The following is a 143650-nucleotide window of genomic DNA, read 5'->3' as shown; positions in this document are numbered from 1 at the left end:
CTGCTGCCACAGATACCTGCCCAAGTCCAAGGAAGGTTACAGAGTCATCGGTATATATGAACATTACAAATGGGCAAAACCACCGAAAGCTTCACCTTTTCACAGATCGGCTAGAAACTGTGATCCTACATTTTGAATTGTCTGTCTTAATGATCATTGGTACAGGTTTCAGTACGGACAGTCAGGAGGGTCTTCATTGGTCCAGCAAATTCCTATTCACTAAATGTTAATAGGAAAAGATAAGAGTGAAAAGTCTTTTGTGTTCTGGCTTCTGTGAAAGTTTCCTTAAAAGATATTTTCTGAGAGAGATTATTCTATTGTCTTTATCTCAGGGCCCAGTTGATGTGTCCTTGTGAGTCCTTGTGAGCCTTTGTGAGCCCAGCTCTAGCTGGGTCACATTCTTTATGCTCAAGGACAGGGAATAATGGCTCCAATATTATTTCCTAAGTCAATGTTATTAGGAGGGACAAGTCCCTGGAGACGGGCACCATGCGTGGTAAAGTAGAGGGTCATCGAAAAAGAGGAAGACTCTTCTGGAGACGGATTGACACAGTGGCTGCAACAGTGGGCTCAAACATAGCAAGGATTGTGAGGATAGCGCGGGACAGGGCAGCGTTTTGTTCTGTTGTACATGGGGTCCCTACGAGTCGGAAACCACTTGAGGGTACCTAACAACAGTCTCTGGGAGGAGCCCTGGTGGTGCAGTGGTTAAAACATTAGCTGTTAACCAAAAGTTCAGCAGGCTGAATCCACATGCTGCTACTCGGAAACTATGGGGCAGTGCTATAGGGTCTCTACAAGTCAGAATAGACTTGACAGCAATAGGTTTGGTTTGGGTTTTTGGAGTCTATGGCTGCTTGCCTATCACTGACAGCATCGTACTTCAGGATAGATCTTGAAATGTTCATTTGACAATGAATGCAATGCCCTTCCTCTTCAATTTGTCATTCCTGGCATTGTAGACCATATGATTGTTCGATTCAAAATGGCCAACACCAGTCCATTTCAGCTCCCTAATGCCTAGGATATCTATGTTTATGCATTCCATTTCATTTTTGGCAATTTCCAATTTTCCTAGATTCATACTTCAGACATTCCGTGTCCCAATTATTAATGGATGTTTGTAGTTGTTGCTTCTCGTTTTCAGTTGTGCCACACCAGCAAATGAAAGTCTCAAAAACTTGACTTCATCCATGTCATTAAGGTCAAGTCTACTCTGAGGAGGCAGCTCTACCCCTATTGTCTTTTCAGTGCCTTCCAACCTGAGGGGCTCATCTTCCGGCACTATATCAGACAATGTTCGGTTGCTATTCGTAAGGTTTTCATTAGCTAATTCTTTTCAGAAGTAGACCCCGGGACCCTTCTTCCTAGTCTGTCTTAGTCTGAAAGCTCAGCTGAAACCTGTCCATCATGGGTGACCCTGCTGGTATTTGAATACCGGCGGCATAGCTTCCAACATCACAGCAACACCCAAGCCCCCACAGTATGGCAAACTGGCAGACTCGTGGTGGACTGCCAAAAGAACTAACAAATCTATCTTGGAAGAAACACAACCAGAATGCTCCTTACAAGCAAGGATGGTGAGACTACGGCTCACATACTCTGGACATGTTATCAGGAGGGATCAGTCCCTGGAGAGAGACATCATGCTGGTAAAGTAGAGGGCCACTGAAAAAGAGGAAGACCCTCAAGGAGATGAATTGACACAGTGGCTGCAACAATGGGCTCAAGCATAGAAACGATTGTGAAGATGGCACAGGACAGGCAGTGTTTTGTTCTGTTGTACATGGGGTCGCTATGAATTGGAACCAACTCAATGGGACCTAACAACAACGACATGGCTGCTTGCCACAAAGGCAGGCAGAGACCACATGGCCTGCACACCCTTGACTTTACTATCTATCCCTTCATATAGTAAAGGATCCCTGGTGGCGTAGTGGTTAAAACTTAGCTGCCAGCCAAAAGGTCAGCAGTTCAAATCCACCAGCTGCTCCTTGGAAACCCTCTGGGGGCAGTTCTACTCTGCTCTTACAGCATTGCTATGAGTTGGATGGCAATGGGTTTGGTTTTTTGATTTTACAGGAAAATTCGTCCACCCTTGCTCTACCTGGCCCCTTACCCGGAAACAGCTCCAGAGGGTGCTAGGTACCCAACCACTCAGACCTCTGAGGGTACTCCTCCCTCTAGCATCCCTGACCCTTTGCCACACTTGCCCTCATTAGATCCTCTCTCATACTGTTAGCATGGGTGCAATTTGGTTATTCCTGTCTTTGTTACTCAAGAGTGTCTAGGACATCTACTGTGGAGCAGGCATGAGATACGAAGCAGATGTGGTCGTTGTCTGCAGGTATCAGTCAAATAATCACCTAGCACATCTTTAAATATGAACAGTACAGATACTGTGGACAGCATGTGGGGATCTTGAAGAGCCAAATTCATCTGGACCATCAGGGAGAACTTCCTGAAGAAGGTGATGGTAACCTTTGAGTTGAGATCTGAAGAATGAGTAGGAATGAACACGTTCTGGGTACTGGGACATCCTCTTCTAGACTCATCCCCTCAGCCCCAGTTCAATCCCTTCCCCTCTCCTGGGATCCTAGCTCTTGTCTTAAGTGAGACTCATATCTTAGGGAGAGAGGCAGAGTTACCACCCCTTCCATCCATGAGCTGCCACATTGAATAGGGGAGGAACATGCTGCAGAAGGCAGATCAACAAACTGGCTTGTTTTTAGGTGCCATCAAGCCAATTTTGACTCATGGTGACCCAATGTGACAGAGTAGAACTGCCCGATAGTGTTTCCTAGGCTGTAGTCTGTATGGAAGCAGATGGCCAGGTATTTCTCCTGTGGAGCCGCCGAGGGTTCAAACCACCAACCTTTTGGTTAGCAGCCACCAGGGCTCCTTGAATAAGTTGGAAGTCACTATTTCTAAAGTAATTGTGTGGTACCTTGTGTTGTAAGTAGGTCCTTAGCTGGTACAAACCTAAAAGTTGGTGTTTCGAACACACCCGGGGCATCATGGAAAAAAGGCTAGGTGATCTGCCTTCATAAAGACTACAGCCAAGAAAACCCTAGGGAGCAGTTCTGCTCTGTAACACCTGGGATTGCCGTAAGTCAGAATTGACTGGATGGCAATGAGTTTGGTTTCTTGGGTTTTTGTGTAATAAGTACAGCAGTTCATTAACTCCACATTCCATTCATTTATAAACATTCTTTCATTCGACAAATTATTGAGTTACCTACTGTGTGCCAGACACTATTCTAGGCCTTGGAATACAGCAAAAAAAAAGACAAGACAGATTAAAAAAAATACAGCTGCCCTGGTGCAGCTTCTTACTCACATCCTAGTACAGGACACAGTAAGTAAAGTATTTGCGAGTTGTTAAATGGTGATAAGCACCATGGAGAAAAATAAAGGGGAGCAGGTGGTAGAGTTTGAAATAGGGAGGTCAGGGAGGCCTCCCAGGGAAGGCGACAGTTTGAGCAGAGCTCTGAGTGATCTGTGTGGGTAAGTGGAAGAAGCCTGCATGCTGGAACACTAAGACTATGAAATTCAAATCAACAGGACTCCCAAGTCATGAAATTCTGAATAATAGAATTCTGGGACCGTGAAATGCTAATCAATATTTTTCTGGTGCCATAAAATTCTAATCAATAGAATTCTCCGGTTGTGAATTCTAACTAGTAGAACTCTGAAGCCATGAAATTCTATTCAATTAGGAAACTTCCCTGAGAAGCGGGCTTCTTGTTGTTGTTAGTTGTCATCAGGTAGATGACTATCTTAGTTTCCTAGCACTGCTATAACAGAAATACCACGAGAGCGGATGGCTTTAACAACCAGAAATCTATTCTTTCACAGTCTAGGAGGCTAGCTCCAGGGGAAACTCCAGGGGAAGTCTTTCTCTCTCTGTCGACTCTAGGGAAAGGTCCTTGTTGTGGATCTTCCCCTGATCTAGGAGCTTGCCAGTACAGGAACCTCAGGTCCAAGGGACACACGTTCCTGGCTCCTTTTGCTTGGTTGCAATAAGTTTCCCCCATCTTTCTACTCAATTTTCTCTTTTATGTCTCAGGAGAGATTGACTCAAGATACAACCTAATCTTGTAGATTGAGTCTTGCTTCATTAACATAACTGCCTCTAATCTCGTTTCGTTAACATCATAGAGGTAGAATTTACAACACATAGGAAAATCACATCAGGTGACAAAATGGGGGACAATCACAATACAGGAAATCACAGCCTGGCCAAGTTGACATACATTTTTGGGGACCCAATTCAATCCATAACAGTGACCCAAGGAGTGCAGAGTAGAACTGCTCGTTAGGGTTTTCAAGGCTGTGGCCTTTTGGGAGCAGATTGCCAGGCCTGTCTTCCAAATCACCTCTAGTTAGGCTCGAACCCCTGCCGAGAATTTGGATTTTCACCCCGAAGCCAAAAAATCAAACCCTTTGCTGTAATTCCGACTCATAGCAACATCATATATACTGAATCAGAATCTACAGTTTAACGCAATCCCCAGATGATTCTTATGTGTAATAAATTTTGAGAACCATTCTTCTACTACTGGTTCTTGGAACGGGTCCCTAAGCAGCAGCATTAGCATCACGTGGGAACGTGTTAGAAATGCAATTCACAACAGGATTTTGAACCAGGCCAACTAGACCTAACTGGTTTGATGCCCTGGCTTGTACCACCAACCTTTCTGCTAGTAGTCGGCAAACATAATCATTTGCACCACCCAGGGACTCCTAGGAAAGAGGCTAGAAAGAAAAATCTCAGTGGTCAGTGAGAATTACCCAGGTGAATAAAGGGAGACAGAATGTGGGTGGAACAGTAGCAAACAGCATGTTCTGTGGCAGAAGATGGAGGAACTGAATTCTTAATTTTATTTAATTTAAATTTAAATAACTATGTGTCTAGTGGCTACTGTATTGGATTGTGCAGATCAAGGAAAAAAAAAAAGTCCAAACTTCACGCTGTATTCAAGGCCACCAATTTTGGATTAGAAACTTGCTGACCGATCTCTGGTGTGGTAGTAGACATTCAGACAGCAAGTTTTGGAGTCCGACAGATCTAGATTCAATCTGTGCCCACCAGCTGTGACTTTGGGCAAGTTACTTTTCTATGCCTCCAAGTTCTCATCTGTGAAATGGGACTAAAAAGAGATCCTAACTCATAGATTTAATGAGGTTCCATATTTAAAGTCCTTAGGACACTGCTTTCACTCCCTACAGTAAGCTTTCTGATCACAGGTCCTCTGTCAAGCCATGCTGTTCCACGCATCTTTGCTCCTGTTCTAACCCCCTCTGCCTTTTCCTCCCTTCTGAACCTAGGCAAAGTGAGGCTGGAGAGGATTTCATTTTCTCTAAGCCCCCCAGGAGGAACCGTGGTGATGCAGTGGCTAAGAGCTTGGCTACTAACAGGTTGCAGTTGGGACCTACCAGCCGCTCCACAGGAGGAAAATGTGACAGTGTGCTTCCGCAAAGATTTATAGCCATGGAAACCCTATGGGGCAGTCCTACTCTGCCCTATAGGGTCTCTATGAGTCACAATCAGTGATGGCTTTATTGTTTTAAGTTCCCCAGGAAGCAACAGGTATCATCAGGACTAGATCCCAGGTCTCCTTACTCTCCAGGCTCCTCCACTGGGCTTCTGTGTGACATTGGGCAAGCTCCCTAACCTCTCCGAGCTTGGTTTTCATTTTTTCAAAATGGAAAGTGATACTACTTACCTTTTTTTCATAGCATTCTTGAGAGAATTAAATGATAAGCTCTCAACGTCAACCATTATTGTTGTTCTCCTTTTTGTTAATATAATTATTTTAATTAAAAACCAAAAACCCACTGCCATCGATATTTTAATTACAATAATAAAATTCATAATTATTTCCCCCAAAGGCTTTTCTCCATCTTTAAAGAAGAGTTTATGGCCTGGGGCCATAAGACCCAGACAGGTGCCATTCCCTTTTCTGAGGATCCGGAGCCTGAGCTGATTACAGGAAGGGAGAGGAGAAGTGAGGTAGTGCTGGGGAACAGATACTGCTTCCTGGTGTTTGCATGGGGTCTGGGGGGCATTCTTGGCTCTTTCTGGGACCTAAGGGGACTCTTGGTGTCTGAGTAAGTGCCTGCCTGATTTGGGGCTGGTTGGGACTGGAAGGGCAAACCTTGGTGGCATAGTGGTTAAGAGCTACGGCTGCTAACCAAAAGGTCTGCAATTCCTATCCACCAGGTACTTCCTGGATACCCTATGGGGCAGTTGTACTCTGTCTAATCGGGTTGCTAAGAGTTGGAATCAACTCGACAGCAGTGGTTTAGTTTGGGACTGGAAGGAGGATCTGGAGCACCTGTGACCTGGGAAGGTGTCACTGACAAAGTTCAGAGATGGCCTGGAAGTCATGACCCTGTTGCCCTCTCACATGGCACCCAAGGGCCTGCCAGTATGGCTGGTTGCCAAGTCCAGTGGGAAGCTTGTTTCAGGCTCTGCCCAGGGCTGTGAAGGAGGTGGAGACAGAGGAAGGGACAGCAGGAGAGACAGCTGAGGAGCTCATTCATTCCCTAAAAGGCAGCGGGGCCAAGGAATGTGCATTGGCTTAGAGTCCTACATGTTCTGGGTTCAAATTCTGCACTTAGATGGGGTAGTTAGGGCTCTGCACTCACACAACAGACAGCATTTTTAGCTGTGTGATTTTGGGCAAATCCCTTGATGTACCTGAGACTGTTTCCAAATCTGTGTGCAGGAAGTATACCTACTCACTGGGGTTGTGAGAGGAGTCCTGGTGGTGCAGTGGTTAAGAGCTCAGCTGCTAATCAAAAGGTTGGCAGTTTGAATCTACCAGCTGCTCCTTGGAAAACCTATGGGGCAGTTCTACTCTGTCCTATAGGGTCACTATGAGTCAGAATTGACTGGACAGCAATTGGTTTGAGTTTTTTTTGGTTTGGGGTTGTGAGGACTCAGAGCTCAGCATGGTGCCTTGCACATAGCAACTGCTCACTAAATATTGTTGTTGTTAGGTACCACAGAGTCAGTTCTGACTCCTAAGCTACCCTATGGACAATAGAATGAAATACTGCCTGGTCCTGCACCATCCTCAACAATCGTTGTTATGTTTGAGCCCATTGTTGCAGCCACTGTGTCAATCCATCTCCTTGAGAGTCTTCCTCTTCTTCTCTGACCCTCTACCAAACATGATGTCCTTCTCCAGGGACTGGTCCCTCCTGATAACATGTACAAATTATATGAGATGAAGTCCCGCCATGGCATCCTTGCTTCTAAGGAGCATTCTGGTTGTACTCCTTCCAAGACAGATTTGTTAGTTCTTCTGGCACTCCATGGTATATTCTTCCCCAACACCACAATTCGAAGGCCTCAGTTCTTCTTTGGTCTTCCTTATTCATTGTCCAGCTTTCACATGCATAGAAGGTAATTGAAAATACCATGGTTTGGGTGACACCTTTGTTTTGCTTTGTTTTTTAACACTTTAAAGAGGCCTTTTACAGCAGATTTGCCCAATACAATGGGTCTTTTGATTTCTTGACTGCTGGCCCCATGGGTGTTGGTTGTAGATCCAAGTAAAACGAAATCCTTAACAACTTCAATCTTTTCTCCCTTTATCATGATGTTGCTTATTGGTCCATTAAATATTACCTATTGTTTTTTTTTTATTGTTATTTTCAAGTTACTTCAACTTTCTGAACTGCAGGGCCCTCATCTGCTTTGAAATCTCAAGGTCAGGGTGAGTTTACAGGGAAGGCAGCGAAGTGTAAAGAGTTTCAGCTCCAGGGTCAGACCTCAGCTTGGGCGTGTGACTGTGGGCAGACTCCTTAACCCTCTGAGCCTCTGCTTCCTCCTCTGTCAAGTGGAGAGGGCTTTATAAAGTCTGCGAAGCTCCTGGCCCTCAGTAGAACTTTAGTGGGCCTCCACTTCCTTCTCCCAGATTCTGCTCCCCAGCCTTTGCTGGCTGACCTCCTGACCCTCTGGCCAAAGCATCTCCACAATCCTTACTTCCTTATATCTTCCCACTCAGGGGAAATGGGGTTACTACCCCTCCCTTTTCCTGAGACGTGAAGTGACTTGTCTACTTGTCTAACTCCTGGAGCTTGGGTGTGAATCTGGCCTGCACTTGAGTCTGGCCTGTACTCCTTTCTTTAGATTTGGAAACGTTTTCTTTTTTTTTAAATACAGAAAAGCATGTTGTTCTTGTTAGTTGCTGTTGAGTCCATACTGACTCATGAAATACAAGATTATATTTACCTATTACTTGTATTTAAAAAAAGAAAAAAAGTAATTTTAGGAAGTGAAAGAAATTACCTCGGTACCTATTGCCCTAAACAATCAAATACTGCCATTTTAATTCTATTACTTCAAGTTTTCTTTGTTTTCCTTTTTAACTGAAGCCTTTGCTCTACTCCTTTATCCCATTGCCCTTTTTGCCTCCAAATAGGACAGTTTGGTTTTATAAATGCCCCTGAATTTGAGTTTTCATAAATTCCGTGCATGTTTTTATACTTGTACTACATATCTGTCTATCCTAAAATCACACACAATGTTATTTGTGTGTTTTAAAACCTTACATAGTTGGCATAATTTTTTTTTCCATATCATTCTGCAACTTGCTTTTTTTCACTCAGTTTTCTGTTTTCAAGATCTATCCATTTCTAGTTCATTTCCTTTACCTGCTATAGAGTTTTCTTTGTCATAAATACCCAGTATTTTATTTGTCTACTGTTGAATCCTCCAAAAAAAAAATCAGGGAAAACTGATGGTTAAGCAAAGCTGAGCTTATTAAACTTCTGCAGCAAAGGAGAACAGTATGTCAGGCAGTCTTAGAAGACCCTTAAAAGACGGTGGTTAGGGAATGATATTTATTGGGTGTTATGGATTGAATTGTGTCCCCGAAAAATGTGTGTCAACTTGGCTAGGGCACAATTCCCAGTGTTGCATGATTGCCCACCATTTTGTCATCTGCTATGATTTTCCTATGTGTTGTAAATTCTATTTCTTTGATGGTAATGAGGCAGGATTAGAGGCAGTTATGTTAATGAGGCAAAACATAATCTACAAGATTAGGTTGTACCTTCAGTCAATCTCTTTTGAGATATAAAAGAAAGAAGGGAGCAGAGAGACAGGGGGACCTCCTACCACCAAGAATGCAGAACCAAGAGCAAAGTGCATCCTTTGGACCCAGGGTCCCTGCGTTGAGATCCTCCTAGACCTGGAGAAGATTGATTACAGGGACCTTCCCCCAGAACCAATAGAGAGCTTGCCCTGGAGCTGGCACCCTGAAATTGGACTTCTAGCTTCCTAAACTGTGAGAGAATAAATAACTCTTTGTTAAAGCCATCTACTTGTGGTATTTCTCCTATAACTGCACTAAAAAAAAATAACAGCACTAGATAACTAAAACATAGTGTTTAGGGATCTGGGCTCACATGGTTTCAGGTGAGCCTTTTAAGGCAGAAAATTGATTGGAATTGGGCAAAGCTTGTGACATTAAGAGTTTAGGACTTGTGGACACCCGAGAAGAGGTTTTTGAAACATTTCTTGGTAAACTGTTGTCTGATAAGAGAGCTATTTGCCAAAGTGAGCAAACTCTCCAAACAAATTGGTCTATAAGAATTTCCTGAAGCAAACAGTGAAGTTATTTATTACTTTACAGTCTTATCTTTCTGGGCAAGAATTTCCTCAAACAGTCAAGTCCTGTTGACAAAGGGAGCCTTGGTTCTTAGATCTAATAGTTGAGTAATATTGAGGAGGCAGTGTTGGTTCTCATATTTATCCACTCCCCTACTGATGGATATTTAGGTTAGTCCCCAAATTTCACTACCACATGCAGTGTTGCAATGACACTTTGAACACACAGGTGAGAGTTTTTTTGGAATCTCTACCTAGAAGTAGAACTGCTGGGTACTGAGATCTGATCATCTGCAATTTTCCTAGAGTCCTGTATTCTTTCTACCCCACCTCCTGCCTCCCAGAAGAGGAAAACCTCCCTCAACAGCCACCAGAGCAGACGGCAGGAACTGCCAGGGCTTTGCCCACACCGGCTGCCTGCCCACCTGCCCACCCTCCCTTGTTCTGGCAGATTAACAGTGACCTGTGACCCTGACAGGCTGGCCACACTCCCGGCCAATTCCAGTCTGTCGAAAGGAGTCCCCAGGGGTGGTCAGGGCCCGGGGACATGTTGGCCAGATGGACCTGGGAGGTCTTGGGTTGGCTTCTCCCAGGAGGCAGAGCAGGTGGACAGCCCCCAGTACCCCCTCCGCATTTTCCCCATCATGCATCAGTAGACTAGAGCTGGAGCCAGATGGTGCGGATGGGGCAGCCTTGCAGCTTCTGGCCTGACAAAGGATCCTCTGTATTATGCCGCTCCACCAGCTTGGTTTGTCTACTCTCTGGCTGCCCAGTCACTCTCAGCCCTGGCCTGGCCTGCCCTGGGCAAACTTTCTGCCGAGGTTATGCCTTCCCTCATTTGACGAGGAAGTTCCTGGATAATGTGCCCAGAGTGTCATAGACTTGGAAACCCACTTACCATCAACCTGAAGGTGGGCAGTTACGAGCAAGGCAGTGTGGCCCTATGATTATAACAGGTCAGCAATTCAAATGCAGTAATAGATCAAGTGTAACGGGCCAGGTAAGGACTATGGCAACCTGGTACCTGGCACTCAGTGAGCCCTCATCAATGGTCCTTGTGATTACTATAGACAAGGAAACTGAGGCTCAGTGAGGTGGGCATTTGCAGAAGTCTCACGGTTAGGCGAACAGGCTGAGGAGTCAGTCAAACCTGAGTCTGAATTCCAGATCTGCTACTAATAGTGAGTCCTTGGGCAAGTCCCCAAGCTCCTAGTTTCCTCATTTGAAATGGGGCTAATTAAATCCTTGTCACAGAGAGTGGTCCTGAAGGTGAAGTGAGATAATGCAAGGAAAGCCCCTGGTATACAGCAAGCACTCAATACATGTGAGTCAAATCTCATTATTCTGGGATCTACAAAGAAGTTGCAGGCAGCAGGGACAAGAAAACCTCAGAGTGGGAAGAGAAGGATCCCAGCACATCAATGTGAGGTGGTTGACTGGCTCAGGCCTGGAGTACTCCCCAAGGACTTCTCTATTTAGAATTGTGTAACCGTCTTTTCACTGTGATTCAGCTTCCTCATCTTTAAAATGGGTTAAATGACAGCAGTTGCCTCGTAGAGATGCTGTGAGGATTAAGTAAATTATCACCCAGAAAACTTAAGCACCATGTTGTTGTTAGCAGTTGGCCCCCAGATTCATGGTGACCTCATGCACAACAGAATGAAATGCTGCCTAGTCCTGCGCCATCCCCATGACTGGCTGTCAAGCAGAATTTGGTGATCCATGGGATTCTCACTGGCTGACTTTTAGACATAGATCACCAGGTCTTTCTTCCTAGTCCTTCTTAGTCTGGAAGCTCCACGGAAACCTGTTCACTATTACAGCAGCACTCAAGCCTCCGCTGCCAGACGAGTGGTAGCTCTTCGCGAGGTGCACTGGCTGGGAATTGAGCCTGGGTCTTCCGTATGGAAGGCAGAATTCTACTGCTGAACCGTACACAATAAGCCAAAAACTAAACCAAACCTGTTGCTGTTGAGTCGATTCCAACTCATAGCAACTCTATAGGCTAGAACAGAGCTGCCCCATAGGGTTTCCAAGGAGCAGCTCGAAGATTCAAACTGCAGACCTTTTGGTTAGCAGCCAAGTTGTTAACCACTGCACCACCAGGGCACCTATACTCAATAAATATTGTTGGGAGGCAAGGGGAGGAGCCTGGGAAATGTTTCTGCTTGATGGAGTGGCTGGAGAGGGGCCTGGGAGGCCCCTAACTCCTGTCATCTCTGACTTTCCTGCTCTAGGCTAAGCTTTGGAGGGTCTCCAGGGTAGACCTGCCTTGGGACAAAGCTGAGAAGAGGAAGGGGGAAGGGTGGCCAGGAGCCCAGGGTTCCCTTCTGGGTGCTGCCTCTACTTCCCTGTATGAATCTAGGCCTCAGTCTCCTCCTCCAGAGAGTGGATGGTTTGACCTCCACCATTTCTCAGGAGCCTGCAGTACAAGGATCCTCTCTGACACGGGCCAGAGCATGTGGAAGTGAACACAGTTTGGGGAGCGAGGCCAGGCCAGCTCCCATGCAGGGCTGCCTCCAGGAATCCCTCCCCGCACACAGGGCCCGGCGTGTTTCAATTGGCTTCTTGGTGCCAAGTGAAGTCTATTAATATCAAAGTAATGAGGTAATTACTGTGATTTGGAAAAATTACTAGTGAACGCTTTTGAGGGAATTTCAGAGCAGAGAGGAGGGTAAGTGGAACATCTGTGAGGAGGGGGATGAAGAGTTGTTCTGGATGGGAGCATGAGGGTGGGCGAGATCTGGGCTCAGCGGGCAGTCTCCCCAGCAACTCCTCCTGGGTCTGAGGCAGACAGTGCTTGTGAGCATCAGAAGCAGGGAGAAGTTGGGGTGAGCTCCAGTTCTGGGTCTGTGTGTTGGGGGGAACTCAGAGGGTAGGACTTTCAGGCCCTAGGAATACCCTGCCTTCGGCTGGTGCGAAACAGCAGATTCCAGGGTGGACAGACCCTGGAACCAGAGGCTAGTCCCTTTTTCTTACCCTGGCCTGCAACTCCTGACCTTTCTTGAGTGATCTCCATCCCCAGAGTCATCCCAGCCCTGAGGCCACCAGCCTGGAAAAGGGTTGGATGGCGGGCCCCTGAATCAGAGACACTGGGGAAAGCTGAGAAGCAGAGGTTGTCAGGGTATGGTTTTTGGACCAGTACCACCATCATCACCCGGGAACTTGCTTAAAAATGCAAATTCTCAGGCTGCCCCAGGCCCACTGAATCAGAAATCTGAGAGTGGGGCCTGCAATCTGTGTTTTAACAAGCCCCTTAACAGAGGTGTGAGACCATACCTGCCCAGGTAGGGCTGGGCCTAGGAAATGGAGGATAGAGACTGTTTTGAGAGGCTTTAGGAGGTTGAATCCCCAGGCATTGATGCCAGTAATACTAACAATAATAGGTGAACATTTATTGTGCATTTACATTGTCAGACAGTGTGCTGAGCACTTTCTAGGGGTTACCTTATTTAATCCTAATTAACACAACTCTAATAAGTCAGCATTATGATGATCCCAGTTTTTCAGATAGGAAATTGAAGAACAGAGAGGCTGACTGCCTAAGGACACACAGCTGGTTGGTGATGGAGCCAGGGTGCCATTTCAGTCTTCAGAGGCTGGGTTTTGCTTCCTCTCTGATAACAGGATGCCTCAGTAAATCAGAGGAAGGTGGTTGGAGGCCTGAGTGGCGGACCTGAGGAAGGAATGCACAGAGAAGAAGCAATTTCAAGGGAGTTTAACTCAGTTTTTGTTTTTGAATTTACTGAGCATTTACTGTGCACTAGGCTCTGTGCTCTTGCTGCTGCGTTGTCACATTTAAATGTCACACTGATCTGTAGCAGAACTGTCCCTATTTTACAAATGAGTCAGTTGAGGCTCAGAGAGGCCGGGTTACCTGCTCAAGGTCTCTCAGTAAGTGGCACAACAAAAAATTAAAACAAAGGGAACTGGGATGGGGTCAATAAATGGTGGTTGGTATGATAATGGTAATAACAATTATTATCACCATCTGTAAAATGAATGTGTAATCCTCACGTGGAGAAGAGAAGAAAGTGCTTCAAAAGTGACAAACTCAAGAGCCCCCTCTTCCACCTCACCCCAGCCTCCCAACAGGGTTAATCAGTAAGCACAGTATGCACTGGCTTGTATTGAGCAAGGTATGCACAGGTTTAATAGTATTTACTTGCTAATCTGTGGTGAGCAATTCACATGGGTTTCACCACATCTTTGGCATGGTACAGGACAGATGAAATGGTGCACTGCAGACTGGCGAGCAACCACAACTGGCCTGTGCATACCTTGCTTGTTGTGAAATCCAGTCCTACTCCCAAGTCAGCCTAGGACCCTGCAGCCTTGGCTCTCTGCTGCCCCCTCCTGGCATCTGTTAGGTGTGCAGCTTGGATGTAGCACTCCAGCGTGATCCTATCCAGCCTGTGGTCAGTGTCTTCTGTGAGTGGCCAACAATGAGTGGCGAACCAACCAGTTGGCAGTGCGCTGGTGATGCCCCCTCTTGGACTTCTTGTTCCTGAACGATCTCATACCGTGACTCTGAATCTCTCTCTGCCAGAGTGAACGTCTTCCTGCCTCCTTATTGCCGGGAAAAAACCCAAACCTTTTGCCCTGGGTCTTGTCCCCTCAGCTTCCATTCTTTGTAAGCAGCTTGTTCATTTCCACCTGTGCATCATCAAAGCCCAGCTTGCACCATCAGCCCCAACCCACAAGACTTATTTTCTTGCCCTGAGGCCAGAGTCAAGAAGTCCAGGATGAGTGTCTAGTTTAAGAGAAACCCCCTCCCCACACAACTTGCTAGGCATGAGAGTGGTCCATCCTGAAAGTGGATATTTCAATGCCCAATCAGGGCACTCCCTCTGACGCTACGTAGAGATGAACTGTCCCCAGTGAGCCCTCCCAAACTTTGCAGGTTTGTGAGTAACGTAATTGTTGTGTTAAGCCATTGAGTTTGGAGGTTGCTACATAGCAATAGGTAACCTGAATGCCCTCTAAATGGTCTCCTTGCTTCCACTCTGATCCCACTCCCCATCAAATTGTCCATTGTCTATTTGGTGGCCAGAAGGATTTTTTAAAATTGTGGTAAATACATATGTGAGAAAATATTTTTCATTTCAACATTCTTCACATGTACGGTTCAGTGACATTATGTTCATCGTGTTGTTCAACAGTCACCTTTACCTATTCCAGGTTTTTTCCATCACCAGAGGATGTTTTAAAAACATCAGTCAGCAGTTTAGAGGATTAGATACTCTGCATAACTCTCCTGCTCAAAATATCTAAAAGTGCTGGATAAAATCTACAAAGGTAAGGGATATGGCAAAACCTATTTTGATACACAAGTATTTCTGCACCATTTGAATCATTCCATTAAAAATACATAAATAAAGGGGATTATCAGTTTTTAAGTGCTTGCTACATGTAAATCTCAAACATGACAGAACAAGAGTAATTGGATGATCCATTCTAGATCTCCTCTATCATATTTGGGGACATGAGTTAAGTATGCAGCCATGGTGGCACAGTGGTTAAGAGCTACAGCTACTAACCATAAAGGTTCGCAGTTCAAATCCATCAGCTGCTCCTTGGAAACCCTATGGGACAGTTCTACTCTGTCCTATGGGGTTGCGAAGAGTCGGAATTGACTCGAGGGCAATGGGTTTGGTTTGGTTTGATTTGGAGTTAAGTATGAAATAGCCTCTTTAGTTTTGAAAATTGTAAATCCTTCCTTAGCTTTAATAAAACTACGATTAACATGCCAAAAACCAAAACCAAACCCAGCGCTGTCGAGTTGATTCCGACTCATAGTGACCCTATAGGACAGAGTAGAACTGCCCCATAGAGTTTCCAAGGAGCGCCTGGTGGATTTGAACTGCCGACCCTTTGGTTAGCAGCCGTAGAACTTAACCACTATGCCGCCAGGGTTCCCATAAATATATTTTATATATGCAATTTTATAATTTACATACCACAAAATTCACTAATTTAAAACGTACAATTCAGTGGTTTTTAATTTAGAGTTTTGCAACCATCACCATAATCTAATTTTAGAACATTTTCATCACCCCAAAGAGAAACTCTGCACCCCTTAGCAGTCACTCCCCCCTCCCACCTTACCTCCTCCTCTAGCCCTAGGTAACCACTGATCCACTTTTTGTCTCTACAGATTTGCCTATTTTGTATCTTTCACCATAAATGGTATCTTACAATATGTGACCATTGTATATGTGAAAGGTATCATAAAGTATCTTTTGTGACTGGCTTCTTTGACTTAGCAGAATGTATTCGAGGTTCTTCCATGTTGTAGCACGTATCAGTACTCATTGCTTTTAACTGCTGAGTGGTAATCCATTGTACGGATGTGTTACACTATTTTTATCCATATGTCAGTTGAGGGACATTTGGGTTGTTTCCATCTTTTGGTTATTATGACTAATGCTTCTATAAACATTCATGTACAAGTTTTTGTGTAGACATATGTTTTCATTTCTCTTGGGTAAAAAAAAAACAAAAAAGGTTTCTCTTGGGTATATACACAAAAACTTATACTTTTCTCTTGGGCGTTAGAGTGCAGTGAATTACTTAATATGGCCCTTCTAGCCATAGTTCTTGTATCTCCCATCACAAGACTGGGCGTGACTATGCAAATAAGGTGTTTGTTGTCCACCAAGGGAACTGGATAGCTTGCTAATAGTGTAAATAAGATGCATGGCACCCTTGTGGGGGTGGGACCATGCAAATAAGGTGTATGGAAACCTATCAAGGGGAGTCTCCAGTTTTGCCATCCTGCTAAGCTTAAAAGAGAGCCAATCCAGTCTGGGGTCTTAAATGCTTGCGAGTGGCCATCTAAGATGCATCAATTGTTCCCACCCCACTTGGAGCAAAGGAGGATGAAGAAAACCAACGACGCAAGGAAAATAATAGCCCAAGAGACTAAAGGACCACATAAACCAGAGACTCCACCAGCGTGAGACCATAAGAACTAGATGGTGTCTGGCTACCACCAATGACCACCGTGATAGGGAAAACAACAGAGAGTCCTGGAGTGGGAGAAAAATGTGGAGCAGAACTCAAATTTTCATAAAAAGACCAGACTTAGTGGTCTGACAGAGACTGGAGGAACCCCCAAAACTATGGCCCCCGGATGCTCTGTTAACTCAGAACTGAAACCATTCCCAAAGCCCACTCTTCAGACAAAGATTAGATAGGACGATAAAACAAAAAATAAATGAGGAGTAAGCTTCTTAGTTCAATCAGATACAGGAGACCAAATGGGCGGCTCCTGTCTGGAGGCAGGATGAGAAGGCAGGAAGAGACAGGAGCTGGTTCAACAGGCACAGAGAACCCGGGCTAGAAAAGGGGAGTGTGCTGTCACAGTGTGGGGATTGCAACTAATGTCACAAAACAAAATGTGTATAAATTTTTGTATGAGGAAATTAACTTGAGCTGTAAACTTTCACCTAAAGCACCAAAAAAAAAAAAAAAAAAAATTACAGCCTTGAAAACCCTATGGGGCAGTATTACTCTGTCCTATAGGGTTGCTATGAGTTAGAATTGACTCAAAGGCAATGGGTTTTACATATAATATGTGATTGTAAGCTTGTATAGTAATTAATAAATTAAATATTATAAATAGGAAAAAAAGGAGAGAGAGAGCCAATACCATAAGCAGAGGGGGACCTCACCACCAAGAAGAAGAGATGGGAGCAGAGTGTGTCCTTTGGACCCAGGCTCCCTGTGCTGGGAACCTCTTGGACTCAGGAGACAGAGAAAAAGAGCTGTAACACCAGACACAGCGAGAGACGGTTAGAAGCAGCTACAGAGAAACAGCGGCAGCTGAGGCAGCAGAACCAGGAGACAGTGTGGTGGGCTTCCCCACCCACGCAGCTAGAGAGCTGAGTACCTTTGGGTGGGTGGCTTGCTGGCAGAGTGGGATGCCTCTGGGCACTTATTGGCAGAGCTAAAGAGCTTTGTGACACTTGCCCAAGCAGGGCAGAGGCCAAGGGGCTGAGGGGCCACAGGGCCGAGAGGCTGGGGGCCAGAGAGAGGCATGCCTGTCAGCACAGCTGAGAAGCTGTCCTGACTGAAGAACCGTATCCTGAATCGTTTCTGATCCTGAATTGTAACATGTTACCCGTTGCCGTCGAGTCAATTCTGACTCATAGCGACCCTACAGAACAGAGTAGAGCTGTCCCCATAGGGTTTCCAAGGAGCGACTGATGGATGCAGATTCGAATGGCTAACCTTTTGGTTAGCAGCTGAGCTCTTAACCACCATGCCACCAGGGTTCCTGTAACCTGCTACTTCCCTAATAAACTCCGTAACTGTGAGTATTGTGTGTGATTTCTATGCGGTCATTGCAATGAATTATCGAACCCAGCAGAGAAGTAGAGACTGCCATGGGAGGGATGGGTGGTGTGAGAATTGGTACAAAGGTTGGAGAAAGAAGGTGTGTCTGAGTTCCACCTCATAGAAATCAGCCTTGGGACATTGATGTTGATAACAATTCTCCTTCCCCTTCATGAAGTCAGAGGAGGTCAGAAGCTGCAGTCACACCATTGTTACAGCTGGCGTCAGAAGCAGGATTTGTTGCAATGGCTCCAGACTCATGGAAGCACGGGACTTTGTAAGTGTGGGAAGGGTAACTCCTGATTCTTAGATGGTTACTTTGGTGGTTGTTACCTGTAATGGCTGAAAGGAAAGTAAGAGATGTTGTGCTGCAGCTGAGGGGAGAAAAGTACATCTAGAGTAGCCTGGGGCTATGATTGATAGGGGGCCAAGGTCTACTGGTTCCACTCAGCCAGAGGCCCAAGGCCATATGCATATGAATGGGAAGATAGTCAAGGAGTGGGCAAGAGAAGATGTAACAGGAATGTTTTCAAAAGGGTTATGTGTTTATTTGAGTGTACTATGGATATTGACTATTTCTCGTACCTAGTGCTGTAAAACAGACCTAGATGTAAAACAGACCTAGATGTATGATATAAATGAATATTGGGTATTACAGATAACAGAGAGGCTGTAACTCTGCCTTCAGCTAATACTTGACTGGATATGCTAAAAAACCAAACCTGTTGCTGTCAATTCTGACTCAGCGACCCTGCAGGACCCTACAGAACTGCCCCATATGGTTTCCAAGGAATGGCTGGTGGATTTGAAGTGCTGACCTTTTGGTTAGCACCTGACCTACGGGAAGGTTTTCTTTCTTTGGCTCTGGGGGAAGGTCCTTGTCTCTTTTCAGCTTCCGTTCCTTTGTGGTATAGCATCTATCTTCCCCCATCCGTGCTTGCTTTCCTCTGTGCCTAGTCTACTCTTTTATATCGCAAAAGTGATTGTTTTAAGACATACCCTACACTGATTTAGTCTTGGTAACATAACAAAGAAAACCCTGTTCTCAAATGGGATTATACCCATAGGTGTAGGGGTTAGGATTTACAGCACATGTTTTTGGGGGACACAATTCAATCTGTAACACCTAATGCCCTTTTTCTCTTCCTGGATCCTATCCATAATACAACCCTACATTTAGTTTTCATGTTTCCTTAAGCTCCTCTTGGCTGTGATAGTTTCTCAGACTTTCCGTCTTTTTGATGGCCTTGACAGTTTTGAGGATAACTGGTCAGAATGTCCCTCTATTGGGATTTGTCTGATGTTTTTCTCATGATTAGATTGGGGTTTTTGGACAGAAGAATACAGATGTAATGTGCCATTTTCATCACATCATATCAAGGGTACATATTATCAACATGATTTGGGACTGCTGATGTTGGCCTTGATCAACTGGCTGAGGTAGTGTTTGCCAGGTTTCTCTACTCTAAAGTTATTCTCCCCAGCTCTCTCCATACTGTATTCTTTGGAAGGAAATCACTACGCAAAGCCCACACTTAAGGACTGAGGAGTTATGTCTACCTCCCTAAGGGCGGAGTATATAGATAAATTTGGAATTCTTCTGCTTGGGCTGTGTCTTAGTCATCTAGTGCTGCTATAACAGAAATACCACAAGTGGATGGCTTAAACAAAGAGAAATGTATTCTCTCACAGTCTAGTGGGCTACAAGTCCAAATTCAGGGCATCAACTCCAGGGGAAGGCTTTCTCTCTGTCAGCTCTGGATGAAAGTCCTTGTCCTCAGTCTTCCCTTGGTCTGGGAGCATCTCAGCACAGGAACCTCAGGTCCAAAGGAGGCGCTCTGCTCCTGGCACTGTTATCTTGGTGGTATAAGGTCCCCCTGTCTCTCTGCTTGCTTCTCTCTTTTCTATCTCAAAAGAGGCTGGCTTAAGATACTATCCAATCTTGTAGGTCTCATCACTATAACTGCCGCTAATCCATCTTGTTACATCATATTAATAGGATTTACAACACATAGGGAAATCACATCAGACGACAAAATGGTAGACAATCATACAATACTGGGGATCATAACCTAGCCAAGTTGACAGATATTTTGGAGGGATGTAATTCAGCCCATGACAGCCTGTTTGTCTATTCTTACCCATTTATAATTATTTTGAAACTTTAAAAAAAGAAAAAAAAAGAGGTCTATTACTAGTTAGCATGATTACACTTTTATGTAAATTTATATAAAATGTCAATGAAATACTAACCGTGCTTTTTTTTAACTTTTTATTTTGAATACTTGCAAGTTTACAGAAAATTCTCTTTCAGCTTCTAATACCAAAAAACCAAACCAAACCCAGAGCCATCGAGTCGATTCTGACTCATAGCAACCCTATAGGACAGAGTAGAACTGCCCCATAGAGTTTCCAAGGAGCGCCTGGTGGATTCGAACTGCCAACCCTTTCGTTAGCAGCCATAGCGCTTAACCACTATGCCACCAGGGTTTCCTCAGCTTCTAGTAGCTGCCAGCAATCCTTGGCATTCCTGGGCTTCTAGATGCATCTGCCTCCACTGTTACATGGCATCTGTCTTCCCCCTGTGTGTGTCTCCTTTACAAAACACCACTCAGAAGCAATTAGGTCTAGGATCCATACCACTCCAGTATGACCTCATTAACACAACAAAAGAAAACCCCCTTCTTCCAAACAGGGTCATATTCCCAGGTACAGGGTTTAGGACTTTGACAGATCTTTTTGAGGGACATAATTCAAACCATAATAGAGAGTAAGCCCAAGGAGGGTCTGTGTGATCAGAAAGGATGTGATTTCCCATACTTACCCTAGCCCCACTAAACAAAATTTGTTGAATAAATGAAGGTAAGAAAGGTGGACAGCCAGAGATGGCATCCTTTTCAGAAGAAGCCAGAACTCTTTTCTGCTATTCATCATTTGTTCGTCAAACACTACTGGACTTCCATGTTCACTAGGTCCTTGCTGGGGCTTTAACGGTGGGCTGTACAGTGCCTACCTAACAGAGGGAGCTCATCGAGCCCCCCTGAGGGTATAAAGTACTGAGCTCAGCCCCCCTCCCAGCCTTGGCCCATATGGCCTTTAGCCTCTACTTATCTTTCAGGGCATAAGATCCTATTACCCTCCCTCAGGAAGCCTTCATTCATTCAACAGATATTTATTGAGCATCTATCTTGTTCCAGGCACTATGCTAGGTGCTGGGTTACAGCAATGAACCAGGTAGGTAGGGTCTTGCCCTCAGGGGATGTCCAGTCTAGCGGGGAGACAGATGAGAATCCAGTAGACAAACATGAAACATGAAGTACAAATTGTGATGAGTGCTGTGAAGGAAATAAAAAGGATGACTGTGAGAGAATTATTAGACTTTCAGCTTTAATTTTAGCAGGGCCCACCAAGCCAAACCCACTCATGTTGAGTCGATTCCAACTCATAGCAATCCTACAGGAGAGAGTAGAATTGCCCCATAGGGTTTCCAAGGGTATAAGTCTTTACTGAAGCAGACTGCCACATCTTTCTCCCATGGAGTGGCTGATGGTTTGAACCACCGACCTTTTGGTTAGCAGCTGAGTGCTTTAACCACTGTACCACCAGGGCTCCTCTTGAGCATGGCAGCCCTTATAAACAGGTATTTCAAGGAAGCAGCCTCGGTGTTGTTGAATACTGAGACAAAGATTAGAAAATTGTGTGTGTATATGTTCCCTCTTCCTTGCCCCTGGCTTAAGGGGTGGGGAGTGGCCTCTTAACCCACCATGCTACAGAGAAGTAATTGAAAGGAGGCCTTTCTCTGTAGAAGAAGGCTTCCTGCCAATTAGAGCTGCCTACACTGGAATGGATTACTTTGTGGAGAGGTAAGGTTCCCATTACTGGAGGCATCCAAGTGCAGGCTACAGGCGCAGCTCTCAGGGGAGTTCTTGCCTGGGGTGTGGAGGAATTGGGCCTGGTGACCTTTGACATCAAGGTTTTTGGATGTTGACATTCCTTTATTCTATATTCCACAAGATCCGAATCCTCTAATATTCAGAGGGTCTGCTTCTAACTAGGACCCGAGGGTAGCTCAGTAGAAGGGGCCAAGGATTTGGAATCAGAAATAACCTGGGTCCATATTCAGGCTCTGCCATTTATAAGCTGTGTGACTTTGGACAAATTACTTTCCCTCTCTGAGCCTTAGTTTCCTCCTCTGCAAAATGGCGATGATAATTCCTGCCTCAGAAGGCTGCGATGAAGATTAAAAGGTAACACATAAGTGAAGTACTTGTTGTGGTTTTGATCCCACAGGACACTTAGACTTTGGTGGCCTCCCACCCACTGCTAAGATCTAAACCTCTACCTGGAGCAGTATGGTCTCCCAGTGAGCTCCAGTGCCAGACTGCCTGGAATTAATAGTTCATGTCTCTGAACCTCAGTTGTCTCATCTGTCTAATGGGGATAATGGAGGCCTGGTGGCACACTGGTTAAGCATTCAGCTGCTAACCAAAAGGTCAGCCAGTTCGAATTCACCACCTGCTTCTATTCTATAGGGTTGCTATGAGTTGGAATCGGCTCAGTGGCAATGAGCTTGGTTTTTTGGTTTTTAATGGGGATAACAATGGGACCTACTTCCTAGGATTGTCTTGAGGGTTAAATCAGATGATCCACGGAAAGCACTTAGAATGGTAAGCACTCAGTCAGGTTAGCTCTCATTATTACTACCATCACTGGGTCTGGGAGGCCAAGAGTGGAGGAATTTCTGCTCTCCGCCCTGGAAAGTCCTCCCTGTTTGACTAGGGCCCTAGACTGTTGGTCCCACAGGGCCTTCAGTGGGAATTGGAGACAGGTGGGACTGGGTAGCTCCCTTCCCTCCATTCTTTCCCCTCTGGCCTCTCCAATCCCTTGGAAGTGAACTGGACTCCTCTGGAAGCCCTGCCTGGGGTTACGTGGAGAGCCAGGAGAGAGAGAAAGAGAGAGAGACAGAGCGTGTGTGTTTGTGTGTGTGCACGTGTGTGTTGGGAGGCCAGTTTGAGCCACAGCAGGGAGGCATCAACTGACCGCAGTGGATGAGCGGAACATTCCTCCAACTACACGGATCCTGGGGGTAGCTGCCAAGGGTACAGCTGATTGCTCCTGCCTCAGCTCTGTGATCAAGAATTCACACACACACAAACGCATGTACACACTCATAAACATATACATACATATACACAAAATACACACATACACATATACACAAACACACATGCACACAACAGTGTTTTTGCTGGCTCTGCACCACTCTTCCTTCACTGCTAGTTTTCTCTTATTCTACACACACCATCCCTCTTCTTCCTCCCTTCCCATTGTAGCCACAGAATACAGCACCCCAGGGGAGGAACTGTATCAAGCCTCTTTCCCACCAAGTTTGTCTGGGGCTCATTAATTCTTTTTTAAGCAGGGCAGTACGTGGGGGGACTTTTAAGGACCTGGCTCAAGGCTTTGGTCCTGGGAAAGTAAGCTCACCTCCCTCAGCCTCTTGCCTTCCGCCTGATGCCTTTTCTCTCTTCTTTACCAGTAAAGTTTCCAAAAGTAGGATACACTTCTCATTTATCACAACTGCTTATCCTCACATTTCTCAGGCTGCTCTCCAATCTTTAGCACAGTCATACTTCAACAGTGATATACAATGCTATATTCTCTTTCTTTCTTCCTCTCTCTCCCCTCCCTCCTCCTTTTCTTCGTTCCCCTTTTCTGCTTTTCTTTATTCTATATATTTATTGCATGTCACATATATGCCAGACCCTGGGTTCTTTTTGTGTGTGTGTCTGTCTCTTCGTCATGCATGTATCGCCCGAAAGTAAGGCTATTTCATTGATGTCTATTTCCCAAGGTAACTGCACCTCATATTTTTGGAATGCTTACTATGTACAGGAATTGTGCTAAGCAGTTTATCAGCATTATTTATTCCTCTTAGTAATTCCAAGAGATAGTACCTTTAATATCCCCATTTTATAGATCACGATATGAAAACTCAGGGGTTAAATAACATATCCAGGGTCACACAGGCAGGAAATGGCACAATGAGAATTTGAACTCAGGAAGTCCGAATCCAAAGCCCATGGTCTTAACCACTATAGGATCCTGATTCCTAGTGGATTATATGTTCTATAAGGTGAGGCTCCAACTGTCTTGTTTATAACTTTGCACTATGTCTGGCACATAAAGGATGTCCAATAAATATTTGTTGAATGAATGAATGAATTTTAAACTCACCCCTTGCTGCTATGTGGGCTGCAGAAAGGAGAAGGAGGGATATGGGCTTGGAAGTCAGACAGTCCTGGCTTAGAGTAGAGGTCTATACTTACTAGCCGTGTGCCTCAATTTTCCCATCTATAAAATGGGGATAATACATAGCCTGTGCAAGATTTATATGAGGTTTAAATGACAGAATGTATCTAAATCAGCCAGCTCATGTACCAACATATAGCAAAATGTGATTGTTAAGGTTCTGCATCAACTTGGCTGGGCCATGATTCTCAGTGGTTTGGCAGTTATGATGCAGTTTGGCAGTTATGATGCAGTTTGGCAGTTATGTGACGACGTATCACCTCCATGATGAGCTCCGATATGTGATCACCTCCATGATGGGCTCTACTGTGAGCAGCCAATCAGTTGAAATGGAGTTTCCTTGGGAGTGTGGCCTGCATCCAATACAGCTGGACTTTCTGGCACGGCTGGTGAGCTTTCGCTCACTCTGGAACCTGCAGCTTGCTCCTGTTCATCTGACCTTCAGTTCTTGGGACCTGAACTAGCACCTTACCTGCCGATCTCAGCATTTGTCGGCCTCTGCAGCCTGTGAGCCAGAGGCCTGTTGTATGAACTGCCAAGTTTGTGTTCGACAGCACCAGCAGCTGGAAAAGCCTCCAGCCTGATCCATGGACCCTGGAGTTACCAGGCTTTACAACTGTGAGAGCCATTTCCTTGATATAAATTTTCTGCTCTCTATATATCTACAGATGCTTCGCTGGTTTTGCTTCTCTAGAGAACCTAGCCTAAGACACAAACATTGAATAACTTGCATTTATATATTACATGTACATGCGCATAATATACGTATGTTTTATATGTGGTCTCAGTGGATTTTCAGTGGCATAGACCCATTCCACTAATGTTGGACACTTGGGTTTGTCTAGTTATTTGCCAACCTAAGGCTGCTGTGGACAATCTTATATATGTACCAATTTTCTTCTGAGTTTTTTCTTCATGATGGCATCTTATGTGGAGACATCTAACCAAAAGGCTCAGAAAATGTACATACTGATGTGGCCCTACCTATTTATTGCCCAACACATCCCTAGGGGGGAGGATGGAGACAGGGGATAGACCTGAGGGCAGATTGGGGCAGAGGCAGGGCTTTTCTGATAAGGATGCACTGGGGTCAGACAGCTCTGCCCCACATAAAACATGTGGCCTAGGCCAATTTTACCATCTAAATCCAAGTTTTCCCTTCTGTATAATATGGGGTGGAAACACTGGTGGCACAGTGGTTAAGAGCTATGGCTGCTAACCACAAGGTCAGCAGTTCAAATCCACCAGGTGCTCCTTGGAAGCTCTATGGGGCACTTCTACTCTGTCCTATAGGGTCATTATGAGTCGGAATGGACTTGAGCGCAACAGCTTTGGTATAATAGGGGGTATTCCTAACAGTAGCTACTCCATGAGGCTACTGTAAAGATAACACATGAAAAATTCTCAGTGCTAGGCCTGGCCAATAGACAGCATTCGATAAATGAAAGTGGTTATATTGATAGCACAGTAATTCACAGCCCACAATGTGTTTTCACATCAATTTGATCCTTACACAAGGCTTGAGTCTGGCCATTTCACAGATGAGGAAACTAAGGTTCAGAGAAGTGAAGTGACTCGACTAAGGTTGACATGGAGCCAACAGAGTATCTGAGCTGGAACAGAAAACCAAGAGCCCACACCCATAGTCCAGCCAAAAGTCCTGGGTTCTCCTCCCGCCAGACTTCAAAGTGCAAGACTTCAGGCTTCACTGGGGCTCGACGTACTCAGTCAAGAGGGTTAACCTCTGAAACTCGCCTCCAGTTTCAAAGCGTGAAGCGCGTCCACCCTCTCGCCAAGCCCTAAATACGGCTGTTTCGCGCTTATCCCATGGGCGGGGCTCTATAAGTCACACGCCACACTAAGCCACGCCCACATACAACTCCCACCCACCCCCAACCCAAACGGGAAACCAGCCCTGTCCAAGCTACCCCAGCAGCAGCCCCAACTGCAAAGACCCTCTTGGATCGGCGTTCACCTCTTAAAATCAAGCCCTGAACTGGAGTCCGGCGCTCCGCCCTACGCAGCCCTGCCCCGACGCCCACAGCCTCGCCCGAGGACCCGTGCTGTTGCCCGCGTTCTTGTGCGCCCACCTTTGTGAGCGACGATCGGGCCTTCGACGGCCTTGAGCAGCGCGGAGTCTCCTCCACTGGAACCAAGGGCCCCGTCCCCGCCATGAACCCCGCCCCCTGCATGGCCCGCCGGGACACCCGCACCTCGCCGGCTCCTCGCCTCCCTCGCGGGCCGGCTCCCCAGTGGGTCCCACACTGCTTCGCCCCGCCCCGGCCTCCCGCGGGCCGCATGGGGCCCCGCCCCCAGCCGCAGGCCCCGCCCACAGACCGCCCCGCCCCAACTTCGAGCCACGCCCACAGACCACCCCCCCAGCTGCGGGCCACGCCCCACAGGTCGCCCCGCCCCAGCTGCGGCCACGCCCGCAGATCGCCCCGCCCCTGAGGCGCTACCCGCGGCGGCCGGGCTAGGGTGGCGGCTGGCCCAGCCGGGCCCCGCTGCCCTGTGCCCTGGGCGCTCGGTCGGAGCGGGCCGGCACGGCGGGGCCGGGCGAGCGCGGCGGCCGGGGGCCCCGGAGGCGAAAATGGCGGCAGGCAGGCGCGCGCCGCGCACCGGGCTGCTGGAGCTGCGCGCCGGGGCAGGCTCGGGGGCCGGCGGCGAGCGGTGGCAGCCGGTGCTGCTCAGCCTGGCGGAGGACGCTCTGACCGTGAGCCCCGCCGACGGCGAGCCCGGCCCCGATCCCGGCGCCCCGCGGGAGCCGGAGCCCGCGCAGCTTAACGGCGCCGCTGAGCCGGGCGCGGCGCCCCCGCAACTGCCCGAGGGGCTCCTGCTCCAGCGGCGCCGCGTGACAGTGCGCAAGGCCGACGCCGGTGGGCTGGGTATCAGCATCAAAGGTGGGCGCGGTGGCACAGAGGGCACAGGGTCGTGGTGTCTGTGGGGCCGCCGGAGGCGCAGGGGTCGTGGGAGCTGGCGGCTCACTGAGGACATGGATTTGGAGGCCTTCAGTCTGAGGGAATGGGGAATCTGAGGGAGCTGAGGGAACCCGGGGCATGCGGAGCACCAAGGTCGGACACTTAGAGCCCCTGACAGTGCAGGGGGGGTCGTCAAGGACCGGAGGTCTCAGGTGTCAGAGAGGGCTAGGAGCGCACCAAGGACATGTGGGTGGGGAGTTCTGTGTGGAGACATAGGGACCTGAGGAGGGCAACTAGCATGGGCACCAAGGACAAGAGGGGCACCTGGAGAGCAGAGGGTGGAGAAAGGCGAGGCCTCGGACACTACTGGGGTGGTGAGGGGGAGTCCCTGAGACATCACCAAGTGGGGGCAGGGCATGGGGTCTGGGAAGGACAGGGGCAGAGAGCAGACAGTTGGTGGAAACACAGGCTTCAGTCACAAACGGGGCGCCACAATGGACCTAGAAATCTGAGGACACAGGAAGGCTGTGCACCTAGCCAGGGGGCCCTGACCTCTGGGCTTGAATCCTGATCCGACCCTCCCCACCTTGCACAGGATTGACAGGGGCAGACCCAGAGTTGCTGCTCCTCTGTGAGCTCCCAGCCCCCAATACTGACAGCCTTCTTTGGGGCTCAACCAGATTCCTTTTGAGTCCAGGATCTGCTGTGTGAACTTAGACAAGTCACTTCCCATCTCTGGACCTCAGTTTTCTCAACTGTATAATGAGGATAATGATAGGGTTGTGATGTTTCTTTGAGACCAGATGTCTAAAGTGTTCACCATGGCAGCACATAGTAGGTGCTTGGTTAGTTACTGCTGTTAGATGAGAGGAAAAATGGAGGCCAGAAGAGACTCCAGAAACAACTAACCATGCTGCTTAAAATAATCCCTGCATACCTTCAGCTGCTGTGCTCACCATTCCTGCCTGTCTGTTTCTTAGGGTTCCAGCCCCCGTATCACCCGAATGTGTACTGTCCTCTCTGTTCATTGGTGCCTTCAGACCCTTTGGCCGGGGTGTGGGTATGAGGATGGAGGTGAATGCCACCATTGAGTGCCAGGTACTGTAGGCTCAGGATCTACTACATCCTGACGACAGTGATGAAGGGAAGGGAGTATAACCCCCATTTTGCAGGTGAGGAAACTGAGACTCAGAAGGTGAAGCGATTTTCCCAGGGTCACACAGTGAATAGCTGAGATTTAAACCTCAGTTATGAGGCTACCGTCTCCCTGCCTCCTGCTCCACGTAGGGAGTGCCCATTAGCATTGTTTCTTTCCTGTGGAAGGGTAAGTCCCCAGGCACCCAACAGTGGGTGTCTAAAAGAAGGGAGTGGGGAAGCCAGGGAGCAGGCACTAGCTTTGCCCCCAAATCCCAGCATGGCATAGGGCAAGTGGGCCAATCCAAAAATTGTACGCTCAGTGTGTCAGAGAAGGAAGGAACTTAGAGTTTATATAGAGTTCCATTTCTCAGATGGACAAACCAAGACCCAGAGAAGAACAGAGGCTTTCTAAGGTCACATACAGTTACTCCCTAGTTCCATGCTTCCGGGTGGGTAGGAGGGTACTTTTAGGAGGCTCAGGGTAAGTACTAGTTCCATCTAATTCCTGTGGTTGCCATGGTGACTGCCCTTCTAGGGTCCAGTGCAGCTGCAGGCAGCCAGGAATGATCATGGCTTCAAACTGGATTAAAATCCCTAGTTTCAGGTCAGAGAGGTGCCCCCCGCCAAAAAAAAAAAAAAAAACACCAGTTTTGGTCAAGTCCAACTCACAGTGACCCTATAGGACAGGGTAGAACCACCCCATAGAGTTTCCAAGAAACACCTAGTAGATTTGAACTACCAACCTTTTAGTTAGCAGCTATAGTTCTTAACCACTATACCACCAGGGTTCCCAGGTCAGAGATGGCAGCAAAGATAGAAAGCCCTTCCTCTCCTAGACCTCAGTCTGAGCAGTTTGACAGGTAAACTCTTGGGCTTGTGTGGAGGGTGGAGAAGCGTTCCAGTCCCAGGTCTGCCACCAGCTTGTTTTGTGTTTGGAATAAGGACCTCCTTTCTTTGAGCCAGAGCCCTGGTGGCACAATGGTTAAGAGCTCGGCTGCTACGCAAAAGGTTGGCAGTTCGAATCTACCAGCTGCTCCTTGGGAACACTGTGGGGCAGGTCTACTCTGTCCTTAGGGTTGCTATGAGTCAGAATTGACTCAGTGGCAATGGGTTTGGTTTTTCTTTCTTTGGGCCACTAGTTCCTCATTTTCAAAACTCTGGGGATGGACCAGGAGTGTGATACCTGAGAACCCAGCATACAGTCTACTATAGGGTTAAGAATGTTGGATCTAGAGCCAGCAGACCTGGGTTCAAATGCTGGCTCTGCCACTTACTAGCTGGGTGAACTAAAGCAAAGGGCTACTCTCCATACCTCAGTTTTCCTAAGAGCAAATTGAGGGTGCCTGTGTGATAGGGCTGTTGTGAAGATGTGCCGAGATGACATTTAAACGATTTAGCACAGTGCCTGGCATGTGGTACTGTGAACTAATGTGAGCCATTACTACTATTTATTTTAAAAGAGCATTTAAGAATTTAGCAATAAAGGAATTCAGTAAAAACTGTTGGCTTCTTTTGCACCAGAGATGCAATTCAGACAGGCTTTTGAAATGTCTACGTTTTAAGGCATTGGTTTTCAACCTAGGTCCTGGATCAAAATGCTTTCTGAATGCTGAAGAGGTCCTTTGGGGCTATAGGAATAGCTGACTTCTATCTTAACTGCAGACTTGAGGGTATCAGTGGATTACCTCATTGTGGGAAAATGGTTTAAAATCTAAAATAAGAAAAAGTGATTGAGGCACCTTGTAAGTTGTTTAAACACTGATGAACACCCAAACAATTTAGCCAAATGATCCAGGGACCAAACTATAAACCAAAAAACAAACCCTTGCCGTCGTCTTGATTCCGACTCATAGCGACCCTATAGGATAGAGTAGAACTGTTTCACAGTGTTTCTGAGTGGCTAGCGGATTTGAACCACTGACCTTTTGGTTAGCAGTTGTAACTATTAACCACTGTGCCACCAGGGCCCAGACCAAACTATGAACATTATGAATTCAGAACACGACTTGTGTAGTATTGGTTGTGTCCCAAACTTCTAAGGCTCTTTCCTGAGATTCTCTTTACTCTCTCATTCCCCCTTTTCCAGCATTGGGCTGAGCACCAAGAGGGGCCTTCAGTCAGTACTTTTGCCTTGATGTGACTCCTAAGCATTGGAGAGTATGCCTCAGTTTCTTCTTCCTTCTGTGCTTTTGCAGGGGGCCGGGAGAACAAGATGCCCATTCTCATTTCCAAGATATTCAAGGGACTGGCAGCTGACCAGACAGAGGCCCTCTTTGTGGGGGATGCCATCCTGTCTGTGAATGGAGAAGACCTGTCCTCTGCTACCCACGATGAGGCAGTTCAGGCCCTGAAGAAGACAGGCAAGGAGGTTGTGCTGGAGGGTAAGCATTGGGGTCCCCAGGGCACAGAGGGGTGGATGGGGGTGTTTAACTTCTTCCCTGCCTCCCCCAGGCCTGAGTGGAGGCTGAATGGTGGACAGGGTTGAAAGCAGAAACACAACATGAGGACGAGCCTGGAGACAGGATAGGATGGTGGAGGGGGAGCCAGCACAGAGCCACACAGACCTGGATTTGCATTTTCTCTCTCCCACTCACTAGCTGTATCGTCTTGGACAAACCTCTTCATTTGCTTGATCCTTAGTTTCCTCCTGTGTGAAAGAGGGACATAACTCCTACCTTGCTGGGCTGTTATGAATAGGACAAAAGGTAGATTACAGGATCTGCCACCCAGTGAGTGACTCAGGGAAGGAGAGGGGCAGGGACCAGGGAGGGAGCAGCCAGGGTTCTTTCCTGAGGAGCCTGGAGGGCCTGAATTCCAGGTTCTTCTAGCACCCAAAAACCCGGAGACCTGTCCTCCTTTGGGAGGGGACTTGACCTTATGTAGCAGGGCATCAGATCCTTCCAGTGAGGATCAGAGCGGAGTTTGGGGAAAACCTTGGTGGAGGGGTTGCTTTCCTGTCTCCTCAGTATGTGACTCTTGTCTCAGGGTGAGACCCTTGCCTTCTCTGGGCCTCAGTTTCCTCATTGGTTGTTTTAGGCCTCCTGCTATGTTTGTCCCACATCCTCCTTTTGCTGTCTCCCTTAGGAGGTTTCTGCTTTGCTCAGCCCTTTCCTCACTCCACTCTGTCAGCTTTGGAAGCTTGTGGGGGGCCTGAGGAATGTGCCTTTGGCTTGTGGCCCAGAACAGGCACAGGGAGGTGGCGGGGGCTGACAGAAAATGCTGTGGCCAGCAGAGCCGCTGAGCTGAGTCACAGGCACAGATCCTGGTAGGTGGCCTTGGTTTCCCCAAAAGGGGTCTCCAAGAGGCCATAGAAGCAAACAGGCTCCAGGTCCTTAGGTGACCCTGGAGACCAGGGTGGACGGGGTCTCTGTCCACTTGCAACTGGACCTGCACTTGTGCCCCAGACCTCAAGTTCCTCTCAGTTTTATTTTAATTTTTGCGTTCTAGGTAAATCTGGAAACCCTGGTGGCGTAGTGGCCAAGAGCTACGGCTGCTAACCAAAAGGCTGGCAGTTCGAATCCACCAGACACTCCTTAGAAACCCTATGGGGCAGTTCTACTCTGTTCTATAGGGTTGCTATGAGTCGGAATCGACTGGATGGCAATGGGTTTTTTTCTTTTTTTAGGTCTATTTATTTAAATTTCACAGCTGCATTTTTTATTTATATTTTTAAAAAGGCTGCCTCTAGAGTGTTGGTCCCTAAAAGCTTAAGTATATCAATTGTATTTTAAAAGCAAAGTTAATATCAGGATCATACATAAATGATATGCGTATAAACAAAAAACCAAACCCATTGCTGTCAAGTAATTCGACTCATAGCGGCCCTGTAGGACAGAGTAGAAGTACCCCATAGGGTTTCCAAGGCTATAATCTTCACAGAAGCAGACTGCCACATCTTTCTCCCACAGGTAGCTGGTGGGTTCAAACCATTGACCTTTTGGTTGGCAGCCGAGCGCTTAACCACTTTGCCACCAGAGCCCTTGATATGCATGTAAGAGGCTTTTTTTTCCTCCCAGATTCCTGATTACTTTGATATTTATAGCCGGTAATGCAGTTTGAAACAGTTGAAATTCATTGAAATTTCCTATTTTAGTCGATTTGAAAAGCTCTTTTAGTTTTTGCTGTTTGAAAGGTTAGTTTATAAATGGTAAAATTTCTACTGTAGACACATTTCTAATCCACACTGTGGTCCCCCTCAAATCTCTCCCGCCGTCTTCAGGTTGAGAATGTTCTGTATGGGTTCTCAAAGGGCTTTATCATCCTATGAAGGTAACAAGTCTGAGTATTAGATATTTGAAGCATCTCCTGGCTTTAGAAAGCCTTCCCTTTAATGCATACTCTCCCTCCCTCCCTCCCTAAGCCAAGAAACATTTACAGACACTACGTGCCTGGTGTGGAGAACACTGGGGTCAGAAGCTAAACCAGACCCAGGCCCTCTCCTAAAGGAGCTCACTGTCTGGTGGGGGAGACAGTGTATAAACATTGTCTCCTCCATACAAACTTACAAAAAAAAGTTCCTAAAAGCCTGTCTCTTATATCTTGAATCTCTATTTGGCTTTGGGCAAGACCCTTGCCTTCTCTGGGCCTCAGTTTCCCTTTCAGTTAGAGTTAGGCTAGATCAGAGATGACCACTAGCTTTCATTTTGAATGTCAGCTGCACTGGTTGCTACTAGAAGTTCCATATTTGGGATTGGGAGGCCTTGTCTGGGCTCAGCAGAACGGGGCTGGAATTGATTAGTAACATCTACCAACGATGCAGTAGGGAAGAGAAGACCCTCCCAGGACTGAGGGTCTCCAGCTGTTATGGTCTCTGAGGCTTTTCACAGGGCAAGATCTTTCCTTGGTAAGCCTTGCCCCAGGCTTCAGATGGAGCCTGGCCCCCATCTCTTACCCAGCACAGGATTTGGCGTATAGTTGGCACTCGACTCCCAGCTTTCCCCTCCCACTTACATACAATTGGTATCATCTCATCCTTACACGTGTGGTAGCATTCTCCAGGGAAGCCACCTTTGTAGGAAGCTTTTAAACTGCAATTTCAGTGTCTTTAATAGGGCTCTTCAGATTCTCCACTTCTCACGTGAGCTTTGGTAGTTCGTGTCTGTCTTTCAAGGAATTTGTCCATTTCATTTAAGTTGTCAAATTTATTGACATAAAGTTGTTCTTAATCTTCCCTTATTATCCATCATTTTGGGTAAGAGCCCTCTTCTAGTTTCTTTTTATCTTGCCCTCCCTTTATTCTGCTCTACTTGGCTGTTTCAAGGGGACACTCAGCCTAGTGGGGGAGATAGCTGAGTGAACGTGACAGATCACCAATGTCACAGTTGCTGAGATGAGAGTCAGTCCACGGATCAGAGGAGACAGTGGTCACTTCTGTCTGGGTGGCCCAGAGGAGGTGATGCTGGTACTTATTGATGAACAAGAAGCAGAGGGGTGAAATGACCTGACTTACCAGACGAATTGCCTGGGAAGGAATTCAGCATGATTATGAGCCTATGGCATGAGGAAGGGCCTGGGGAAAGAGGAGGCTATCCAGACTGACAGATGCTACAGGATCTTGAATGCCAGGCTAAAGGACTTTGGACCTTCTCTGGAGGAAAAAAGGGAGCCATTAAAGGATTTTCAGCAGGGGTGGAGCATGCTCAGATCTGGGCTTTAGCAGCATCAGCCTGGTTTGGAGGAAAGCAAAGTGAATGGAACAGTGACAGGAAGGAAGCTGGGGCCAGGAACAGGAGGGCGATGATTGGTGGTCTGACCTAAGTGGGCATGGATAAGAGGAGCACCTGGAGGTTGTAGCCTTCTTATTGGGTTTCCCCTGCTTTTTCTTAGTTGAAGTCTCTTTTGAGCCAGTCTCCTGATCCCGCAGGCTTGTGAAAGGAGGTGTTTCCACACAGGGCAATAAAGGAGGTGGGGAGAGGGAACTGGGGTTAAGAATCTCTAAATTTCAGGGGAGAGCTGAGGAGTCTGGAGGATGGGGGGGGGTGGCGGAACTGGGATGTTGAGTTGTGGCTGGTCTTCGAGACTTTGGGGGTTTCTGCAAAAGGTTAAGGCCTGGCAGCTGCCCCAACCAGGAGCCAGGGCTCCTGGGAGAGTTTCTGGGCCTGGGCTCCACCCCATATAGCCTCCCCCGCAACCCCGCCCCACCTACCCGCTCTTGCCTGCTCCCCAGGACCAAATCACTGGCCACATTGTTCAGAACCTTCCCTCCCCCACCCCACTCCTGAGCCACCTCATAGGGGCTGTGGAAGGGTGGCTTGTACTTTAGATGTGAACTTGGCAGGGCAGCTGGGCATCTTTCCCAGGGCCTGGGGCTCAATGGATACAAAGCCCCCTGAGAACGTCCTGAGGAACAGGGGTCATCAGCAAACTCTGGGTGCCAGCCAGAGCCCCACTTCTCTGACCTAAGTCAAAGACTCAGCTGGGCCTCAGCAACCCCAGCCTGCCTTCTGGAGCTTTCTTCTGCTGCGTCAGGAGTTCACACAAATGTCCCGAACCTGTTCCCAGGCATAGGGATGTGTCTGTAACAAGTCTGGGCCCAACCTGGCAGCTAGCACGCCTGTCTGCTGCTTAGAGAAACCCGTTGTGTTGGGTAGGCCTGGAGCCAGGGCCAGCCTGGGCCCTTGGAGACCAGGCCTGGGGGAGGATGGAAGGACAGCCATGAAGAAAATCATCTCCTCATCCCCATCCCTGGTGTGGCTGGCAAGCCTGTGGCAATATTATGCCTGTGATGCATTAAAAAATAATGTTAAGGGACAGTAAAACTGAATAAAATCAATTTTAGTACCTTGTAAACAAACAAAAAAACCCACTGCTGTCGAGTCGATTCCGACTCATAGTGACTCTATAGAGCTGCCCGATAGAGTTTCCACGGAGCGCCTGGTGGATTTGAGCTGCCGACCTCTTGGTTAGCAGCCATAACTCTTAACCACTACACCACCAGGGTTTCCTAGTGCCTCGTACAAAGCGGGAAAGGCACATACCACACAAAGAGCAGACTTTTAAAAGATATAGGCGTAGAATAGGATGTACATAAATACACACAATAAAAGGCAGCATCCCGTTGCCATCAAGTCGATCCCAGCTTATAGCGACCTTATAGGACAGAGTAGAACTGCCTAGGGTTTCCAAGGAGTGGCTGGTGGATTTGAACTACTCACCTTTTGTTTAGCAGCCAAGCTCTTAACCACTGTACCACCGAGGCTCCAAGAGGCAGCATAGAGTAATACATATTGCTATAATTTCCATTTTACAGACAAGGAAAGTAAGGTTTGTTAAGGATAAGTAATTTCCTTCAAGCCATACAACTAATAAATTGGCAGAGTCAGAATTCAAACTGAGATCTGTGGTTGTAGACCACTACAGCCTCAGTCTTGGATAAAACCTACCTCTCATGGTGTTTGCAAGATTAAAGAATAACGAGTGTAAAGTGCCAAGACCAGCGTCCATAGAAGGCACCTAATAAATGGCATCTATTATTTATTTGTTTTTTATAAGGATGAAACAATGCATGTGAAGTGCATGGCATAATATCTTCAACATGGCAAACACTCAATAAATGTCAGCTTTATAGTCATCGCCATCATCATCGTTTTCTCCAGTAAACTAGACGCACTTTGAGGGTAGGGACCATGTGTAGTTTGTCTTTGAGTCCCCAGGGCTGTCACTGAGCCCAGCACCCATTAGATTTTGGTAAGTGTTTGGGGAATGGTGGCTAGGGTGTATCTTGGACCCTTTCTACTTTACCTTTAACCTCATCAATTGCAGTTGAAGTTCCTGAATGTTAAGATGGGGACCAAGGCTCAAGCTGGGCTGGACAGACTCCTAAGACTGTGAGTCTGTTATGAGTCCTTAGAACTCTGAGGCTCAAACCCACTCCCCCGCCAGTTCCTCCCCTGGGTGATGGATGCTGTCAGGTGTCCTGCCTGCAATTTTGCTCAATGTGTCACCACTGTCAAAAGTGGGCTGTCATTAGTGAATGCAGCTTATCTGGGCCCACCCTGTTCAGTTTAGCCAAGTGAAGCCCGGCCCCAGAGGTGCCTGCATGACTCCTGTCCCAGGAACAGAGGTGTAAATGGAGCCCCCAGTCGAGTCCTCCCATGGCCACAAAGACCTGCTGTTTGAACCACTGTTCTCAAGAAAACATTTATTTGGCTGCGCACGTACCGCTCCGGACAGTGTGACTCCCCACAGACAAAACTTGGCTTAGTCTAGCCTGGCCTGTTCCCTGGACCTTGATTAAAATGCCCGTGGGGCTCTGGAGGCAGGCTTTCGCCTTAGTTAGCTATGTGACTCTGGCTGCTGCTCGTGGTCACGGAAATAGCAATGATATTGATGATACTGATAATAATAGCAAGGGCAGCACCTGCTGATTTTGTGCTCCAACAATATGCCAGGCACTGTGCCAAGTGCCTTCCATATGTTATCTCATTGAATCCTCAAAAGCACCCTGTGAATTAGATACACTATTTATCCCATCATACAGATGAGAAAACTGCACCTCTGAGAGGTGAAATCGCTTGCCTAAGGTCACACGGAGATGGGATTTAAGCTCAGATCTGTCAGATGCTGAAACCCTTGTCCTTAAATATTTATATTGCACTGCAAGTCATGTCACTTTTCTAAGACTCAGTTTATTCACCTGTTAAACAGATATATTGATGCATCTCCCTGAATTGGTGAGTTGTAGGTGAGGGAGTACTTGGGAGAGGTGGGCCTGATGCTTGGTATATAGTAGGCACTCAAATGCTTCTTTCTCCCTTTACTAAGATCCTACAGCCCCAAGTCTAGGCTTTTTGCATTGATAGGGGCCTTATCTCTGAATCCTGGCTTGGATGGTTTGGAAAGTGGTGGTATATTTTTGAAAAATAACCTAGATTTTTTAAAAATTTAAAAGATAATGTATAATCATTAAATAAAAGAAAACAGTGTAAAGCCATTATTTTCTTATAGAGATAACCACTGTGGATATTTTCTCACATTTTTCTTCCAAAGAATTTCCATATTTGCTTTTATCACTTAATAAAGTTGAGGACATCTCTCCAACTCAGTACAGGTAGCTCTACCCGATTCTTTTCACACTTGAATAATACATCATTATTGAGATTCATTTATCTATTTATCAAGTATGTATTGAGCATCTGCTCTGTGCCAAGAATTTATCTAGTCACTGGGAATACAGCCATCAACAAGACTGAGTGGTCTCTGCCAGTCAGGGAGCTGGCATCTTATGTTTCTTAGCCCCTAGACAAGGGCAGGGAGCCCTCATGGTGCAGTGGTTAAGTGCCCGGCTGCTAACTGAAAGGTCGATGGCTCGAACCCACCAGCTGCTCCGTGGGAGAAAGATGTGGCAGTCTGCTTCCATAAAGATTACAGCCTTAGAAACCCTATGGGGTAGTTCTATTCTGTCCTGTAGGGTTCCTATGAGTCAGAATCGACTCTACAGCAATGGGTTACTCAAGGACAGGGAGGCATTGGTGGTTCAGTGGTGGAATTCTCACCTTGCATGAGGGAGACCTGGGTTCAGTTCCTGGCCAATGCGCTTCATGTACAGCCTCCACCTTTCTGTCAGTGAAGGCCTGGGTGTTGCCCTGCTGCTGAACAGGTGTCAGTGGAGCTTCCAGACTAAGACAGACTAGAAAGAAAGGCCTGTTGATCTACTTCTGAAGATTAGCCAGTGAGAGCCATATGGATAGTAATGGTTTGATCCACAACTCATCAAGGGTATGGCAAATGACAGGACAAATGCTTCATACCATGCACGAGGTCACCATAAGTTGGGGGCCAACTCGATGGCAGCTAAGAACAACAACTTAAGGACATTTAAACTGTTTGCATTCCTAGGCAATGGTGCCATGACCCCTGTGCACATGTGTGCACATTTATCTGAAGCGTGGTTTCTGGAAGGAATATTGTTGGGGCAAAGGATTCACATGCCTTTAGGATCTTAATAAGTGGTACCCCTGTACTGCACAAGGGTGTGGTAAGGTGAGTTTTTATCCCCCAAAGTGTGGAAGCCCAGGCCCTGCTGGCTAGCCCTGCTGCAGGGCCTGCCAGGGGCCAGGAGCTATTTATAGTCCAGCCTTGCTGGACCAGCAGGACCTTAAAGGTCATTCGTTCCAGAACTCATTGGAATCCCAAGCCCTCTCCACACCATCTGGGGTGGGCAGGCTGGCAGCCTTGGCTTGAATCTTCGCAATGCTTTGCCAGGAGGTGGCATATCAGTACCTATTAGATAGGTGAGGAAACTGAGGCTCAGAGAGACTGGGACTTGGCCAGACCAGATAGCAAGTGACATGGCTTGGACTCAAATCCTTGTCTGTCTGCCACCACATCCTGTGCCCATCCTGTCATTCTGTCATACTGAGAGCGGCAGAGGGATAATAACCACACTAGTATTTATTGGCTATTACTGTGCCAGACACAGCAGAGGGCTTTAGATGTATTGAATCTTTCAAAACTCTGTGAGGTAGGTATACTTTTACTCCCATTTTATAGATGAGGAAATAAAGGGTCACAGAGGTCAAGTCACTTGTCCAAGGTCACACAGCAAAGCAGCTAAACCCAAGCCTGCTGCCCTCCAGAGCCCACATTCAGTGCTCTCTCTCCAAGCCAAGAAGCCCCAAGCCCTCGATGTTCATTTATTTAATATTTTTTTCATTTGCTGATCCCTGGTTTGTCACCCTGGTGGTGCAGTGGTTAAGAGCTGTGGCTGCTAACCAAACGGTCAGCGGTTCAAATCCACCAGGCACTCCTTGGAAACCCTATGGGGCAATTCTACTCAGTCCTGTAAGGTTTCTATGAGTCGGAATCGACTCGATGACAACAGGTTTATTCTAGATGGTTGGGGTACTATAGCGCACAACTGATCCCTGCCCAAGGCCATTGACTAGTAACCAAACGAATATACCAAAAAATCAAAAACCAAACCTGTTGTTGTCGGGTTGATTCCAACTCATAGCAACCCAATAGGACAGAGTAGAACTGCCCCATACAGTTTCTAGGGAGGGCCTAGTGGATTCGAACTGCCAGCCTTTTGATTAACAGCCACAGCACTTAACCGCTACACCACCAGGGTTTCTAAGAGTGGCAGTTATAGGTGAGGTTCTACCAGATCGCTGGATTCAAAGTCCAGAGTGCTAACCATTACACCATAGAACCAAATGGATATAGATCAGGTAATTTCAGGCAGAGGTAAGTAAGTGACCACCCACTGAACAGACAAGGAACAGCTTGAGCTTAGAGGACAGGCTTCCTCTCAGCCAAGGCTCAAAGCCAGGACATTCATTCACGAACATTTATCGAGCACTGGGATAAGTACTGGGTACTGTGTTGAGCCAAATCATATGTGTCCCTTCTCTCTGCCACATATATGTCACCCCCCCAATTGAACTGGGCCAGGCGAATGGTCCCGCCCTGTTTCTGTTCCTTGTGTTTCTAGTGGAATCTATTCCTGGCTTCTTGCAGCCAGGACCAGGTCTGGCTTCCCTCTTTGGCAGAGCTGATGGTCCCTAGGTGTCGGGGCTCCTGGAAGGGGTAGGGTGTCCTGTGTTTGTTTGTCTCAGCTTCTTTAAGGAGGAAGGGCCCATGTGTCACTGCTTTACCAGGCTCCTGGCCGGGGCTTGGCTGGGGGAGCGTGTGGATACCAGCTGGGCCTGTCCTTGGAGTCTCAGAAATGTTGGCCACAAGGTCGTGGTCATGCCCTCTGCTCTCAGGCCACAGCTGTTGGGCAGCCCCACCCTGCATGGTCAGGTGACTCAGGCAGACATCAGAGCAGGGAGGAAGCCTCAGAGCCGAGCTATTTATGGCTAGACTCTGGGACCCCCCAAGACCCCGCCTTCACTCTGGAACACACTGCTTGGCTTGTGAAATCCAACCCCTGTTTCAGGCACCAGCTGGTATCTTGTCCATTTATAGCATGTTCCTGTGGGAAAGAAGGAGGGCCCAGCTCTGGGACAGCCTGGGTGAGCAGGGGCTCCAGCAGTTTCTTTGACTTCCAAATTGACCCATGTTCGTTTGCTGAGCTTGTAGGATACTAGGCCCCCACTAGATTCTGGGGACACGGAGATGATTCAGATGAGGTCCCTGCCCTCACAGTGCTCCTTACCAGGTGGGGGACACAGACTCAGACACAGACAATTACAGGGAAGTGGGACCCAGGGGACTGTAGGGGTGATGGGTCCAGCCTGACCATCAGGGCAGGCTTCTTAAAAAAATTTTTTTTTTTTTTAGGCTTCTTAGAAGGGGTGATATCTGAGCTAATCCAGGTCTCCTAGGCTGTGGCCCCTTCTTGCTGAATGAGACTGTTCGGTCCTGGTATTCATTTCTGCACTCACTGAACACCAACTCTGGGTTCAAATCAAGCCCAGTCTCTGCCCTCTAGGAGCTCCCAGTTTCCTGGGGGAGATAGCCTTAGACACACACAGTCACAGCTGAGTTCTAAGAAGTATGGGCAAGGGAGGCTGATAGGTAAGAAACTCATATTCCTCAAGTCCCTACTATGTGCCACATCGTCTCATTTAATTTTAACATCTCTCTGAGCTAGATATTATTATTCTTTTATCAACTAGCAGACTGAGGCCCGGAGAGGTAAATTACTTTGTTCATGGTCACATAGCTAGAAAGTGCTGGAGCTGGTACTTAAATCCAATAGTGTCTGACTCCAAATTATGTACTAAGGACACCCCATGCACAGGGAACAGCATTGTCAAAGGTGTAGAGATTTGGAAGCTCATACAGCTTCTGAGAGCTCTGAGTAGGTCAGTATGATTGGACTAGAGTATGGCAGGAAGTGAAGCCAGAGAGGTGGGCAGGGCCCAAGGCCTGGAGGGCCTTAAAGTCAGGTGAAAGGTGCTGGAGAACCAGAGCAGGGATCTGAGCAGGGACTGGGTATGGCTAGTTTTAGTAGGAAGAGGTATCTGTTGCACCACTGGCGGGGGGCTGTCTTCATTTGCCTGAAACATGGTTTCTGGAAGGGATATCGTCAGATAAAGGGTTCACACGCATTTAGGATCTTAATAGCCGGTGCCCTTTGTACTGCACAAGAGTGTGGTATTAGGATGCTTTTGGCTGCAAGTAACAGAAACACAATTAAAAAAGGCTCAAATATTGAAGAAATTGTGTTATATTCCAGACAAGAAGTCTTGAGGCAGGGTGGCTCGGAGGCCGGCTAATCTAGGGGCTCATGGTATCATCAAAGACCTGGGTCTGTCCATCTTTCTCCTTCCCCATCAGTATGTGGACCCCAACCCTGTGGTCAAAAGGTGGCTATTTCTTTGGGACAAAGTCCTCTCCCTGCAACATCTAAAGACTGGTGGAGAGGAAAAGTGGAGGAAGGCTCAAACAACACTTCTGCTTGCTTGATTAGAACTTAGTCACATGGCTACACCCAGCTGCAAAGGGGCCTGGGAAATGCAGTGTTTCTTCCAGGTGGCCATGTGTCTATAAATCAGGGGAAAAGTGAGAGAGTGGATGTTGGCAGGCATCTAGTATTTCCTAACACCCTGTCATGTCAAAGATTTTATCCTGGAGGAAGATAGTGAAATTAGACATAAATTAAACTCTTACTGAATTAGTGGCAATTGTGATGTGTGCTGCATGGGACTCCATGTCACAGTGGTAACTGCTGACCTCTCCCCTGAGCAGTCAAGTACATGAAGGAGGTCTCACCACATTTCAAGAACTCTGCTGGTGGGACCTCGGTCAGCTGGGACTCGCCTCCTGCCTCACCCCTTCAGCAGCAGTCTTCCTCCCCTGGCCCCCCACTCCGGGACCTCAGTGATGCCAAACATGTGTCTTTGAAAATGGCATATGTCTCAAGGAGGTGCACCCCCACTGATTCAGAGTCCAGGTAAGACTGGGACAGGGAGCAACTCAGACACGCCGACACCCTGGAATTAGGCATTGGGGCCAAAGGAAGGATACCTCTGTATTGTAAATGACCAGCGCAATGCCAGAATGTAGTAGGAACCTAAGAAATGTTTGTTGCATGATTGCAGTTATGGGAGTGATAACTGGTCTGCTTATCTCTTCTTCTACTTGGAAGTTTACATCTGAGGGAGACTTTGGTGAGGATCCCTGGTTTCCAGCCCCAATTTTCCTTGGATTAGCCCTTTTTCCTCATTAAACTTTAGATTCCCTATTGTGAAATAAGGTTGTTGGGCTCAATGGTCCTGTAAAGTCTCCTCTAACTCTGATTGATGTTCTGAGGTGTCTGGTAACATTTGTATCAGGGCCAGGAAGTTAGCATTCCTCACATCTGAGCAGCCCTTAACAGTTCATTCATAATAAGGTTGATACCAGCTAAGATTTATTGAGGAGCCCCTGGGTGGCGCAGATGGTTCAGCACTTGACTGGCAGTTTAGACCCACCTACAGGTGCCTCAGAAGACAGGCCTGGCAATATGCTTCTGAAAGGTTATAGACTTGAAAACCCTGTGGAGCAGTTCTACTCTGCATACATGGTGTTGCCATGAGTCGGAATTGACTCGATGGCAACTGCCAACAATAACTGGGTGTAGCGTGCCTTCCTGTGCAATTTCATTTAATTCTTACAGCAACCCTATGAGGACATGCCATTATTTCACTCCCAGTTTAGAGATGAGGACGTGGGCTCAGCGAGACGAAGTAACCTGCCTGAGGTCACGCAACTAGGAAGAGGTGAAACCTGCCCCATTCCACATGGCCCTCTGTGCTTTAGAAGTTGCAGGATGCCTAAGTGATAGTGGTGGTTGAATGGAATATATGTTGGTCAAGTGGGCTATGCTGTGTTGGGGTGGTGTTTATATGGTATGTGCATAAAAGGCTTGTCCGGTGGGTCCCAGTTCCAGCCTAGGTTCAGTGCCAGGCAAATGCTCAACATCAGTTGGGAGGATTGGTTAATGTCCACCATCCAAATTTCTTGGCCTTACTTGATGCCCCACCCCAGTCTGCCCCCATGAGGCATGAACTAGTGTTTCACAGGTCACTTAGAGCTGCTGTACTGAAGGGACCGTTTGTGTTGGGAGAAGGCGAGGTGGGTATTAGGCCTTCCTGAGACTCACAGAACCTTAGGTTAATCACGGTTGCTAGCCTGATTCCAGACATCAGTTGAAGCATGTGTGTGCCTGTATTTCTATGTGTATGCACCTGGAGATGGCATGTAAATGAAGTGTTTGTATATGTGAGCGTTTGCATGTGTATGGATGTAGATTTTGTGCATGTGTCCCTATATGTTAATATTTGTATGTATATGTGCACATGCATGTATGCATGTGTGCTTGAACATATGCATACTGTGTGTGACTACATGTGTAACCTGAATATAATTGAGGTTCTGTGTGGCCTGCTGTCAGCACAGTATCCCAAAGGGACACAGCCTGGCAGCCAAAATGTAATGACAATATTTCAAACTTTTACTTAGTGTTAGAATTGCATTGGGCTGCAAGTATCAGAAACCCCAACAAGCAATGGCTTAAATAAATGAAGAGTTTTATTTTTCCACATGTTTAAAAAGAAGTTCAAGGGTCATCTGCACAGGCTGTTAGAGCTGCCCAAAGATGCCATCAAGGAACCAGGCTTCCAATTTCCTCCTCTGCTATCTTTGTGTGAATGTTCTTCATGGAGACAGGATGGCAGCTGTACCTCCAAGCATTGTATCCATGTTTCAAACAGGTAGACACTAAAGGCAAAGGGATTTTTCTCTATTTTGGTTATCTATTGCTGCATGACAAACCATCCTAAAACTTAGTGTCTTAGAAAATAACTGTTATTTCTTACTTCCGCATTCTGGCTGGCTCAGCTGGCCAGTTCTGTTCTATGTGGTGTCTGCTGGGGCTGGAAGTCCAAGATGGCTGCTTCATCCACCTGTCAGGCATCTCAGCTGAGATGGTTGGGACAGCTAGGGATGGGCTGACCATTCCTCTTTCCATGTGGCCTTTCCACAGGGCTAGCTTGTGCTTCTTCATAGCATGCTGATCTCAGGGTAGCTAGACTTTTTTTTTAGTGTTCGAAAGTTTATCACTTATTTATTTTTTTAGATAATATTTTATTGTGTTTTAGGTGAAAGTTTATGCAGCAAATTAGGTTCCCCGTTAACATTTTTTATACAAATTGTTCTGTGCAATTGGTTACAATTTTTACAATGTATGAGCATTCTCATTTCCGTTAGGTTTGTTCTGTTTCTATTGATTTAGTTTCCCTTCCCCTGTGTGCCTTCTTGTCTTTGCTTCTGGTGCATTTTGACCATTTGGTCTCCTACAGTTAATTGTTTAAGGGAACACATTACACATGTGTGATATTGTTAATTTTATAAGCCAATCTATTATTTGGCTGAAAGGTGACCTGCAGCTGCAATTCCAAGTTCAAAGGTTTTCTTAGGGCAACAGCCTTGGGGGTCATTCTAGTCTCTATTGGTCCAGTAGGTCTGGCCTTTTTTTAGGAATTTGAGTTTTGTTCTATATTTTTCTCCCATTCTATCTGGGACCTTCTATCGTGTCCCTGGTCAGAATGGTTGATAGTGGCAGCCAGGCACCATCCAGTTCTTCTGGTCTCAGGTTGACAAGAGGCTGTGCTTTGTGTGTAGACGTCTTGTATGTTGTTGTTCTTAGTTCCCTTCTAGTTGACTGACGCGTGGCAACCTCTTGTATAAGGAGTGAAAGGCTGCTCAGTCCTGTGCCCTTTGCGTGATGGTTGGTATATTTGGATCCACTGTTGTGGCTATCGTGTCAGTCTGCTCACTGAGGGTTTCCTTTATTTTGCTGACCCTCTATTTTACCAAACATGATATCCTATTCCAGTGATAGGTGTTTCAGGACTTCTTAAATAAAAAAAAAAAAAATTAAGAGTGGCTTGGAAATCCCATTATGTCACTTCTGCCACATTCTGTTTGTCAAAGCAACTCACAAGGCCAATCCAGATTCAAGGGGAGGAGAAACATGTTCCACCTCTTGATGAGAGAGGTGACTATGCAGACAGCGAGGGATGGCTCTGATGGAGGCCATCTTTGGAGACTAACTACCATCCTAGGAAAGATCTACCTTTCTTTCTGAAAGAGACACCCTCTCCATAGGGAAGGGACTTCTCTTTATATCTCATTGGTCAGAACTGAGTCACATGGCGAAGGGAGGCTGGGCATTAAGGTATTTTGCTTCCTGGTTCTGTAGTAGAGGCAGGTAAAGGTGAAGGGGTTGGAATGGTTGTTATATGATCATCGTCTGTCACATTCTGTCTCTTACAGAAATGCCAAAGGGGAGTGGACCCTTAATTAATGCCCACAAAACGTTTTGAAAAGCATCTCTCCCCGTCACTACTCCTCTTGGTACTTCTTTGAAACTCTTTCCCCCACACTTGCCTGCAGGGCTTTTTTGTCTTCCTGCCTTCTCCTTGCTTCACTCCCCCAGCTCTTTGTTATGTAGATCAACTTGGCCTCTCAGACTAGTTTTTGTTTTCTATTTCTTCTCCCAATTAGTACAGTACTTTGGTTCTGTGCAACAAAGGAGAACCTGACAGCTGGCCCAGCAAGAGAATCCTTCCTCTTAGAAACCAGGAGAAAAGGGCGAGATTATGAATCCACACACAGGAATAATTTTGGCCCCTATCACACATGTCACATGTCTCTGAGTACTTGTGTGTATATGCATGTGTTTGTGTGTATTATAGTCTCTGGGCCCTAGACCTGATGAGGCTTCATCAACTGTGGCTGGAGTCCCAGTGATAAGCGTAGCTCCTGATTCTCTCTTGGACATCCCCTGTGGTTTGGGGTGGGGTAGGGTTTCTTGGGCCAGATTTCAGGGCTGGGCAGCTGCAGCTCAGTGGATAGGCCTTCCTCTGTACAGTATTTGTGCCTGCAGGTATCTGGAGATCTGTTCTGCTGATGGCCAAGACACTCTCTTCCTGAGAGCCAAGGATGAGGCTAGCGCGAGGTCATGGGCAGCTGCTATCCAAGCCCAGGTCAGTGCTCTGATGCCCTGGGTCAAGGATGAGCTGCAGGCACTGCTGGCAGCCACCAGCACAGCTGGGAGCCAGGACATCAAGCAGATCGGCTGGCTGACTGAGCAGGTGCTTGTTGGGTCTGGGACTTATCTCTCCCTTTCCTCCCTTCCCTGGCTCTCTGACTTCTCCCCTCCCCACCCCTCCTTACTGCTGCCTTGCCCTCCTGCAGCTGCCCAGCGGGAGCACAGCACCCACCCTGGCCTTGCTGACTGACAAGGAGCTGCTTCTCTACTCCTGTCTCCCCCAGACCCGTGAGGCCCTGAGCCGACCGGCCCGTACTGCTCCGCTTATCGCCACCAGGTATCCACAGGCAAAGTGGGGGTCTTACCCAGAGCTTGGCGGGGTTTCTCCAGATAGGCCTCAGAAGCTGGGAACTCCTGCCCCATTCTGCTCCTGAGTTATTCCTCAGGTCACCTGGGCCAAGACCCTACCCTGTCTGGGCCTTGTTTTCCTCATCTGTGAAATGAAAGCTTGGAACAGAAGGACGTGAAGTCCCACTAGTCACTCATTCATTGATACGTACTCTCTGCCCAACTTTGTGTTGCATGGTTTGGGGGACATAACGCTGACCCCAGTAGTCTCTGCCCTCAGGGAGCATCCAGTCTGGTGGGGGAGACAGACCCAGAAACAGCCATTATAGCGTAGGCTTGTAGGAGCCCCTTAACTGCCTGGCCTGGTTGGCGAAGGCTTCAGGGAGGAGGTGACATTTGAGCTGGACTTTGATGGACGTCGAAGTTTGCTACTTCAGAAAGGGTAGAAGAGGATAACAGGCAGAGAGAACAATATGTGCAAAGGCACTGAGGCATGAAGAGCTCTAGTGTGTTCATGGAGCTGTGAGTGTGGTATAACCAATGTGTAGAATCCATGCAAGAAACGGAGAGAAATGAGACAGGCAGTTGGCAGGGGCCTGATCTTGCAGGGTCTTGATTGCCTGATTAGGAAATGTTAGCTTTATCTTAAGAGCTGTGAAAAATTCGAGAGTTTAAGCAGGGGAGTGAGGGGACTCTGGTTGTGTCTTAAAAGAATCCTCCCATGGCTGCCTGCCACGTGGAGAATGTGCTGGAGGGGACAGGATGGAAGTTGGGAGGCTGCTGCAGCCGTGCAGGCAACTGGAGAAGTGGGCGGGGGTGGCTGGAGGTAGCAGATGGGCAAGAAAGACTACATTTGCTTTGAAGAACACATGGGTGGTAAAATTAACAGGATTTACTGCTTGCCAGATGAAGAGGGTGAGGGAGACATCGGGATAAAGAGATGAACGGGAGGTTTGGAGCTTGTGCCTGAGTGGGCAGTGGGACTATTCAGGGAGTGGTACAAAGGGAGGAGGCTGGAGCAAGATGCTGAGTTGAGTCCCAAGTGTGTGGGGGATGGTTAGGGGCTTGGAGCCAAAACTTGGGGACTCACGGGTATGTAGCACAGGGCTGGAAAATGGGACAGAGTGTCAGCAGCAGCTCCAAGGGGAATGAGGCTATAGGAGGGAGAGTGTATGGAATGAGGAACAAAGAGGGTTAACTAAGGACCAGGACTCTGAAGCCTCCTGCCCAGAGACGGATAGTGAGCTGCCCAAGGCTACACAGCAAATGAGTGTCAAGCTGCAGGTTTGGAGTCTTTATTACACCTGTGTCCCCATCCTAGGCTGGGCTTTGGGCCTCAAACACACCAAACTGCTGGATTGCCTATGTAATCAAGTGACTCATTAATCCAGGCCACAATATTTATTGAGCACCTACTATGTACCAGACATTGCTTTAGTTACTAGGGATGCAGTGGTGAAAAAAACAGAAACAGATTTCTACCTTAGCTGACGTTCTAGTGAAAAGGACGGTTAAAAACGAACTGAAAGAAAGAAATAAAAAGTGTAATTTCTGGTGCCATGATGAAAAATAAGGCTAGTGAGTGACAGGGCTGCTATTTTATTTTTTATCCAGATCAAAGTCCTTTTTTTTAAATTGTGCTTTAAAAGAAAGTTGACACGGTGCTATTTTAAACAAGGAGGTCAGGGAAGGCTTCTCAGAGGAGGTGACATTTGAGCAAAGGTCTGAAGGAAGTGAGGGAGTGAGCACGTACAAAGGTGCTGAGGCAGGAATGTGCTTGGTGTTTTCTGGAACCCCAGAGAAGCCCAGCAGAGGGAGTGAGGGGAGGGTGGCAGGAGATGCCAGTGGCAAGGTCTCTGCTGTGTCAGTCAGTGCCCACCTGGAAGCCCTATCCCCTTTAGGAGGTAAAAGGTTCATGGGGTCTTTCCCCAGGCCACCTCCCCTTCATCCAGAATTGCCTTCCCCTTCCTGAGGCCTCACACTTAGCCCTCTGCCCCCCACCCCTAGGCTGGTGCACTCAGGCCCCTCCAAGGGCTCAGTGCCCTACGATGCAGAGCTGTCTTTTGTCCTGCGCACGGGTACACGCCACGGTGTGGACACTCACCTGTTCAGCGTGGAGTCACCACAGGAGCTGGCTGCCTGGACCCGCCAGCTGGTGGATGGCTGTCACCGGGCCGCTGAGGGTGTACAGGAAGTATCTACAGGTAGGCTGGGTGGATCTGGGGGTGCCTCTTAGTAACGAGCCTCTCATCCTTAGAAGCATTCAAGTTTCCTTCTTTAGGGCGCTTCAGAAGGAGGGATGGAAAGTGGGGTTGGGGGCCACTGAAGGTCCTATGTTTTGGTGCCTCTTTTCCCTGGGGTATTTGTAGTCCTGGCTTTGTGATTCTGCTGGTGAGGATGTTAGAAATGGCCCTTGGGGTAATGTTGCCAGATAAAATACAGGACACCCAGTTAAATTTGAATTTCAGATATCGATACTTTTTTAGTATAAATATTTCTAAATTATCTGTTGTTTATCCAAATTTTAAATTTAACTAGGCACCCTAAATTTTTATTTGCTGAACCTGGCAATTTTACGGGCCATGCTTAGCGGGTCTGCTGATGTCATTATGGGAAGTGGGTTCCCTGTCCATGGCAGATTTTTCAGCTCCTTTTTTCCATTTTGGGGTGCCACTGAAAGTGGGACTGAAGTGGGGTGTGGGTTCTCTAAGGACCTTCTTTTGGTATTTCAGGGTGGGGATGACTCTATGCCAGGTAGATGCGCAGATGTCATGACAGTGAACCTCCCATCCCTGGTGGTAGTCAAGCTCCCACATTGTGGAGCTGCCAGTCAGGGGTTGGAGGTGGGACTTGGGGTCTCTGAGGTACTGACTGGTGTCTGTGCCCACACGCCTTACCCACAGCCTGCACATGGAACGGTCGTCCCTGCAGCCTGTCCGTGCACATTGACAAGGGCTTCACGCTATGGGCGGCTGAGCCAGGTGCGGCCCGAGCAGTGCTGCTCCGGCAGCCCTTTGAGAAGCTGCAGATGTCCTCGGACGATGGTGCCAGTCTCCTTTTCCTGGACTTTGGGGGCGCTGAGGGCGAGATTGTGAGTGGAGGGTGCCCTCCATGCCCTGGGGTGGGAGGCTGTGCTGTCCTGGAGACCAGGCTGGACCGGGCCCCTGACCTTCTTTCCATCCACCCTGCAGCAGCTGGACCTGCACTCGTGCCCCAAAACCATGGTCTTCATCATCCACTCCTTCCTCTCGGCCAAAGTCACCCGCCTAGGGCTCTTGGCCTAGAGGTCACTAGATGCACCAGCGTTGAAGAGGGATGCCCACCACATGGCCTGACCTGGCCCTCTGCCAACTGCCTGCTCACCACTGGGCTGAGGAAAACGAGAGGAGAGAAATAAGATTTGCAGAGAACCAGCCCGGAAGGGAGGCTAGAATGGCCTCAGGGACTGGGATCCAGACCCAGGACACAGCGGCCCCTGCCCTCTGACCTGTGACGGGTGGCCTCCTTGCTGCCCCCTCCCCAACAGTGCCTTTTGCAGAGAGATATTTTGTGTATGCAGAAGCCATTCTGAGTCTGGGGCCTGCCCCCGTGGGGATCCTGACCCCAGCCAACAGCTGCCAGGCCTCCCGCAGGCCCCTAAGCCATCCCAGAGGCCCCTTCTGAAGCTGGGGTCCCTTGGGGTCAGCAGCAAGAGAAGGAGGAGGAGCCTTTCTGTTCATTTTTTCCTTCAGCCCCACCACCTTGGGGTGTGTTTTTCTCTTCATCCTCTCTCTTTCCTCCTTACTCTTGGGTAAATAAACAGCCTATGAACACACAGGCAGCCGGGCCAAGTGTCTGTGGTTTGTGCCTTGGCCTTCAGGCCCTGCGGTGGCCTCTACAGTGTCAACATAGACCAGACTCAGGACTGGGGCCCCTTTCCCTGGAGAAAAACAGGCCTTTAACCACAGAGCCAGAAAGAGAGTATATTAGTTGTCTATTGTTGTGTGACATAACCAACCAACCAATTGCCATCAAGTTGATTCCTACTCACGGCAACCCCATGTGTGCCAGAATAGAACTGCACTCCACAGGGTTTTCAGTAGCTGATTTTTCGGAAGTAGATCGCCAGGCCTTTCTTCCAAGGTGCCTCTGGGTGGACTTGAACTGCTAGCCTTTCAGTTAGTTAACTGTTAACCGTTTGTACCATTCAGGGACTCCATCATGTGATATATTACCCCCAAATTTAGCAGCTTAAGACAACAACCATTATCTCCCAATTCCTGTGGGTCAGGAATTCTAGAAGGGCTAAGTTGGGTTATCCTTGTCTCAGGGTCTTTCATTAAGTTGCTGTCAAGATGTCAGTTGGTACTGCAGCCATCTGAAGGCTTGATTGGGATTGGAGGATCCACTGCCAAGAAGCCTCACTCACATGGCTGATGGCAGGAGACTTCAGTTCCTCGTCACATGGACCTAACCATACAGCTGTCCGAGAGTCTTCAGGACGTAGCAGCTTCCCTCAGAGACAGTGATCCCAGAGAGAGAGCAAGGAGGAAGCCACAGTGCCTCTTCTGACCCAGTCTTGGAAGTAAGATGCTGTCATCGGCTATATTCTATTTGGTAGAAGCAAGTTACTCAGTTCCAGCCTACACTTACGGGGAGTAGAATTAGGCTCCACCCCTTGTAGAGAGGCATGTCAAAGAACGTGTGGACATATTTTTAAACCACCACAGACCTTGTTTCTGCAGGAGGGAGGATGACTAGAATGTGCTTTGGAAGCTGTATGTGCTGGCTGGATGTGATCGAGCCACAGTTACGATTTCCTGCTTGCCTACATTGTCCAGAAAGTCACGATGATGATAGTTACGGTAGCTAACGTTTAAAGAACACTTACGCTCGGCCAGGAACTGTGTTAGACACTGTAGATTGTGATTATCTCATTGGATTCTCACCACACACCTCTGTGGTGGCAAGATTATCTCCATTTCACAGATAAGGACGCTGGGACTCAAAGGGAAAAGGGACTTGCCCAAAGTCACAGCTCAGAAGTATCTGGGTTGGCATTCAGACAAGGTCTGTCTGACTCCAAAGCCCTTGTTCATCTTAGAGACGTTCTGGTCTTGCACTATCCAACAGAAATAGGGTGTGACCCACATGACACCAGTTGCCATGGAGTCAATTTTGACTCACGGTGACCCCACATGTTGCAGAGTGGAGCTGCTCTCCATAGGGTTTTCAAGGCTGTGACCTTTTTTTAAAAATTTTATTGTTGAGAATATACACAGCAGAACACACACCAATTCAACATGTACAATTCCGAGAAGGCTGTGACCTTTTAGAAGCAGATCTCCAGCCTTTCTTCTGAGGCACCTCTGGGTGGGTTTGAACTGCCAACCTTTCGGTTAGTAGTCACGTGCTTAACCTTTGTGTTGTCTAGGGAGTCATGTGAGCCACATGTAAAGTAGTAAATTTTTTAGTAGCCACATTAAAAAAAAAAGTTGAAAATAATTAAAAAAATATTTTTATTTATGGTAAAAATACATCTAACAAAACATTTTCCAATTCAACAATTTTCACATGTATAATTCCGTGACACTGATTACCTTGATTACCTTCATCATGTTGTATGATCATTACCACTATCCTTTTCTAAATCATTCCACCACCGTTAACAGAAACTCAGTGCCCTCTAAGCAATGACTTTCCCTTCCCCCCTCTCTTCCACCCCTGTTAACAGGTCTCTACATTTGCTTATTTTAATAATATATTTTATCTAACCCACTATGTAGAATAAATTATCATTTCAACATATAATCAGTAGAAAAATTTGCTAACGAGATGCTTTACATTCTTTTTTTCAGAGTAAGTCTTTGGAGCCTGGTGGTGCAGTAGTTAAGAGCTCAGCTACTGACTAAAAGGTCGGCAGTTGGAATCCACCAGCTGCTCCTTGGAAACCCTATGGGGCAGTTCTGCTCTGTCCTATGGGGTCGCTATGAGTTGGAATCGACTCAAAGGCAAAGTTTTTTTTTTTTTTTTTGGGTTTAAGTCTTCAAAATCCAGAGTGTATTTTATACCTACAGCACATCTCTATTCAGATGTCCAATTTTAATTAATTCTAGATCTGCATTTAGATTTCATAAAATTTAGAGTTGAAAAAAGTAGATTCACGTACCCAAGTTGTTCCAAACCTACTAAAGTTTTCCAACAATTGCATTGAGTATCGGTTTGCAAATTTAAAATTAAATTTGAAAAACTCAGTTCCTCATTTACAGTAGCTGCATATCAAGTGCTGAGTAGGCAAGCGTGGCTCGTAGCTATTGTATTGGACAAAGCAGTTCAGATGGAACCTCCTCATAAGGAAAGCAAGGCCCAGATGAGAAGGGACTTGGAACCATACAACGACCCAGAGCTGGTCCTAGAAACCAGGTACTAGAAACTTGGGGGAATGGAGATAAATGGCTATTCCAGGCCTTTCTCATCCAACCACCCACCTGCTGGCACCTGAGAAATGTTTAGTGCACACCTGCTATGTGCTCGACCTTGGGGCCAGAGCTGATGTAACCGAGAGCAAGACTGAGGGTCCCTGTCCTCGGGAAGCTGACAGGTCAGGGGAAAGAAATTCATCAGAAGATCCCATGATCGAACGTGTGATTTCAGGTTGGGCAGACGCGTGGAGGTGGCAGAGCGCTCAGCGGGGGCCTGCCCTGGCCTGGGGGCTAGGAAGGTCTCTCTCAGGAGGAGACCCTGCAGCTGACACCCACCTGAAGGAGCTTTAATCCGCTGTTGCTGTTAGCTGCCGTGGGGTTGATTCCGACTCCTAGCGGCCTCACGTGTGCAGAGCAGAACTGCTCCGTAGGGTTTTCAAGGCTGTGAGTTTTCAGAGGCAGATCACCAGGTCTTTCTTCTGAGGCATCTCTGGGTGGGTTCAAACTGCCAGCCTTTTGGCTAGTAGTTGAGCACTCAACCATTTGTAGCACCCCGGATTTCCAATAATGTTATGTGATAAAAAAAAAAAACCAACCCTAATCCCCGTGGCTATAGCAAAAAGCATTTATTTTCATGCTCCTGGGGCTGCAGTGGAAACCCTGGTGGCGTAGTGGTTAAGTGCTATTATGGCTGCTTCTTGGAAACTCTATGGGGCAGTTCTCCTCTGTCCGGTAGGGTCACTATGAGTCCGAATTGACAGCAATGGGTTTGGTTTGGTTTTGGGGGGCTGCAATTTGACTGCAGGTTGATTATTATAAGCTGGTCTCGCCTGGTTGCTTTGCTTCAGGCTGTGGATTGGGCTCAGATCTGCTCTATGTTCCTTCTGGAGCTCAGGGTGAAGAGGCAGCAGCTCTGGGACCGTGATTTTCTCATGGTAGATGGCTGGAGTGCAAAGAAAGGCAAATGGCACAAGTACATTTACATCCTAGGCCAGCATGATACCCACTCTTCATCCATTGGCCAAAACAAGTCATACAGCTGAGCCTGACATCACTGGGGAAGGCAAACACAGTGGGCCCCCAGTGGGAGGGGGAGGGGATTGAATAATTGCTCAGTATAATTAGAACTGTCAGAAACTAGTAGGAGTTAATCAGGTGGAAGGCAACTAGCTTCCCAGGCAGAGAAACCCAGGGGAAAGGCCCTGAGGAGGATGGAACAAGGGGTTTTTGGAAACATGGGTTCTGAAAAAGGACCCTTGTGGTTAAAATGTGGTGGTTGATGGGGAGGATGGTGGGAGATGGCCCCTGGGGCTCATGTGGGTTGGAGTGGGTGCATGGCAGTAGTAGGGGATGTGGGGAATGGCTGTTGAGTGTATATGTAAATGGGGCAGCAGAAAAGCCACCAGAGAACACCCGTCATGCTGCCAGCTTAGCCCCATAGGCCGTCAGAACTGGCAAGGGGTAGCTCTGACATCCTCTGACCTGCTGCCTCCTGCCCCAGCCACAAGGGGGTAAGATGAGGTCTCTCTTGGGCCTCTGGGGTAAGGTCCAGATTTGAAAGAGCACGGGGTAAAGAGGCCAAGAGACATGGATTCACATCCTGGCTCCTCCTTGACTCCCACACTGGAAGCCCTAAAAGTGGCTTCCTTCCAGCTCTAGAATTCCTCCATCACGTGATTACTGACAGTAGTGAGAGAAGGAACGTGGTAACACAAAAGTCAGGGCCTGAAACAGGAAGTTGATGTGGCCAGAAGGATGGGGTCTAGCCTTGGGGGTCATCTGGAAGGAGGAGGGGCATTGTCTGCTGTCAGTGGGATGGGTGAGGGCTTCCCCCTTTTATTTCCAAACTCATATTGGGATGTAGTTGCTGCTACCATGTTGGAGCTCTGCATAGCATGGTGCTTTCTTCCCCCATGGCCAAATTAGGACAGGACATTCACTTCCCGTTGCACTAAAAAAACTTTACAATAAACCTGAATGATTCTCCAGCTGAAGTCTTTAGATTCCAAAGTGTCTAAGAACTTGCCTCTGTGGTCCAAGAGTTTTCCAGAGATTCTGATATTTTGGACTGCCATGGTGCTGATAATTCTCCCAAATGATCAGATCACATTCTAGGTTACCTAGAGAACCACAGTAAAACCAAAAATGATGGTTTTTACAATTCTTGGCTTGTGTTTGCCCTTATGTTTTTGACTGAATTGGCACCTGTCACCTGAGGAGATAGTGTGAACTTTTTTGCAGTTTGTCTCAAACTCCTGGAATCTGGGGGTTTGTTTTTATCGCCTTGTCTGCCCCAAGACACCGTGGTGGTCGAAGACTCCACAATCTGATCCTACATGAAAGCCACAACCTCCTAAACACTCTCCTGAATTGCCTTCTCTCCCTCTCCCTGCAGTCTAAGTTGGAGAAATAAGCAGGAGTCAGGTCTGTAGACCCTAGGATACAGTAGGAAATCTGGATTTTATTGTAAGGGCAATGGAAAGCCATTGGGAGTTTTCACTAGAGGAGTGGTATGAGCTAATTTAGTAAAACAAACAAACAAACTCCTCTAGGGTTTGTGTGGGAAATAGTCTGCAGGAGACAGGGCAATAGTTTGTGATAGTTTCTGATGAGATAACGGTGGCGCAGGCTAGAATTGTAGCAGCAGGGACAGAAAAGAGAACAGATTTGAGACATTTCGGAGTTAGAGCTGACAGAACTTGCTGAGGGATTGAGTGTGGAAACTAAGGGAGAGGAAATGAAAATGACTCCTCAGTTTTTCCTAGTGCAGTTGGGAGGATGGTTGTGCCGTTTACTGAAATAGGCCAGAATGGGCAGGAACAGGTTTTGGGGAAGGTGCGTGTGTGTAAATTAAGAGCTATGTATTATGTTAGAGATGGGCATTAGACACCCAGGGGGAGGTGCCACGTAGATGTAGTTGTGGATCTGCAGCTTCAGGGAGGGTCCAGGCTGGAGAAGTGACTCTGGGGATCATTAACCTATAAGGCAGTGCTGTGCAATAAAAATACAGTGCAAACGACTTATGTAATTTAAAATTCCCTAGTAACACATTAAAAAGTAAAGAAACAGGTGAAATTAGTTGAAACAATATGTTTATTTAGCCCAATATATCCCAAGTATTATTATTTCAACATGTAATCAATGTAAAAATTATTGATGAGACATTTCACATTCCTTCTTTGAAATCAGGTGTGTATTTTACATTTAAGAAGTCCCTGAGTGGTGCAAATGGTTGAGTGCTCACTTCTAACTGTGGCAATTGGAATTCGCCCAGAGGCACCTCGGAAGAAAGGCCTGGCGATCTGCTTCTGAAAGGTCACAGCCATGAAAACCCTATGGAGAACAGTTCTACTCTGAAACACAAGGGGGATACAGCCCATTTAATTCGCATTCACCACAAATCAAGCGCTCAATAGCCACATGCGGCTTGGGGCCACCATATCGTCCAGCGCAGTTGTACCTCTTTTTCAAAGCCAGCATCCCGGCCCTACCCGGATTGTGTAGCGGTGGCACTTCCGATGGCAGGCCCCAGGCGGAAGTCGCAGCGGAACGGAACTTTTGCGTTTGCCTCCGCAGCGGCGGACGGCGGAGAGGGGACGGGCGACTGGCGGGAGCTTCCGCTGCGTTACGCTGGGTGCTCAAGGCTGCGGAAGGTGAGCGACACGCCTGTCGGGGGCAGTCTGCGCACCTGTCCACGGCCCGGGTCTGGGGCGGCAGGGGCCGTGGAGTCGCGGTGTTCAAGGGGGAGGATGCGCGGTGGTTCCGACGCGGGCTCTGGAGTCAGAGTGCCGGGGTTCGTACCCCTGCCCCATTGCCTTCCCTCTTGTGACCTTGGGCAAATCACACCCCACTGCCCCCAGCCCGGGCTTCGTCATCTATGAAGTGGGGATGGTAGTCGAGTCTGCCTCACAGGTTGCTGTGGGGGTGAAATAACAGTAATCCATCTAAATCTTTAGCAGCAGGCCTGGCACAGAGTAACCACCTAGTAGAACGTTTGGGATGCTGTAGCCATTGCCGACTACCGGTTAATCTCTGCATCTTCCAGGGAGCCCTCTGCACTGTGCTATGCAAGCATTTTACTTGTATTATCTCATTTGATCCTCACAGATGATATAGGTAGGTACCTTATTGCCATTTTACATATGAAGGCTTGAAGAGCTTTGAGTCGCATGCTCAAGGTTACCTGGCAGGCAGGCGGTACTGAAGGTTTCCTGTATGCCAGGTTGGGTTTTTAATATCTTCTTTAATTCTCACAACATCTCTTGGGAGGTAGTTACTCTTTTGTTCTTGTTTTACAGATGTGGGATTGGCAGCTCAGATACAGAAATTTGTCTTGGCCAAGGTCACACAGCAAGTAAGGCAGAAATTGGTGGCTTTACAACACACACTAAAAGTCTGCTGTGCTCTGACACTGCCCAAGGTGCTGGTAGCAGATAACTGCAGGTGATCCGGCTGAGGTAACAGGTACCTGTGCCCATTACACATGTACAGCGCCTGCCTTGATCTAGTTACTGGAGTGGGAGATGCTGGAGGTGTAGAAGTGAATGAGATTTGTCCCCTGCTTTCAGGGAGCTCCCAGTTTTAAAGGGCGGCGGAAGTGTAAGTAGTAATTAAGAGCAAAGTGTGCTGAGTCCTGTGATGGTCGCAAGGGAGCTTTGAGAACCCAGAGGAGAATCCCAACCTAGACTTGGGGGCTAGGGGGAGTGGTTAGGGCAAGATTCCAGGAGGAAGCAGTACAGGGGGATATTGCAGCTTAGAAGTTAGTGAAAATTAGTACAAAGATATCAGGTATGGCTGCACTGAGGCCATCAGGCCCTACACGTGGGGTCCATAAGAATATGTCATGAAAAAGTATGCCCCCATCACGTTACCTGACTTACCTAGCTAGGTTCCTTACTGGGAGGAACCACTGTTTTTTAGGCATTCTAGACATATTCTGAGCATTTACAAACGTGTACCTCAACTTTTCTGGCCCCTTCCCCCGACAGATCCTAGTGCAGCACACTGTGTAGCGTTGAACGCTTTGTCTCCTTGCTTTTGTCATGTACTAGTGTTAGAGATCAGCCTCACTTTCTAACAGTTGCATCTTTTTCCAGCCTTACTACTAGTCCCCTGTTGATGGCATTTAGATCTCTTCCTTCTATTTCTTTGCTAGTAGAAACACGCTGTATTGAATATCTTTATACCTAGATCATTTTGCACATATATCTGTAGGATAAATATCTAGGAATGGAACTTTTTGGGTCAAAGGATTTGTGCATTTGTAACTTTGATGGAAAGTGGCAAACTGCCCTCTGTAAAGGTCGTGGCTTTTTCTAGTCCCTCCAGCCATGTGTGAGAAGGGCCTGGGTGGGAAGGGCCTTGAAGAGATTTGAGTCTCTTGGAAGGTAGAAGAAATTACTCATCAGGCATCACATTAGATACTTTCCTTTTGAAGGAGCTCAGAGGAAGATGCTCTCAGCCAATAAGTGGTTTTCACAGGCAGTCCCCAATTTACCATGGGGTTACATTCCAACAACTGCTTTGTAAATTGGTTCTGATGTAAGTTGAATACCCCCCCCTTTTTTTTTCAGTTTTCATTTTTATTGCCTTTTATTAACAGTATCTTTATAAATCCCCTCCTGTTTGTCTTTGGGGGTTGGCATGAGAACGATAACATCAGCAAATTGTGCACTGCAATATTGTATGTAGTACATATTAATAAGGATAAGATGTACAAAAAGAAAAGACAGCTTAGTAAATGGGGTTTGATGTAGCTAGAGCATCTTCTAAATCAGCCACTACCTATATTAGGAAACAGTGTAGCCAAGTGGCTAGAGGCTCTGGTTTTGCCCTCATGCAGGCCTTGATTTAAGTCCTGACTGTGCTGCTTACTGGCTGTGGGATCTTAGGTAAGTTCCTCAGCCCGTATGTCTGTTGCCTTATCTCTGAATGGGGATAATAGCAGTATCTGTTTCCTAGGTTGCTGAGGATTGCTGTGAAGATTGAATGAATTAATACACTTAAAGCCCTTCAAGCTATTTCTGGCTCACAGGGCTACTTTGTTATTCTCTCATGGCTTTGCATCTCATCTCTAGCTGCCTCATTTTGAAAACAGTCTGTGTGGATTTGTATCTCATCTCTGCTGCTGCTTTGTGTGGTTTTCAGCAAGTTGCCTCAGTTTGCTTACCTGTAAAATAGGGATGATATTATTTTTATTTAGTCTTGTGTATCTACTTGAACTAAGAAGCACACTCTTCATGAGTATCATTTTATGTCTTATAGTCCAGTCTAATCTTTGTCTGAATACTTGGCTTCGGGAGTAGTTTTAGTTCTGGATAACAGAGAGTCCGGGGGGCGGGGATGATATTATTAAGAGTACCTTGTTAATGGGTTTTTGTGAGGATTCAATGAATGAATACACTTGAAGTGCCGGAGCAGTGCCCGTACATAGTGTTCGATAAATGCTGGTGATGTCCATCGTTCTTGCAGACTTTGGGCTGTTCAGTGCCATGCAGCCTTTACGGCACGTCCTGAAAGCACAGGGGTCTCCGAGGTGGGGGCCGTTGACCCCTGCATCCTGGCTGCTGCTCAAGAACTTCAGGGCTCACGGCGGTCTTCCCAGTACTGCAAATCCCAGTCCAGAAAGGCAGGAGGATGGAGTTCCAAAGGATTTTAGCTCCAGGCTGGCGACTGGACCAACTTTTCAGGATTTTTTAAGAAGTGCTTCAGGTCCTCAAGAAGAGCCGTCTTCTCCAGAAGCAGAGGACCCACCCCCCTATCTTACCGTGGACGAACTTCTAGGAAGGCAGAGAAAAGGTTGGTTTTGTTTTCTTTTCTCCGTTTGGGCTTCCTGCCTTGTTCCTTCCCAGCATCGAGGGATTGATTTTTTTTTTTTTAATAATTCCACTTAATCTGCTGTTTTTGATGAAAGTTTACACAGCAAGTTAGGTTCCTGTTTGACAGTATTCACACAAATTGATCAGTGATATCAGTTACGCTTTTCACCTTGTGTTGGCATTCTCTTTAAGGGTGTTCTGGTTGTTCCATTTCCAGTACTCTAGTTTCCTGGTCCCTTTATCTTCTTATCTTTGCTTTGGATTAAATGTTGAGCTTTTGGACTCACACAGATGTTTTTTCTAGTGGAGCATCACCCTTACCAGTAATACCTTTTATTTTGTGTGCCACTCTGTTTTTCTGCTAAAAGGTGATCTCTCGGGATAGCTATTTTTTTTTTTTTAATTGAACTTTAGATGAAGGTTTACAAAATAAACTAGCTTCTTGTTAAAGTTAGTATACATACCGTTTTATGACATTGTTTAACAACCCCATGACTTGTTAACATTCTCCCTTCTCAACCTTGGGTTGGCTATTACCAGCTTTCCTGTCCCCTCCTGCCTTCTAGTCCTTGCTCCTGGCTGGTGTGTACCTTTAGTCTTGTTTTGTTTTATGGCCTGTCTAATCTTTGGCTGAAGGATGATCCCCAGGAGTGACTTCATTACTGAGCTGTAAGTATGTCCAGGGGCCATACTCTCGGGGTTTCTCCAGTCTCTGTCAGACCAGTAAGTCTGGTCTTTTTTTTTTTTTGAGTTAGAATTTTGTTCTACATTTTTCTCCAGCTCTGTCTGGGATCCTCTGTTCCTCTGTTGTGATCCCTGTCAGAGCAGCCGGTGGTGGTAGCTGAACACCATCTAGTTGTGCTGGACTCAGTCTGGTGGAGGCTGTAGTACTTGTGGTCCATTAGTCATTTGGACTAATCTTTCCCTTGTGTCTTTGGATTTCTTCATTCTCCCTTGCTCCAGACAGGGTGAGACCAGTGGAGTATCTTAGATGGCTGCTCACAAGCTTTTAAGACCCCAGATGCCACTCACCAAAGTAGCATGTAGAACATTTTCTTTTTAAACTATGTTATGCCAGTTGATCTAGAAGCTCCCTGAGACCATGGTCCCCAACAGCCCTTAGCCCAGTGATTCAGCCCTGCTAGTCTGGGCTTTTTTAAGAATTTGAGTTTGGTTCTGCATTTTCCAGTCATTCTAACCAGGATCATCTGTTGTGCCCTGGGTCAGATTGGTCAGTGGTAGCTCGGCTCCATCTAGTTCTTTTGGTCTCAGGGTAGTTGAGCTCCTGGCTCGGGTAGGCTGTCAGCCTTGTAGACTTGTTTCCTCTCTGTGATTTGATTACCTTCTTACTCTTTTGCTTTTTTTTGGGTAGACAACAATAGTTGTATCTTAGATAGGGCCTGATTCTTTGTTTTTTTTATTACATATCTGGCTTTGGAGGATTAGCAGTGTGGGAAGGCTGCTAAGTTATGGAATTGTCAAACTCTGCCAAGTAACATTAAAGAAACCCATAGTGTTGGCACATAATGATGGGGGAATAAAAGTTCTGGGAGCCTTCTCTTTGGTTACCTTTGGGAACCTTATAATCTGTGATCTAATTTTTAAATCATCTTAAGTCACAAAACAACCTTTGTAATTGGTGCTATAGAAATTCCCTCTTTATACTTGAACGGGGATTTTCTTAGTAACACGATACGATTAGTTAAGCTATCTTTTTAAAAAATGTTTGAAGAGACATTAAAAGACAACCAGATCCCCCCCTTTACCCTGTTTTCAAAAAGTAATTCCCTTCATAATTCTTAAAGATCTGGTTGCAATCATATGGTGCAAGTTATTTGTATTTCACTATTTTCATTAATGTTTTCCTGTACACTGCAATCTTTGTATTTAAATTTATTTTTGATTGGTACAGAATAAACTCATTGAGTTGTGCCATGATGTCCTTCAACTATTCCACTGCGGTTGGACTTCAGGTTGTGTAAACAATTTTGATGTTACAAATAATACTGTATTAAATGTCTTCATATGTATATATTAAAAAAAATTTTTTTTATTCCGGAATAAACCTCTAGGAGCTGAATTTGTAAATCAAGGAATATGTACATCTTGTGACTCCTGCTAGATATTTTGCGATCCTTTGTAACTCATTGTTCCCCTCAGTACCTCTTTGACATAAATATTGATGTTTTCATTTTTTAGACAACAAAAGTAAGCCAAAGAAGGTTTAAAAAACAAACAAAAAACCTGATGTTTTGTTTTTGTTTCTTTTTAAATAACTGCTATTTTCTGCTGATTTTCATATGATTCTTTGTCATTCAACTTTTAAACCCATTTGGACCCTATTCTGGTCTGTGGATTAAAGTGTGCTGGTGGGAGCAGAGGTTTATCTGGGAATCTAGTTCAAAGAGGCTGCCAGTGTTAAATTTATGTTCTTAAAACTTTGTGCAAAATCTGCATTTTACAACGGAACAAGCAGAGTGCAGTTAGAGAGAATGTTGACACATTGCAAAATATGTAACTAATGTTTCTAACAGTTTGTATAGAAATTGCCAAACAGGAACCTAATTTGCTGTATAAACTTTCACTGAAAAAACAATAAAAATATTATTTAAAAAATTTGCAATTTACTTCACAATATAGCCATGCTTGTTTTATTTAAGATGTTTGAAGTTACACTAGGAAGATTTCTTGTGTTTCTTTTGTGGCTTTGTATACCTTCTGACCACTGTTAACTATACTACCTTCTGAGGTTGGAGAACCTCATTTGAGAAATAGGAGTGTAACCTGTGGATTTATATTTATTTTCTCCCTGGGTTGATAATCCAATATTATTTATCAGGGAGTCCTCCCTTGTCTAATTTTTTTTTAAACAACGGTTTGCTTTTTTTTTTTTTTTTTATTAACTTTTATTAAGCTTCAAGTGAACGTTTACAAATCCAATCAGTCTGTCACATATAAGTTTACATACATCTTACTCCGTACTCCCACTTGCTCTCCCCCTGTTGAGTCAGCCCTTTCAATCTCTCCTTTCGTGACAATTTTGCCAGCTTCCCTCTCTCTCTATGGTTTGCTTGTTCTTTATTACAACTTCTACGTGTATAATTTAGTGACGTTGATTACATTCTTTAAGTTGTGTTCTAATTGTTTTTATAACCATATTTTCTTGATTCTTAGGCACATATTTTCTTCATATTTTAAATGCAGTGGCTGATAATTGGTGTGTACATTTAATGTGGTATATCTTTTGTTCTAAAAGGCTGTCATTTGGGCATATATCTGGTGATTAATGGTGTCTAGGAATTGAAGCACAGGGGACTTACTAGTGGATAACTAGTTGCCTCAGGTGTTTCTGGGACATTTGAGGAGGGGAAGTTTTGAGACATGTGCCTCCTTGTCGTCTGCCTATTCATGGAATCCCCCTCATTGTAGTCTACCTGGAGACCTATGGCTGCCAGATGAATGTGAACGACACAGAGATAGCCTGGTCCATCCTACAGAAGAGTGGCTACCTGAGGACCAGTAACCTCCGAGAGGTACACACCTTTCCTCCTTTCCCTTGTTTTCTTGGCCTGGGGGAGACTCTGCATTTATGCCAGTTCTTAGATGCACTTTCAGGAAAGGGGGCAGCCTGACGAGAGTCAGTTTCCTTGAGTGAAATGTGTACCATGAGGCTTAAGGTGTACTTTTTTTTTTTTTAATTAAAAAAGAACTTAAAAAATTTTTACGTGAAATTCACATAACATAAAATGAATCATTTCTGTAATTTATAATAATTCAGTGGCAGTTCGTACATTCACAGTGTTGTGTAACCACCACCTCTGTCTAGTTCTAAAACATTTTCATCACCCCAAAAGGAAACCCTGTATTCCTTAAGCAGCCACTTCACTCTCCCTTCCCCCCAGCCTCTGGCAACCACCACTCTGCATTCTGTCTCTGGATCTACCTATTCAGGATATCTCCTATAAATGGAATCAGATAATATGTGACCTTTGTGTGCAGCTTCTTTCATTTAGCTAATGTTTTTGAGGTTTATCCTGACATGTACTTTTGTTCCAGTTGTTTTGAAACTTTTTGGGTGGCACTCACATTCAGGCAGGATGCTAAGTTAAAAATAGACTGCGAGGCAGGGATTCTTCAAGGCTAATTTCAAAGATCATAATTGTCCTTTTTTTCCTTGCTCTCTACGCAGGCTGACGTGGTCCTTCTTGTCACATGTTCCATCAGGTGAGAATTTGTTCTTTAACTAGGGAATGAATATATCTTGTATAATAGTGCTTCAGCTAACAGTGCCCGGCTGGCCACCTATGGAGTTGAGCTGACAGACCCATGTCAGTAAGACTTGCAACTTTATAGCAGTGGAGGTAGTAACATCTGCTGACATTTGCTGAGAAGATGCGTGCCAGGTCCTGTGCTGAGCAGGATAGATTCATTAACTATTCTCAAAATAACCCTGTGAGGTAGGTGGTGTTATCAAATCCATTTTGTAGATGAAGAAACTGAGACTACTGAGTCACCCAACTTTTCTTGAGGTTTTTGTGACTAATGTCACATGTTTATGATATAGCTGGCAGGGCTGGGGTATGGTTAGTGGCCAGGGGACAGAATCCTCTTAACAAAGCTGGCTGTCATCCATCAGAGGTGAACATATCCTGTTGTTACTTGGTTTCTATGTACAAGGCATGTTAGTGTTAATGTTTCCGCAGCTGGCTGTACCATCAGTTAATCAGTTCGTTAATCTAATTTAGCATTTTTGTTCTGAGGGCCTTTGCTCCAAGACATTGAACTAGGTGCTTTGGGAGATTCACAGGTGAGATCTCCATTGAGCCTGGCTTTAAGGAGCTGAGTCTGATTGATACAGAAACTAAGACAGATACGCAGATAGCTCTAACACATGACAGAAGGCCCTCGGTGGGGGAAAAAATCAAACAAAAAAAGAAGTTCCAAAGTACAGGGAAAGGTATATAAAGTAGAAGGACAGTTGAATGGAAGGAAAAAAATACTCTCAACAGAGGAGAGTTGGGGAAGGCTTTGTGAAATAGATAGCTTTCGAGTTTGGTTTAAAGCTTTGTCAGGGTTTGAAGATGTGCAAGAAGGACATCGTTCTAGGAATGGTGAATTATAACAAAAGGTGCTTCGTCAACTAGCCCCCACCTGCCTTCCCTAAGCCTAAAAGGTGGACATTCATTAAAAGGGTTGAAGGTTTGTTGTTATTTTCTTCCCGTTGTCCCACTTCTTAATTACTCTGTGATTTATTCTCATGTTCATTTCTACCTGGATCCTTCGATTTTTGTAGGGAGAAAGCTGAGCAGACCATCTGGAATCGTTTGCGACAACTTAAAGTCCTGAAGACAAAACGGCCCCTCTCTCGAGTGCCTCTGAGGATTGGGATACTAGGTATCCAGTAATTTGCAGATTTTGTCAGTTTTGAGGCTCGGGCTCTATGTGGCTCTTTATGCTAGTTTTCTTAAAGGCTGGGTTCCCAGTGTGTGCAGAAATCTTATGTGCTCCATACAACTCTTGTACTTAATGGCAGAGGCTGCAGGATTAGATGAGATCAAACTCATAAAACGGCTTTTCATAATGCCTTGGAATAATAGGTGCTCAGAAAGTAGTACATCCTTCGTGTAGTCTAACGTGGCTCCTGGTGGCCAGCGTTGTGGTTAGGAGAGAACTTGGAGTCTGAACGAGCAGCGTGAGTTTACAGTGTAGTCACCTTCCACCTTGACTCCCAAAGCATGCCTAGCCTAGATCTACACCGGCCAACATGGTAGCCACTAGCCACATGTGGCTAAACTTTAAATTAGTTAAAATTAAATAAACTAAGAAATCACTTCCTCAGTTGTATCAGCCACGTTTTCAGTGCTCGATAGTCACATGTGGTTAGTGGTTACCATTTTGGACAGCACAGATAAGGAGCATTTCCATCATAGAAAATTCTGTTGGGCAGCTCTGATCTAAATGGGTGGGAAGCATATTTCATAAGTAAATGTTCTTTACTCTTCCTGTACCAGAATTCAGTTATAAACAGACTGTGAAAAACAATGTATCCCTGAATGGCAGGGCGCTACGCTGGGATCATTCATAGACTAGGCTTTTATGTGGTTGGGTAGAGGTGCACTGAGGGGGTTTCCCCTTGGGGGGGACGTGGCTTTCCCCTCAGGTGTGCTTGGGGGGTTCCACCCCTCCCACCTGCAGGCATGCTGGGAGGTTCATGGGCCAGGTTACAGAAGGGTTAGCAGAAATTAAAAAAAAAATTTTGGGTGGGGGAGTAAAATATACATAATATAAAATTTGCCTTTTTACCATTTTAAAGTGTGTAATCCAGTGGCATTAATCACACTTAACAGTGTTGTGCAGCCATTACCACTGCTCGTTTCCAAAAATTTTTCATCACCCCAAATAAACTCTTTCCATTAAGCAATAACTCCTCCCTCCCCCTCCCCCAAGCTCATGGTAATTAGTAGTCTACTTTCTGTCTCTATTCACTTGTCTGTTCTAGATATTTCATATAAATGGAATCATATAATATTTTTACCTGTTTGTGTCTGGCTTATTTCATGCAGCATACTGTTTTCGAGGTTCATCCATGTCATAGCAGGCATTGGAACCTCATTCTTTTTTATAGTGGAGCTGAAATGTTTTGTTCCATTTCAGTTCCTTTATTATAGAAGCTCCTGGGTGTGTCTGTTAGCAATTTCAGAAATCCCAAGAAGATTTTTAAACAGACATTTTCGAAGAGTGTTTGTAATAAAATAGATTTTTGAAATTCTATAGTCTTACTAATAACATCTTTTAGGATATGAAAGATCCCAATATACCTGGTTGACTCATTTCTTACAGGTTTTAGCAAGTATTGTGGTTAAGAAGAGAGGGAGAACATAAGTGTAGTGGGATATAACTAAGTTTTTTTTTTTTTTAAATAAAACATTTTTTATTGGTAGCACCAAGTAATTTTCAACGGAAAAAAGAGACGGTTCATATCTAGAATGGTTTTTAGATGTAGCTTAAATTTTTCCAGGCATTGAATTGCTCAGGAATTCTTTTCCTGTGATTTTCTTCTATAGCAGGATGTAGTTTCTGGTGCGATGAGTTTTGGTTAAATCTGAGGGGTGAGGGTGATCTCTTCGAGAAGTTTCTTGTGCCGTGGTCTCTAAGGCAAGCTGGAGGTAATGTGTACTTAGGAGAAGTCATGAGACCAGATGCATTTGGTGACAGATACTTGTTTTTTCTCCCTCCCAGGCTGCATGGCTGAGAGATTGAAGGAGGAGATCCTCAACAGGGAGAAAATGGTGGATCTTTTGGCTGGCCCTGATGCCTATCGGGACCTTCCCCGTCTGCTGGCTATAGCGGAGTCAGGCCAGCAAGCTGCCAATGTGCTGCTCTCTTTGGATGAGACCTATGCCGATGTCATGCCGGTCCAGACCAGCCGCAGTGCCACCTCTGCCTTTGTGTGAGTTGCTGCCAAAGAGAAAGGGAGTGAGCCTCTCCTTTACTTTTTATCTCATTTTTAAAACGTAATTTTATTACTTTTTAAAAGAAGTAATACATGCACATGGTATAAAATACAAAAAATGATACATAGTAAGACTCTGTCACACCCCTTATCCCCAGCTTCCTAGGCCATCTCTCAGAGAGGCAGCCTTGTTTCTTGTATCTTCTTTTCAGAAATATTCTTTGCACTCATATACCCATATGGGTCCTTCCCAACCCCCCCTTTTACCCCCTCTTTTACACCAATGATATCATACAATTCTATATGCTGTTATTTTTTCACTTAAAGTAAATTGGGCTTTCCTGATTTTTTTTTTTAAATAATATCTTACTGAGTTTTTGGTGAAAGTTTACACAGCTAGGTAGGTTCCCGTTTGACAATTTCCACAAAGATTTTTCAGTGGCATTAGTTACATTTGTCACAATGTGTTAACATTCTCTGCTTTTTTTTCCAGCAGTTTCTGTATGTACAATTTAGTGACATTGATTACATTCTTTGAGTAGTGCAGCTATCCTCACTCTTATTTTCAGAGTTGCTCCTCCCTCATTAACAAACACTCAGTGCCCCCTAAGGTTCCTATTTAATCTTTCAAGTTGCTGTTGTCAGTTTGATGCCATATAGATAGTTCTTAAAAGAGCATAATGCTCAAGGCAGACCTTTTTTTAACTAGTATAGCTAAATCTTTCCCGATCTTTTAAGAAATAAAGATCAGTTTATAAAATAGTTCATATTTATTGAAGAATATATGGAAAAATACAAAAGCATAAAGAAGAAAATAATTACCTATACTTCCACTGCCTAGTGATAAAAATAATAGTTATCATTTATTAAACAATTCTAGGGATGAACACTGCTACCGTTTTGGTGTATATCATTCTTGTCCTTTTCCTTTGTGCTTATGTGTGTATACTGTGTGTGTGTGTGTATTTATTTATTAAAATCGGATCTTGCTATGCTTAGTTTTGTAACCTTTTCTTGATTAATATGGTGATCATTCCTTGCGTCTAAATTCAATTTTCTATGACAGAGGTTGGCAAATGGCTTACTGCCTATTTTTGTAAATAAAGTTTTTTTGGAATACAGCCATGCCCATTACTTTATTTATTGTCTATAGTTGCTTTTGTCACTCTAACAGCAGAGTTGAGTAGTTGTGAGAGAGACTGTATGACCTAACAAACTTACTATCTGCTTCTTTATGGAGTGATACAAATGGCTAATGTGGTTGGCTTCTGACTGAAAGGTTGGAGGTTTGAGTCTACCCAGACGCTCCTTGGAAGAAAGGCCTGATGATCTACTTCCAAAAAATCAAGCATTTAAAAACTTGATGGAGCACAGTTCTTCTCTGACACACATGGGGTTGCCATGAGTCAGGATCAGCTCGTTGGCAACTGGATCATTCTTTACAGAAAATGTTTTTCAACCTCCATTCATTTTAATGGCTGTCCAGTACTCTCTTGTTGGAATGCTTAATAAAAATAATAGTAATCATTTATTATACAGTTCTGCATTGAACATCCTTGGTACATGTCCATAATTATTTCCTTAAGGCAAATTGAGGCTTTTATGTTTAGAATGCAAATAAAAGAGAGTGATGTGACTTAGATACATGGGAATTGGGTCGGGGACAAGTGAGAAAGGCAGAATCCTATGTTTTAAATCCAAGGTCTCCTTTCCCTCCACACACACACTTTATAATATTTACTTCTTTCTAGCTCTGGAAAGAAGTTCCCACAATAAGTACATATAAACTGTGGAAAGTCAATGTGTGGTAAATCTGCACCCCATTCCCTCACCACTGTGCTCCCGCAGGGTAACCACTCTCTACCAGTTGCAGTTTGGTTTATACCCTGTGATTAGGTACCAATGTTAAAGGTAAAAAATGTCTGCCTTCTTGCCTCTGCGATCTCAGATCGGTCCAGGGCGATTGTGGCACCAGGAGGATTCAGTGCCAGAGGATAATGCCAAGGGAGCTGTGACCTGCTCCTGGGGTTGGACCAAGACGCCTTGCCCCTGTTACTCATTTCTGGTGCTTTCCTCCTCAGGTCAATAATGCGAGGCTGTGACAACATGTGTAGCTACTGCATTGTCCCTTTCACACGTGGCCGGGAGAGGAGCCGGCCTGTCGCCTCAATTCTGGAGGAAGTGAGGAAGCTTTCTGAGCAGGTGAAAAGTTCTCCAGGCTATTCTGTTGAGTGTGTTTGTGGGAGGATGAGGACAAACTTTCCAGTTTTACAGCCTATGGTGTTTCTCTAAGCTGTACAAGTTTAGGGCCACTCCCGGCCAGAACGAAATACCTGGTGTACATCTTGGGTTTGCTGCCTACAAATCACAGGCATATCCATTGTGGAATTTGCTTAGGAGGTGGCACAGTGGAATGGAAAAAGCACAGGCTTAGAGTCAGATGACCCATGTGAATTCTGGCTCCACCTTTCTCTTACTTGGTACCCGGGCATAAGTCATTTAACTGTCTTTTCCAAAGCACACTTTCTGTTGGCGAAAAGAGCATAAAATAATACCTTCCTTCAGGGTTCCAGCAAGGGTTAGAGTAACTGTTTTTAAGCTACCTGGCACGTAGTAGGAGCCTTGGTGGCACAGTTGTTAAGAGCTTGGCTGCTGACCAAAAGGTTGGCAGTTTGAATCCACCAGCCGCTCCTTGGAAACCCTATAGGGCAGTTCCACTCTGTCCTATAGGGTTGCTGTGAGTCAGAATCGTCTCAATGGCAGGCCCATAGTTTTCAGGGAATGATTTATTAGTCTGTCTCTGTCCTAGGGAAACCTCCCAGATCTGTCATTGTTATTTTTTAAATTTGATTTATTTTGTTGATGTTCGGAATATACACAGCAAAACATACACCAATTCAATAGTTTCTACATGTACAATTCAGTGACATTGATTACATTCTTCTAGTTGTGCAATCATTTTCACCGTCCTTTTCTGGGTTGTTTCTCTCCCATTAACATAAACTTCCCCCTAAGGTTCCTACCTAATTGTTTGTGCTGTTGTTGATTTGATTCAGTATTTAAAAAAACGAAAAAAACAAACCCATTGCCATCGAGTTGATTCTGACTCATAATGACACTATAGGACAGAGTAGAACTGCCCCATAGAGTTTCCAAGGAGCGCCTGGTAGATTTGAACTGCCGATCTTTTGATTAGCAACTGTAGCACTTAACCACTACACCCCCAGGGTTTCCATATAGGTAGTTCTTAAAAGCATAATGCTCAAGGCAGACTTTTTTTTTTTTACTAGTTAAGCTAACAATTGTTTGGGTTTAAGAAGACTTTCAGAACATATTTTTGGTTTAATGTTTAAAGATTATCTCAGGAGAGTAGTTTCAGGGATTCATCCAGCTTCCATGGCTCCAGAAAGTCTGGATTCCATGAGAATTTGACATTCTGTTATGCAGGTTCCCCCTTTTGATCAGGATTCTTCTATAGAATCCTTGACCAAAACGCTCAGTAGTGGTAGCTAGGCACCATCCACTTCTTCTGGTCTTATGGCAGAGGAAGCCATTAGCCATGCATTCCATATCCTCCTCCAATTCCTCTACTGCTCCAGGCAAATAGAGACCAATTGTTGTGCCTTGATGGCCCCTTGCAGGCTTTTAAGATCCCAGGTGCTATGCAACAGGAGGAAGAACAGAAGTGCCAAACACAGTATTAGGCCAATTAAATGAGATGTCCCATGAAACCATGATCCTAAACCTCCAAACCAAGGAACCAGATCCCATGAGGTGTTTCGTTGTACATACACAGCCTCAGCAACTATTCTTTTCTTTTGTCATTGTTGTAGGTATATCTATCACACAACTTTACCAATTCAGTTTTTTACAGGTGTGTCTCTTGTTCATTTTATCACTGAGCCAGCCCACTAGTTGAGGAACGGAGAGTAGATGAAGGGAGTGAGTTGGATCTGAGGCCAGCAGGAAGAGAGAGAGATATGCCCTGGAGGGAGGTCTCTCCCCAGCCCCAGGCCCAAACCTTTCAGTACTGCAAAAGAGGACACTAGGTGAGGATATGGAGCTTTTCTTCTGCCGGGGCCTCCCTGTTTCCTAACTTGATTGGCTCAGGAACAGGGGAGAGGGCAAGGGTTACCTTTGTACTCACTCTCAGCCAGCAGTTTTCCTTCATTCTCACCTCCTGGCAGTGCTCTTTCTCTTCTCCCACCTCCAGATTCTCCGTTCCCTGGTTTGGTCTCTGGCTGCTCAGAACTACTTTCCTTCATTCCCCTCCTCCTCCAGAGTGTTCCCCCTCCCAGCTGCATGAGCACCAAAAGTCACTCCTTCAGGATAGAGACATTCTGTTTAAATAGATTGAGATGGTGACAAAAGCTCTATAACCCTTCTAGAAGGAACTTAATAACATTAAAATGAATCTTAGAGAATTCAAGACCATTGACTTACGGAAAGTTAAGATTCTGCATTGTGTTTTAAAGTACTGTTAAAAAATTTTTTTAATTAAAATTTCGAGACTACAGTTGCACAAAGAATAAAATACTGTGCTTTTAACAGGATGTTGTTTATTCAACAATGATTATTTGATTGGAAGTCATCTAAGTAAGCAGCCTTTTTCTTCCAGCCTCTCTTTTTAATGAAAAAAATTTAAATACACAGAAAAGAGAGAGGATAATATAACATCCCCCGAAGCTAACAGTCACCTAAATTCATTACATTTTATTTATTTGCTTCATCTATTTTTGTTGTTGTTGTTGTTGATAAAGTATTTCAAAGGTCAATGGTATTTTACCCTTAAGTAATTAAGCATTTCTAAAATAATATTTTCAGTACCATTAGTTCTTCTAACAAGATTAACAAAAATTATTAAATATATCTCAATTCATCTATATTCAAATTTTCCCAACTGTCTCATAAATCTTATTTTGCTTGGTTGCTCTATCTTTTTATATGTGTGCAAGTTTTACTTAATTTCTTTGTTCTGCTGGTTTTTTTTTTTTTTTAAATAAGCTTTTTGTTTTGGAATAACTTAAAATTTATGGAAAAGCTATAAAGAGAGTAGAGAGTTTCCTCTAATGTTAACTTTTCACTTAACTTTGCCGTATTTGTTAAAACTGAGAGATTATCATTGGTACATTACTATTATCTAAACTTCAGGTTTGATTTAACTAATTTTTCCACTTCTTAAAAATAATCAAAACTCAAAGAAATTGAAACGTAAGGTTTATTCTGAGCAGTGATTCTATATGCATATAGGGAGACCATTCTGATTCCCAAAAAAAAGCAAATGGCTAGAAGTAGGCTAGTTATAATGATGCTTATGAAGAGGAGGGAGAAAAATAGAAGATAAGCCATTGGCTAATCTTAACATGATTGATTGAACCCTCCCCTCCCCTTTTTACAGAAATCAACTGATACCAGGTCACAAAGTGGTCTCTGGCTCTCTACCCACCTGTAGCCATGATAAAAAATCCAAAAAACCCAAACTGGTTGCCCTCATAAACTTTTGAAATTTAAAGTAAGTAAGCTGGGTTTCAAACTGGAAAGAAAAGATTAGCAATTTTGGGTGAAAAAAAGCCACTGGCAGGATTAATTTTGAGTCAGAAATTTTTTTATGGTTAATACTTGGTTTTATGGGTAAGAAAAACCTTAAAATCAAAGTAAGATTCTTATTAGTTTTTCTCTTTGACATACTGTCTTTTTTCTGTTGTGGGATCCAATCCAGGATCCACATTGCATTTAGCATATTCTGCTTTTTAAGTTAACATTATGTCACGACTTGTAAAAATACATCATCTTTACAGAGATTAGAGTCCTGACAACTAAATGTATCACATAATCCTGAATTGAGATTTTGACTAGGAAAAAAAAGATAGATGCAAAGGACATTATTTGGACGGTTGGTAAAATTTGATTTAAGAAATGTGTATTAGTTAATAGTATAATGTTAGTATTTCCGATTTTAATAATTGTTTTGTGGTTATGTAAGAGAATATTCTTTTTAGGAAATGCATACTGAAGTATTTAGGGGTATAAAACAGTATGATGCCTAGAATTCTTGAAAGACTCAGAAAAATGTGAGTGTGCGTATGTGCGTGTGTGTGTGTAGAGAGAGAACTGTGTGATGCAAATGGGGCATAATGTTAACAATTGATGAACCTGGGCAAAAGGTATATAGAAATTCTTTGTAGTATTCTGGCAATTTTTCTGTAAGTTTGAAATTATATCAAAATAAAGTTAAAAAAACAGCTTTTATAGCAGCCACTAGTTTTTTTCCTTCTGAAATTTTCTAACGCAAATTTTTGAACACACAGACAAGTAAAAGACTAGTACAGTAAATATTATCGTTAACATTTTGTCATATTTGCTTTGTCTACGTGAATACATATATTTTTTTCTAGACCATTCAAGAGGAAGTTGTAGACATCCAGCCATTTAACCCCTGGATACATCAGCATGCATCTCCTAAGAACAGGAATTTTTCCCTTTATAACTCTAATACCACCATCACACCTAGGAAAATGAACTTTGTTCTGTATGACCTAAAATGCAGTCCATATGCCAGATTTCTCAACTGTCCCCAAAACATTTCTTGTTGCTGTTTTATTTTCAAGTCAAGATGCAATCAAGATCAGTGCATTTGCGTTTGGCTGTTACAGCTCTTTGGGTCTTAATCTAGAACAGCCCCTTAACTTTTTTTTTTTTTTTTTGGCTGTTTGTTTTAAGTGACACATTCATGTTTTGAAGAGATCAGATGAGTATCTTCTAGAACGTCCCACATTTTAGATTGCTCTGATTTCCTTATGTTGTCATTTAATATATTCCGAATTCTGGTAAATGAGGTTAGGTGTAAAAGCTTGACTTAATTTAGGTTAAATATTTTGGCAAGAATACTTTATAGGCAATGACTATATAACATTTAACTAACAGAATGTCATAAATTAACCATTATTATTGAACGCTGAGTTTGCTGCCAGTTTTTTGCTATTTAAGGATTGTTTTGAAGATTGATTTTCACATAAGGCTTTTTTCTGAAGTTCAGTTCTTCAGACAAAATGCCCAGGCATGAAATTTTTGGTTTAAAGACGGAATATATACGTGAATGGCTCTTGGTAGATTCAGTTAACTTCTAAACTAGTGATTTGGTGTGAAGGTACCTGCCAAGTTTTAGAAGTTGCCCCAAATATTTTTGTTTTCCCTTTCTCAGGGGTTGAAAGAAGTGACACTCCTTGGTCAGAATGTTAATAGTTTTCGGGACAGTTCAGAGGTCCAGTTCAACAATGCAGTGTCCACCAACCTTAGCCGTGGCTTCACCACCAACTATAAAATGAAGCAAGGAGGCCTTCGTTTTGCTTACCTTCTGGATCAAGTCTCCAGAGTAGATCCTGAAATGAGAATCCGTTTTACCTCTCCCCACCCCAAGGACTTTCCTGATGAGGTAAGTGTTGACAGTTAAGTGTGTGAATGTGGTAGATTGATACCAGTATCTTTAAGCATGCCAAAGGCTGGACCCAGTAGGTATGCAACAGAGACCTCAAATCCTGCTCTCGGAGTCCTGTGACGTATTGCTGTATAGTCCTCCGAATCCACCAGCCCTTTGGAAAAACTTAAAGTCCACAAGGTGGAGGGTGAAGATAAGATTGATATTGAATGGGAGGTTAAGATCACCTGTGGGACCATGAGGGCTACGCAGAGAGAGGTTTTATTACAAGGTGGCAACTGTGTGGTAGTGATGGTGGTGGTAATGGTGGTATGGGGAGGATAGGAAGGATGGCAATGTGAAGCCCAGACACTGGCTTTAAACCTGGGTTCAAATCTCAGCCCTTCCACTGCTTTACCAGCGTGACTTTATCAACTTGTCATCTTCATCTGTAAAATGGGATGAATAATTAGCTCCTGTTTAGGCTTGTTGTGAAATAGATATAGTATATCCATGATACTTAGCACAGTGCCTGACGTGGAGTAGGTACCCCACACAGGAAACCTTTGTTTTATAGGTTTTTTGTTTTGGTGAAATGTCTGTTTAAGTCTTTTGCCTCCACTCTTACCGTTTCTCCTCTGGATTAGTTGTCTTCTTATTGAGTTGTAAAAGTTGGTTATGTATTCTGTATACAAATCCTGTGTCAGATACATGTTTTCAAATATTTTCTCCCAGTTTTAGTATCTTGATGGTAACTTTCAAAGAACAGAAGATTTTAATTTGTTGAAGTCTTTGAAAACCTGATAAAATTGTAAAGATTTTCTGTTTTATTCCGGAAGTTTTATAGTTCCAGCTTTTACATTTTGGTCTAGAGTCCCTTTCAAATTTAATTTTTTGTATGGTGTGAGGTAGAGGTGGAGGGTCTTTTTTTTTTCCATATGATTTTCAGCACCATTTGTTGAAAAGATTATCCTTTTTGAGCTAAATTTTGTTGGCATCTGTGTGTTGGCCCTATTTCTGGATTCTTCTGTCCCACTGACCTATATGTCTAACTGTACACCAGTCCTGTACTGTTGATTTCTGTAGCCTCGAAAGCAGATGTGGAAGTCCCCACACTGTGTTCTTTTCCAAGAGTATTTTCCCTAGTGTAGGTCCTTTGTATTTGCATATAAATTTTAGAATCAGCTTCTCAATTTTAACAAAAAAACCTGCCGGGATTTTGTTTGGAATTGTATTGATTCTGTAGATCAGTTTGGGGAGAATGGACAACTTAACAGTACTGAGTGTTTTAATACATGAGTGTGATTTATCTCTATGTTTGTTTAGATCTTTTAAAATTTCTTTCAGTAATGTTTTATAGTTTTCAATGTGGAGGTCTTGCACATCTTTTATTAAATTTATTCATAAGTATTTTTATGTTTTTTAATGCTTTTGTCAACGGAATTTTTTTAAGGAGGCAGGAGCTAGTATTTTCTCCTGACCTAAGCATTACTGAAACTTTACACTTTAATTTCCAAATATCTTATAAATAAAATTTGCTGTAATTTTTTAATTAAAAAAGTATAAATATATATATTATATATAAAATACATACACACACACGTATATATACATACACACAAAGGCCTTGTAGAGTAGAAGCAAAGTGACAGGCTGTGCACCTGTTTGTTAAAAAAAAATAGTATTTTAAAGAAAAATGGGGAAAAATTATACCACAGTTAAGTAAGAATTTGAATAAAAATGTTAAATGTGGCCAGAAGAGGCATTCTGGCTTTGTTAGGTGGTTGATGCTCACTGCCATACCAGTAGCATACAAAGGGTTATTAACAAAATCGAGAACAAATTCTAGATTTGTTTCCTGACTTCTCATTTTGCTCTTATATTTGGAACCTACTGTCCTATTTGGGGTTTCTAGAAAGAAAAATAGCCAGTTTCCAAGTGGTGTGAGCTTCAGGGGAAAGGCATTATCATTCATCTTTGTGTTTCGCAGCATCTTAGTGTAGTCCTGACACTTAGCAGATGCTCTTTAAGTGTTTGGCGAGTGAGCGATAAAGCACTTGTTAATTAGTTTATAAGTTAGATGAAAGAAATGCCATTTTTGTCTTCTGGCTTGCTGACGCTTGTGTCTGTGCTATCTGCAAACAGCCCTGTGTCTTGAATTTAATATGAAGTCGGCTTGTTTTCTTCCTTCCATTCTTGTAAAGCAGAGGTGTCATCAGGTGAAATATCTGGGACAGACAGAAGGTGGCTTGAGCAGAAGTAAGGGATCTGAGTAATTCATATGTTCTGTTTAATCAGCTTCTTAATTATTTTGAAAATTAATGTTGATGAGAAATGGTGGGGGTGTCATTTGTTTCTGCAAGATTCTTTGGTGAGACTGTGATGACCCATAATGTGTTCTATTTGGTTAGGTTCTGCAGCTGATTGATGAGAGACACAACATCTGTAAACAGATCCACCTGCCGGCCCAGAGTGGAAGCAGCCGTGTGTTGGAGGCCATGCGTAGGGGGTCAGACTTGTTGGGGAGAAGGGCATATCACACCTTTCCATGTTTCCTTAATGACCAGACAGCGTCTGTATTGCTAGGAACCTAGCGCAGTGTGTGGCACATAGTAGCTGCTCAGTAAATATTTGGATATTGGGCATTAGACCCACCGACATTGAAGCTTGTTTCTGCTCACTCCATAAAAAAGCATAGACCAAAGGCTAGATCACTCATTTCATTTTTTTACCAAGTTCTTTTCCTAAGCCTTAACACCTACTATGTGGGACATCCTGAGATTTAATCCTCTGATTTTTAACATTAAACTTTTTTTTATGTCTTGAAGTATACGTATAGCTATATATGTATTTACTTATTTTGGGAATGAGAATTGCAGAGATGATGACGAAAAGAGATTCTGACCCATAGCAAGCTGTATGGGACTGGTGCTTTGCTTTCTTTTTCATATTGGCAAACAAAGAGTTTTAGAGATCTCTTAAATGTTTAATCTGTTTTGATTCATTAATTAAATTAAAAAAAAGGCAATTAAAAATAATTTATGTACTTGTACTAAAAATTTATAGGCTCTAGATTAGATTATGGTATAGAGTTTGGATCAAAAGAGCTCTTTTGGATACTTTGACCAGATACTTTTAGCACTCATTTAAAGAAGTTTAGTTTACCTAGGCCTTTTCTTTTTGTTGTTTATTGCAGATATTCAAGAGAAGCATATGTGGAGTTGATTCACCATATCAGGGAGTCTATTCCAGGTACATTTAAGAAACATTTGGTCAAAAGGGGGAAAATGTAGAACAGAATTTTAAATTTTTCTGGGATCCAGACTTTATGAAACTACTGCCCTGAGATAATCTTTAAACCTCAAATGGAAAATATCCTCTGAAGTCTTCTTTAAACCAAACAGTTGTTGTTGTTAGATGTTGTCGAGTTGGTTCTGACTCATAATGACCCTATGTACAGTAGAACAAAACACTGCCTGGTCCTGTGCCATCCTCAGAATCATTGCTGTGTTTGAGCCCATTATTGCAGTGCTGTCAGTCCATCTTGTTGAGGGTCTTCCTCTTTTTCTCGACCCTCTACTTTACCAAGCATGAGGTCCTACTCCAGGGGCTGATCTCTCCTGATAACATGTCCAAAAAATGTGAGACCATGTATTGCCATCCTTGCTTCTAAGGAGCATCCTGGCTGTACTTCTTCCAAGACAAATTTGTGTATTCTTCTGGCAGTCCATGGTATGTTCAATATTCTTCTCCAACACCATAATTCAAAGGCAGCAATTCTTCGGGCTTCCTTATTCACCATCCAGCTTTCACATGCATATGAGGCAATTGAAAATATCAGGACTTGGGTCAGGCACACCTTAGTCCTTAAAGTGACATCTTTGTTTTTTAATGCTTTAAAGAAATCCTTTTTTCTTGACTGCTGCTTCCATGGGTGTTGATTGTGGATCCAAGTAAAATGAAATCGTTGACAACTTCCGTGTTTTCCCCGTTTATCATGATGTTGCTTATTGGTCCGGTTGTGAGGATTTTTGTTTTCTTTATGTTGAGGTGCAATCCGTACTGAAGGCTGTGGTCTTTGATCTTCATCAGTAAGTGCTCCTAGTCCTCTTCACTTTCAGCAAGGAAGGTTGTGTCATCTGCATATCACAGGTTGTTAATGAGTCTTCCTCCAATCTCGATGCCCCATTCTTCTTCATATAGTCCAGTTTCTCAGATTATTTGCTCAGCATACAGGTCAGACTGAATAGCTCTGGTGAAAGGATACAACCCTGATGCACACCTTTCCTAACTTTAGACCATGCAGTATCCCATTGTTCTGTTCTTACCACTAGCCCCTTGATCAATGTACAAACAGTTCCTCATGAGCACAAGTAAGTGTTCTGGAATTCCCATTCTTCGGAATGTTATTCATAGTTTGTTATGATCCACACAGTTGAATGCCTTTGCATAGTCAATAAAACACAGGTAAACATCTTTCTGGTATTGTCTGCTTTCAGCCAATATCCGTCTGTCATCGGCAATGATATCCCTTGTTCCATATCCTATTGTGAATCTGACTTGAATTTCTGGCAGCTCTCTTTCGATGTACTGCTGCAACCACTGTTCAATGATTTTCAGCAAAATTTTACACGTGTGTAATAGAACTGATATTGTTCGATAATTTCCACGTTCTGTTGGATCACCTTTTGTTGGAATAGGAATAACTATAGATCTCTTCCAATTGGTTGGCCAGGTAGCTGTCTTCCACATTTCTTGGCATAGTCAAGTGGGTGCTTCCAGGGCTGCATCCATACGTTCAAACATCTCAATTGGTATTCCATCAATTCCTGGAGCCTTTGTTTTTCAGCAGTGCCTTCAGTGCAGCTTGGACTTCTTCCTTCAGTACCATCCGTTCTTCAGCATATGCTGCCTCCTGAAATGGGTGGACATTGACCAGTTCTTTTTGGTACAGTGACTGTGTATTCCTTCTGTCTTCTTTTGATGCTTCCTGCATCATTTGATATTTTGTCCATAGAGCCCTTCAAAATTGCAACTTGAGGCTTGAATTTTTTCTTCAGTTCTTTCAGCTTGAGAAATGCTGAGTGCGTTCTTCCCTTTTGGTTTTATAACACCAGATCTTTGCACATGTCATAATGCTTTACTCTGTCTTCCTGAGCTGGCCTTTGAAATCTTCCATTCAGCTCTTTTACTTCATTGTTTCTTCCATTTGCTTTAGCTATTTGACACTGAAGAGCAAGTTTGAGTCTCTTCTGACATCCATTTTGGTCTTTTCTCTCTTTCCTGTTTTTTTAATCTTATTTTCTTTGTGTATGATATCCTTGATGTCATCCCATGACTTGTCTGGTCTTTAGTCAGAAGTGTTAAGTGTGTCAAATCTGTCCTTGAGATGGTCTCCAAATTCAGGTGGGAAACCAAACAATAGTTTAGCTTATTTGGTAAAGAATGTCTGACTTGAATATTGTACTCGTATAAGAACTATCTGTGTGGGATCAAATTAACAACAGCAACTCTAAAGATTAGATAGGAAATTTAGAGTTTATGTTAACAGAGGAGAAACAGTTCAGAAAAGGAGGGTGAGAATGGTTGCATAACTTGAAGAATGTAATCAATGTCACCGAATTATACACATAGAGAAACTGTTGAACTGGTAAATGTTCTGTGGTGTGTATTCCCAATAACAGCAACAAAAAGTAAGTTTAAAAAAGAAATATATTCTGTTGAATGAACTTACTACTGTATGAGTGACCACCATCTTCTTGTCAGATACAGGTACCCACCAACCCCTGTGACAGTTCTTGCAACACCATTTTATATTTCTTTTGCACCTATTCCTTTCTCTCTTTTTTTCTCCTGCTTTTCTTTACATCTTTGTGAGTTTTTTGATAGCTTGGTCCTGCTAAAAATACTCATAAGCTTATGACCTCGGAGTTCAAGAGATTCCTTTTCTATACTTGGTGTTTCTGAACATGTGGGAGTGACCTTATTCCTTCTAGTAAGCTGGCAAAGTTATGGTCTAAATTAGTTCTGATTTGGGGTCAGTTGTTATCTTTTAAAACATGTACTCTTTCTAACTAGCATTTTGGCAACTCATTATTACAAATTTTAGAGATAATTCCTTATTATCTTAAGCCTTATTTACTCCCTTTTATTTTGCATAGCTTCCAATACATGGCTGCCTCTGCTTTGGGCTGGCAGATGGATCTGTTACTTTTACCTTCCTCCTAATAAAGTTATTCTGTAATTTTGGTTTAAATTTGGTTGACAGTATCTATATTCCCCTCAAGCTTTCTGATGATTTTCACTTGTATGCGTACAAATGCTTTCATTTTGATAGGGCATAATGGTATGGAGGCTAAGTACATTGCCTTCATGTTGGGCTTCGGCTGTCTGACCACAGACAAGACACTTCATTTCACTTCTCTGGGCCTTTGTTTCCTCATCTGTAACACTCCTTTCTTCAGATTGTTGGGATAATTAAATAGATAGTAAATTCTGGCACACAGTAACTATTTGGGGCCCTGGTGGCACAGCGGTTAAGAGCTTGGCTGCTAACCAAAAGGTTGGCAGTTCAAATCCATCAGCCTCCCCATGGAAACCCTATGGGGCAGTTCTACTCTGCCCTATAGGGTCACTTTGAGTCGGAATTGACCCTGTGGCAATGGGATTTTTAGTAAGTATTCAGTAACTGATAGTTAATACTTACTGCCTTAAATGAAAATTACGTGAAACAAAACTCAGAGGAATATATTTGTATGAGGCACTGCAGGGTTTTCACTAGTGAAAACAGAAACAGTTTGAAAATGTGGATGCTTTTGTTGTTAAATCCAGGATTTGAAATGGAAATACCTTTTCTTGTGCTAAGGGGCACTTAGACTGAGAAGCCAGGCTCTGACCCATCCTCCTTGCTCTGTAAATCCCCCTTGCTCTGTAATGACTGTTCTATTTGCGGACGTGCTGAATAGCTCCAGGGAAAGTGTTACAGTTGATGTCCCTCCCTCTGTAATCCACAAATACCAAAGGCCTCTCTTAAAGGTAAGTTTCAACTGCCTATTGTCCTTTATTATGTGTGGCAGGTGTGAGCCTCAGCAGCGATTTCATTGCTGGCTTTTGTGGTGAGACTGAGGAAGATCACCTCCAGACAGTGTCTTTACTTCGGGAAGTTCAGTACAACATGGGCTTCCTCTTTGCCTACAGCATGAGACAGGTGAGCCCTGGGTTGGGGGAAGAGCTGCTTCTCCTTTGGGACTGACATCATGTTGGGTTCATTATAGACAACTGGACAGAAAAGAAAGTAGCAGCAGGACAGTACTTGAGGAACCACAAGGATCTTTCCGTTCACTTTTTTTTTTGTTTTTCTTACCAACTGTGTCTACTCTTTGACACAATTCAGCAATTTGAGATGAAAAAAGATTACTTACACTAATATTCTTCTTTCTTAGAATATTTTAAATTAAGTTTAGGTTGCTTAGAATTTGGATGTGGAGGGAGTGAGACTAGTCTTCTTTATAAGAAACTTACTCAACATGCAGAACTTTTTGACAGATGTGATTTGTTTTATAGAGGCCACTTGTCAGCCTCCCAGCCATCTTCCGAGCCATCCTCAGCTATTTCTAGTTTCCATTTTCCTTGGCCAAGTGAACCTACTGTTACTCACTTTGGAGTCCTTGTAACACAGATGGCCAGGAAAATGAAGCAGAAGGAGATGAGGAGAGAGAGGGAGAGATATGCGTGTGTCCTGCAGAGAGGGGATAGTCTTGGTCTGCTGCCATGCACTTGGTGGTAAGAATGGATGTGCACGTGCCATCCTTCATTCTCCCAGTCACCTTGAGAGCAGTGTGCCTCATGTCTGGGCTGTAGGTTGGGGAGCCTGTCTGGCCATGGAGTTTAGGAAAGCTGACTGATGAAGACCGAACCCATGATCTTAGCCTCAGTGTCACTGAGCTGCTGTCAACCAAGCTGATTTATTTCTTTTAAAGCCCACTGCCTAGTGTTTTGTAGGCATGTAAGCAGGCCAATGTGTACGTTCATGTCTCTTTTACAGAATTATTTTAGGGATGAAGTTCCAGAGGAGCTGTTGGGTTCTGTTTTACTTTTTTTCTGTGGCTGTCCCAAATATACAATAGAAATTCTTTATAATGCTAAGGTTGGGAAATGGATTTTCACTGTGTGGTGGAAACATAGTCTATGGACACTGAATATAATGTTTACTTTGAGATCTAATTCCTAGGTTAGGGTTAAGGTTATAGAAACTTAATCAGGTCGCCTAGTGGATAAGAGATTGTGGCTCTACCCCATATTAGCTGTGGAACCTTCCACAAAGTCCTTGGTTTTCTCATCTGTGAAATTGGAATAGTACTGGTACCAACTTCATGGGGTTGTTTTGAGGATTAAATAAGATATTACGTATAAGGCACTTAGAATAGCATCTTGCACGTAGTTCACAGTAGATGTATTTTTCTTGTTGTTTATAATGAGACAGTGAGTAAACCCTGCAAACATTTTGGAATTCTTCACTCATACTCCATTCTCCTCTGTGGATTTGGTAGTTCTCTCAAATCATGTTAGTTTGAATGTCCGTGCTCCTGTGTATGGACTTTCCTTTTAATCTACACTTTTGTCTAGGTCAGTGGTTCTCCAGCTGTAGTGAACATGAGATCATGTACATAACAACATACAAATACATACTCACTGTGGTTTGGGTGATTTAAGGAATTTACAAGAATAAATTTCCTTTTTCTTTTTGGACTAGGTAGTATATGTTCATGATATAAAATTCAGAAGGTCAAAATGTATAAATGAGATGTAATTCTCTTCATGTTTCCTACTTTCTCACTTCCTTTCTTAAAGGCAAATGCTCTTAACAATTTTTGTATAACTTTCCAAAGATATTTCATGCATTTGTAAATATATTCTTTCTACACCAGAGGTATCATTTTATAGATGTTGATCTACACCTTATTTATTTTTGTAAGTGGTATGTTTTGGAGAGCAGTTCACGTCAGTATGTTACCTCATTCTTTTTAATAGCTGCTTTGTATTCCGTTGTATAAATAAACCATAACTTGTTCTACTAGTTACCTATTGATAGACATTTAAAATGTTTTGCATTTTGCATCTTTATAGACAGTGCTGCAATGAGTAACCTAGTACGTGAGCCATTTAGCATACATACAAATGTAACCTTACGATAAATACCAAGAGTAATTTTGAGTCTGTGATTTTCATTTCATGCGGTAAATTTAGAATCTAACCCTGGTAAAAATGTGACTTCACTCTACTGTAGAGTTATCTTTTTCTCTTGGGATCCTTCCAGAGTCAGAGAGCCCTCTTGGAATGGCTTGGATCTCTGTACACGTGTCTGTAGTTTGCGAGTGGACAAACATGATCCCACTCTGTGTCTCAAGGATGGATTCTACAAGTCCTTGGTGACCTCCATTTTTTTTTTTTTGCTTTAATAGAAGACGCGGGCGTATCACAGGCTGCAGGATGATGTCCCGGGAGAGGTAAAAAAAAGGCGTTTGAAGGAACTTATCTCTGTATTCCGAGAAGAAGCAACAAAAGCCAACAAGAACTCTGTCGGCTCTTCCCAGCTGGTGCTGGTAGAGGGGGTAAGGACATATATATATGTGTGTGTGTGTGTGTGTGTATACGCATACATATATATATTTTGTTTTTTTGGACATAGTATGTCTTTCCATTTATTTAGATCTTAGATTTCTTTTATCAGCCTTTTGTAGTTTTCAGCATACAAGTCCTGCGCATGTTTTGTTAGGTGTAAAAAAAAAGACAACAAAAACCAAACCCGCTGCCGTCGAGTCGATTCTGACTCCTAGTGCCCCTAAGTATTTCATTTTTTTTGAGTGATTGTAAATGATATACTTTAAAATGTCCGTGTGTTCATTACTCATATAGAAATACTATTGATTTTTGTATATTTATCTTGTATCCTGAGACCTTGCTGAGCTCACGTAATAGTTCTAGGTGTTCTCTTTTTATAGTTTCCTTGTAATTTTCTACATGGGGAGTCTCCAGGGGTGAAGGGAGATGCACCTGATTTTATTCATTTCTTATTCTTGCGGGTGGGAGACTGTCCCAGTGTGTTAAAAGTTCTGTTGGGAGAATGAGTATCCTGTGCTGTGACTTCTGTCCCTCCTAGTATAGAGAGAAGTTCATATCTTTTCATCTGCATCTTTGGGTCAGTTCAGTACTAGTCAGTAGGTGTTGGCCTCTGTCACCTCCCTACAGCCCAGAGCTGGTTCTCACATAGGCTTTACCGGGGTATAGGAGGAACTCATGCTTACTAGAGAGCTGCAGAGTGGAGGATCGTTTTCAGTCTTATCTGATGTATGTTTCTCTGAATTAGTATTTTAAGGACTACACTGCTTTCTACGTCTTTGATCATTTAATAATACAGCATGTAGTTGGAGCTTAATTTTCTAAAGGTAAATTATGTGCCCTTTCGATTATCTTTGGTCAGTTGTTTTAACTCCAGACAAGGCACTCAACATGTATAATGTAAGACTCTTAGAACAATGTTCTTCTATTCTTCCCTCTTTACTTTTTTTTTAAATTGCCAGATTGAATTTTAGTGTTATTCAAACAATTAAAAAATGAGGCTATAGGTATATAGTGCAAAGTCACAAGTTTTTTTTTTTTAAATCTAAGTGGCAATTCTGATTTAGAACTAGTGATGTGTAAGATCTCAGAGTAACTGAGTATTATAAATGTTATGATTCTATGTGCAGTGTAAGAAAATCTCTGTTACAGAATTCTGAAAATATTAAAATTACATTTTCTCAGATATCAGCAAAGAAGAAAGAGATTTTTTAATTTGAGGGTGGAGTAGGACTGGGGGAACTGATGGGAGGTCCTGAAATTCATCCACTGTCACATTCTTTGGTCACAAGTTAAGCAATTTGAGAAGACATTCTGTATTGTTCTACTGCTGGGGAGAGCATGATTCTTAAGTAGGTTTTCCCAACATTTTCCCCAAGCCCTAAAATTCACACAAGAGAAAGAGATCAACTTAAATGTATAAGAAGATGAAAAAAAGTTAATCCCTACATAATAGCTCCTTGTCAGGCATATTAAATGGCAGCCTGCTGATAACCTCTCCCAATTTGGTGACCATGGCATCATGCACCCACCGTCAGTTGCAGCGGCACTCAGGCCCACACTTGGAGTTACACTTGGAGCAGGGTTGGGGCAGCCCAGGCACCTCTTCTCTAGGGAGCCACACAGATCCACGTCACTGCAAATTAGACTGCCGCTTTTCTCATACTTCCTCATAACCTTGCACTGCACAGAGCAATACTCATTCATCTTTGATGTACAACTTCGTTTTTCTGCTGTTTTTAGGATTGAAGTCTTCTTTCTACCTGTGGTCCAGGGTTTTGAAATGCCAAACATTTTAACTGCTGCTCTGTTTGTTGTACTTGCTTCTCTTCAGTTTGTCAGAGAACATTGATCTGTGTGTCCTTCTTAGTGGAATTTTTTTTCAGATCGTTCACTTGTTACTGATCACGGTCCAGGCTCATCCCCAGTCCCAGTTGGATCCTATCCCTTACCTTTTGTGCTGTTGTCATAGATTTTTATTTCTACATCACAAAATATGTTGTTATATATAAAGGTTATGTTTATTACTGTTCTATGTATATCGTTTACTGTTTCTGGTGTTCTTCATTCCTTTATGTACGTTCAGGTTTCCATCTGATATCATTTTCTTTGTGTTTGAAAAACTTCCTTTAACATTTCTTGTAACACATGTCTTTTAGTGAAGAATCCTCTCAGCTTTTGTTTGTCTGAAAAAGTCTTTATTTCACCTTCATTTTTAAAAATTAATCTCCCAGGGTGTCAAATTCTAGGTTGATGTGTAAAGATTTCATTTCATTGTCTTCTGATTAACATAGTTCTGATGAGGTATCTGAGGTCTTTCTTATCTGTCTTTCTCCGTACATAAAATACCTTTTTTTTCTACCTGCTTTTAAGATTTTTGCTTTATCACTTAGGGATGTGATGTGTCTTGAGATGGTTTTTCTTTGTGTTTACCTCTTTGTATTTTCTCTGGGGTTTGGTGAAGCTTCTTAGTTTGTGGGTTTATGGTTTTCATCAAATTTGGAAAATTTTATCAATGACTTTTTTAGATATTTTTTCTGTACTCCCTTTCTCTCCCCTTTTTGCCTCTCCTTCTGTCACTCCAGCTATATATATGTTCATCTACTTGATATTGTTCTGTAGGTTACTGAGATTGTTCTTTTTTTTCTCTGTCTTTTATTTAGTCTCTGTACTTATTTTGCATAGTTTCTTTAGCTCTGGCTTCAAGTTTCCTGTTATTACCTTTGGCAGTGTCTAACCTGCTGTTACCATTGAATTTATTTATTTATTTTTCATATTGTGTTTTTGGTGAAGATTTAGCAGTTTAGGTTCCCATTCAACAATTCCTATGCAAGTTGCTTAGTAACATAGGTTACATTCTTCACAGTGTGTGAACATTCTCATTATTTCCATTCTGGATGTTCTGTTTCCATTAATCTGGTTTCCTTGCCCCTGTTACCATTGAGTTTTACGTTTTATTTGTTTATTTATTTTACTGTGCTTTAAGTGAAACTTTATGGTTCAAGTTAGTTTCTCATACAAAAATTTATACACACATTATTATGAGACCCTAGGAACTTCACATTTTAGATACTATGTTTTTATCTATAAGTTTCATTGGTTCTTGTGTGTCTTCCACTTCTTACTATTTTCTTTAAATAGTTGTGATAGCTGTTTTAATGTCTTGTATGCTATTTCTAGCATTGCTTTCATTTCTCAGTCTATTTCTGTTGATTTATTTTTTTCCTGATTATGGATCACATTTTTCTCTTTCTTGGAATACTAGTAATTTTTTATTAGATAATGGACATCTTAATGTTCATTTTTGTGTGTCTGGATTTTGCATTGGGCTTCGTTCTGTCAGGCAGTTGAGTTACTTGCTGTTCAGTAAGTTTTTAAGCTTTATTAGAAAAGCCTTTTTATGCTAGGAATATCTGCCTCACTACTCACTAATGTATGGCCCTTCTGAACTGTATGGACTTGGGGAACTGTTCAGGTGACAGCTCCTAGGTCAGTGTTTTTGCCTGACGTAGAGTTTCACTCTACACATGCATGTGTTAGTATTTAGCAGACTCAAGGAGATTGTCTTAATTATCTAGTCCTGCTGTAACAAATACCATGAGTGGGTGGCTTTAATGAACAGAAATTAATTTTCTCACGGTTTAGGAGGCTAGAAGTCCAAGTTCAGGGCATGGTCTCTAGGGGAAGGCTTTCTCTGTCAGCTCTGGGGGAAGGTCTGTAATCTCTTTGCAGCTTCTCTTCCTTTGTTCCTTGGCGTGGCATCAGACTTTCCCTATCCGTTGGTGCTTCCTTGCTTCTCTGCCCAGTGTGTTCTTTTTTATATCTTGCAAGTGATTGGCTTAAGACACACCCTGCACTGATACGGCTTCAGTAACATAACAAAGAAACTTCCCAAATGGAATTATTTCCACAAGTATAAACCAAAAAATCAAACCCTTTGCTATCTAGTTGATTCTGACTCATAGGGACCCCATAGGACAGAGTAGAACTGTCACATAGGATTTTCAAGGCTGTAATCTTTACAGAAGCAGACTGCCACATTTTTCCCATATAGTGGCTGGTAGGTTTGAACTGCCAGCCAAAAGGTGCTTAATCACTGTGCCACCAGGGTTCCTTTCCACAGGTATAAAACCAAAACCCAAACCAAACCTGTTGCTGTTGAGTCAATTCTAACTCACAGTGACCCTATAGGACAGAGTAGAACTGACCCACAGGGTTACAGGGGTTGTGTATTTTTGGGGGGACACGGTTCAGTCCATGACAGGGACCCTTAATGCATATATATATATTTTTTAAAAAATATTTTTTCCAATTGTGCTTTAAGTGAAAGTTTACAGCTCAAGTTAGTTCTCATACAAATATTTATACACACATTGTTATGTGACCCTAGTTGCTCTCTGTATAATGTGAGAGCACACTCCTTTTTACCCCAGACTCCCCTCGTCCATTCAACCCGCTTCTGTCTGTTTCTGCCTTCTCATCTCTCCCCCAGACAGGAGCTGCCCGTTTAGTCTCATGTATCTACTTGAACTAAGAAACACACTCTTCACAAGTATCATTTTATGTCTTATAGTCCAGTCTATGTCTGAAGAGTTGGCTTCGGGAATGGGTTAACAGAGAGTCTGGGGGCCATGTCTCCTGGGGTTCCTCCAGTCTCAGTCAGACCATTAAATCTAGTCTTTTTAATAGAATCTGAGTTCTGTACCCTACCTTTCTCCTGCTCCATCAGCAACTCTGTGTTGTGTTCCCCTGTCGGCGGTCATTGGTGGTAGCCGAGGACCATCTAGTTTTTCTGGTCTCAAGCTGATGAAGTCTTTGGTTTATGTGGCCATTTCTGTCTCCTGGGCTCGTATTTTCCTTGTGTGTTTGATGTTCTTCATTTGCCTTTGCTCCAGGTGGGTTGGGACCAATTGATGTGTCTTAGATGGCCGCTTGATAGCTTTTAAAACCCCAGACGCCACTCACCAAAGTGGGTTGCAGAACATTTGCTTAGTAAACTTTGTTATCCAATTGACCAGTGCATATTTTTTGGAGCTGTTTTTTTTTCGTGCTTAGCTCTTTCCTCTCTAGAACTCTGCTCCACAATTTCTTGCTGTCTCAGACTTGGTGAACTCTGACCCTGTCTCCTCAATTCACAGAAAACTACCATGCTCTCCTTGAGATTCCTCTCCCTGTCTGGTATGTGCCTTCTGGCAGAGAGCACAGGCATTTAGACTCACCTCATTTGTTTTCCTTTTCTCAAAGAATCATGGTCTTGCACGATCTCTTGTCCAATATCTGAAAATCGTCATTTCATGTATTTTGTCCAGTTTCCTGGTTATTTAAGAATGGAGAGTAAGTTTGGTTCTTGTCACTCCATCATGAGAAGATACATGAGAAAGCCTCATATATATTCTAGAAATTAACCCCATCATAGTGGTTTTATTATCTTCTTGGGCCTGTCTTCTACCAGTTGTGATGGACACTCTGGCTTTGAGTCTGCCTGCTTAGTAGGAGCAGTTTACCTAGGCCAGATAACCCTAGGACATTCCTGAGTGATTTCTATGAGACGGAGTAAAGTGAAAATTGGTTTGCCAAGTACATCACATGTAAGCCTCTGGCTTTAGGCCTGTTGGAGGTCCATTCTTGAAGAAGGTAATTCTATAGTCAGAGACTCCTTGATTGAGTCATTCATTAACATATAGTCAGTAAAACTTTGTTGAGATCCTACCGCATGCCATGCACTATTCTTGTTGATGAAGCAGCAGTGAATGTTTAGTCTTCTGTGATACCTTGGAATGCTCTGTGGATAGGACAGTTGGGGTTCTGAGATAGGTAAAGCACAATTTCTGCTTTCCAAGAACTTATGGCTATGACAAATTAATAAACAGATAAGGACTGTTTCAGTATAATATGGTCAGTGCCTTAATAAAGGAGGATGCTCAGTGCTCATTCCTCCTTTCCCATTCTGCTTGCTCTGTGTCTGTAGCCAAGCGACTGCAGGTAACTCCATTCTCCTCTCACTGGCTCTCTAGCTTTAAAGGTGAGTGAGAACAGTTCCCCGCCATTCAGAGGGCTTGGGCTTTTTTCTGTTATTTCTCACCTGTCGCTCTGTTCCCATTGCATGTTGTGGTCAGGGGTCTCGGGAACACTGCTAATTTTCTGTCCTTTTCAGGAGCATCTACTGAAGGTTAGCCAAAGCCACAGGGTGATTGCCCTGAATTGGCCCTATAGTTAGAGCTAGGCTTGCATTTTGACTTTGATATTCATTACCTCAGTGACCTTAGGCAAGTTCCTTAACTAAGTTTGTCCTCTTTTTTAGATGGAGCTAACAACACCTATCTCTTAGATCGTTTAATCTTTCATTCAACAAATACCTCTTGCATGCCTAAAATATGCCAGGTACTGTTCTACATATTAGACAGACACAGGCCTCCTAAGCTTTTGCATTATTTAGGAGAGACAGACTTTAAACAAACAAATGGATGTTATATTAGAAGGAGAAAAAATAAAACAAGGAAGGGGGAGTGTTAGTTATTAATTAATCCATTGCCGTTGTGTCGATTTTTGAGCCAGGGTGACCTTATAGGAAGGAGTAAGACTGCCCCATAGGGTTTCTGAGTCTGTAATATTTCTGGGAGCAGACTGTCACATCTTTCTCTCGTGGAGCAGCTGGTGAGTTCAAACTGCCAACCTTTCGCTTAGCAGCCGAGAGCTTAACCACTGCGCTACCAGGGCTGCTTAGTTATCTATTGCTGTGTAACAAATTACCCTAAAACATAGTAGCCTAAAACAATAAGCATTTGTTATTTTACAAAGTTTTTGAGGGTCAGGAATCTGGGAGTGGCTTAGTTGGCTCGTGTCTCATGAAGTTGTAGTCAAGCTATTGGCCAGGGCGGCCGTCGGGAGGGTCAACTGGAGCTAGAGGATCCACCTTCAAGCTCATTCACGTGGTTGTTTTCAGGCCTCAGTTCTTTGCTGACTGTTAGCCAGAGGCCACAGTTCCTTGCTGCTGATGTAAAATGCTGATGACCACCGTGCACCCCTATTCACGCCTTCTCCCCCTGTAGTAGCCAGTCTCTAAGATGGCCCCAGTGATCCCCACCTCCTGATATAACACCCTTTTAAAGTTCATCCATATTGAAAGAAGGTTGATCTATGTAGAATACTGTAGATCAGTAGAATATTATAGAAGTGATGGTATGGGCTTCTCCATAGGGCTGCCTGAGGGTCCTTATGACACGACAGCTGGCTTCCCTGAGAGTGAGTGGTTCAAGAGACAGGGAAAAGGGGAGGGAAACAGTGAACATGAAGAGTCCAAGATGGAAGCTGGAAGCTCCAGTCTTTTTTGACTTGATCTCAGAAGTGACGTATCATCACTTCTTCATTATTCTCCTAGTCACATAGGTCAACGTTCCTTTAGTATGGGATGAGACTGTACAAGGGTCTGTATTCCAGGAGATGGGGATCACTGGGACCCTCTTGGAGGCTAGCTGTCATAGTGGGCAAAGGAGTAGGTAGAGGCGCATAGTGGTCATTTAGCATTTTACATCAATGATGGGGAAGACCTTACCAGGAAAGTGATGTTTGTGGAAAAACCTGGAGAAAGTAAAGTGAGCCATGCCATATTTGGGGGAATACTGTGTGAAGCAGAAGAAATAGCAACTTCAGTGAGGCAGGAACAAGCTTGGAATTTTGGAGGAACAGAAAAGAGATAAATGTGGCTAGAACAGAGTGAGTGAGGGGGAGACAGTGGCAGATGCATTCAGACAGGTAGAGGGCCCCACACCATTGAGAGCCACATAGGCCATTTTAAGGACATTGATTTTTTTTTAAATATAATTTTTATTGTGCTTTAAGTGAAAGTTTACAAATCAAGTCAGTTTCTCACACAAAAACCCATATACACCTTGCTACACACTCCCAATTACTCTCCCCCTAATGAGACAGCCCGCTCTCTCCCTCCATTCTCTCTTTTCATAAGGACATTGATTTTTAATCTGAGTGAGGTGGGGGGTTTGACATATCCAGCTTACGTTTTGAGAGGATAGCTATTGAGGCTAGACCATAGAGGGAAGAGGGTGAAAGCAGGGAGGTAATTAGGAGCCTATTGCAAAAGTCTGGTATTAACGTCAAGAGGGTAAAGAGGCAATGGATGTAAAATACCTGGCACAGTGTCTGGCACATAGTAGACAGAAGATATATTGTAGTTCTGTTCCCCTTAAAAATTCGTGTACCATGACTGCCGAAAAGTACCCTTCTTTGTTCTTTCTGCAGCTCAGTAAACGCTCTGCCACTGACCTGTGTGGCCGAAATGATGGAAACCTTAAGGTGATCTTTCCTGATACAGAGATGGAGGATGTCACTAACCCTGGGCTCAGAGTCAGAGCCCAACCTGGGGACTATGTCATGGTGAAGGTAAGGTGTCCTTTTGCGTTTTTGGCTTGTACTGTGAAAATGAATGTTGGGTTGGATAATTTGGGAGACAAGGTTTTTTCCTGGAGAAAGTCTTTAGTAAGATAAAATCTTACTAAAGTAAGATTTAGTGAGATAAAAACCCTTGTCAGTAGATTTCTCAACTTGTACAGCAGATTGGACTGGATTTTAGACTGCTCCTAACTAATGTCCTCTTGTTTTTCCTTTTCTCTCTCCTGCCCTGGAAGTCTTCTTTGAGGGAACTTGGTGAAGTGAGAGTGTAGCATATAGTTTCTGCTACAGGGAGGCCAGGAGTTGTAGGTGATTTTGAGTTAGTTGATAGTGGCCTCTGTCAGGTCAGCATAGTCTTTGTGGTCTCTGAGACCCCGGGCACCCCTAACTTAACTGTGTTCAAGTTTTCCTGGGTTCTTTCCTTGGAATCACAAGTCTAGCTACATGGGATTTTCCCCTTTCACTGAGGGCTTTCTTTCTTCTGTCCGTGTGTTTCATGCTTCATGTCTTTTCACACTGTTAACAGGTCTGGCACTGCCATCTTCCCTTTTTTATGATTCTTGTGTCCACTTTGCCCCAGAACCAGAAGCCAGCAGGGCATGTACTAATGAGGTAGGAGGGGCACAGATGCTTCTCCAAGACCAAGGGCATTTGTAAAAGTGAGAGAGATGAGTAGAGGGTGATTCTTTTCCCCTGATGTTGATCAGTGTTACTGCCTCCTCCTTATCCTTAGAGCCTCATCCTCTGCTTTGCTTTCCTGTCCTTGTTCTTACTGTCACCTTGGTCTTGAGTCATGGAAGTCATGGCCCAGTGCTTGCAGCTGAAAGAGGTTCATTGCCTTAGCACATAACTTCTGTGGACCTGTGTGATCTAAGGTCTAAAATTAAGGCCCGACATTATGTGCTGCTTTGCCATTGGGTGAAATTGGGAGGACCTTGGATGGCCTAAATACAAGTTCCGCTCCCTGCTCTGTTCCCGTGGATAAGGTCCCCTAGCCAAACAACCCTCCTGTCAAGGAGATGAGGCACAGTTCCTGCTTAGCCCTGCATAGCTGGTTTCGGTTCCCTGCCAGTCTGCAGAAGTATTCAAAGAAGCCAATCACATCCTCCTGTGGGAGCCAGGAAGCACTTCCCCCTCTTCTCACTACAGAGTTGACCTCCCACAGCCCCTGGCTATTCACTCTGTTCCTGAGCATAACCGCCGTGTTGCCCTGCACTGCAGCTAAGGGTTACTTGAAAAAAAGGGTGGTTGCTTGTTTGAATTGTGTTAGTATGGTACTATCTTGTGAAATAGGAAAGTTCCATTTGGCAAGAAAGATAGAAAGATGATGCTGTGTTCCTCAGGACACTTTGTCCCCAAGTGGTATACACCCCACAAGTAAGACTTGGTGGAAGCATAGGCGTGAAGGAGAAGTTGCAAACAGGTGCCTGTTGCTTCTCCTCCCGCTCTTGCTCATCTCTGCTGCTTGTGTGTTCTCCCACGTTAGAGTCTCTGGGCAGCGTTATAACCACCCCCATGTCCTCATTTGCTCATTCCCCCGTTCCTCTGTGGTGCTTGTTTGGCAAAATCTTAACCCCAGCGAAACCAGTTACTTGCTTAGTTTGCATCTTTACCCAGCTGGTGTCCCTTTCTGTCTTCTCATCTCGCCTCCAGACAGGAGCTGCCCATTTAGTCTCGTGTATATACTTGAACTAAGAAGCATACTCTTCACGAGTATCATTTTATGTTTTATAGTCCAGTCTATTTGTCTCAAGAGTTGGCTTTGGGCCAACTCTTCAGACAGGGATTAGACTGGACTATGGGATAGAAAATGATACTGGTGAAGAATGAGTTTCTTGGATCAAGTAGACACATGAGACTATATTGGCATCTCCTGCCTGGAGGGGAGATAAGAGGGCAGAGGGGGTCAGAAGCTGGCCGAATGGACACAAAAGTAGAGAGTGGAGGGAAGGAGTGTCCTGTCTCATTAGGGGGAGAGCAATTAGGAGTATACAGCAAGGTGTATATAAATTTTTGTGTTAGAGACTGACATGATTTGTAAACTTTCACTTAAGGCATAATAAAAAATTAAAAAAAAAAAAGTTGGCTTTGGGAATGGTTTTAGTTCTGGGTAGACTGAGAGTTTGGGGGAGGTGTCCTTTGGGGTTCCGCCATTCTCAGACCATTAAGTCTGGCCTTTACTGGAATTTGAGTTCTGCACCCCACTTTTCTCCTGCTCCATCAGGGACTCTCTGTTGTCTTTCTGGTCAGGGCATTCATTGGTGGTAGCCGAGCACCATCTAGTTCACCCTAATGTTCTTATCTTTTGAGTTGCTGTTTTCACTTTGATACCAACAAACCTGTTGCCGTTGAGTTGATTCCGACCCATAGTGACCTTATATAGATAGTTCTTAAAAAGCGTAATGCTCAAAGCAGACTTTTTTTTACTAGTTAACCTATTGTTTAGTTTTAGCAAGACTTCAGGGAATATTTTTGGTTTAAGGTTTAAAGATTATCTCAGGGCCCTAGTTTCAGGGGTTCACCTAGTCCCCAGGCTCCAGAACGTCTAGAGTACATGATAATTTGAAATCCTGTTCTGCATATTCACCCTTTTGATCAGGATTCTTCAATAGAATCTTTGATCGAAATGTTCAGTAACGATTTCTTGCTTGCATCTTAAGCTTAATTTAGCTAATACAGAACTATTTTCTTTTGCTCTCCTGCAATTTTCTTCTTTTTAATCCTTGCCCATCTCAGCATATGCCACTACCCAGTTGCTCAAGTCAAAAATACAGGACTCATCCTAAATCCTCTCTTTTCTGCACTCCCCATTAGCAGTCCTGGCTTTGCCTGTGGAATGTATCTTGAACCTGACAATTTCTTTCTGTCTTCAAACCACTATCATTTCTTGTGTGGAAGCTTGCAGAAGCCTCCTCACTGGTCTTCTATTTCTTTTTTTTTTTTAAGGAATTATTTTATTGAAGGATATTGTAAATGTAGAAAAGTGCCCAGATTACAAGTATACTGCTTGAGGAATTATCACAAAGTGACTCTATCCATTGTAACTACTACTCAGGTCAGGAAATAGAATATTTTCAGAACCCCAGAATCTTCTCCTGCCCCATGATCCTCCCAGTCACTCCTCTTCCCTACACCCAAAGGTAACTACTTCCCTAATTTCTAACACCATTGTTTAGTTTTGCCTGTTTTTGATTGTTATAAAAGTGAATCGTACAGTTTATATTTTTGGTATCTGGCTTCTTTCCCTCAGCCTTATGTTTGTGAGGTTCATCCTTGCTTTGCATGTAGTAATAGTTTATTTTCACTCCTGCATAGTATTCCTTTATATGGATGTGCCACAAATTTTTTTATTGCTGTAAACAATACGTATAACACAATATTTGCCAATTCAACCGTTTTTACATGTACAGTTCAGTGACACCAATTATATTAATTGTGTGTAACCATCACCATTGTCTGTTGCCAAGTTTTTCATCACCTGAATGTGCCAGAGTTTGTTTATGCATTGTACTGTTGATTGTTTCGAGTTTGGATCTGTTATGAATGGTGTGGCTCTGAATATTTTTGTACATGTCTTTTGATGCACACTAATTTCTGGTGGGTGTATAAATTGGGATTGTTGGGTCGTGGGGTGTGTGTAATAGAAACTGCGTAAGTGATCGTACCATTTTACACTGCCACCAGCAGTGTATGAGAGTTCTGGAAGCATCATATTCCCTGCTTCCATTCTTGTCCTCCTCTGGTCTGCCTGCCACACAGCAATCAGTGTGATTTTTTCTAAATAAGATCACTTACTCCCCTGGTTAAACCCTCCAGTGTCTTCCCATTGGAGCCAGCATGAAATGCACAGTGCCCAAGAGTTTATGTGATCTCACCTGGAGCAAAAGAGGAAGAAGGAGAGTTAGGAATGGGAGAAAGAAAAGGGATGTGTGACTAATTGCCTTCGTGACTGCCTCCTTTGCCGTGAGACCAGAAGAACTGGACGGTGCCTGGCTACCACTACTGAACGTTTTGATCAAGGATTCTATAGAAGAATCCTGATCCAAAAAGGGGGAAAATATAGAACAGAATATCAAATTCTCATGGAATTCAGACCCTTCTGGAGCCACGGAGGCTGGACGAACCCCCTGAGATAATCTTTGAACCTTAAACCAAAAATATTCCTGACCATAAACCATTGCCGTTGAGTCAATTCTGACTCTGAAGTCTTCTTAAAACCAAACAATAATTTCACATAACTAGTAAAAAATGTTTGCATTGAGCATTATGCTCTTTTAAGAGTTATCCATATGAGAGTAAATTGACAGCAGTAACTTGAAAGATTAGAGTGGACCCTTAGGGGGCAGTGAGTTTATGTTAATGGGAGAGGAATAATTCAGAAAAGGAGGGTGAAAATGGGTATATAACTTGAATAACGTAATCAGTGTCACTGAATTGTACATGTAGAAACTGTTGACTTGGTATATATTCTGCTGTGTATATTCTCAACAACAACAAATGAAGAATTTCTGTGACCTGTCCCAACTACTCTGCAATCCCCTGGTCCCTCTGCTCTCCTTATTCTCTGTCCTCCAGCCTTGATGCCTCTTTTTTGCCCCTCAGGCCTGGTTTAGTCTCAGGGACTTTACATGTACCCTTCTTGCTTGGGACGCTGTTGATCTTTGCCTGACTGCCTTCTTTTTTTTGCCCATTATTTTATTATACTATAATTTCTTTAACCCCTCTCGGGTTGATAGCCCAATTGATCAACAGAATTGGCATTTTTTTTCTAAATTTTATTTTGTCGTTGTTGAGAATATACACAGCAAAAACAGTTTCTACATGTTCGAGTTAGTGACATTAAGTTCTTCAAGTTGTGCAACCATTCTCACCCTCCTTTTCTGAGTTGTCCCTCCCTCATTAACATAAACTCACTTCCCCCTAAGGTTCCTATCTAATCTTTTGAGTTGCACATGTCAATTTAATCCCACATAAGATTCTTAAAAGAGCATAATGCTAAAGGCAGACCTTTTTTCACTAGTTAAGCTGAACTGTTGTTTGGTTTTAAGATGACTTCAGGTGACATTTTTGATTTAAGGTTTAAAGATTTTCTCAAGGAGATAGTTTCAGGGGTTCAGCCGTCATGGCTCCAGAAAGTCTGGATTCCATGAAAACTTGAAATTCTGTTCTGCATTCTCACTCTTTTGATCAGAATTCTTCTATGGATGACAATGTTCAGTAATGGTAGCCAGGTGCCATCCAGTTCTTCTAGTCTCATGGCAAAGGAGGCCATTGTTCATGGAGGCAGCTGACTGCCTTCTTTTTAACTCTGGCTCTCTCTCTCTCAAATGTCACCTACTTGGTGAAGCCTCCTCTGTAGTGCTAATGCACCTTCTCCATCTCTCTCCAGTCATTTTTTACCACATTAACCCATTTTATCTTCATTGCCTGAAACCATCTTTATTTGTTCGTTTACATATTTATTGTCTGTCTTCTCCTAGTGATACGTAAGCTCCTTCGAGGGCAGGGAAAATACCTGTTTTGTTCAACTCTGTCTCCAGCACCTAGGACAGTGCTTAACGCATAATACGCACTCAGTAAATATTTATTAATGGACTGACTTGCTGTCATGGTAAGAGATCTGAGCACTGGAAACTTGGGGCCCACATTCTTTTAGCTTCCAATTAAAGAGGAAAGAGAACCTTTCTCACCGTATTTTGGCTATAAATAGCCTAAGGAAACATTTGACTGGCCCAGCCTGGGTCAGAGCTCACCTCTGGGCTTAGGAGGACAGGTCTGTGATAGGCATTTCATACATGAACCTTATGGTTGGAGCTGGGGAGTAGCTATTTTCCGAGAGAAGAGGGGAAGTGGCTATTTGAGGACTCACCCATTTTTGATGACTTAAATTATATGCATTGCCATTGCATCTCTTTCTCCCAGGACTGGGGGCTGACGGAAACCACGCAGCCTCTACCAGCCTGTCATCTCCATCAGATTCCTTTTAGTGGCCTCTCCCCCAGGGGCTCTACATTTAGTCCCTGTGGTGCAGTCTTGCTTACCTTGTCTTCTTCGGACTGATTTTCTTTCAGATCACCTCCGCCAGCTCTCAGACACTGAAGGGACATGTTCTCTACAGGACCACTCTGAAGGACTCCTCAGCATGTTGCTGACCTGAGTGGATGGCCACTCAGGGCTGACTTGGGCAGTCCTTCCCAACAGGAAGGGAGATTTGACTGGTCACTAATCAAAGAGGTAATAAAGCTTTGGAGACTGGTTGCAAATGGTGACTCAACTTCATGTCAAGTGGAAAACACCTCTCCTTGCTGCTCTGTGAACAGCCTTTAAATTATTAAATTTGCCTAAACTTAAGTGGCCTGTTTTGTTTCTCTTCTTTTACTTCATTTTTGCCTTGACTAGTTTTAGTGTTAGTCTAGAGTTTTCCCAATAATCTCTGCATTGTGTTTCCCAACCCAGACTGAGCTGCAGACACTGCTAATCTCTGTTTTTTTTCCCCTTGGCCTGAGGAACTAGGGACTAGAGGAGAGGATGATGGGAAGAGAACCATTTGCTTAGGAAAAACTGCTCTAGATCTTTCTGACACTTTGATTTGATACCATTGACTCATCTGCCTATCTCCTTATTTTATTCTTCATATCTTACTTGAGGATGTTCCTCATGGACCCTTTTTTTAGCCTGTCAGTTTATTCTTTTCCTTCAGGTCTAGAAGCCCTTGGGTTTTTGGAAAACATCATTACCCACCAATAGCCTCAGAGCAGGTTCTTGGCTAATTTACCAGCTAGATTATTTTTTCCTGTCAGTGTCATAAAAAAATCTAAGAGGTGGTACCATGGAATATTTGAACTCAGAAGAACTTTGGCTCAAGTCCCTATCACTCCATTGCTTAAGAGCTGTGTGATCTTTAGCAAGTTACTTTATTCTTCTATGCCTTGGCTTTTTAATGTGGGACAAGACGATACCAATAAAATACTTATATGTTGCTTTTGATGTTAAGCGAGATTTATACTTGTAAACAGCTTACTACAGTCCATGGCAGTTTTAATTAAATGTGAGTGATCACTGAAAGATTTTGCCTCTAAAATAGACTGCATTTATTAGGATATGGTGAAGGTTTATCGTTTGCCTGGCTACGTGATCTCCTTTAGGCCTTTCATCAACCTGCATGGCAGCCTTTGGGAACCCCAGTCTGGGAACTTTTCCTCAGGTACTGGTTACACTGAGAAAATGGGTTCCTAGTCTCAGGGTTTGTCTTCTGTTGGGAAGAAAATCTGTTATGGCACTTTACCTCAGTTCTTCATTCAAAAGATATTTAAAAAAAAAAAAGTTTGAAATTTTATTTCACTTTTTATAAGAAAGTAAAATATGTAGCAAATAATTCAAATAATACAGTAGGTACCTACAATCAGTCAATCTCCTTCCTACCGCTTTTCTGTAATTGCCTCTTTCCCTGTTACAAAGGCCAGCACTTTCATCTCTATATACAGTGATTTGTGTAAGTATGTATTTGTTCTTCACAAATGTTTGCACACTGTACATACTGTTCTTTAAGAAAAAGTTATTGAGGTAATGTCTTAGGCTGGTTCTCTAGAAAAGTAAAACCAGTGAAGCATATATATATATATATAAATATAAAGGAAGCCCTGGTTGTGTAATGGTTAAGTGCTATGGCTGCTAACCAAAAAAAGTCAGCAGTTCAAATCTAGCAGGTGCTTTTTGGAAATTCTATGGGGCAGTTCTACTCTGTCGCTATGAGTTGAAATTGACTTGACGGCAATGGGTTTTATATATAGAAAGAGAGAGATTTATCTCAAGGAAATGGCTTATGTGGTTGTAGGGTTGGCAAGTCCCAAGTCCGTGGGTCAGGCATCAGGATGGAGGCTGCTCCTGACTCATGTAGCTGCAGGGGCTGACAAACCAAGATTGGCAGGTCAGATGGTAGGTTGCTGGCTCTTGGGCTGCAGAGGCTGATGAATCTCTTAAATTGGCAGGCAGTGTGACAGGTAGCTGGCTCAAGTCTCCAGTACTGGAGGTCAGATAATGACGAGTTGGATCTGGATGCAGGATTCATAGCAAGCAAGCAAGCGAGCTTTGCCAGAATGTCCACATATATATTGGATGGAGGCCACTCCCCTGAGGAAACTCCCCTTACAACTGATTGGCTGATCACAACAGAGGACATCACGGAGGATAACTATATCATTATATAACTGCCACCAAAGTACATCATTACGTAACTGCCAAAACACTGTGAATCATGGCCCAGCCAAGTTGACACACAACTTTAACCATCATAGTTCACCCCTTGTCAGATTGGCACCTGTAGACAGTCTCTAAATAAAGACACAAGGTCATACTTGCACCTAACATGACACAGCTAACATGTTTAACTGAAAATACACGAGGCCTGTTTACATCTCATAGTTTATAAGTGAAGAAAATAAAAATATTTGATGCACACATACAAAGAAGAAATACTCATAACAATTAGTCCTTTTTTTGCAACTGGTCACATAATCATAACTGGTATTTATAACTATCTTCTTCCATCACCCATTTCATATTCCCTTTACTCTCAGCAAGCACTTCAGTTGGTCATGGTTCTTTGCCTGGTGGAGTGACCCAACCTTCATTCCTGAAGGGTCTGGGCCATTAGTAGTCATATTGGAATTGGGTTGCTGTAGTTTTCCATTGACTTTAATCACAGGGCACGGTGGTACTAAGAGATACCTTAAGTGATCTCCTGCATTTCAGACATACTCTTTTTTTCACCTCCATTATGCAACATCAATTCAATTTCCCCTTGGTAGTCACGGTCATTCACACCAGCCAATATGGGAACTCCCTTCTATGCTGTTGATCCAGAGGCATAAGGAGCCCAAAGTGGCTTGGTGTCATTCTTTAGTTCAATGGTATCTGTGTTGTCTCTCCAGATGGGAGCATACTTCCCTTTGGAACTAAGACCACCAGATGTGCAGAGCATATTGTGGGTACAGGAAGGAAAAAATTTGCAGATGAGTCACTAGGGGAATAATGAGTGATGCCATTCCACATCTACCCATTGATTCCTGGAACTGTGAAACCTGGGCTATGGGAGAAAGAGCACTATATATTAGATGCTAGTTTAGAGCATATACATTCTCCTGGAGAACATTGCCCCAACCCTGCAAAGTATTGGCACCTAGCTGGCATTGTAATTGTGTCTTTAGAAGGCCAGTCCATCGTTCTATCAAGCCAGCTGCCTCTGGATGATGGGGAACATGGTAAGACCAGTGAATTCCATGTGCATGGGCCCATTGCTGTGCTCCATTTGTTGTGAAGTGAATGCCTTGATCTGAGTGATGCTGTGTGGCATACCATGGTGGATAAGGCATTCTGTGAGTCCACAGATGGTAGTTTTGGCAGAAGCATTGACTGCAGAGAAGGCAAATTCATATCCAGAGTGAGTGTCTATCCCAGTAAGAACAAAATGCTGCCCTGTCCATGATGGAAGTGGTCCAGTGTAATCAACCTGCCACCAGGTCGCTGGCTGCAAACCTCAAGGGATGGTACCATATTGGGGACTCAGTTTTGGTCTCTGAGGCTGGCAAATTGGGCACTCAGCAATGGCTGTAGCCAGATTGACTTCGATGAGTGGAAGTCCATTTTACTGAGCCCAGGCATAACCTCCGTCCCTGCCACCATGGCTACTTTGTTCATGAGCCCATTGGGCAATGATGGGAGTGGCTAGGGAAACAGGTTGACAGGTTCCACAGAACGCATCATCATATCCACTTGATTGTTAAAATCTTCTGCTGAGGTCAACCGTTGGTGAGCATTCACATGAGACACAAATATCTTCACTTCTTTGGCTCATTCAGAGAGGTCTATCCACATGCCTCTTTCCCATACCTCCTTGTCACCAATTTTCCAATCATGTTTGTTCCCAGTCCCTGACCATCCAGACAAACCATTGGCCACAGCCCATGAATCAGTATACAGTTGCACATCTGGCCATTTCTCCTTCCAAGCAAAGTGAACAACCAGGTGCACTGCTTGAAGTTTTGCTCATTTGGAAGATTTTCTTCACCAATTTCCTTCAGGGAGGTTTTGGAAAGGAAATGCAGTGATTTTGAGTGTTGCCTTCATGTCACATAGAACCATCTGTAAACCAGACATGAGCTTTCTCTTTTACAGTCAACTGATCATAAGGAACTCCTCATGTGGCCATAGGTGCAGACTGGGAGAGGGCAGGTAGTGTGACAGGAGTGGAGACCATGGGCATTTGGGCCACTTCCTCTTGCAACTTATTTGTGCCTGCAGGTCCTGCTTGATCCCAGTCTCGTATATACCACTTCATGTAGTGATGGAGTGCTGCTGTACATGTCCGACTTTATGATTCTGTGGGTCAGACAACATCCAGTTCGTGATGGGCAGCTCAGGTTGCATGGTGACTTGGTGGCCCATGGCTAGGCATTCAGCCTCTACTAAGGCCCAGTAACAAGCCAAAAGCTGTTTCTCAAAAGGAAAGGATGGCAGGGCTTTGCTCCAAAATCCTAAGGGTCTGCACAGTGATTCACCAATAGGGGTCTGACAAAGACTCCAAATAGCATCTCTATCTGCCACTGACACTTCAAGCACCATTGTATCAGCTGGAGCATATGGCCCAAGTGGTTGAATGGTTTGCATGGCAGCCTTCTCTTATTCTGGGCCCCGCTGAAAACTAGCAGCTTTTTGAGTCATTTAATAAATAGGTCAGTGTAGCACACCCAAATGTGGGATATGTTGCCTCAAGAATCCAAAAAGGTCCAGAAGGTGTTGTGCCTCATTTATAGTTGTGGAAGGGGCCATATGTAACAACTTGTCCTTCACCTAGATGGTCTGTCTCCACATGTCTCACACCACTGGACTCCTAGAAATTTCACTGAGGTGGAAGGTGCCTGAATTTTTGTGGGGTTAATTTCTCACCCTCTAGCACGCAATAAGTCCAGAGTCATTGTCATTGACGCTTCTTCCTTACTATGTCCAATCAGTAATGGACCGGTGTGAAGTCTTATGGAAGGTAAAAACGATTGAGATCCCTGTGAACTAAATTATGACATAGGGTTGGAGAGTTGGTATACTTCTCAGGTAAGGCAGTGAAAATTGTATTGCTGGCCTTGGCAGCTGAAGGCAAACTGCTTCTGGTGTTCCTCTGAAACTAGAATTGAAAAAAAGGCATTGGTCCTCAATAGCTGCACACCAGGTAGCTGGAGATGTGTTAATTCGCTCAAGCAATAAAACCACTTCGGGAACAGCAGCTGCAGTTTGAGTCACCACCTGGTTAAGTTTACGATGATCCACTGTCATGCTCCAAGATTCATCGGTTTTTTCTGTATAGTCCAGATAGGCGAGTTGAATGGAAATGTGAAGGGAGTCACCACTTCTGCATCCTTCAAGTCTTTAATGGCAGTAATCTCTGCAGTCCCTCCAGGAATGCGGTATTACTTTTGGTTTACTATTTTCCTAGGTAGGCACAGTTTTAATGGCTTCTGTTTGACTTTTTCTACCATAATAGCCCCTTCTACACCTGTCAGGGATCCAGTGTGGGGGTTCTGTCAGTTGCTGAGTATATCTATTCCAATTATGATTCTGGAACCCGGAAAATCACCACAGGATGATTTCAGGGACACACTGGGCCCACTGTGAGACAAACCTGAGCTAAGACTCCATTTAATAACCTGACCTCCATATGCCATCACTCTGACTGCTGGGCTACAGTGACATTTTGGGTCTCCAAGAATTAGTGCCAATTCAGAGCCAGTGTCCAGGAATCCCTGAAAAGTCTGATTATTTCCTTTTCTCCAATGAACCATCACTCTTGTGCAGATCCCTTTGGGGAAGGCTGGGAGAAAACAGTATAAATTTTCTACAGAGTAGTGGGGTCCTTCCTCGAGGGGACACAGCGTCCCCTTCATTCAAGGGGCTGTGCATCTGTAACCTGGGTCAAGTCTGGGAATTGATTGTGGGGCTGTGAATCTCTGTTCTGGTGATTTGAGTTAGACTACTGTTCACTTGACCTAGAATTCTTCTGCTTTTATTGATGAAGTAAATATTTAGTAGATTTCCCATCTATTTCACTCCTAGGGATACCATGACTAAGTATCCAATACCTTAAATCCATACGAGTCAGATTATTCTGATTACTGCTTTGACTACACTGACCATTACGGTAACCACACCCACCCTGTCTTTGTCGATTGCGTACCGCCACTTGACCCCTACCATCACAGTGTCCAATCAGCCCCAATGTAGTTAGGTGTCTTTATTCAGTTAGGACAGTTCCCACTGTCAAATCTGACATAAAGTAGCAATCACACCAGCCTTCAAGGATGCTGGGGCTCCCTTCACAAATTTATTTCTCATTGTTGTGGTAAAATGTGGCCTTGGGCAAGTCACTTAAACTCTCCAAGCTTCCATTGTCTTCATTCATTTATTTTTGGACAAATGTTTGAGGCTGTGTGCCAGGTGTTGTGGGCACAGTGATTGGCAGACGAGCTCTCAGTCTCGTCCTGTAGAGCTTCTGGTTTAATGGCGTCACAGAAGTTAATCAAGTAATTCAGTGTGCATCCACTATTTATTGAGAGGCCAGTGAGGAAAGTCAGGAGGCATCATATGCTCAAGGACCAAAGGAAGAAGCCCAAGCTGCACTGAAGGGAATGGCAAAAAACAAGGCTCTAGGAATTGATGGAAGACCAATTGAGATGTTTCAACAAACAGATGCAGCGCTGGAAGAGCTCACTTGCCAATTTCAAGAAATTTGGAAGACAGCTACCTGGCCAAGCAACTGAAAGAGATCCATATTTGTGCCCATTCCAAAGAAAGGTGATCCAACAGAATGTGGAACTTATCAACAATATCATTAATATCACACAGAAGTAAAATTTTGCTGAAGAGCATTCAAAAGCAGTTGCAGCAGTACATCAACAGGGAACTGCCAGAAATTCAAGCCGGATTCAGAACAGGACATGGAACGAGGGATAGAGAATAGAGTAAACATCTGTACTCTGATTAGTGTAAAACTGAGAGATTTATCATAAGAAAAGAGACAGCTTGAGTTGGGAATAAACTGAACTCCCTGCGGTGGAATCCAGAAATTCAAAATGGCAACTCAGCAGTGACGTTTTATAGGAGAACAATAAATATGAAACACGTTACTTGATTGGTATTTACAAACTTAGATCATGGAAAGACATTACTTGATTGGTAATGACAGGTTTAGATCATTAAAAGCCATTACTCGACTGGTAGTTGATCATTTTAAGGCAGGGCTTCCTGTGTCCGGTTCTATAAGGCAGTTGGCTTAAAGGGGTAACATCTCTTTCTTAGATTGGTTACAGGGCAACAATTACACAGATATGTGACAGGGAGGGGTCGCAGTGTGGTTAGATCATCATTACCAGATATTCCTCTCTTAGAAACAGTATGGAAGGTGGTTGCCTCTAGGGTGAAAACGGAACCACAAACAGGGAATCACAGGGAATTGCACCTAGTCCTCAAATTGGCCATTTCAGATCATATCAGGTACCTCAAATTTCTCTTTAATTGCCTTACACAGATATCATTGCTAATGTCAGAGAGATCTTGGCTGAAAGCAGAGAATGCCAGAAAGATGTTTACCTGTGTTATATTGAATATGCAAAGGCATTCGACTGTGTGGATTATAACAAAGTATAGATAACGCATTGCAAAGAACGGGAATTCCAGAACACTTGATTGTGCTCATGAGGAACCTGTGCATAGAGTGAGAGGCAGTGGTTAGAACAGAACAAGGGGATACTTTAAGGTTTAAAATCAGGAAAGGTATGTGTTAGGGTTGTATCCTTTCACCATACTTATTCAATCTGTTGTAGGGTAAAAACATCACAAAATTTAGTAAAGCAAAAAGAAAGTTTTATTTGGCATACCTTCAAAGAGGCAAAAGCAGGAAATGAACAAGCATGTTGTCAGAGCCATGTCTGCCCGAATCCAAGGAATATTAAAGAACAGACAAAAGTGGGAAAATGGACAAGCATACTGCTAGAGCCATTTCTGCTGAAGTCTGAGGAGTGTTACAGAGTCATCTGTATATGTTAACATTACAAATGGGCAAAATCATTGAAAGCTTCACCTTTTCGCAGATTGGCTAGAAACTGTCAAGTCACCAGGATTCTACATTTTGAATCATCTTTCTTAACAATCATTGGTACAGGTTTCAGTAACTACAGTCAGGAGGGTCCTCATTGGTCCAACAAACCTTACTACTCACTAGAAAAAAAAACAAAAACTCACTAAATGCTAGAAAAAGATAAGAGTGGAAAGTATGTGGGTCTTTTGTGCTGTGTTTTATTATTTGTTTATGTGAAAGATTCTCTAAAAGATGTTCTCCAAGGTTTTCCCAGCTATTGTCTTTATACCTTGGAGCCCAGTTGATATGTCCTTCTGAGTCCAGCTCCAGCTGGGTCACATTTTAGGACGGGGAATAATGGCTCCAACATTATCTCCTAAATCAAATCTGTATGCTGAGCAAATAATCCAAGAAGCTGAACTATTTGAAGAAGAATGGGGCATCGGGATTGGAGGAAGATTTATTCACAACCTGCGATATGCAGATGACAAAACCTTACTTGCTGAAAGTAAAGAGGACTTGAAGTATTTACTGATGAAGATCAAAGACCACAGCCTTCAGTACAGATTACACATCAACATAAAGAAAACAAAAATCCTCACAACTGGACCATTAAGCAACATCATGATAAATGTAGAAAACATTGTAATTGTCTAGGATTTCATTTTACTTGGATGTGTAATCAACGCCCATGGAAGCAGCAGTCAGGAAATCAAAGGATGTATTGCATTAGACAAATCTGCTGCAGAAGTCCTCTTTAAAGCGGTGAAAAGCAAAGATATCAATTTAAGGACTAAGGTGTGCCTGACCCAAGCCATGGTGTTTTTAATTGCCTTACATGCGTGTGAAATCTAGACAATGAATGAGAACAAAAGAAGAATTAATGCCTTTAAATTATTGTGTTGGTGAAGAATATTGAATGTACTATGGACTGCCAGAAGAATGAACAACTCTGTCTTGGAAGAAGTACAGCCAGAACGCTCCTTAGAAGCAAGGATGGTGAGACTTTGTCATGTTACTTTGCACACGTTATCAGGAAGGACCAGTCCCTGGAGAAGGACATCATGTTTGGAAAGTAGAAAAAAAAAAAAAAAAGAACAACAAACCCAGTGCCGTCCAGTCGATTCCAACTCATAGCGACCTTATAGGACAGAGTAGAATTGCCCCAAAGAGTTATGGAAAAGTAGAGGGTCGGCAAAAGAGAGGAAGATCCTCAACAAGATGGATTGACACAGTGGCTGCAACAATAGACTGAAGCGTAACAAAGATTGTGAGTGTGGCCCAGGACCAGGCAGTGTTTTGTCCTGTTGTACATAGGGCACTATAAGTTGGAACCGACTTGACAGCACCTAACAACAACAACAACAGTGAGGAAAGGGTGGGCTGTGATGGAAAGGAGCCTAGTTTGTAAGAGAAAAAGGGGAATTTGGGAGGGCTTCCCTTAGCAGGTGATATGGAAGCTGAGATCTGAAGGATGGGTAGGTGTTCTGTAAGTGATGAGCTAGTGGGCTGTGGAAGAACTTTCTAGTAGAGAGAAAAGTTTTCACAGACCCTATGGTGGGTGGACCTGGGGAGATTGAGGGACTCACTTCATCTAGCAATAGGTTGTTGGGAAGAGTCTAGAGATGAAGCACATGAAGAACTCAATACAAAGGCTGGCACAAAGTAAATGCTTCATTAATGAGTCTAGAAAATTAAGTTAGTTGAATTATGCCAGCAGTAACTGGATGAGATGGTCCCTGTGTATTGGCAGCTTAATCAGCCTCCAAGACATAAGAAATTCTTGTGCATTCTTCCAGTACTAAGTGCCTCCAACATACCCTGCCCTGGGCTAGGGCCCTGTTCCCCATGACATACTCATTTTACCAGATGCTTGATGATGAAGGGCTCTGGGGCTGACTGAGCCCTTTCCTGGAGATTCTCTCAGCATGTTAACCCATGGAAGGGTCTGAGAAGTCCCACAGTGAAGGACTTGTTCATTCTTGTTCATTCCTTTCCTCCCACAAATATGTATCGTTCCAGGTCCTGGTTGTGGTCGTAGGCACAGCAGTGCACACCCTGGTTGTGGTCCTAACCCTTATGGAACTGACAGTCGAGTAGCAGAGACTGATATTCCCCACCCATCGCATCGCACAGATGATGAATGATCCCTGACACCAGGCTCTGAGGGAAAGGAAGCTGGTTCTCAGAGCAGTCCTACCTGGGCGTGGGGAACATCAGGAAGATTTCTGTGAGGGAACCCTCATGGCAGCCATGGGTTTGGCTCAACCCTCTATCCCTAGCATTTCTGAGTTTAGAAGACCCTCGCTGTCACTGCAGAGAGTGGCCTTATCAGAACTACCTGGGTGTGGCCATTAAGAGTTTCCATTCCCGGATGCTCTCCAGAATTCCTAAAGGCTGCTTTAATTAGTAAGTGTTGTTTTGCAGGAATTTGTGTTTTTGTAAACCTTTCCAGGTGGTTGAGACACATAGCCCAGGTTTGGGGACCCCTGATCTAGTCCATTCCACACCCTGATTTATTTTACACATGAGTATGTAACTTGTACCAGGACACCAACGAATCTGCAGCTGATTTAGGATTTGAAATCAAGTCCTCTTAGAAGAAATAAAATTGTCTTCCTTAAACCTGCTTCTCCTTACTGGAGGGAGCTTAGAGGATGAGATCAGCAGAGAATTCCTTACTTATCGTGATATGAAGCATGAAGCTGTTGGAGGCCCTTGGCATGTGTGCCTGCTTTCATTCATTCACTAAATATTTCTTGGACACCTTCTCTGTGCCAGGTACTGTGGTAGATTGTGGGATTCAGCAGTAGACAAGACAGAGAAGATCTCCCCCCCGAAGAGTTCACATCTTAATGGGGGACCTTGACAATTTCACATAGTGATACATATTTGAGGAAAGAATAACTCAGACAATAGAGAGAGGGTCACTTTGGAGAGGGTGTTGAGAAAAAGCCTCCCTGAGGAGTGACATTTGATCCCAGATGTAGATGACTTGGAGGACTGAGTCATGAAAAGGTCTGGGGGCTAACCAATCTCTGTAGAGGCAAAGTACCAATGAGACAGATAGGGTTAACTGTGCTGGCGGAACAAAAGAGCTGTTAAAAGATTACCATCTAGAAAAGACATCACAAAAAAAGAAAATTACAAACCTATATCCCTCATGAACATAGATGCAAACATCCTCAACAAAATTCTAGCCAATAGAATTCAACAGCATATCAAAAAATTAATCCACCATGACCAAGTGGGATTTATACCAGGTATGCAAGGCTGGTTTAATATTGGAAAAACCATTAATGTAATCCACCATATAAATAAAACAAAAGACAAAAACCACATGATCTTATCAATTGATGCAGAAAAGGCATTTGACAAAGTCCAACACCCATTTATGATAAAAACTCTCACCAAAATAGGAATTGAAGGAAAATTCTTCAGCATAATAAAGGGCATCTATACAAAGCCAACAGCCAACATCACTCTAAATGGAGAGAGCCTGAAAGCATTTCCCTTGAGAATGAGAACCAGACAACCATGCCCTTTATCACCGCTCTTATTCAACACTGTGCTAGAGGTCCTAGCCAGAGCAATTAGGCTAGACAAAGAAATAAAGGGCATCTGGATTGGCAAGGAGGAAGTAAAATTATCTCTATTTGCAGATGACATGATCTTATACACAGAAAACCCTAAGGAATCCTCCAGAAAACTACTGAAACTAATAGAAAAGTTTGGCAGAGTCTCAGGTTATAAAATAAACATACAAAAATCACTTGGATTCCTCTACATCAACAAAAAGAACACCGAAGAGGAAATAACCAAATCAATACCATTCACAGTAGCCACCAAGAAGATAAAATACTTAGGAATAAATCTTACCAAAGATGTAAAAGACCTATACAAAGAAAACTACAAAGCTCTACTACAAGAAACTAAAAAGGATCTACTTAAGTGGAAAAACATACCTTGCTCATGGATAGGAAGACTGAACATAGTAAAAATGTCTATTCTACCAAAAGTCATCTATACATACAATGCACTTCCGATCCAAATTCCAGTGTCATTTTTGAATGTGATGGAGAAACAAATCACCAACTTCATATGGAAGGGAAAAAAGCCTTGGATAAGTAAAGCATTACTGAAAAAGAAGAAGAAAGTGGGAGGCCTCACTCTACCTGATTTCAGAACCTATTATACCGCCACAGTAGTCAAAACAGCCTGGTACTGGTACAACAACAGGCACATAGACCAATGGAACAGAATTGAGAACCCAGATATAAATCCATCCACATATAAGCAGCTGATATTTGACAAAGGCCCAGTATCAGTTAACTGGGGAAAAGATAGACTTTTTAACAAATGGTGCTGGCATAACTGGATATCCATTTGCAAAAAAATGAAACAAGACCCATACCTCACACCATGCACAAAAACTAACTCCAAGTGGATCAAAGACCTAAACATAAAGACTAAAACGATAAAGATCATGGAAGAAAAAATAGGGACAACCTTAGGAACCCTAATACAAGGCATAAACAGAATACAAAACATTACCAAAAATGACGAAGAGAAACCAGATAACTGGGAGCTCCTAAAAATCAAACACCTATATGCTCATCTAAAGACTTCACCAAAAGAGTAAAAAGACCACCTACAGACTGGGAAAAAATTTTTAGCTATGACATCTTAGACCAGCGCCTGATCTCTAAAATATAAATGATTCTGTCAAAACTCAACGACAAAAAGACAAACAACCCAATCAAGAAGTGGGCAAAGGATATGAACACGCACTTCACTAAAGAAGATATTCAGGCAGCTAACAGATACATGAGAAAATGCTCTTGATCATTAGCCATTAGAGAAATGCAAATTAAAACTATGATGAGATTCCATCTCACTCCAACAAGGCTGGCATTAATCCAAAAAACACAAAATAATAAATGTTGGAGAGACTGCGGAGAGATTGGAACTGCTGGTGGGAATGTAAAATGGTACCACCACTTTGGAAATCTATCTGGCGTTATCTTAAACAGAAATAGAACTACCATACAACCCAGAAATCCCACTCCTTGGAATATACCCTAGAGAAATAAGAGCCTTCACGCAAACAGATATATGCACACCCATGTTTATTGCAGCTCTGTTTACAATAGCAAAAAGCTGGAAGCAACCAAGGTGTCCATCAACAGATGAATGGTTAAATAAATTGTGGTATATTCACACAATGGAATACTACGCATCGATAAAGAACAGTGACGAATCTGTGAAACATTTCATAACGTGGAGGAACCTGGAAGGCATTATGCTGAGCGAAATGAGTCAGAGGCAAAAGGACAAATATTGTATAAGACCAGTATTATAAGATCTTGAGAAATAGTATAAACTGAGAAGCACACATACTTTTGTGATTACGAGGGAGGGAGGGAGGGTGGGAGAGGGTTTTTTACTGATTAGTTAGTAGATAAGAACGGCTTTAGGTGAAGGGAAGGACAATACTCAATACAGGGAAGGTCAGCTCAACTGGACTGGACCAAAAGCAAAGAAGTTTCCGGGATAAACTGAATGCTTCAAAGGTCAGCAGAGCACTGGCGGGGGTTTCGGGACCATGGTTTGCGGGGACTTCTAAGTCAATTGGCAAAATAATTCTATTATGAAAACATTCTGCATCCCATTTTGAAGTGTGGCGTCTGGGGTCTTAAATACTAACAAGCGGCCATCTAAGATGCATCAATTGGTCTCAACCCACCTGGATCAAAGGAGAATGAAGAACACCAAGGTCACACGATAACTAAGAGCCCAAAAGACAGAAAGGGCCACATGAACCAGAGACCTACATCATCCTGAGACCAGAAGAACTAGTTGGTGCCCGGCCACAACCGATGACTGCCCTGACAGGGAGCACAACAGAGAACCCCTGAGGGAGCAGGTGAACAGTGGGATGCAGACCCCAAATTCTCACAAAAAGACCGTACTTAATGGTCTGACTGAGACTAGAGGAATCCTGGCGGTCATGATCCCCAAACCTTCTGTTGGCCCAGGACAGGAACCATTCCCAAAGACAATTCATCAGACATGGAAGGGACTGGACAGTGGGTAGGAGAGAGATGCTGATGAAGAGTGAGCTATTTGTATCAGGTGGACACTTGAGACTGTGTTGGCATCTCCTGTCTGGAGGGGGGATGGGAGGATAGAGAGAGTTGGAAGCTGGCAAAATTGTCACGAAAGGAGAGACTGGAAGGGCTGACTCATTAGGGGGAGAGCAAGTGGGAGTACGGGGTAAGGTGTATATAAACTTATATGTGACAGTTTGACTTGATTTGTAAACGTTCACTTGAAGCTCAATAAAAGTTAATAATAAAAAAAAAAAGATTACCATCTAGAGGTTGGGTGAACAAGAACCACACCCTGTCAATGTGAGATAAGGCTGAAACGACCCGTGAATTACTATCCCCTTCTTTGTGTTTTTTTCTAGTCCCTTCCCCTTTACAGGCTCCCACATGCGCAGAAGAACAAAGTGTGACTGCTGTTTAACCTTCCTTAGCCCTCCAAAGATGGTGACGTTGTGCCAAAGATCAGTGCGTGTGGGCTATATCCCATAATAAGTGATGCCAAGGGCTGCCTAGAGGACTCCATCTTGAATATCAGCGGGTTCCATCTTGGATTTCAGATGCTTGAGCAACCTAATTAACATGCACCGCCATTCTGAGAAGTATCCGCCCCTTGAAAGAAGCCCACTAAATATTCATTACTCTGTTGTCTCCACCAAACCCACGTAAGTAGTCTTTTGGAGAGGCATAGATCCCCGCTGACTCCTTTTGCTTGACTCAAACAAAATAAAGCTTGCTGAAGATAAAGTTTGTCTTGCACGTATATTCTTACTCGGGAAAAGACAAGGACCCTTTGTGTCAGACTGGCAATCGGTAACACCAAGACCTAGAAGTGGGCAAGAGCTTATCTAGTTTGAGTGAGGGGTGGATGGTAGGGAGGGTAAAGATGGAGCCCATACCCACTGGAGGCAGGCAGGGAGATGAAAAGGATGATGACGCTCCAGATGGTTCTAGCCTGGAGCTGTCTCTGGAGCCCTCCTGGGGGAAACCATAAACAGGAGCCTGGTTTCTGTTACCTCAGGCTGAGGCAGCCTCAGTAATCCACTGAGATGGAGAGTTTGTGTTTTTTTTTGGGGTGGGTGAACTGGGGTCTTGAGGGCTTTAAGCAGGAGTGTTATCTAACTCATTCAGCCCCTTTTCCTTTCCCTACTTTCCCCTGGAGTGAGACCAAATGATGTCAGTAGCCTACTGTGTTTCCCATTTGTATTCAAGAAATCCCAGTCTCTAGTCCAGCCACCTTCACACATGTCTCATTTGTTGACGCCCAACATTTTGGAGCCTTTTCTGTGGGGTGTCTGTTTTTTCCTAATTGCAGGTGTCCCCAGGAAGATGTTAGGTTCCTACCACTGGAATGTTTGTGATTTTGTACATTTGGTCATGAATGATGTTTATCCTTATTGTATCTTAAAAACAAGAGTCTACTGGAGATATGATTTCTGACCAGGCAGATAACTTGGGGTCTGCATTACAGTTCATCTGCAATCCCAGGAATTGGGCTGGGCCCTGCCCTCTAGCAGGCTCACCTTGTTTCCTGCTTGTCCCAAGCTGCATGACCCTCTCTACCCCCATTGCCCTTCTCATACTCCAAACCACAACTACAGTTTTGGTTGCAAAGAGACCCATTTGGGGCATTACTGAAATGTCAGATGCATCAAAGAAATGACAAAAGAGCCTAGAGTTTTACAATGATAAGGAGAAGACAAAACCCAACTGTGCTGGGTGTTATCTTTCTTGGACATCTGAGGGAAATTGAACCATCTTTTTGGCAAAATTTGGTGGCATGGCCACTAGTTTTGGTGCCTCCAATAGATCTGGATCCAAAGCACGGGCCGAACCCAGCTTTAGAAGCCGGGAAGGGGCATGTCCAGGATGTGGCTTTGATGGCCCTTGAGGCCTTCTTGTTTCTTGTTTTTCTTTCCTTCAATCTTAGGAGATGGGTTAGCCATTGAATTCTCCGATATCTGTATGGACTGCCACACAGTTTGGGTCATCAGGCTGAACACAAAGGCTTGTTGTTCCCAAGCTTTAAGTAATTCGACCTGCTGACTCTTTGAAGGGTGGTCTCTTTCCAGGCTGGCCAAACCTGGCTGGGATTAAAACCACAGGTGATAAGGCAGGTACCAGCCCTTAACGGCCTCTGTGTGAAGATGTCACAATCAACCAGGTTGAATTGAAAGCGCTCCGTTTCTGATTGGCTCTCATCCTAGTTATTTTTTTATTTATTCATTTTCCTTCAGGATGCTGGATTCAGTGTTTCCCTGTCCCAATCTGCCTTAATTACTGCTCATTTCCTTCAGTTTTCTCTGTTCGGTCCTAGGAGTAAGTACTGAAAGAGGGAAGATGCGTAGAATGGACCTCTGTTTGGTAGTAAATGTCTGACAAGCAGTACACTAAATCCTTGATGTGTTATGTTTTCATTATTTTTCACTTAGAAACATTTTCTAGTTTCCCTTGTGCTTTCATTTCCCATGAGTTACTTAGGAGTTTAATATGCAAGTATTTTTGTTATTTATTTTTAATTTACATTGTGATCATGAAACATATTTATAATTTTTTTCTTTTACATTTCTTGAGTAACAACAAAGGTGCCATGATGGAGGTGCTATGAGTTCTTTGACTTTGTTGCCAGCCAAGATGGAGCAAGCATACTGCTTCCTATGTTGACCACTGTCTTAGGCTGGGTTCTCTAGAGGAGCAAAACCGGTGAAGCATATATACATATGTGTGTGTGTGTGTGTGTATGTATATATAAACCCATTGCTGCTGAGTCGATTTCAACTCATAGTGACCCTATAGGACAGAGTAGAACTGCCCCATAGGGTTTCCAAGGAGCAGCTGGTGGATTCAAACTGCTGACCTTTTGGTTATCAGCTGTAGCTCTTAACCACTGCATCACCAGGGCTCATAATATACATATATATACATAGAGAGAGAGAGCGATTTATTTCAAGGAAATAGCTCACACAGTTGTGGAAGCTGGCAAATCCTAAATCCGTGGGTCAGGTGTCAGGCTGGAGGCTTCTCCTGACTCACTTGGTTGCAGGGGCTGACAAACCCAAGATTGGGAGGTGAGATGGCAGGCTGCTGGCTCATGGGGCTGCTGGAGCTGGCAAATCCCCAAATCTGCAGGTCAGATGGCAGGCTGTGGCTCACGTCTTAAGAGCCGGCAGTCAGATGATGACAAGTAGAATGCAGGATTGAGAGTGAGCTTTGCCAAAACAGCCATATATATTGGATGTAGGACCCACCCTCAAGGAAACTGATTGGCTGCTCACATCAGATCACAAAATGGAGGATTTTTACATTATATTACATTGTGGAAGAGCAATCAGTCCAATCTCTACTGAACCACTGAGAATCATAGTCTAGCCAAGCTGACACATAACATTAACTGTAACATCCACTAATTGTAATTTAAACTGGGCACAGAATAAAAAAAAACAACTACCCAAAGACACTTAAACAACAGCAGGCAGATCAGGGAAGGGAGTGAAAACTCCCAGGCATGAACTTTTTTTTTTTACTTTTATTTTTCCTGTCTTTGATTTAAGGGCATTTGCATTGATGAAAGTGCACAGCATCATGGGACTACAAAACCTCCACAAGGGCCCTCCTTATTTTAGCTAAGAAAACCATAAGACCTGGGAAGTGTGAGAAGAATTCTCATTAAAAAAAACCTTTTTCCTTTTTATTTTTTTGCCATTTGCAGAGTTGTGTGATAGTGTTTGGCTGCAAAGCAATCTAAAACTTCAAGAGAATCTTTTTTTTTTTTTTTCTGGTCATGTTGTTGTTGTTAGGTGCTGTTGAGACAGTTCTGACCTGTAGCAACCCTGTGTACAACAGATCGAAAACTGCCCAGTCCTGCACCCTCCTCACAATAGTTACTGTGGTTGAGCCTACGTGTGATAGTTAAGGTTGTGTATCAACTTGGCTGGGCCATGATTCTCAGTGGTTTGACAGATATGATGTAGTTTGGCAGTATTATATGATCTGTATTAGATCATATAATAATGTGATCACCTCCATGATGGGATCTGCTGTGAGTAGCCAATCAGTTGAAAGAGCATTTCCTTGGAAGTGTGGCATGCGTCCAGTATAGGTGGACTTTCTGGCAAGGCTCGTGGGGTTTTGCTTGCATTGGCCCCTGCAGCTGGCTCCTGTTCGTCTGACCTCCTCTGGTTCTTGAGACTCGAGCTAGCAGCTTACCTGCTGTTTTGCCTGCTGATCTCGGGATTTGTCTTTGCAGCCTGTGAGCAAGAGCCCTGCTGTCTGACTTGCTGATCTTGGGTTCGCCAGCCCCCGCAGCTGCATGAATCAGAAGCTTCCAACCTGACCCACATTCCAGCCTCTATAACCATGTGAGCTGTTTCTTTAGTATAAATCTCTCTCTCTATATATTTATATGCTTTACTGGTTTTACTTCTCTAGAGAACCCAGCCTAAGATATCATCGTTGCAGCTACTGTGTCAGTCCATCTTGTTGAGGGTCTTCCTCTCTTTCATTGACTCTCACTTTAGTAAGCATGATGTTCTTCTCCAGGGACTGGTCCTTCCTGATAACATGTTCAAAGTATGTGAGAGTAAACCTTGCCATCCTTGCTTTTAAGGAGCATTCCGGCCATACTTCTTCAAGACAGATTTGTCCATTGTTCTGGCAGTCCATGGTATACTCAACATCCTTCTCCTACACCGTAATTCAAAGGCATCGATTCTGCTTCAGTCTTCCTTATTCATTGTCCAGCTTTTGTGAATGAAAATACCACGACCTCGGTTAGGTGTACCTTAGTCCTCAAAGTGATATCTTTGCTTTTTAATACCTTAAAGAGGCCTTTTGTAGCTGATTTGCCCAATGCAATATGTCATTTTATTTCTTGGCTGCTGCTTCAGTGGATGTTAATTGTGGATCCAAGTAAAATGAAATACTTGACAATTTCAATTTTTTCTCTGTTTATCATGATATTGCTTATTTGTCCAGTTATGAAGATTTTTGTTTTATTTATGTTGCAGGATGTAGTCTTTGATCTTCATCTGTAAGTGCTTCAAATCCTCTTCACTTCGGCAAGGAAGGTTGTGTCATCCACATATTGCAGGTTGTTAATGAGTCTTCTTCTAATCCTGATACCATGTTCTTCTTCATGTAGTCCAGGAACAGGTTGAATAAGTATGGTGAAACAATACAACCCTGACACACACCTTTCCTGACTTTAAACCACACAGTATCCTCTTGTTCTGTTCTAACCACTGCCTCTTGGTCTATGTACAGGTTCCGCATGAGCACAATTAAGTGTTCTGGAATTCCCATTCTTCACAATATTATCCATAATTTGTTATGATCAACACAGTAGAATGCCTTTCTATAGTCAATAAAACACAGGTAAACATCTTGGTATTCTCTGCTATCAGCCAAGATCCATCTGACATCAGCAATGATATCCCTCATTGCATGTCCTCTTCTGAATCTGGGTTGAACTTCTGGCAGTTCCTTGTCAAACTGCTACAACTGCTTTTGAATGATCTTCAGCAAAATTTTACTTGTGTGTGATACTAATGATATTCAATAATTTCCATATTCTGTTGAATCACCTTTCTTTGGAAAGGGCACAGATATGGATCTCTTCTAGTCAGTTGGCCAGGAAGCTGTTTTCCAAATTAAAAAAAATAAAAAATAAATTTTTATTGTGCTTTAAGTGAAAGTTTACAAATCAAGTCAGTCTTTCACACAAAAACTTATATACACCTTGCTACATACTCCCAATTGCTCTCCCTCTAGTGAGACAGCCTGCTACCTCCCTCCACTCTCTTTTCGTGTCCATTCTGCCAGCTTCTAACCTCCTCTACCCTCTCATCTCCCCTCCAGGCAGGAGATACCAGCACAGTCTCAAGTGCCCACCTGATCCAAGAAGCTCAATCCTCACCAGCATCCCTCTCCATCCCATTGCCCAGTCCAATCCACGTCTGAAGAGTTGGCTTTGGGAATGGTTCCTGTCTTGGGCTAACAGAAGGTTTGGGGGCCGTGACCATCAGGGTCCTTCTAGTCTCAGTCAGACCATTAAAGTCTGGTCTTTTTACGAGAATTCAGGGTCTGCATCCCACTGCTCTTCTGCTCCCTCGGGGGTTCTCTGTTGTGTTCCCTGTCAGGGCAGTCAACGGTTGTAGCTGGGCATCATTTAGTTCTTCTGGTCTCAGGCTGATGTAGTCTCTGGTTTATGTGGCCCTTTCTGTCTCTTGGGCTTGTAAATACCTTGTATCCTTGGTATTCTTCATCCTCCTTTGATCCAGATGGGTTGAGACCAATTGATGCATCTTAGATGTCCGCTTGCTAGTGTTTAAGACCCCAGAAACTACTCTCCAAAGTGGGATGCAGAATGTTTTCTTAATAGATTTTATTATGCCAATTGACTTAGATGTCCCCTAAAACCGTGGTCCCCAAACCCCCATCCCTGCTATGCTGGCCTTCAAAGCATTCAGTTTATTCAGGAAACTTCTTTGCTTTTGGTTTAGTCCAGTTGTGGTGACCTCTCCTGTGTTGTGTGTTGTCTTTCCCTTCACCTAAAGTAGTTCTTATCTACTATCTAATTAGTGAATACCCCATCCCTCCCCCCTCCCTCCCCCCTCCCTCCCCCCTCATAACCATCAAAGAATATTTTCTTCTCTATTTAAACTCTTTCTTGAGTTCTTATAATAGTGGTCTTATAAAATATTTGTCCTTTTGCAGCTGACTAATTTTACTCAGCATAATGCCTTCCAGAATCTTCCATATTGTGAAATGTTTCACAGATTCCTCACTGTTCTTTATCAATATGTAGTATTCCATAGTGTGAATATACCGTAATTTATTTATCTATTCATCTGTTGATGGACACCTTGGTTGCTTCCATCTTTTTGCTATTGTAAACAGTGCTGCCGTGAACATGGGTGTGCATATATCTGTTCGTGTAAAGGCTTATTTCTCTAGGATATATTCCAAGGAGTGGGATTGCTGGATTGTATGGTAGGTCTATTTCTAGCTTTTTAAGGAAGCACCAAATTGATTTCCAAAGTGGTTGTACCATTTTACATTCCCACCAGCAGTGTATAAGTGTTTGTCTCTCCACAACCTCTCCAACATTTATTGTTTTGTGTTTTTTTTATTAATGCCAGCCTTGTTGGAGTGAGATGGAATCTCATTGTAGTTTTGATTTGCATTTCTCTAATGGCTAATGATCATGAGCATTTCCTCATGTATCTGTGAGCTACCTGAATGTCTTCTTTAGTGAAGTGTCTGTTCATATCTTTTGTCCATTTTTTAATCGGGTTATTTGTCTTTTTGTAGTTGAGTTTTTCCAGTAACATGTAGATTTTAGAGATCAGGCGTTGATCGGATATGTCATAGCCAAAAACTTTTTCCCAGACTGTAGGTAATCTTTTTACTCTTTTGGTGAAGTCTTTGGATGAGCATTGTGATTTTTAGGAGCTCCCAGTTATCTAGTTTTTCTTCTGCATTGTTAAAAATGTTTTGTATACTGTTCATGCCATGTATTAGGGCTCCTAACGTTGTCCCTATTTTTTCTTCCATGGTCTTTATTGTTTAAGATTTTATATTTAGGTCTGGGATCCATTTTGAGTTCGTTTTTTGTGCATGGTGTGAGGTATGGGTATTGTTTCATTTTTTTGCAGATGGATATCCAGTTATGCCAGCACCATTTGTTAAAAAGACTGTCTTTTCCCCATTTAACTGATTTGGGGCCTTTGTCAAATATCAGCTGCTCATATGTGGATGGATTTATGTCTGGATTCTCAATTCTGTTCCTTTGGTCTATGTATCTGTTGTTGTACCATTACCAGGCTGTTTTGAATACTGTGGCGGTGTAATAGATTCTAAAATCAGGTAGGGTGAGGCCTCCCACTTTGTTCTTCTTTTTCAGTAATGCTTTACTTATTGGGGGCCTCTTCTGTTTCCATATGAAATTGGTGATTTGTTTCTCCATCACATTAAAGTATGTCATTGGAATTTGGATCGGAATTGCATTAAATCTATAGATCCCTTTTGGTAGAATAGACGTTTTTACAATGTTAAGTCTTCCTACCCATGAGCAAGGTATGTTTTCCCACTTATGTAGGTTTCTTGCAGAAGTGTTTTGTAGTTTTCTTTATATAAGTCTTTTACAACTCTGGTAAGATTTATTCCTAAGTATTTTATCTCCTTGGGGGCTACTGTAAATGGTATTGATTTGGTGATTTCCTCTTCAATGTTCTTTTTGTTGGTGTAGTGGAATCTAACTGATTTTTGTATGTTTATCTTGTATCCTGATACTCTGCTGAACTCTTCTACTAGTTTCAGTAGTTTTCTGGAGGATTCCTTAGGGTTTTCTGTGTATAAGATCATGTCATCTGCAAATAGAGATACTTTTACTTCTTCCTTACCAATCCAGATGCCCCTTATTTCTTTATCTAGGCTAATTGCTCTGGCTAGGACCTCCAGCACAATGTTGAATAGAGTGGTGATAAAGGACATCCTTGTCTGGTTCCCAGTCTCAAGGGGAATGCTTTCAGACTCTCTCCATTTAGGATGATGTTTGCTATTGGCTTTGTATAAATGCCCTTTATTATGTTGAGGAATTTTCCTTCTATTCCTATTTTGCTGAGCTTTTTTTTTTTTTAATTATGAATGAGTGTTGAACTTTGTCAAATGCCTTTTCTGCATCAATTGATGAAATTGTGTGATTCTTGTCTTTTATTTATCCAAATTTTTCAAAATAGATGAGTGAGCACCTCTAGCATTGCATCCATTTTTTGAAACATCTCAATTGGTATTCCATCAATTCTTGAAGACTTGTTTTTCACCATTCCCTTCAATACAGCTTGGGCTTCTTCCTTCAGTACCATTGGTTCTTGATCATATACTACCTCCTGAAATGGTTGAAGTTTGACAAATTCTTTTTAGTACAGTGACTCTGTATATACCTACCATCTTTTTTTGATGCTTCCTGCATCGTTCAAATTTTTGGTGAAGGTTTGCACAGCAGTTTAGGTTCCCATTTAACAATTTCTACACACTTTTTCAGTCACATTGGCTACAGTCTTCACAATGTGTGAAGAATCTCATTATTTCTGTTCTGGTTGTTCCATTTCAATTAATCTAGTTTCTTTACATTCTCATCTTTGCTTTAAAGTAATTGTTGGCTGTTTGGTCTCATGTAGTGATTTTCAAAGGAGCACAGTATTTCTGGATGATAGTCATTATTTTTGAGCCAATATGTTATTTAGCTACAGGGTGACCTCAGAGGTTAGTTTGAAGTTTGAAGTTTGAAGAGTGTCTCAGGGTAATAGTCTCGGGGATTCCTCCAGTAGGTCTGTTTTTTTTTTCCCTTAGGAATTTGAGGTTCTGTTCCACATTTTTCTCCCATTCTAATATGGTCCAACTATTGTGGCCCTGATTAGAACGTCGGTAGTGGTAGTTGGCACCATCTTGCTCTTCTGGTCTCAGGGTAGATGAGGCTGTGGTTCATGTAGACTGTTTATCCCGTAGACTAAGTTTCTTCTTTGAGTCTTTAGTTTTCTTCTTTCTCTTTTGCTTTGGACAATTTGAGACCATTAGTTGAATCACTCAGGGTACTCTTGGTTGTAACAGTTCCTCAGACTTTCCGTGCTTCCGATGACCTTGATAGCCTTGGGTAGTAATGGTCAAGTATTTTGTAGAATGTCCCTCAACTGGTATTTGTCTGATGATTTTCTCATGATTAGGCTGTCTTTTGGGAGGAAGACCACAGAGATAAAGTAGCATTCTCATGGTATCGTAACAAGGGTACATACTGTCAATATGCCTTATAAATGAGGATGTGAACCTTGACCACCTGGCTTCAGGTAGTATTTTTCAGATTTCTCCAATTAAAGTTATTCTCTCCCCCCTCCCCCACTTTGAATACTGTCCTATTTGAAGAAAATCACTAAGTGCAGCCCAAACTTAAGGAGTAGGGTGTGATATCCACTTCCATAGTGGCATACTATCTACATAAATTGGAAACCCTGCTGGCATAGTGGTTAAGAGCTACGGCTGCTAACCAAAATGTTGGCAGTTCAAATCCACCAGGCACTCCTTGGAAACCCTATGGGGCAGTTCTACTCTGTCTGATAGGGTTGCTTTGAATTGGAATAGACTTGATGACAACAGGTTTGGTTTTTTTTTTTTTTTTTTTCCTACAGAAATTATTTGGAATCCTTCTGCATGGGAGGTTTTTATATTTTCTGCCATTTATTTATTTATTTATTTAAGTATAGACTGATGGATATCTATATTATTCTTTGGATTATAATATAATGCTACTTTATTTTGTTGCTCAGATTGTTCCAACCTTGTTCATTGGGAGCTGTTTCAGTTGGCTCCTGTATCCTGTCAACATACCCCCATCACTGTGTGTGTGTCTGTGTGTGTGTGTTAAAGCATATCCTCACTTTCAGGCTCTACAAGATGATCTAGGCTCATCTTTTATATTTCCCACTCCATTCCTAGTATAAGCCATTTCTCTAAGGAGCCCTACTTCCTTTCACTGGGGAATGGCATTAGAAACACACATCTTGGTGCTGAATGTTGTTATTACTACTGGGAATTGGAAGATTTCTTTTCTTTTTTTAAAAACAATTAGTAAACATATTGTTTTGTGACATCGTTTTGTTATCCAGACTATGACATGTCAATACTCTCCCTTCTCGAACTTGGGTTCCCAATCAGGAACTTTCCTGTCCCCTCCTGCCTTCTTGTCCTTGCCCTTGGGCTGGTGTGCCCTTTTAGTCTTGTTTTATGGGCCTGTTTAATCTTGGCTGAAGGGCGAACCTCAGGAGTGACTTCTTTACCGAGTTAAAAGGGCGTCCGGGGGCCATATTCTTGGGGTTTCTCCAGTTTCTTGTCAGGCCAGTAAGTCTGGCCTTGTTTTGTGAGTTAGAATTTTGTTCTACATTTTTCTCCAGCTCTGTCCAGGACCCTCTGTTGTGATCCCTGTCAGAGCAGTCAGTGGTGGTAGCCAGGCACCATCTAGTTGTGTTAGACTCAGTCAGCTGGGGGCTGTGGTAGTTGTAGTTCATTAGTCCTTTGGACTAATCTTTCCCTTGTATCTTTGTTTCTTCTTCATTCTGGACTTGGAAGATTTCTAAGCAGGGAGGTCATGTATTTTATAAAGAGCCCTCTGGCTGCCAGGATGAGATCAGATTGTAGGTAGCCAGGGCAGAGGCAAGGAGACCAGTTGCCCTGGTAAATGATGATGGTGACTTGGACTGGGGTAGCAATGGAGAGAAGTAGAGAGATGGGAGAGGTATTCTTGAGGCAGAATCAATAGTACTTGCTCTGTTGGTGAGAGAGGGTAAAGAATCAAGAATTGTCAGATTTTTGGGTAAGAAAGCTGGGTAGATTGTAGTGCCATTTGCCACAATGTGACAGACTGTAAAAGAAACTGGCTTTGGGGTAAATCAAGACTTGAGTTTTAGAAAAACGGGCTGATGAGAACAGGGTCCTTTGCTTTCACTTTGTGGCACTGTGTCCTGAGCTGTAAGGTAAGCACAATATCTGACCCTGCTTCCCCTGTGTAGACTGCTTGGCCTCAATTTGAACTCTTTTGATTCCAGAGGTCCCCAGCATAGGCATGTTATATAGATACTGGACAGAGGGTAGAGCGTCTCTGCCAGGTATCAGAGGTCTCAATCGTGTACACAAACATCCCTGTGTGGTATAAGGTCTGAAATTAACATTCAATATTAAGTGCTGCCTTGACATCTGGTAAAATCAGGAGGACCTTAAATGGCCTAACCACAATAAAAACATCTTCTGTATATCTTTCCAGTGTTCTCTGCATTTACTGATCTATTGACCTCTCAGGTTGGCTTTCCACTCACAGCCACCAGGATGGGCCTGTAGTCACTGACCTGGGACCTAGATTTTGTGTGTTGCCCTGTTCATGGTGTTACTAGGCTCTTAACCTGCTCTGTTTCATCTAGTTTTTAGCACTTTGTGCCTTTCAGTGTGTGACATCTGATGAAGGGGAAGTTGGATTCTTGCTCCCATGTGATTTTGGTGTTTGGCTGATGTGGAACGTGTAGCATATGCATTTGAGGTGGGGGAAGGACATGGGAAGAAAAGCCTTAATCATTATCATGCTTGTCCCCTTGTGCTCTAGATAAATTAATACTGGGGTTGCCTCATCATTCATATTGCTAATTTTTTATGTAACAGGTCAGTTGTGCTAACACTAGTTGTAAACATAGGAAGAAATGTCTATTTGCAGGAAACAAAGAGCAGTGAGCCATTTTTTGCATGAAAATAGGTTGTTTATTAAAGGGATGATTACAGAAATGCCAAAACTCTCTGACTTCCTGACTTTCTAACTTGTTATTTCAGAGTAGTGTCGGTTCTATTCTAAAAGATAGTTGGCATGTTGAGACCACTAGCTTTTCTCTGCTCTTTAACCATAAGGATGTCCTTGGCTCAAAACGTCACAGAGAAGAAGTTCTACAGAGTTTTGCTGCTTTCATTCTGGAGTGTTCCCGGCTGCAGGTGTGCTGCCTTTAGTTTGCTGCCTGGAGATCCTTCTGTGAGGAGATAAAAGACAGCTAATTATGCACTTAAATACATAAGCTGGGTGCAGGCACCGGTGAGACAACCAATACACTCCATCCCTCCCAACGTCAGTGCTTGTTTCAAGGATGTGGATACAGCCGAAGTCAGGCCAAAGGATGCCGTAGATGTTATTTCTGGATGATTGTTATTTGAGCTGCTAGGGAAGAATATAAAGAATGAAATGCCTGCTAGCATAGGTCCTCCTTGCAGACCCTGAACAGAGCCCACCTAGAAGAAGTAGAGCCAAGATATGAGTTCTAGGGTCATTGTCTGGGTCATGAATCAAGCCTTTACTGAAGCTAGCACCGTCCCTTGATGTTCAGTGACCTACGGTTTTTTTTGTTGTCATTGTTGGTTGGGCTTCTGTCACTGGTAGCTAAAACACATTTAGCAATCACCTGATCCAAACCCTTGACTCAAGGCATACTTGGGGAGGTTTGGTGATGTGTCCAAGGCCACTCTTAGGTAGAAAGTGTTAGAGCTGGAGGAGAGAACTAACACTGAGGGAAATGCTGTTTTTACCACACTCAAGGGAATTTGGAGATTTTGCTAAAAATAGGAAGACATACTTCTGAAGTTTGAGTCAAAATGAAAGAAGTTGAGATACTCTAGGTCAGGTTTCATACTCATTAAGCAGACTTGTCAAGACTGGAAAGTCTAATGTTTATGAAGATGATTAAAACCCTTTACTCTTTCCTTTATCTTCCCCAGTTCCATCCTCATTATTAAGTTTTCTCCTGGTGACAAAGGTTGAATAAATATGGCATTCTTTTGTTGAACCTTTTTCAGGAAGCAGATTCTCTTTCAAATTTTCTCTGGGTTTAGTGTTAGATAGACAGGAATATAGGGAATTTTGAGTCAGGGAGCAGAGAATGAGAGGCTGTAGCAGGGCACACAGTGACAGTGAGAATGAGGTAGGGATAGTTCCAAAGAAATAACCGAGATGTATTCAGGTCAATGTGAGAGACAGTGGGACAGATTATTTGATTTTTATGAATAAGATCATCTCAGCGTTAGGACTTGTATGATGATTGAACAGACAGTAGACAACGATTCTGACTAGGAAGGAGTGGGAGATCGAAACAGAACTGATAGAGGAGCCGGAAAAGACTAATTCCAGGACCCCACTGTCCACATTTGTTTCTCTGAAGATCCAACCCCCAGAGTGGGCTTTAGCAAATTACCAAATTAACATTGACAACTGGGGCATCATTTAGATGAAATGGTGGTAATCCTTCTGGTACATTTATTTCATTAAGACCCTCTGAAATAAAGAAGCATGTTATGATATGAGTCGAACAAAAAAAGTAACTGGGGCTGAGTTGTTTTAGCCACATTTAACTTGGAGGAACCTCCGGTCAGCGTCTGGCTCTAGGAGAAATCTCACCTCTAACCATTAACTGAGAGAGTTGAGTTAAGGCATAGTCTTTCAAAGTCTTTTAGGGATCGATGGTTGGGTGGCAAGTATGAGAGAAGACCCTAGTGACAAGTGGAAGCAGGGTAGTTATCCTGTATGTAATGATTTGATGCCCTGTGATAAGCTGGCATGTCTGCCCTTGCTAGCTTAAACCTCAAGGTTAGGCTCTGCTGTTTTGGTGTCCTTTGCACTATGTTATACCCCTTTTGATTAACCAGAAATACGTGCAGGTGATAGGTTGCACCATCATCCTTTGGTGCTCTTAGGGAATGTGATTTTAACCTCTTGAATTTCTCAATCCCTCAATGTCTGGGTGACTTGGTGACCCCAATGTCATGTTTCTTCCAAGTGGCATGATGGTGTTGGTCACCAAGAGTGCAAGCGGGCTAGACTTCCTTAGGACCAGGAGATTTTGATTTGGTTTTTATTTTTCTCACCATGTCTAGAGGCTGAACTCCCTATCTGAAAGCAAAAATGTGCTCTGTGCTTCAGTCGTTGCTCTAATGTTTTTTTCCTCAGTGTCTGAGGGCTTCATACCCTCGAACCTTTCCTGTGCCAGAGACTCTTCTAGATGGTCAGATTATTAATTCCACATACCACTAATGCCAAAGTAGAACTTCTTCAGAGTTTCCTTTATGATTTCTCCTACCTCTTCAATCTGTAAGAGATGGGCAAAGCACTCAGCAGCCCCTCATCTAGCCTTTAACATCAGGGAAGGGGTCTTAGGTGCCTCTGTACGTGCGTCATTTTCCTCTAGTGTGAGGAAGTCTGTCCCTAGACACGGCTGTGTGAGGAGGTGGTGCTCAGTCTATACCTCAGGCCCATGATTCCTTGGGGTTTTCAAAGGCCCTTCAGTATCTCTTGATGCCTTAGGTGGTTCCTTGATTAAATGTTTGCTGGATTCTTTCCTGTTATGTGCCAGACACTGCTCTACGGAGAGGGGTATAGCAGTGAATGAGAGGCAGGTTTGTTTTTATGGAGCACTGGTTGTTGCTGAATGGTGTCTCCTTTATGCTATATCCGAGGCCCTCCCAGATCTCGTCCTTCCCTGCTGGTGCTCTATTTACCTTCCTTCCTGTTGCATGTCCCTCCACAGCAGGCCTGAGGGTTTCCTGCTGCCTGCCCTTTGCACATTCTGTGTCCCCCACCTGGTATACCCTTTGAGCCTGTATGTTAAACTCTTCCTCCTCCTTGAAGGCTGTTTAGACATCAATTTTGCAGTGAACCCACTGTCTACTCACACTTGATACTCTTTCCACTCTGTCTTCTCCAGCCTGTATCATATGCGCTCTATTTGCAAAAATTTGTATAAATATCGGTTTCTTCTTTTAGCTGGGTAGTTATATGAGGTCAGGGGTTGTGCTTTTTATATTCTCTGTCCATGTCACACAGAGCCTGGCACATCACAACCGCCCAGTAAAGTTTAAAAAAAAAAAAAAAGTTTAGATGGAGGGAAACCTGGGCTTTTGATGACTCCCAGGGCCTGCTTCTCAGCAGACTCCGTGTTATCTCAGGGCCAGCATGTGGGACCCTGGCAGTTAGCCCTTTTGGAGCTTGTAGTTCCACTGCATATATATGCCTCTGTGATGTGGTCCGCATGGCCTTTTCCTTTCTTAGAATCCCTGTGCCACTCAGAGTCTGGTGTGAAAATTTTTCTCATGTCATCAATAAATAAATGTATTGAAAGTAGAATCAACTTACAGCCTCAGGGGGTGTCACAGAGTGTGCAGGGCTGCCAGAAAACAAAGTACAAGGAAAGATTAGCTTCTTATAAAAAATACCACCTGATTCTAGAGTAGAGTTTAAGTGTTAACTCAAAGGAAGTCATGGAGAAATGAGAAAATACTGAGTGGAAATGATAAAATTGAGGTGAAGGAGAGCATGAGAGTTTAAAACCCCTGATTTCCTTGTCATTATGCAAGTATTTCCCAAAGGCCTTTTAAATTATCCTTCTCATGTAATTTATACAACGTTCTGGATATTACCTCTTGAAATGTCAAAAGTTAGGAGGATTACGCAGTTATGGACAGTACCTGAAAAGTTTGATGTTTGTTACCAGTTTGTTACTTGAAATCTTGCTCACATGTGAGAGGGTTAAACTCTGAATTAATACAAAAGGAACATGAGTTAAGAATAGGAACATGACCTGCGTACTCAGCAAACATGATACCACTTGAGCCAACCCGCCTCCTCTATGCTCCCCTTGGGGGCTGGCTGGTCTCCCTCGTCCTAGCAACCCACAGGTGCTCTGGGCCTCAGGGTTTTGGCAGTAGCTTCCCGCAGAACGCTCTCTTCTTTCCTCCTCAGCTCTGCTCCATTTACGTCCCCCTCACAACTGAACTCGGATTCTTTTCTCAGCACTCACCGTTTCCCCGGTGGCAATGTGCTTACGATCCCTGTGAATATTTACGGAGTACGTGGCTTGGATTTCCTTCTGTGTGTTGTAGGAGCGGCTTATTTTTGTTATGGTTGTACGCAGGCCATCTTTCTATTGTAAAAGAAGTCACCATTTTGAGACACTCATGCATCATTCAATTCATTCTCTCAAATACTTACTGATCCTCTGTCATGAGCCAGGTGCCTCAATGACTGCTCAGGAGGCAGATGTGACCACAACAGACAAAGTCTACTACCCAGCATTGTCCTTTGTCTTATTTCCCTTCTTGGAGGACCCGTAGGTATGAAGCGTGTAAAATATTACTGTTCTATTATGCCTTTTATTTTCTGAAACCTGTTTTTTCCTATGTCTTTGTGGATGACCGCCCTGCGCTTGATGATTTTAGGAGGCCTGCACATAGAAAAGTGGTCAGTTATTAACTAGTTTTATCGTGACTGTTGCTACTATTCCTTCTACCACTTTTAGGGCCAGTAGGAGATGACTGCTTCACATGTGGATAACCCACTTCCCTTGCTAGTGCTGTGGCTGTAAACAAGTTTCTCTGCTCACTTTGCTCATCTGTTCAAAGGGAATAAGAATACCTACATCCTAGCACTGTGCTGAGGGTTACATGAAATGGGTTATGTTGTAACAATACCTAGCTTAGTTCCTGGCACACAGGTGGCGTTCAGAAAGCGTTATTCCCCTTGTTCCTTGGCTCCCCTGCTGTCACAGAAGTGACCAAGTTCTTGCTTATATGATCGTTAAGAGAAAATATGTATCCCACAGCATTTGTTGATTTTTACCCCTGGCAGAACTTCCTGGATACCTGCTGTGTTCCCACCTATCCACTCTCAGAGGCTGACAGACTAGGCTTCGGCAAAGGGGAGAGTGGTACCAGGAGCCATGTGGATGACGCTTACCAAGACAGAGCTCTGCTTGGCAGTCTTAGCGAAAATTATCTTGACCAGATTGTGGGAGAGAGTCAGGGAAATTTTGGCACTTTTAGAACCTGGAGGCAGGCGACTTCCAGGTACAGGGATTGATTTTCCATTCAAGACGGCATCAGCCTAGAGAAAGAAAAACAGAAAAATCCCTGTCATTACATAAGACTAACACCAATTTCAACAGCTTTGGAGGCCTGGCCGTGATGCCAAAGAGAGAGAAGGGCATAAAGACAAAGGGCTGATGAGCTCCCCGGCACCAAGGCTGGGGAAGGCGGGGAGTGGTGGGATTTGTGGAGATTAGAGAGCAGGAACCCCTTCTAAGGGGAAAACCCACTGCTCAGCTCCAGTTGATGGTAGCCCCTAAGTAGTGTAGCTCAGGGCACCCCCAGCTTTGATTTCCCCAGAGAAGCCACAATGCTTATTTTTCAGACAAATTCTACCTGAGGTGTTCGCTCCATCTGTGCACGTGTGTGGGCATCCCACTGGCCCACCTTTCCTTACGCTGGTCGCCCAGGCTGGAATGCTCTCCTTCCTTCTTTCCCATTTCTATACAATTTGGGTTTGTATGAAATTGTCTATGAAATCTTTTCACAGATATTTTGGCCTCGATTACTTCCTTTTCCCTTTATATGCACTTCCCCTTCTACTTTCAAAATGTATGCTCCCTATGGTAGGAAATTTGAAAATTTCAGAGTAGTATAAAGAAGGGAAAAAGATTTCTTTCGTAGGGGGGTTCATCTTTCTGCATATCTTTGACTACCTCATTTTTTTTTTAACCTCATTAAAAAATTTAACAGTGCCTTCAAATTCCATTAAAAACTTTGTAAACATTTTAATGATCTCACACTTGGTTTAATGGTTTCCTTTTTTTTTTTTTTTCCTTCTTTTCCATCATTGCTCCCTGTATATCTTTGTACTTAAATATATCTGCACTTAGGATGTTTGTTCCATATGAATTCCCAGAGTGGATTTAAAACCTTGCCTTTCTTTAGTACTTTCATGACTTAGGTATTGTCTTCCTTGGGTGGTTGAGATAGTGTCAGTGGGGATAGTCAGAAAAGTCCAGAAAGCTTTGTTTTCTTATGTGTTACCCATCTAGTGACTAGACCAGTGCTACGCACATCCTAATGGTTCCAGAAGTGGTTGTTGTTGGGTTCTTTCTAAGGGCATTGCTACCTTGGGCTGGAACTGGAAAACACAGCTGACCCGGTAATAGTTGCTCAGGGCTCTTGGGGAAGCCTGGAGATTGAGTCCCTGGTTAAAGGTCTGAGGATTCTGCAAGGGATTGAGGCTGGTTTGGCAAGTTATTCGAGTACATTTTGCGAGTTGGAGCATACCTTCAGTCTTCATAGAGAAAAATAACACTTACACAGTAAAAGATTGAAAGCCCGTCTTTGGAAAATGTTCATTCTAAGTCGGTACTTAAAAAGGCTGGTAGCTGCAGGCAAGAGGAAAGAGAGAGCATGTGGAGATCACAGAAAACCGGTTGAAGGCTGTTATGCCATAGGCTCTGCCAGGCTCTGCCCTACAGACGTGGGGCCAGTGTGGACACCTCCCTCTTCCCTGTCAAGAACAGGAAACCAGTGCCCTCATTGGCTTCTCGCACGTCTGGAGGAGGTTGTGAGGCGTGGGGTGGGGGAGACTTGACATGAGGATACCACCATGTCCGTGATGTGTCAAAATCTCCAGGGGAGAGGGAAGGCTTGCTGGTCTGGTCATATGCTTTGTGTCTCTGGGGTTTGGGAAATGCTATTGATTTCCTTCCTCAACTGTCTTGGTGGCTGCTTTCCTCCCCGTATGTTTTCATTCCTGCCTCTCGAGCAGGCCTGGAGACAGCAGAGGGATTGCCAGTTTTTCAGCCTCCCAGGGATGAGGGGCCAGGACTGCTCCTCACTCAGACACTGTACATGTGTACACTTTAGGGACCAATAGGGATTGGGAGCCACAACAGAGACTCCTCAGGGGCTCTCTGTTATCTTACGTTCCTGGGGGATAAAGTCCAAGTGGTTCAGAAAAGCAGGTAAGTTGTAATATTTTCTGTCCTAAAGGGTGCTCAGGGGAGTTTGTTTGGGTATTTGTAGGTGTGTAGGTGTCGTATCTCACAGCACCATTCTCTCCTGGCCGTCACCCAGCGCTGTCCCATAAGAGCCATGGCCATCTCTCTGAATTGTCCCAGGTAGCCACAGGGAGGTCAGGTGTTTGTACTCACAGTTCTTGCATTCGTTGACATCACTGAAGGCAACAGCACACGATTTTGAGTCTTAACTCTGTCAAAACACCACCGGTTAGCTTTGCTGAGGACACACAAGTAGGCTTCCTCCCTACATGCAAGTCTTTTCACCCAGTCCTCTTCTTTTTCTCCTCTGTTCTCCTTTTCATTCTCTAGGCGTTATTTTTGGTGGAACTCACTCTCCTTCTCCCCAGCCTGAGGAACTGTCCAAGCCTCCTAGTTGAGTCTTTTGAGCCAGAGGGGCTACTGTTTGTCGACCACATTGAGGGAAGGACTTCTCCCTGGTCTTTCCCCCACATGCACTATGCCTCCGGTGGGGCCCTGGGTCTCCCGTCACTTACTTGAGAACTCAGTTCTACTGTCAGCAGTTTAGCAACCATATCACCCAGAGGAACAGGGTTAGGGAGAGGCAGGGGCAAAGAATCTGTGAGCCTGTGAAAGACAAATGTGGAGAACTGAGTGATTCTCGCATTTCTCGATTTTGCCCAAACATTGGTGAAAACCCACCAAACGATGTAACAGCTGCAGTGATGTCCTGCTGCCTAATATGCACAAGCAACAAGCCCCTTTTCACATTCAACTTCAGTCATTAAGAAGGATGCAAGAATACCTGGCAAAATGACCGATGCACATGATGACTTCCCACATATGGGAGCTGATCCTTCAGGTACTAGTCCACATTGGAGAAAAGCCTTGTTTATGGCTTTATTTATTGGGGTAGGCTACAAAAGTTAATTGAAAACCAGCAACTATTCATTGCTAAGGGATTGGTTAAATAAAGTAAAAAAAAAAAAAGTATAATGCATGTTTATTATGGAGTACTAGACAGCCATAAAAAAACGAAGGTCTTTATGTACTGAGGCAAAACATTCCCAAACTATTTTTTTTAAGTGAAACAACCTACGTTTGTATATATACACACATGTATATTTACTTGCATGTGTGGATTGTATCTCTGAGAGGGAAGAAAAAAAGCTGGGTTCATCGGTTGCCCCCAGGGAGAATAATTAGCTAGCTAGGACACAGGAGTGGGAGGAGAACTTATTACTATATACCTGTTTGTATCTTTTGAATTTTGATCCTGGTAAAGGTGCTGCTTATGTACAAAATAGAATTAAATTTAAAAAGTAAGCTTCTGCAGCTGGAATGCACGTGGAGGGAAGGAAGGCCGTTCTCAAAGACAGTGAGCTATCCTAAGCAGAGAACCCTCTCTGTGCTTTCATTTATAAAAAAAAAAAAAATCCATTTATAGATGGGTAAAAATCACTGGGTTGAAGGAGCTCAATTCTATGGGTGGTATCACCGGCACATTCTGGCACACATGCTAGTTGACTCAGAAAACACAAAAAATGATCTTACTTACATCTCCACTATCAGAATGCTCACTTTCTTGGCTGCTATGTCTTTGTTCTGAACTTGGAGGGTGGGGCATTTTGTGTTGCTTGTGGAAATGCCAATTGTCAGAAACATCTCTGTGGCCACTTTAAATCCAACTTTGTTGACTATGGGTCCCGGTAAGCTGTGGAGAGCAAGAGGCAGGTTAAACCAGGCCTGACTCCAAGATGTCAATTAGGCCAAGTGATAGGCATTTTGGGCGCAGCCTTATATATTTGTCCAGGTTATTCTAGGAGACGGGAAGTTTGGCACTTTCCAGTAAACGTGCCCTAAGTGCTCAACTTCCTTCGGCACACAGTATAAAGCGTCAGGATCACACTAGTGAGGCCTGTCCCATTCTTTCCTGGGAACGTTCTTTCTGGAACACTAGTATCCCTGTGATGGTGGTGTTTACCTGATAGAAATTGGCTCCCGTCCTTCAAAAGAATTGATTTTTAAAGGTGGACTCCATTTCTAAGTGACATTTTCCTTTCCTTCTTCCCGTGGGGACACAGCCTCTTCTTTCACATCAAGGTCAGGGAGAATCAGTACCCAGCACAGTGCCAGGCTCACTTGAGGTGCTCCATAAACATGTGGTGGGACAATGAGCGCAGTGACATGAGCAGGCCGTGGTTCTCAATCTCTCTGTGACATTCCCTAGCATTTATCACAGAACTTGGCCCATGGTTGGCATTCATTGACCATTTGAGGGTGACATGAATTCAGAAAATCAGTTTCCTAACCGACCTACAGGAATCAGCCTACTTTTGTTGGTGGCACAAAGCAGACGCAATGAGATGCCCATGACAGGTTCATTATTGTGCCTGGTGCCCCAGCTTTCTCTTGTGGGAAGTGACGGCCTGATGAAAACCCACCTGTTTTCAGAGTCTGGTCAGATTAAAGATGAAATGTTCTGAACAAGATGAATGGCTGTTCCCGATACTGCTACTGGAGGGGTCAAAGCACGGGCCCCAGAGCCAGACTGCCTGGGTTCAAATCCTGTGGTTGCCATTTTGTAGCTGACTTTGAGCAAGTAACATAAGTGATTTGCCCAAGTTTTCTAGTCTAAAGCAGGACTGTTCTCCTGCAGTGGTTTTCTAGAGGCTTTAATGATTCTTGATGTAGCAGGTGCTCAGTCTGTCCAAGGAGCTGTCTCCTCCCCAGAGTGGATGTTTTTCTCTACACCCATTAAAGTGTTCCTCCCCTACCTCCTTGAGGTTCCCTGAGCATAGGGATGGTATTTTGTCCTCTTTTTGTGCCCAACACAGTATCTGGCCCAGAATGGTGTATGTTAACTACCTGTAGGCAGATGAATGACTACATGTCTGCATGTTTAAATTAGTAGCTGCCTGAGGACAATGAGGGCCTTTTAGGTATCTACCTCCCACAACTGCCTAGAATAGTTGTTTGTACAAAACAGGCTGACTTTCCATGTGAGTCCAAATGACCTGGAAGGTACATTTTCTGGAAGTCCAGCGTGGCCCTCTCTGTGGCCTGTTTCTCTTTTCATTTAAACTTTCTGAGATTTCACTGGAAATCTGCACTTCTGTCTTAACTTATACGGTTGGAAGATGGGGCTCCATGGGTTCATACTCCCAGCTTGGTCTCTGGGCTGGAGGAGAGCAGCATCTGTCCCAGGTGCCCACTTTGCCCACACCTTACCATCCTGCTGTACCGCATGCCTTAACTATCTGGCCCTTGGACGCTGGAACTTACAGACCCTGTCCAACCTGACCGTGCAGAATGATACAGAAACATGCTCGCCCTTTTCCACCTATCGAGACAATAGCTGTGGCGTAGACGTGAATCCCATCACCTGTTAGGTTCAAGTTCACCGTCTCCACGGTCACTTTTGTAACCTTCATTCTGCAAGGTAACGGCATCAAGAGTCAGTTCTGACTGAAGGAATCAGACTGGTAGGTAGGAGAATTACCTGTGTAAGCACCCAATTAACAACCTACCCACTCTCCTCCCCCTCTCTCTATTCAGTTCCTTAAACCCGTTGCCAGTGAGTTGATTCCAACTTGTAGCGATCCCGTAGGACAGAATAAAACTGCCCCATAGGATTTCCAAGGCTGTAATGTTTACAGAAGCCGACTGCCACATCTTTCTTCCGCAGAGCAGCTGGTGGGTTCGCACCATTGAACTTTGGTTAGCAGCCATGCGCTTAACCACTGCACCACCAGGGCTCCTCTCAGTTCCTTAGACTCAAGAAATCTTGATCGTATTTCCTACTGAAAGGTCACAGTTTCAGCTCAGAGTGAGTATATTGTTATGTGAAACACATTTTTCTCTTTAACCACAAATGTGTTTGAAATCAGTATTCAAAAATGGTAGCCTTCCTCTTATGCCACAAGCCTTTAGGGTCAAGGAGGCAACAGCTTACCCCAGCAACAACTCATCCACGTTAACAGTGTTTATCAGATCACCAACTACACCTTTGACTGCTGGTGCCACAGCTGTGTTCAGCGCGCTGTCGGCGGATTCTTTGAGTGCGCTGACTTTGTCTGCCACATCATTCGCAGACGATGGGACTTTTGGGAGACCAAGTAAGCCAGTGAGTCTGTTAAGACCATTCACAGGTAAGGAGAGTTTCTGGAGACCCAGTGTGCCAGTGAGTCCGTTAAGAGCATCATTCTCTGAACCACTGGCTGGCTGGCTGTCCTGAGGCTGTTGGCTCCCGGATAGGATGTCTGAGATCAATGGGACCTTCAGAGTTGCTGCTGCTGCCTCCGTTTCCTAAGATACCACCAACACCAATACCATCAAGCACACTGAGGGATGAAGTCAGAGACCCCACACTGTTGATATCACTGACCCAAGTATGCCAGCCATGTCAACCTTTTCACACAACAGCATCTTCTCCATCTTCTGTGGCAAGGTCGCATTCAGATCTGAAAAGGGCCGGGAGGAACATGTTCCTTTGAATTGTGGGGCCGAAAGAAACTTGATATTGTCCATCCTGAATATAGTAATCCTTGCTCTCTGCCCACCCCCGAAGCAGCCTGGCGACACAGAGTAATACTCATCTGCTGGATAAAAGTAGACATTTATTAGCACCTGCTCTGTGGCCGGTCTCATGGCGAGTGCTTTACTTTTCTAGCAGTTTGGACGTGGAGTTAAAGGACCTAGTTTGGTTTTGGAGCCCAGCATCCCTGGGTCGAATCTAGGGTCTATCCCTTGCAGGCTGAGTAGCCTGGGACAAGGTTTTCACCTTTCCGGACCCTAGTCTCTGTACCTGTCCAGTGCGCAAACAGTAGACTCTGCTGCATGTAGCTGTTGGGTGGAGGGTGAAGGAGTGCTGAATAGGACCTGAGGTGGGTGGGGGAAGTGGTGGTGCACCTGATAGGTTTGGGTTCTCTTGCTCTCCTGTGTGATTCTGCACAACTCCCTTTCCTCTCTGGCCTTATTTTCCCCTTGTGGATCATTGGGAGGTTCGGCCACCTCTGACAAGATTTCCCTGGTACATGAAGCTCCACCAGTTTGATTTCCTCCTGCAGCAGTGTCATTCTTAGGATGTAGGAGGTGCTGGCCGTGTCTTTGCCTCAGCACCTTGAGATACCGGGCAGGGAGAGGTAGAATCCCAGAAGATGGTGGAGAAGGGAAGGAGAATGGAAGTAACAACAGTTGACCTAGAGAGCTGTCAAGTCAGGAGAGTTCTATCCTAACGTTCCATTCTTGACGGCCTCCGTAACAAATTTGAGAAGAGGTATTACACCTGTATGGTGGCCAACCTTGCCAGCATCAGCAAATACAGGTAACTAGGTCACGGGACACCATTTCTACCTCAGCAGAGTAGCTGAAGGAAGCAATCTGCTAATATCAGCTATAGTCAAGTCTGTTTTCCAAGGCTTTGGGATCTTCGCTGCTTCCCTCGCCCTGGCTCTACTCTGGAGAGCAATTATCCAGTGTGCAGCAATGTGGAAGCGCTTTCACTCTCATGCACATGTGCACTGAGAGGTCTGCACGAGAGTGTGCAGAGCAACATTGCTTGGAGTAGTGCAAAGTTGGGAAATAAAAAAAACCTAAATGGAGTAGATGAGTAAATCATGGTGAATTCATTCAGTAGAATATAGTGGTGAAGATGAATGGAGAAGCGTTTTTCATTTCAAGCGGATGAATCACCTCACAAACATGAGGCTGCAGCAGCAAGCATGACATCCTTTTTATAAACTTTATAACAGGCAGTGAATTCTGTATATTGGTATGGAATATCCGCATGTCATAAAATATAAAGAAATTGCAATATAAAAATAATCATCAAATTCAGGCTCAAGGCCACCTCTGGAGGAATGGAGGGAGTCACAGGGGTCTTCGGGCGTATGGCAGTGTTTTATTCTTTAATCTAGGGGTGGGTACCTGGGTGTTTTGATATATATCTCTTAACCTTTTTGTATATCTAAAAATTAAAAAAACAAAAACAACCACACTGGACTTAAAGGTACATGGTTTTTTCTCTCTCTCTCTCTTTTTTTTTTTTTAATCATTTTTCTGAACTTTTCTATATATTTGAAATAATTCAAAATAAGGAAAAGTGTCTGGAAAAGTGGGTGCAACTCTTATTTCAGAGACAAAGAGGGTATGTTGGAGCTGTGGAGCTGGGCACCGTGGTCACTCAACAGGTGCTGAGATCCAGTCTGTCTCATACCCCTCTCATCCTGAAAGGCTGACCTAGGCCTAGACACAGATGGCTGGTCAAGTGGAGCTCTGAGGACTTTCCTGCTGACCTTCGTTTGCCAGTCAGTTCTATCCTCTTCCTGTTCCCCAAATAGGAGTCACTTTTTTTGCCAAACCTTGGCCTTCCCAAACACCTCTGGTCTTGCCATCTGAGAGATTTCTGGAGAGGCAGAATTTCTTCTCTTCCGAGAAAGGAAGCCGAGACTGAGAAAGGGAGTCAGAAGGGAGCTCCGAGGGGCAAATCTGGTCAAAGGATTTGGTGGTAGAAACCAGATTTGCCATTTCCTGCCTGCTGATAAACCAGGTTGATGTTTTCATCACCCATGGGAGTCTGGGGTGAGCACTGGGGCCCAGCAGTGAGAAGCTGTGATATTTCCTGGCCCAGTCCCCACTTCTGACAAGTAAAAGGAAGGTAATAAGGTGTACTTGCAGGTTGCTGCATCCAAGAGTTTTCTCCTCCAGGGTTGCTTAGACCTGGCCTACCCAAAGTGTGTGCTGCAAACCAGCCACATTAACATCATCTTGGAGCTTGTTACAAATCCAGGTTCTCAGGCCCACTCTGGTACTGTCACGCCAGAATTTCTGGGAATGAGACCCAGGAACCTGCTTTGTCAGCATACTCCCAAGGTGATTCCCATGTCTTCTCATGTTGGAGAACTTCAAGTTCAGAAGGTAGAGCCTGCCATTTGTGCTTGTAAATGAGTAAGTGTGTGTAGAGGTGGAAAGAGCAAAGGTGTGTGGGTAACGCAATTTTTACTTACAGCTTTGGAGTTTGTGTTTAGATATGAAGTATGTGGCCACGGTTGGACACCTGCCTCCTGCAGTCCCAGCTGGACAGTTCCTTAATGTATGGCCTTTTGGGATTGAAGGACCCCTGGAAAGCACATTCAGTGGTGGCGGAACGGGAAGATTATTGGTGTCAGTCGCAGAGGGCAGCTTGACAGGAAATGTTTTTCACAGCTGAGGGTGGAGTCACAGTGATAAGCGCTGTCACGTGGACAGACAGCATGACAGCTATAGCCCATAGGGTCAACATCTTGGTGGTTGATATCTGCAAAGGAAGACTTCGTCAGACACCACATTCCCAACTGACCATAGGGCCTCCATGTACGACTATGTAGATTGTACATGTACAAGGGCCCTGCTTGATGTAGGAGAGTGCCATTTCCATTGTCGATATCCCACCGTATACGCTCTATTCATGTGACAGTGTTCCCACATATGGCAGTGAATGTCACGAGGAAGGTCCCCTTTTTCTACTTCATATAATAGCACTCTATGGGCCAGTGGCAGCCTTGGACTACAGGCCAACTCCTTCCCACTGACCTGGCCTCGTTTGGCTAGTCTTCCTGACTCAAACATCATTGGAATGGACTGAATTACCCACTGGGCAATTTGAGAGCTGAGAGGAATCCAGTTACAAATTTTATCATTCCACTGAGGTTCAAGGGCACTTTGTGCTCCCGGTCAGGTGACAGGCAGCACACTTTCTCAATGGTGCATGACTGCTATGTGCCAGGTACTATGTGGTGGGGTCATGGGTACAAGCTACCCTAAAATCTGAGCACAACTCTGAGAGGCAGGGCCTATGGCCCCATTTTAAAGATGGTGAAACTTGAGGCAAAAGTGGTTAACCATTTGCCTGAGCCCAAGTTTCAACCCCATCTGGTAGTTTTGCCTGGTTACAATTTAACCGCTGAATGAATCAATCTCGGCTTTAATAGACGTCACCCGTTTGGTTGTTGGGCGGTTCTGGCCTTTACGCTCAGTGTGCTGAAGCCAGATAGATCTCCATGTGTGTTTGACCACTTCAGGGCCATCTCTGTCTTTGCAAAGCTTTTATCTGTGTTTCTAGTAGGGCAGAGGGCAAGGTCTGAAGGTACATACCTGCCAGTCCCGCTATTGTATGCACGGGTGGCACAAAGTAGGCTTTGAGAATTCTATTAATAAGTTTTTAACTCTCTTAAAAGCAGTTGTATCACAGGAAATTATTAAGGACCTACTGTTTTTGGCAAGGAAGGAACTTTACTGTAAAGATTATAAATGCACAAGACATAATTACCAGTCTTTTGATGAGCTCTGCTGTTCTTGCTCAAATTCAGAATTTTGACTTTCTCTCCCCCACCCCAGATGGTGATTTTTATTTTTTTGTTTACCTAAATGATCACAACTGTCTACAACATAAAGATGTATTATTTTATAAAAATAAAAATTTGGTTAAAAAAAGGACAGGAAAATAGATATATCTTCATTACTTCTGCTTGCTATGAAATATTGCTACTGTGTACTTAGCTACCATTATCATTATTATTGACTGCATTTACTGAGAGCTGGCCACCACCCAGGTTTCTTACAAATACTACCTGATATTTACTTTATACAGTAACCTTCATGGCAACTGTATAAAGTAAATATCATTGGTACCCACAATTCGCTAATGAGAAAATTGAGACCAGAGAGGTTAAGTCACTTGCCCAACATCAAAGTGAAAGTTTCTAAGGCATAGGGTCAGGTTTTGAACTTAGCTTGTTCTGGTTCCAAAGCCCAAGTGTACCCTCCTCCCGTTGCCTTTTTATTACTATGCTCAAAAAGCATATGTTTAGGTCCTGATTTTACCGGACTTTTCAGTATTACCCAAGGGTTCCTGACTTTCTCCTTTGAGCATCTGAAGTAGCGAGTTCTTACCTTGCCCAGTGCTTGATGGGTAAAGGATTTCGGAAACTGTCTCACTTTCTCCTTGCACCTCCGAACTGTTGGTGGGAAAGCTACAGCCCTTTTTTATAATCCAATGTCTCTCGAAAAATGGCATCACACAAGGCGATATGGGCCAATTGTGCTGATAAGGAGTGGCGTGACACAGGCTGAGTTCCAATATCAGCACCATCTAATTGTTGTGCCATTTGTCAGTGTCTTTCTGAAAGATGTCAAGAACCCTTAGAGCTAGTCAGCAGCCAGGCCAGGAATCTAGCCCCCTCCGCATTCTAAATCTTTAGGGGCCTGCTGACTTGTAGCAACGAGATACTTGGTGAATGGGGCAACAGAACGTCTCTGTCAGGCTGGCAGGTACCATGCAGCTGAGAGCTCTATGTGCTGCCAGTATGGTATCCTGGGCATAGATAGCACTCAATACGTGAGTGTCCAAACCTTGTCACCACCCCATGAGTGGCTGAGCAGGGAAGAGTGTGGGCTTTGGATTAAGATAGTTCTGGGTTCATACTGTGGGTGGGCCACTTACTAGCTGTGTGACCTTGGGCAAGTCACTTAACTTCTCCAAGCTTCTGTTGTTCTCATTCATTTATTTTGGATAAACGTGCCAAGCTGTGTGCCAGATGCTGTGGGCACAGTGATTGGCAGAATCCAACTCAGTCTCTGGTCCTTTGGAGCTTCTGGTTTAATGGGGTCAATAGAAGTTAATCAAGTAATTCAGTGTGCTCTGCTGTTTATCGAGGGCCTAGGAGCCCTGTTGGTACAGTGGTTAAGAGCTGTGGCTGCTAACCAAAGGCTGACAGTTCGAATCCACCAGTCATTCCTTGGAAACCCTATGTGGTAGTTCTATTCTGTCGTATAGGGTCGCTATGAATTGACTTGATGGCAGTGGTTTTTTTGTTTTGGTTTTAGTGAGGAAAAGGTGGGCTGAGATAGAAAGGAGCCCAGTTTGTGAGAGAACAAGGCAAGGGGGATCTAGGAGGACTTCCCTTAGGAGGTGGTATGGGAGCGAGATCTGAAGGATGAGTAGGTGTTCTGTAAGTGATGAGCTAGCGGGCTGTGGAAAAATTTTCTAGTAGAGAGAAAAGTTTTCACAGGCCCAGTGGTGGCTAGACCTTGGGGAGTTTGAGGGACTCACTTCACCTAGAAATAGGTTTATGGGAAAAGTCTAGAGATGAAGCACATGAAGAACTCAGTACAAAGGCTGGCACAAAGTAAATGCTTCCTAAATGAGTCTAGAAAATGAAGTTAGTTGAATTATGCCAACAGTAACAGGATGAGATGGTCACTGTCTATTGGCAGCTTAATGGGCCTCCAAGACATAGGAAATTCTTGTGCATTTTTCCAGTACTGAGTGCCTCCAACACACCCTGCCCTGGGCTAGGGCCCTGTTCCCCCTGACATACTCATTTTGCCAGACGCTTGATGATGAAGGGCTCTGGGGCTGACTGAGCTTGGTGGAGGTGTCACAGTGAACCCTCTCCTGGAGATCCTCTCAGCACATTAACTTATGGAGGGCTCTGAGAAGTCCTACAGTGAAGGGCCTACTTACCCTTGTTCATTTCTTTCTTTCCACAAATATGTATTATTTCAGGCCCTGTGTGTGGTCATAGGTACAGCGGTGCACAACCTGGATGTGGTCCTAGCCCTTACGGAGCTGATGGTCCAGTGGGACAGACTGACATTCCGCACCCATTGAACAGATAATGAATGATCCCTGACATGAGGCTCTGAGGGGAAGGAAGTTGGTTCTCTGAGTGGCCCTAGCTGGCACGATGGGAACATCAGGAAGATTTGTCTGATGGAGCCCTCATGGTAGTCACAGGCTTGGCTTAGCTCTCTGTTCCCAGCGTTTCTGAGTTTAGAAGACCCTCTATGTCACTGCAGAGAGTGGCCTTATCAGAACCACCTGGATGTGGCTGTTAAGAGTTCCCATACCTGGATCCTCTCCACAACTCCTAAAAGGCTGCTTTACTGAGTAAGAGTCAATTTGCAGGAATTTGTGTTTTTGTAAATCTTTCCAGGTGGTCCAGGCACATTATCAGGTACGGGGCCCCTTGGTCTAGTCCATTCCACATCCTGATTTTGCACATGAGAGGAGTGAATTCTTCCAGGACACAAATGAGTCTGCAGCTGATTTAGGATTTGAAATCAAGTCCTCTTAGAAGAAATAAAATTGTCTTCCTTAAATCTGCTTCTCCTTACTGGAGGGAACTTGGAGGATGGGATCAGCAGAGAATTCCTTACTTATCATGATATAAAGCGTGAAGCTGTTGGAGGCCCTTAGCATGTGTGCCTGCTTTCATTTGTTCAGCAAATATTTCTTGAGCACCCTCTCTGTGCCAGGTACTGTGGTAGGTTGTGGGATTCAGCAGTAGACAAGCAGAGAAGG

At 43.9% G+C, this 143650-nt stretch overlaps 2 protein-coding genes and 1 pseudogene across 11 annotated transcripts; 2 read left to right on the top strand and 1 right to left on the bottom strand.

Annotated features, from left to right (window-relative positions):
- The first annotated feature begins 26855 nt into the window (after positions 1 to 26855).
- On the top strand, positions 26856 to 50713 carry SNTA1 (syntrophin alpha 1). 3 transcript variants are annotated; one of them, XM_064275980.1, is made up of 8 exons: positions 26856 to 27180; positions 30531 to 30716; positions 41974 to 42178; positions 46157 to 46364; positions 46468 to 46598; positions 48617 to 48834; positions 49502 to 49700; positions 49801 to 50713. In XM_064275980.1, exons 1-8 carry the CDS (start codon positions 26871 to 26873, stop codon positions 49877 to 49879), a joined length of 1536 nt encoding a protein of 511 aa, XP_064132050.1. In that variant the 5' UTR covers positions 26856 to 26870; the 3' UTR covers positions 49880 to 50713. The 3 variants fall into 3 exon arrangements, with proteins under 3 accessions (XP_064132050.1, XP_064132049.1, XP_010589918.2); XM_064275979.1 differs by having other exon boundaries at positions 46157 to 46256; positions 48617 to 48813; positions 49513 to 49700; positions 49801 to 50614; XM_010591616.3 differs by having other exon boundaries at positions 48617 to 48813; positions 49513 to 49700; positions 49801 to 50603.
- A 5875-nt stretch (positions 50714 to 56588) lies between these two features.
- CDK5RAP1 (CDK5 regulatory subunit associated protein 1) lies at positions 56589 to 100212 on the top strand. Of its 8 annotated transcripts, XM_010591615.3 has the most exons (15): positions 56624 to 56663; positions 57309 to 57364; positions 59482 to 59808; positions 63258 to 63361; positions 64018 to 64052; positions 65122 to 65222; positions 67068 to 67278; positions 69363 to 69483; positions 74483 to 74713; positions 77107 to 77204; positions 77892 to 77947; positions 81772 to 81902; positions 84157 to 84306; positions 92570 to 92710; positions 98791 to 100212. In XM_010591615.3, exons 3-15 carry the CDS (start codon positions 59502 to 59504, stop codon positions 98869 to 98871), a joined length of 1767 nt encoding a protein of 588 aa, XP_010589917.2. In that variant the 5' UTR covers positions 56624 to 56663; positions 57309 to 57364; positions 59482 to 59501; the 3' UTR covers positions 98872 to 100212. The 8 variants fall into 8 exon arrangements, with proteins under 8 accessions (XP_064132045.1, XP_010589917.2, XP_064132048.1 ...); XM_064275975.1 differs by having other exon boundaries at positions 56589 to 56663; positions 57309 to 59808; positions 98791 to 100211; XM_064275978.1 differs by lacking the exon at positions 57309 to 57364 and having other exon boundaries at positions 56645 to 56663.
- Positions 84724 to 87333, bottom strand: LOC135228603 (ARL14 effector protein-like; annotated as a pseudogene).
- Positions 100213 to 143650: the final 43438 nt, after the last annotated feature.

Source organism: Loxodonta africana, chromosome 24 (genome assembly GCF_030014295.1).
Source record: "Loxodonta africana isolate mLoxAfr1 chromosome 24, mLoxAfr1.hap2, whole genome shotgun sequence".
In the NCBI taxonomy this organism is placed as follows: Eukaryota; Metazoa; Chordata; class Mammalia; order Proboscidea; family Elephantidae; genus Loxodonta; species Loxodonta africana.
Note: the sequence above shows the minus strand (reverse complement) of the source record. Positions and strands in the feature narration are given on the sequence as shown.

Excerpts from the sequence above, each read along its gene's own strand:
- SNTA1 (XM_064275980.1), top strand. The coding sequence starts at position 26,871 with ATGGCGGCAGGCAGGCGCGCGCCGCGCACCGGGCTGCTGGAGCTGCGC. Across the intron at positions 42,179-46,156 it reads CCCACTGATTCAGAGTCCAG|GTATCTGGAGATCTGTTCTG; the intron begins GTAAGACTGGGA and ends TTGTGCCTGCAG. Across the intron at positions 48,835-49,501 it reads TAGGCTGGGTGGATCTGGGG|CTTACCCACAGCCTGCACAT; the intron begins GTGCCTCTTAGT and ends GTGCCCACACGC.
- CDK5RAP1 (XM_064275975.1), top strand. The coding sequence starts at position 59,454 with ATGCTGGTGATGTCCATCGTTCTTGCAGACTTTGGGCTGTTCAGTGCC. Across the intron at positions 69,484-74,482 it reads TGAGGAAGCTTTCTGAGCAG|GGGTTGAAAGAAGTGACACT; the intron begins GTGAAAAGTTCT and ends TCCCTTTCTCAG. Across the intron at positions 84,307-92,569 it reads AGCTGGTGCTGGTAGAGGGG|CTCAGTAAACGCTCTGCCAC; the intron begins GTAAGGACATAT and ends TTCTTTCTGCAG.